Genomic DNA, 144,179 nt, shown 5'->3' on the forward strand with positions numbered 1-144,179 from the left:
TTTTACAATAATTACGGGCATACCTAGAGATAGCTTTGTTTAACGGACAACCACGTCCCAATAGCAATCACTATCGCCATGAATCAGCCTCCTGAACTATCGAGAGCATTATCGTATGCATTTCTGCCTCAGAGGCCCGCGCAGGCCAAATATCAATTACACAGGAAATATGAGGAAAAACAATCAAAAAATACTAAAGGGCGGACTTCAGGAAATATTACACCCGCACCTATTCCTGTATCGGGTCCATGCTTAAATTGCAATCGGCGATTCATGACTCCCTAGGGTCCTTTATATATCAAACCCATGACTTCGCCGATGGCCGATCCTCCACTGCTCCGATGGATCGGATGCGATATGGTATTAAACCATGGTTTATATGCCCGTCGGGTCCACATGCTTTATCGCAATCGACAATCGCGGCTTCTAGAACTCTTTTATAAGTCGAGCTCATGACATTGCCGATGGCTGATGGCCAATTCTCCTGCGGATGAGATATGATATTAAGCAGCAGTTGATAGCCCCTTCGGGTCTGTGTGTAATCGCAACCGCAGTTTAAGACTTCTGGGGGTCCTTTATACATCGAGTCCATGGCATCGTCGATGGCCGATGGCTGATCCTCCATTGGACGCGATATTATATTAAGCCCGTCTATAATGTTGCATCGAGTCCGGTCTTGCAATCACAATTGATGCTTGCCCTAGCTGGAGGTCCGATGCGATATTTGCTAATCGCTATCGACTATTGCAATGGGTTTCTTAACACTTCATGACTTTCGCTCCCAAAGTGCCAATGCGACGATCGGCAATCACAAATCGCAAAGGTTCAGGGGTGACCACTCTTTATTCATTGCGATTACCACGGATGCGACATAACAATAGGGTGCGATATAATAGGATCATCAAGTCCGCAATTGTGTATCATAATCAGAGGTTTTAATGTGGTAGGGCCTTTACCACTCCCGTTACATAATCCTGCTCCGTTGTTTTAACTTTGTTTATATGCTCCTCCACTTATGCACCTTACTCTTGGCATATGTGATAACTCTACTCCTCCAATAGTCCTTCCTTTGGCATTGTTGCTCCGATAGTTGTTAATGCATATATAGATGGGTTTTGGCCTCCGATAGCTCCCGATTGTGTAATCTGCTTCCTCTGATGGCTCTGTTTTGGCATTTTTTGCTGTTAAATGCATCCATTGCTCCTTCGATGGCTCCCAATAGTGCAGTTGCATGCATACATGTGATTTCTGCTCCCGATAGTTGTTAAATGCATGCGTATAAGCTCTCTAATAGCTCTATTTCTGTGTTTCCTCCGTTTTCTCTGTGTGCTCCTCTTCATTGGCATATATATCTGACATATACATATATATGGCTCCTCTAGCTGTTTGCGTCCTCTGTTGCTCCAATGTGGCTCCTCTGGCTTGGCAGTGTCTTTCAAAGACCTCCTTGCATATATGAATGCCTCTCTTGCTCTGATATCCTGTGATATGCTTTGATTTGCCTCCTTAGGTAACTCCTCTTTGCTTATGGCTTGGCTATCCTGATGGCCTTGCTCCTGTCTCTTCATGAAGCTGCTCTGCATCCCCTTGGCTTCATGTCATCCTCTAGTATCCAGAATATTTCCATATTGACATCAATGACAACCTAGGTCAACAATCTCCCCCTTTGTTATTGATGGCAATATTCTTCTTCTCTCCCCCTTTGACATCAATGGAAAAGGAGTGCTCTAGGACTCCCCCTATCAAGTTGCTTTTGTTCTTCATGAATGGTAGATCTTCATGGGTCTGTGACTCCCCCTGTCATAGTGCTCTTCTTCTTTTTACTCAAGATAGAAGGATTGATGCTTTATCATCAATTAGCACATTATTCCCTCTTCATGTCTCAGAACTTCTTTATCATGGCTTCAATAATGCTTAAAGGTGCTCTACTTTAATGCTTTCATTCAGATTGCAAACGACCATACACCAAGTGTCCAAGTCCAGAATTTTTATGCTTCAATCCATATTGTTGTCTCCACAGGTAACATTGAGAGGCCTTCATAGTCTGAATCAAGAGAAAATGCCCTTGAGATTGTCTTTCTTGCTATCTTTCTTCATATCTGAGTTCCTTTGTGTCTCTGTGCTTCTCCTTAAGTTACTGCCATCTAGTATTCAATCATCATTGCATTTGGACAAAAATGTGAGGGGTTGTGCCTTACTGTTGCTATATTTCTTAAGTGATCTATATCAACTTAAGTTATGCTTGACTGCACAACATTATCCTTCCTATGAGCCATCTTTTCCTTGTGTTCTTGTACATATCTCTCCAGATTCAGATATCCAATCTGTGACTGTCCTTTAAATTTATTCTGCTGATTTGCATCTTCATGCAATGCTTCAGTTTTGTTATATGCTGCCAACTGCTCTTACTTCAGACTCCATTCCAGATGTATCTATTTGTTTGAAAATTGCCTCTATTAGTGTCCATAATTTCTGTTCTCACATCAAATCCTTGAGTCAATACATTTAGCATCTGTAATATCAGCACCATAATTATTTGCCCTATTACAGAATCATGTTCTTCAATGGAGTATTCCTGAGAAATGATCTTCATCAAAGAATGATTGTTAATATATCTCAACAAGGATTTCATAAGGACCCTTTCACTAATAGCTTCAACAATAATGATCAAGAATCACAAGCTCCCCCTAGCTGTATGCATCATCTCCTTTTGGCAAATTCTTCCCATCAAATGCTTAGATTGTCAAAATTTAGGACAATGACATATGTTGTTGGCTGGAGAGCTCAAGGGATTTTCAGATTGTATTTCCTTCCTTCTCCATACTTGTGTAACTTTCTTCTTTTGCATGGTTCTAGCTTGTGTAAGAGCCCAAGTTAAGTTATAGTCTCGTGCCATATGACCAATGTTATGACACTTGAAGCATTCTACATTGTTCATGAATAAGAATTCATGATTTCTTCCTGCAAAATTGTTTCTTGGAGGTTGTCAAAGACTATAACATATATCTCTATGATATGCTTTACAGTCTTTTTCCATGTGACCAAAGTTTGTACAAGAATAACAATAACCAAAAAATGAACTTTGGTACCTGGGAGATGGAGGTTTCCTTGATGTACTTCTGAAGCCTTTCTGCCTTGAGATCCTTTGATGATAACCATTGCCTCTCGCCTCTTTGACATCATCTACATTTCTTCTTGGAGCTGGTTTTCTTCTTGGAGCAGGATTTGTTCTATTGTAGCCTTGATTTTTCTCCTTGCCTTTGCTGGAGCTGGGAGCATCACCATTTCTTTCTAGCTTCTTCACATCTCTTTTGTTTAAAGCATTTTCATTCTTGTTTGAGGATTCACCTACATATCCGAGACCTGATTTATCAGATGGACATCTGTGATAGCTGAGCATGTCATCCAAGGCTTGAGATCTCTTCAAGATTTTGTTCATCCCTTCAACCTTTGTTCTGAGGAAGACAATCTCTTCTTCCAATCTTTCACACTCATTATTCTTCTTGGCAAGTTGTTTCTCAGTTTCTTCCTTGCTATGAGTAGCTTCATCTGCTACTATTTTAAGGGAGATGATATCTGACTTCATTTTGAAGATTTCTTCATCCTTTTCTTGACTGCTCTCCATTCTCTTCTCAGCTCCTTGTGCTTGTTTCCTGGCTTCTTGTAATTGAGACTTAAGGGAGGAGACCTCTACCTTGTATTGACCAATCTCTTCTTCAAGTTTGTTCAAGCTCTTGTGCCTTTGTTCAAGTTGGCTTGACAAGATATCTTCCTGCTTCTTTTCTTTATCCAATTGATTTGTCATGGATATGACTTCTTCATGATGCTTTCTTTTACTTTGATGATATTCCTTCTTAAGCTTGGCAAGCTCTTCATCCCTTTCTTGTACTTGAAGCTTGATGAGGTCAACTTTCTTCCTTGTTTGATCTTGGTCACCAACTAGTGCTATCTTCTTAAGTTCCTCATTTTCCTTTTTCAAATTGTTAATCTCTTCCATGGCAGTCATAAGTTGAGTGAGGAGTTCTTCTACAAAATCTTTTTCATTCTCTTCATCTTCTAGGTTTGTTTAGCCTTGATATCATCATTCTCATGTTCAGCTTCTATGATGGGATCTGGATTTCCTTCTAGATTTCCATCATATTCTTGACTGATGGTCATGGTCAATGCTCCTTTTGAGTGAAGGTCATGAAGTTTGTCCCATATACCCTTTTCTAATGAATATTTTCCTAGATTTTTCTTTACAGAATCAGGTAGGCCATTCAAGATTGCCTTCATTGCTTTTGCATTGTAATCCTTGGATTCTCTATCCATCCTGCTATCATCAATCACTAATTTCCAGATTTCAATACCTTGAGTCTGGAAGAAATTCCTCATTCTTGCTTCCCATATATTAAAGTTCCCATTGAGCCTTGGAGCCTCCTGAAATTGATTGTTTTCTATTTTAGTGGTAGAGGGAGACACATCCTTGGGAGGATTGGAGACTTTCTTCCTTGACTTCGCCATTTGTGTTCTAAAGATCAACCTTCAAGCTGTTAAGCTTTGAATGAAGGTACCTGCTCTGATACCAATTGTTGGAAATACTGAGGGGGGGGTGAATCAGTATTTCTTTTTCCCACTATTGTTTTACCAGTTAAACCATATATATTCAGAACACAAGATGAACAGCAAGAATAAATGCTTTTATTAATATAAACTGTGCAGTAAAATAGATACAATATATAGATGGTTACAATCAGTTACCAAGCACCAACTTGCACTTTGGTGAGGCTCCAACCTCCAAAGCACCAACTCTATTTCGCCAAGACACCAATCTTGGACTTAGGAGCACAAACTCCCAAGGACTTCAATCCTTCCTACTTCTGAGGCATCAACCCCAAGGACTCCAATCCTTCTCACTTCTGAGGCACTAGCCCCAAGGACTCCAATCCTTCTCACTTCTGAGGCACCAACCCCAAGGACTCCAATCCTTCTCACTTCTGAGGCACTAACCCCAAGGGTTCCAACCCAATCTTGTCAAGGCATGTTTGATAGTAATATTTTGCTCTCAGAACTCTTCTCTGCTGAGTTTTGTCTATTTACAGCTTCACTGTAGTCTCCAGGCTACAGTATCAATGACAACCAGTCTTCTTATGAATGAATCTTTACAACTCTGCACACTTCCCACACATAGTCTCCAATAGCCTTCATGCTCTCTGATAATGTCTTCACAAAGCTCTAGTCAGTCTATTGTTAGCTGCACTAAACTCTGCATAAAGAACAACTTCTTGCTCAAGCTTTATGTTCTCTGCTAGTTACTTCTCCCCTTCGATTGTCTATTGTCCTGTTGGCCCTTTGGCCCTCTTTCTGTTCTGTTGGATCCTCTCGCTGCCTCTGTCTCCTCCAATTTATTTTCCACAGTGTTCAACAGCCTTCAATAGCATTCTCTAGAAACTTCATACAACACTTAACCACCTCTGCTGCTTCTGCTACCTCACACTCTGGTTCTTCACCACAACAACAGCCCCAACAGTTCTCTATTTTTACTGTTTTATACATTCCCATGCCTTTGTCCATTCGTTTCTGCTTACACCGCCTCTTAGGCTTCCTCAACGCTCGCTGTCATTTTCTCTGTGCTCGCTTGCTTCTTCAGCTTCCCAGCTTTCGGTTTCCTTTGTCTATTCATGCTCACAGGACACGTTAATTCATAAGAGAGTGCCAAATAATCCACGGAGAACACATCTTCCCAGTTAAAATTGTAATAGCACTCCTTTTTACAATAATTATGGGCATACCTAGAGACAGCTTTGTTTAACGGACAACTACATCCCAATCGCAATCACTATCGCCATGAATCAACCTCCTGAACTATCGGGAGCATTATCGTATGCATTTCTGCCTCAGAGGCCCGCGCAGGCCAAATATCAATTACACAAGAAATATGAGAAAAAACAGTCAAAAAATACTAAAGGGTGGACTTCAGGAAATATTACACCCGCACCTATTCCTGTATCGGGTCCATGCTTAAATCGCAATCGGCAATTCGTGACTCCCGGGGGTCCTTTATATATCAGACCCATGACTTCGCCGATGGCCGATGGCCGATCCTCCACTTCTCCGATGGATCAGATGTGGTATGGTATTAAACGATGGTTTATATGCCCGTTGGGTCCACATGCTTTATCGCAATCGGCAATCGCGGCTTCTGGAAGTCTTTTATAAGTCGAGCTCATCACATTGCCGATGGCTGATGGCCTATTCTCTTGCAGATGCGATATGATATTAAGCAGCAGTTGATAGCCCCTTCGGGTCCGTGTGTAATCACAATCGCAGTTTAAGACTTCTGGGGGTCCTTTATACATCGAGTCCATGGCATCGCCGATGGCCAACGGCCGATCCTCCATTGGACGCGATATTATATTAAGCCCGCCTATAATGTTGCATCGGGTCTGGTCTTGCAATCGCAATCGGCGCTTGCCCTAGGTGGAGGTCCAATGCGATATTCGCTAATCGCTATCGGCTATTGTAATGGGTCACTTAACACTTCATGACTTCCGCTCTTGAAGTGTCGATGCGATGATCGGCAATCACAAATCGCAAAGGTTCAGGGGTGACCACTCTTTATTCATTGTGATTATCGCGGATGCGACATAACAATAGGGTGTGATATAATAGGATCATCGGGTCCACAATTGTGTATCGTAATCGGAGGTTTTAAAGTGGCAGGGCCTTTACCACTCCCGTTACATAATCTCGCTCCATTGTTTTAACTTTTTTTATATGCTCCTCCACTTATGCACCTTACTCTTGGCATATGTGATAGCTCTACTCCTCCGATAGTCCTTTCTTTGGCATTGTTTCTCCGATAGCTGTTAATGCATATATAGATGGGTTTTGGCCTCCGATAGCTCCCAATTGTGTAATCTGCTTCCTCTGATGGCTCTGTTTTGGCATTGTTTACTGTTAAATGCATCCATTGCTCCTCTGATGGCTCCCGATAGTGCAGTTGCACGCATACATGTGATTTCTGCTCTCGATAGTTGTTAAATGCATGCGTATAAGCTCTCTGGTCACTCTGTTTCTGTGTTTCCTCCGTTTGCTCTGTGTGCTCCTCTTCATTGGCATATATATTTGACATATACATATATATGGCTCCTCTAGCTATTTGTGTCCTCTGTTGCTCCAATGTGGCTTCTCTGGCTTGGCAGTGTCTTTCAAAGACCTCCTTGCATATATGAATGCCTCTCTTGCTCTGATATCCTGTGATATGCGTTGATCTGCCTCCTTAGGTAACTCCTCTTTGCTTATGGCTTGGCTATCCTGATGGCCTTGCTCCTGTCTCTTCATGAATCTGCTTTGCATCCCCTTGGCTTCATGTCATCCTCTAGTATCCAGAATATTGCCATATTGACATCAATGACAACTTAGGTCAACACATGCTCAGTTTGTAGGCATTTAAACTAATCAAATATTCACCTCTATTATAGTTTTGAAAGCAGATTATTTGATAGAGTTTTCGTTCTTCGTGGGAAATAAAACTATCATGCCTCGCTTGAATTCAAAAACAATAGTGGAAGCTACCTGTGATGATGATATTTTGTTTGAAAAGCTATTAGAATATCATCATGTGACCAAGGAAATGAGCTTGAAATCTTAGAGAATTGTCAACTATCTTGGCATGGTTGGGCCTTGGTTTGAGTAGCCCAAGTATAAGCTGCCTGTAATGGAAAAGCTTGAGGTAGAGTGTTTCTCTCAACACAAGGATTATCAGTTGGCACTAACAACCTATAGTCCTTTGACATAACGACTCATGAGTGGAACATATAGGAAATATATCATGACATATGTTTTGATACAGACTTACGCGGGAACACAAAAAAATACAGATATACACATAAACACAAAGAGGCCGCCAAAATAAAACTTAATTTCATTAATATTAAAGAATTGAAATATGCTTACATACATGAATGGAAATAAACTAGCTCAGGTACTGGTGGCTTATCTCTGAGAAGATATGTGGCAGCTACATGCCTATGAACTGTGTTACAATAAGGCTTAAGGGCCCTTTTATTATTAAACAACAAGGGAAAGCCCTAAACAACCAAAACCCTAACCCCAGGAGATGGAACACCAAGAGTTTGTGGGCTCCATTAGGGTTAGTTGGGCAGCTAAATTCCTGGGCTCCTAACTTGGTCATATTCTCTCCATTTGGTTCGTACGATACCTTGTTGGAAATATCTCTCTGAGTACTCTATGATTTTCCATGAGCCCCTATCTATGGCTATGGTCCTACTTCAAACCTCAAAAAAACACCATTCTCGGGGTTAAAACTATTCCAGAAGTTCAAGACCAAAAAAATTGCTAAAAATAGTAAATGCTGCTATAAACAAGGAACTGATGAAACCGACTGGAGGTCTAGGTGGAATAGGCGGGTGGCCACCAATATCTACCTGGATCATGTTTTTGGCTAAAAGAGTATCAACATATTACAAATGTCTCACTGCAATTATGGAGAAGATCGATCATGTGATGAAAAACAAACCATTAAAATTATTTTTTAATGCAATATTTTATTATTGAAAAACATCAAAAGTTATGACAGGAGTTGTAAACATTCAAGAATGGTTTTTTCAAAAGTGTTTACAAGTTTCCTTTAGGTAGTTAAATATGGTTTTGAGGTAGAAACACCAATGCATTAGATTCCAAGTTGCGACAAGGATTTCCAATGATTTTAAAAGCATAAGGAAAAGTGTGGTAAAGCCTAAATATATTGGTGTCCTTCATGTAGATTAAGTTGATTTCTAGATCAATAGGAGAAATAATTTTGTGAACAAGGCAAGAATTATGTTAACAATTAAAAATTATTGTTCTTGGCTGGTCACTCCACCTTAGTTTGCTTTTGGCTATTGACAGAGAAAAGCCACCGAAGATAATTCTAATGGGAGAAATAAAGTCAAGCTCAAACTTTTGTATAAGACACCAACCCCAATGTTTGCATGGTTTTTTTTGTAATACCAACCTTGTTCTAGTAATCTAAGCATGTGAAGTATATAGCCTATGGGAGACGCATTCGGATAATGGAATTTCAACCTTTGGGTGCTTTGTTCCTGTAATGTAATCTATTTTGGAAATATTGCAGTCCATTATATGATTTTCATTTACAATGGACAATTCTAGTAACAAAAAAAATACTAAATCTCTGTGGATCTCTCAGTCATAGGTATATAGCCTACAAATTAAATCTTGAGGAACAAATTCAAAGAAAGTGTTAATTTATTTTTATTACAACTCAAGGATATCCATTCGATATGAGAGGCACCACTCTTTGTGATTAAAAACAAATGTATCATATCACCATTGGTGGTTTAAATGGAGAAGAAGATATTTGGTAAGACCATGCGACATAGCATGCACATAATAGATCAATGGATTCTATTAGTAAAAAATTTCAGAGAGATTTGAAATCTTCGCCAGATTCAGAAGTGTTATGATATGCTTCTGTTGATTGGAAGAGTGTCATGAAGGAATACAGAATCCATCATTTTATTTAGTTCCTTCGCTTCATAAGGAAGTGTTGTCGTTGCTACAATGCCCTCTAAAATTTTGTCCTAGCTCAATTTCGGAGCCAACCTTGGTCCTGTAATTATCATCGCAAACATTGAAACTCATTCTATGTGTTTTCTTGAGGAGTTTTTGTCCCCTTTGCAAGATAGAAAAAATGTTGTATTTTCACATGTTAGCTGTCGCATCATGTATATAAGTCTATTATGGTGGTTTCAAGGGGTCAAAATTATGTAGAGGCGCGAAAGGACTGGAATATGAAACTGGAACAACAACAACGGCGGGCAGGTCCAAGCTGAAAGAACAAAACAAACTGATGGTGGGCCCCAGTATTGCAGCAATAATGCTACAACTCCTGGAACTCCCTTCTTTAATTTTATCAACCCGGTAGTTCGTAACAAACTTGGAAGCGACGGTGCTGTATGCACAAGTACTAGCTCTTGCCGCAGCTGTCACTTGGTCAGCTGGCACAAGTCCACTAGGAGCTTAAGCCAACTTCTATGAGCTCTTAGAAGAAGCTTTTTAACTGATGGATGGAAGCTAACTCAAAGGAGGCTAATCTACTTGTGGAAAGAAACTGAAAGCCAAAAAGAAACGCAAACCCTAAGAAACCCTAATTCTACCAGCTAGTCCTACTGATGCAAAGGAGAGCATGCAAACTACTCACAGAGATGCCATTACTTCTATGAAGGTAAAAGACATGTGTCTAGACTACCTCTATCTGAAGACAACATCTTTTTGTATTTTTGAATAAGTTGTTAGAGTTATCATGCATGTGCTTTTAACTCGCTTTTCACTGTGCAGGGTTGGATCAAGGAGGATAAATGCTTGGAAAAGGTTGGGATGGTACAGAGAGGGCCTAAGGGGTCCCTAACACCCTTCCAGAGAGTTTCACAGAGTTTGGCTATCAAGAAACCTCATTCGTGAGCTTCTACAGGAAGTCTGCAGGGGTTCTACGGGATGTTTAGGATTTCTACAGGATGTTCTGTAATTTTTCTACAGGATGTTTAAAAATTGGATTTTGGAGGATGGGTGAGTGAGGTAAGGTGCATGAATGGATAGGGAGGCAGGGTAGGGGCCTGAAATGACCCAAGGACTGATGGATAGAGTTGAGGAGAAGGTGTAGATGGCTAGACTTGTTCCAAGAGGACTGAAGTAATGCTGCACAAAAGGTAGGGTTATGAGGGCAGTATGGAAACGTGAGGCAAGAAAACAAGTTAGGAGATGGAGAAGATGGGTTTGAGGGAGTCTGGGTAGACAGAGAAGTGGTACAGGTTCTCTGCAATTTGTGTTTCCAACTGAACCAACAAAGACATGCAAGAAAACAAAGATCTAGTTATGCTACCCTTATATGATCTAGCTAACAGTAACAAGAATGGATAACAGCTTTATTTGCAAGGAAACCATGTATATTAACTATGCAATGAAGCATTCAAATATCTGAACATGTAACCAACTTCTGCAAATGAAAACCAAACACTAATGATTGCATGGCAAAGCAAAGTCAGTGTTTTTGTGGGCAGCAAAGTCATCCTAGTCACAGCTCCTGATCCCACTGAGGGAGAGGTGAAACCACAGATGTTTGTTGGCCCTTTTCTTGAAGCTTTTTCTGTTAACAACCTATCAACTAAATCTGAGCATGAAAAGCTATTTTACTCATCAAAAAACAAACTAAATAACAAAACAAGATTTAGATCTAAATAGCAGATTTTATTCTAAGAATGCAGCAAAAACACATAAAGATAATCAAAGGAGGTATTGGGCACTTGAGATGGGCCCAACCCCAAGAGCTATAGCCTCCTAAGAGAGATTTAGAGCTGGTGCAAAGCTGGATTCATCTTTATTGAGCAAGAAAAGAAGAGTTACATCAAAACTGTCCACAAGGAGAACTTGAAAATGAGCTGAAAGCAAAGCTAATCTATTGCCTAAAAATCGAAATACAAACTAGCTAACTTCTGCCTACAAAATGACTAACCATTGGCTACAAAATGACTAACCACTAGCTAACCAAAATGACTAACTGAAATGAGGCCCTAAGCCCTCTTATTTATACAAATTGAGGACCCCAACAGTCCTCCTAAACTTTAGGGACTTAGCTGCCCAAAACTTGTAGTTAACAGCAGTCCTACTTGACTTGCTTGGCTGCCCTTGTGCTAATTGATTTGGTGGCCCTTGAAATCTGAGCTGATGGTGGAGAATTCGAGGTAAGGGCCCATAAATGAAGGGGACACCTTCCTACAAATCCTCTCCCTTGTGCTCCCACGAATTTGGCTGCCAAGTGCTCATTAAAATCTTCAATTTTGTCTCCAAATTGACCAAAAAGGCTACACAAAGCACCCATTAGACTTGTTGGCATAATGACTAACCCAATTCACTCTATTAGCATAAATATAATCAAAAACATGCAATAAACTAATGAGAATGGTGGATTAAGTCGAATTAGGAGGTTGAATGAGCCCAAATAATTATCCATTTTTGGGGCTCATCATCACCCCCCTACTGAAAGTGTTGCTCATCCTCTGAGCAACCAATCTATCTCCTCATCTTTGATGGCCTTGGTGGCCTCCCTGTCATGCCAAGCTTCTGAAGTGATGTCCTCTTCTCTGTCATGAAACCATGCTTTTCTCTTTGCTTCTTCCCACTACTTGCTCCTTTTTCTAGAGAATTCTCAGCTTTGGTATGATTGTGCAAATATATTCAATCTGATGGTGGAAATGGTGGTGAAAGGAGATGAAACCAGTGGAGGATGGAAGAAAAGAGTGGTTGCATGCCTCCTCAACAAACTTCAAGCTTCAAATCCCTCTCCATAATTGATTCTGGCCTGCCCAAAGGCTTCTACAGGATGTTTCTGGTAAAAATACAGAACTTCCTGTAGAAAGTCCTGTAGCTTCCTGTAGAAGGTTGAACCATGACTAAATTGTGTCCGAACTCTGAAAAAAATGAGTGTTCATGGAGGGGATGAATGTGAGGATGCCTGGGAACTTGGTAGGGACCCTTCTGCTTGTGTTGGGAGGCCCCCTTTCGGCATTGTGTTCCTGCAACATCTTCAGCGTTAACTCCCACAGCAGCACATTGACATTGGTGTCTCCTGTAATGTTACCCAAAAACCTCTAAAACAACATAAAAGGAGCAAGCACCATTCCCCTAAACCAAAACTTAAACGGCCCCTCTGAAAAATGGCAGCTGCATGCAGAGCCTCAGTCAATTCTCACTGATGAGTATATTGTCCGCACAAACCAAAGGCATGCATAGAAACCTATTGTACCGGTTAGAACAAAAAATGAGTATGACATGATGGGCATGTAGCCAAAATATAAAATTCCAGAAACAAGCTTTGTCATCTCTATCTTGGTGAAGAAATAGAATGTGGCATAGAGAAACAAGTAAAATGTTGAGGAGCCTGCAGTCAAATAAGATCTCCACCACCAGTTGTAATCTTCACTGCACAATTCGAAGTAGCACAGGACAATGGTGATCTCTGCACATGTAACAATGAGGATCACAGAGACACTGAACAGGAACCCAAATATATAGTAGAACTGATGCAACCATATTGAAGTTAATATGAAGAACAGTTCAATGAATATAGCTCCAAAAGGCAACATGCCTCCAATTGGTGTTGAGAAAATGGGCTGCATATACCAAGCTTGCTCTGGAATCTGCCTAGGGATTTTATTGGTCTTCACTGGATCTTCAATTGCGGGTTTCTTGTAGCCAAAGTAACTTCCCACAAAGACCAATGGCACAGAAATTTCAAACCATAAAAGGACCAAGGCAAACATAGTCCCGAAAGGAACTGCACCAGATGATTTTTTTTCCCCATAACAGTGCATTGAGAATAAAGAAAATGCAAAAGGCAATGCCTGGAAACAAGAACGTTGTCTTCAGTGTGTTCCTCCTCTATTATGTGCCCTTGAACATCTTATATAGACGTGACAATGCATACCCTACAAACAAACCCATAAACACCCATAATAGCAGCATAGCTGTCATTAAACCTCCACGGTTCGAAGGAGAAAGGAAACCAAGGACTGCAAATATCATTGTCACTGGTGTCATGGAAAAAAAACTGAACTCCAGTTCCCACATAGACACAAAGTAAGCTTGCATTGGTTGGGGCCCTGACCACATCTCCATGGACCGACTTCCATCCTGTTTCCTCTTGAGCCTCATCCTGTGTTTCTAATTGGTTGTATTTTGAGATATCCCAGTACAATGTTTGCATCATGATCATTGCAACCATTCCGGAGAGAAATAAAAAAATCATCAATGAGTTGATGATAGAGAACCAATGGATCTGATCATCTGTCATAAGAAGGTAAGTATCCCAACGTGATGCCCATTTCATAGGGCTCTCCCGGAAAGTAACATCACAAGTGAATATAACTTCTTTGTCTTCTACAACTTCTTGGGGAATCTCAAAATTTGACACTGTATGCTTGGTATTTGGATCACAAGTTGTCAAATGGGCTTTGACATTATCCCATGGTTGTTGATACTCATGCTTTACACTCACTGAGAATTGCCACCCTCGACGTGAACAGTCCAAGCTTCTTCGTATGCTGGGTTTCCTGTGGCGCAGCTTCCTGTAGAAACGCCTGTAGAGTGCCCGGCTTCTGTAGGATGTCTCTGCGCCTTTGAACGATCTTGGTATGCGGGAGAATTTTGAACAAGCCGAAAAACTTGGCGAAGGACGTCAATTTAACAGAATTCAGAGGTAGAGGATTCAGCCAAAGAGGTTTGCAAGTGTAAATGAATCAGCAGTTAACGTGAGTCTTCAGCCGAGCATTCCTTTAATTACTACGTGATTTGTGGTGAGGTGGCAGAGACGTGCGCTGCTCATGCAAACTGTTGGTCCCCTGCAGTGCCATCTGCCTGTAATCCCTTACCCTTAGTTGCACTGGAGTTTAAAATATCCACAACTGTCTGTGTTTTTTCAAATTTCACGTGAGTTGTCTAACACATACGTTGCATGATTCCTGGCTGATTGATAGAGAATTGGACAAGGAACTATCAGCTCAATCCTACTATATTCGTGGCTCAATTCCACCATTCCATTCATTCATGCAGTTTTTAAATTAGATTTGTGCAATAGAAGAACGAGTTTTAGTCACGTACCTGAAGTCAAATGGCTGCTGTGAGGTGCTGAGGCTAGTCATTGCTACATGCACTGGTTTCTTTGGTTGCATGAGGGCTTGGATGATGATTTATGGTTGTTTTTTCCTTGTGCAGGTGTCCTCTGGCCAGATCCCAGCTGCAGGAGTTCATTTCCACGTTCAGATCTGCACCTTCAAGCTGCTGCTGCTGAATTTTCACAGGACCAGAACTTGTTTTCGCCATTTCTCCCAAACGGTAGATCGGATCGATCTGAAAATTTCCAAGCATGTTCCTATCATCATGATGCACCTCCCATAGCAAAATCGTGATCAATGGATGCACAGATTTCGAGAAAAATGGAAAATGGCTGAAGATTTCAGAGATCAATTTCTCGAAAACCGTTCATCGGAATTGGTTGAAGCTGCTTGGGTAGGCTACTATCACTTATGTGCATCTCCCCATGAAACAGGTTTTAAAACGGATGCATGGATATGGAGAAAATGCAAAAATGGCTGATGGTGATGGAGGCTGATTTCTTGGAAACCGTGCACCAGAATTGGCTGAAACTGCTCAGGCATGTTGCCATCACCCCTGTACAATTCCCCGTAAAATGGTTTTTCAAATGGATGCATGGTTTTCAAGTTATGGAAGAAACAAATTCTGTTCTAGGTATTTTTGCTTCAAGGCATTTTGCAGTTTTGTTGCATGGTATGAAAAATGAACTTGGGCTGTGATGCAGGCATGGAGATGATGGAGGAGGAGTTTGAAAAGTGCAGGAGGACTCCTGAACCCTTGCGGAAGCTATCGTGTTCGCCAAACCACCTTTTTGCAATCCATTTTTAGCTTCTTGTAATTTCTACAGGAAGTTCCTGTAGAAAACACAGTTTTCATAAAAGAAGCAAAATGAGGTGGAAAAAATGATGGAGAAAGGCGAGGGATGGACACAGAGGTGCTTGCAGGCCTAACCAACAGATTCCCACCATCAGATTCCCTTTTAAAATTGAATTTGGTTCGTCCAAAGGTTCTACAGGATGTTTCCTGTAGAAATACAGAACTTCCTGTAGAAGGCACAAAAATTCCTTTGACCTTGTTTTGAGTGATCCTCCTGACCTGCAATGTCCTTCTTGCAACCTGCAATTATCCAATGGAAATTAGTTTTATTTTTCTTTTTCTTTTTCTCTTTTTTTTTTTTGAAAAACAACTAGGGCGCCTCATGGAGGTTTTCACCCTAATTGCCTGCCCTGGGCGCCTCCAAGGAAGGTTTTCACCCAGGGATCTTATTCCCTTTTTATTTTCTCTTCTTTCCAACCCATTGACCGCCTCATGGAGGTTTTCAATCAATGAGCCAATCTAAGGCGCCTCTGAGGAGGTTTTCACCTTAGATTTTTCCTCTTATTTCCATTTTTTCATTTCTTTTCTTTTTTTTTCCTTTTTTTTTTTCTCTACCCTACCCTACTTGAAAAACAAAATCGTTCTCAAGTATAAGAATACTTCCAATGGAGCCATGTGCACATCGAGATTAGAGACAAAATGATGTGGAGGCTCGAAATGCATGCTTGGACAGCTATCCGGATTTTAGAGACCAAATGATCTGACTTTGAAGGGATCAAACATAGCTGAGGAAGAGAGTACCGCTGCAACTTAGTGACCTTCTGAAACCATATCTCAATATAGCTTTGATATCCTTGGTCCTTTTGCTGATCTGGGTCATGTTTCATGTCACTTTCTACTATGACTTCCTCATCTTCCTCTTTTTGCTGATCTTTCTCTTGAATACATGGAATATTTTATGGTAACCATGAGGGAACTCTCTCGATCTCTGATTTTGATGCCTTCTCTTCATCAAGTGCAGCCCATGGTTCTCTGATCTTTTCTTTTGAATCTTCTTCTGCTGGATGTGGTCCTTCAATGCTTGCAATATAGCCTCTTTTTTGCAATACTCTTCCTGAGCTATGGTGAAGATCATTGAGCTCAAGAGGAGTTGTTCAGACATGTTGTGCCTCAGCTTTGCAATTAGGTTGAGCTATTCCAATGTGCAAGTTTGGAAATGGTGGTATGGGTAGCTGAGTGGGGGTGTATATTTGAGATGGATGTGGATGGGGTTGTGGTTGGGCAGGCATTTGGGGCTACCTTGGTGGAGGAGGAGGCGATGGTTGTGGATGAGCAGGTGGTGGAGGAAAATGAGCGGGATGAGTGTTGTATTGGGGCCTCCACCCCTGATGAGGTGCATTCCACTGAGGCTGTGGCTGAGAATAAGAGTGAAACGAATGAGCAACTGGTTGGGCATAATATGGATCTATGAAGGAACAAGGAGGTGTGAACCAGGAAGGATGAGCAGGGGGACCCCAAGAAGGCATGAAAGTGGCTTGATAGGGGTCATAATAGGTCTCGTGTGTCCCTTGCAGTTCCTGCTGGTAAGATCTAGGTCCATGCGGCCTCCTTTGGTTCATATAATAGAGTGGTTCAGTGGCTCCTTTGGCTCTCTGATATGCAGCTTTAATTCCGGGCAAGGAAGGGCACTGATCTGTAGGATGGTATTCTTCACATACAAAACACACTTCTATGGAGTACAATGGACATTCGTTCCTAGGATGCTTTCTAGTGCACCTAGGACAAAAAATGGCCAAAGCCCTCTTGGCTTCTTCTTGCTTCTTTTGGATCCGCAAGGTATCCAGTTGCATGGCAAGAAACTGCCTCATATCACTCTTGAAATCTTTGATCTGATTTTCAAATTCGTCTTTGGACAAGGTGCTGCTCCTAACATTTCTGCTTGTAGCCATTTGCTCCAGAAGAATGGTTTCTTCTTCTTCTTCCCTTGAGGTTCTTCAAATATGTCTTGCTGTCCACCTAAGGGTTCTTTAATCACAGCCATCGAAGAAGAGAGAAGGTTGGCTGTGTGAAGCAGTGGGGGTGTTGTGCAATCATTTTTCTAACTTATCTCTACTCCTGCAAGGCATGAAATGAAATCTTTTTGGTTGATTTTTGCCTTTTTCTACTTCTACCTGCAAAACTGAAATAGATTGAACTGCAACTAACTATCTTGCGAAAATGAAAATGCGGAATTGAAATGAAAGCAGGAAAGGACTAATCTATCTTGCTCAAATGAAATTGCAGGAATGAAATGCTAGTCTACTCTTGCGGAATTGAAATGCTAATCTACGCTTGCAGAAATGAAATTGCGGAATTGAAGTGCTAACCTATGAAAGCGGGAAATGCTAATCTACTTTTGCATAAACGAAATTGCATAATGGAAATGAAATAAACTACTTAGCAAAAGATTGTAGTGGAAAATAGAAGAAAAGCGGCAATCACCAATACTCTGACGCTTCCCCGGCAACGGTGCCAAAAAGATGGTGGGCCCCAGTATTGCAGCAATAATGCTACAACTCCTGGAACTCCCTTCTTTAATTTTAGCAACCCGGTAGTTCGTAACAAACTTGGAAGCGACGGTGTTGTATGAACAAGTACTAGCTCTTGCCGCAGCTGTCACTTGGTCAGCTGGCACAAGTCCACTAGGAGCTTAAGCCAACTTCTATGAGCTCTTAGAAGAAGCTTTTTAACTGATGGATGGAAGCTAACTCAAAGGAGGCTAATCTACTTGCGGAAAGAAACTGAAAGCCAAAAAGAAACGCAAACCCTAAGAAACCCTAATTCTACCAGCTAGTCCTACTGACGCAAAGGAGAGCATGCAAACTACTCACAGAGATGCCATTACTTCTATGAAGGTAAAATACATGTGTCTAGACTACCTCTATCTGAAGACAACATCTTTTTGTATTTTTGAATAAGTTGTTAGAGTTATCATGCATGTGCTTTTAACTGGCTTTTCACTGTGCAGGGGTGGATCAAGGAGGAGAAATGCTTGGAAAAGGTTAGGATGGTATAGAGAGGGCCTAAGGGGTCCCTAACACCCTTTCAGAGAGTTTCACAGAGTTTGGCTATCAAGAAACCTCATTCGTGAGCTTCTACAGGAAGTCTGCAGGGGTTCTACAGGATGTTTAGGATTTCTACAGGATGTTCTGTAATTTTTCTACAGGATGTTTAAAAATTGGATTTTGGAGGATGGGTGAGTGAGGTAAGGTGCATGAATGGATAGGGAGGCAGGGTAGGGGCCTGAAATGACCCAAGGACTGATGGATAGAGTTGAGGAGAAGGTGTAGATGGCTAGACTTGTTCCAAGAAGACTGAAGTAATGCTGCACAAAAGGTAGGGTTATGAGGGCAGTATGGCAACGTGAGGCAAGAAACCAAGTTAGGAGATGGAGAAGATGGGTTTGAGGGAGTCTGGGTAGACAGAGAAGTGGTACAGGTTCTCTGCAATTTGTGTTTCCAACTGAACCAACAAAGACATGCAAGAAAACAAAGATCTAGTTATGCTACCCTTATATGATCTAGCTAACAGTAACAAGAATGGACAACAGCTTTATTTACAAGGAAACCATGTATATTAACTATGCAATGAAGCATTCAAAGATCTGAACATGTAACCAACTTCTGCAAATGAAAACCAAACACTAATGATTGCATGGCAAAGCAAAGTCAGTGTTTTTGTGGGCAGCAAAGTCATCCTAGTCACAGCTCCTGATCCCACCGAGGGAGAGGTGAAACCACAGATGTTTGTTGGCCCTTTTCTTGAAGCTTTTTCTGTTAACAACCTATCAACTAAATCTGAGCATGAAAAGCTATTTTACTCATCAAAAAACACACTAAATAACAAAACAAGATTTAGATCTAAATAGCAGATTTTATTCTAAGAATGCAGCAAAAACACATAAAGATAATCAAAGGAGGTATTGGGCACTTGAGATGGGCCCAACCCCAAGAGCTATAGCCTCCTAAGAGAGATTTAGAGCTGGTGCAAATCTGGATTCATCTTTATTGAGCAAGAAAAGAAGAGTTACATCAAAACTATCCACAAGGAGAACTTGAAAATGAGCTGAAATCAAAGCTAATCTATTGCCTAAAAATCGAAATACAAACTAGCTAACTTCTGCCTACAAAATGACTAACCATTGGCTACAAAATGACTAACCACTAGCTAACCAAAATGACTAACTGAAATGAGGCCCTAAGCCCTCTTATTTATACAAATTGAGGACCCCAACAGTCCTCCTAAACTTTAGGGACTCGGCTGCCCAAAACTTGTAGTTAACAGCAGTCCTACTTGACTTGCTTGGCTGCCCTTGTGCTAATTGATTTGGTGGCCCTTGAACTCCGAGCTGATGGTGGAGAATTCGAGGTAAGGGCCCATAAATGAAGGGGACACCTTCCTACAAATCCTCTCCCTTGTTCTCCCACGAATTTGGCTGCCAAGTGCTCATTAAAACCTTCAATTTTGTCTCCAAATTGACCAAAAAGGCTACACAAAGCACCCATTAGACTTGTTGGCATAATGACTAACCTAATTCACTCTATTAGCATAAATATAATCAAAAACATGCAATAAACTAATGAGAATGGTGGATTAAGTCGAATTAGGAGGTTGAATGAGCCCAAATAATTATCCATTTTTGGGGCTCATCAACTGACACAGGTACTAGCACTGCATGGATTGATTGATGAATGGACAGATACCAGATGAAACAAGCACAGGTTGGGGTGAGTTCTTCTAACCTTGTAAACTTCTATCGCACTAATTTCCAAATTTTTAAGCACTGCCGCATAAGTGTCGTCATGGTCGTCGCAAAGTGTATCTTAAGTGTCCCACTTGTCATAAGTTGTCATAAAGTTATTGCATGAAGGGAAATGCATTGTCATGTGTCTTGGATGATCTATGTTGTTGTGTCATCAAGTATTCTAAGTGTGTGATCATAGTCGAACACATATCACTGTTCACATCAATCTCACCGATCCCACACTTTGTCATTTTCTGAAAAGCTTCCCGACCAAGAAACCTAGCATCACCCAGCCTCCCTAAATTGCACACTGCATAGTTCCTGCCTCCCAAGATTGTTTCACTGCGTAGTTTCAGTGCTCAAACCTTGACCTTGACATAGTAGAAGTAGTGGCTTGACATTGCCACATCATCAAGTCGTCTTCTGTCAGCAGTGTCATGTCATGTCATGTCATGAGTTGTCACATGCCACACCATTTTGGTCAATGATGTAAATTACCTATTCGAAATTTATTGTAAAGTGGAAGTCCAAAGGACACATTAAAAATATGAAGTCATGTAAGGTCGAAAAGTCATAGGAAGTCAAATAATCATGAGGGTAGTCAAAGAGTCACAAGGAAGGTGAAGCAACACCTCTTGTTTATATACACACCCTCATTGTATGAGCAAGGGACTTTTCACCTTGGATCCTCCCACAAGGCATCAGAGAGACAAACTAGTTCTTTTGAGGAGTAAGGAGTGGCTCCAACACTCCACTATTGGAGCTAGTGATGTTAATTGTATACATGTGTCCTGGAAATTTTACTTAATAACAAAAGTCTTCATGTCTGACACGTTCTTCATGAATGGATTATGAATATTTGTAAGACTATTCTGCGGATGTTTGTATTTCATGTTTTCTTTCATATGTGCTAAAGTAGTTGAACTATTTCAGGTATTTTAGTACTTACCTTATTGAGAATGTGTTGTAATGGTTGCTATTATTGTCCCATCCCTATGGACTATTCCACGGGATGCTATACATATTTTTCTCACTGATTGGTTGTAATGATCATCACATATTTTGTGGACTATTCCGCTGGATGTTAGATGGATCCATCTTATTTGCATGTGTCTCTTCTGGGGTGGTACTATTACCTCTCTCTTAAAGACTCACTTCACTCTTTCCCTCCATAGTGGAAGAACTTTGAGACACCTACAACTGAACACTCAACAGGCACACCTTCTTGCTTTTCCAAGGCACTGCACGTTCCTCTCCTGCTAACAGTTAGAACCAAGGAAAATCTATAAGAATATATGACAACCAAGTTGATATTCCAAATGGGGCTCCTACTCCAAATGTTGTGAGGTCTAATTGGGACTTCACATTAGGGGGACCCCTTGGTTGACGGATTTCCAGCATCATCAACGAATGGCGCTAGAAGGAGGGACACATGACAAGTTGTGCTCATTGAGTCTGTTTTTAACCTCTTATCTCAAATGGCTCATCCTCAAATCTTACTCCTGGGGTGTTTCTCTAATTTATCCATTTATCAATTTATCAATTTTCAATCCCCGATGAGCCTCTATATCACTTGTCTCAGTTAAAGTTTGATGGTGAGGATGGAACATCCATAACTGTGCACATTTCTGATTTTATGAAATTTTGTGAATCTTACAAAATCAATGATGAAGAGTTTGCTTGTGTGCTTTTCTTCCTCGCCCTTGAAGGTCATGTTAATAAATGGTTCCATACCTTACCACCCACCTCCATCCATTCTTTCCATCATTTCCTCAAGGAGCTTTATCAAGCCTTTGATAGGTATGATTATCGAGATGTTTATGAAAGAATCAATCAGTTAAGAATGAAGCCTAATGAATCAATTGAGGATTTCTCTAATCGATTCCTTCACCTTTGTTATGAATTTCTTGAAGAAGGCATAGATTGGGATTTCTTTAAACAAAAGTTTCAACATTTGGTTCATGTCTCTTTGCACGGTGAACCTGAACTCCCTAATGTTTCTACTTCCCCAACTCTTCTGAATCATGAGACACCTCTAATTTCAGATGAGGAATTTACTACTCATTTTGTTCTTTATCCTCCTCCTTTTCTAGTTTTGATGAGGGTTTCTCTGTGAAATGATAATAAATTTGGGAAATCTGCAAATCAAATTCCTAATCCATCTTCTCATTCTTCTTCCGCTTGTCATGACTCAGATTCAATGGAGGAAATCCCATAATGGCTCATGAAGCCCATGGTGAAGACTAACTCCTCCATTCCACAAGATGATGTTACTATTCATAACTCTAGTTTTGGATATGATCTAGATTTCTATTATCCTCCATCATCTACATGCCATGAGTCTTTGTACTGTGATCTACCCGATCAACCGAATCCACCAGCTAGTTTTTCACACTCTCTCAATTTTTGAGTTGTTGGCTCAAATTGCAATAAGATACAATGCAATCACATTACATATGTAGGGGAATAGGAAGGTGAATATGCTTTTAATATTTCTTCTCTTTTCCAAAATCCTCAATGTCATTCTGATGCACTTCCATTCTTGGATGATTTCAATCTACTAATCTTGGTAGTGAATCAAATGAAATCAATTCTTTCAATCAATATGTAGCCTCGTGCAACAATTATTCCTATAATGATGACTCTATTGATGTGTGTGATCACAAATTCCTAGGTGCATCATTCGATCTTTCAGTTTCTCATGAAGACTTTGGTTTAGATCTAGAATTTGATTTGTTCAAAGAAGATGTCCTTATTTAAACTTCCTCTTCATCTCACCATCCCTTGTGCTTTATCATTTGCGATGCATCTACTTGCGACAAAGATACTCCATGCTCTTCAAGTTCTTCATCCAATGAGTTAACTTCTCAATTGAGACAAGGTAGTGAGATTATCCATGATTAAAATGAAAAAAATGAAATCATTGAGTACTCTTTCCATCCCTCATCATCTCTTCTCTTGCATGAAGACAACTCTCCAAACCAACTTTCTCATCAAATTTCTTCGATTCATACAACTTCAAATTTACGATTAGAAGAATATCTCGACTTGAGTAATATGGTTGTTGAAGTTGCAAAATATGGAAAATTAGTGACAAATATGGCTTCCATCCATGAGCAGTGGCCCTATTGAAACTGGTGGTAGCATCTATCCTCAAACTATGCATGATCTGATTCAATCTTTAAAATGTGATTTTACAATCCTAGAAAGTTCTTGGACCTACTAGGGAGTCGAGGCACTTCAACTTCCATTGATGGTTATTTCAGGATCTCGCGACTCTGGAAAGCCCACCGAACTAAGTTAGATCTGGTTTCTCCCGCAAAATCCTCCTCTTTGCATGGTTCACTTGATGGAAATTTGTTTTTGAAAAATGTTTGGTATCTTGGATGTGATCTTTTAAAATTCCAGGATTTTATTTCTGACCAAATCCAAGAATATTTTTCAGTTCATTCATCTTCATACAAATCTCTCACAACAAACTCGGGTTTGGAATATGTATCTCTCATAGAGTCATGGAATTGTGAAGTTGATCATTCCAAAGGCTATCTTTGGATGAAGGAATAATATCTATCAGATTTATTTCTTAATATTCAGTTCCTGGTTTTTCTTGCGAATGTTGTATTGCAAACCTTTCCCTTCATTACACCTGAAATCCTCTTGAGTGATAATGAATGCACAAGTTATTGCGAGAATCAAATTCTTCTCCATTCATTATGTCCTTACTAGTCTCATGTTCTTGTTGTGCTAACATTCCTTTTAAATTATTTCAATAATTATGCTGCTTGTACAATTTTTCACCAGCTACAGGAAAATGGTTGGTCACATTCGGCATGTGAAGAAGTTGGTTGTATTATTCAGAGCATTCACATAGTTGTTAAAATTGGTTTATCTTTTTTAATTAAAAACTAGGGATCTGATGCTTTAATCGACCCATCTGATAATGATTCTGTCTCTAATGACTGTCATTCAGATTATCATTTTTCGATCAATATATTCAATGAAATTTGTTTTACATCCTTCAATTTTCATTGCTCAACATCTCACTATTTTTGATTTTTTTCGAGCAATTGAGGAACTTATGCCTTCACTGATGGTTATGTCAGGTCCTCATTATCTCGACATGACTATTGAATATGGTTAGATCTATTTTTCCTCACAATATTACCATTGTAATACGACGCCTCTAATTGAAAACTCATATTTTCAAATATTTTAGGGTTTTCAAGAGGATTATCATGAATTTTATGATCCAATCATTGAATGGTTGGAACATTATTACCTAGAAAGCTTCGTTGCAAATAACAAGTTTCTATCTTTCCTCATGCTTGCTAAGGAGTTCGGTGTAGATGGAGACACATTCACGGGAAGCTTTAGAGGTTTGTTGAATGATGGTTCTCATCAAAATGGTAAGAATATAAATTGGTTAGAAGCAGTGGCTATGGCCTATCTTTCTGCTGACAGGAAATACCTTCAAATTTTTGTGCAATTTATTCAAGTTCTTATCTTTTCTATTGCACATTATTTTATATTTGTTTTAATCGATCACATCTTTGTGATTGCACGGGGGGGAAAATTACGATGGATACATTCAAAATTCCTTTATACGTGACCCCAACCTTATAGATGGTTAGGTTAGGAGTAGGTCTAGTTGCATTTTAGTTTACCTACATGTCCATCTTGCATTCATTTCTCATAGTTTGTCTTATTTTTTCTGGTTTTGGTTTCACATCATGTTTTTCTTTAGCCATTTTCTATCTTGTCTTCTGGTTTTGTTTCCTTGTTGTGTGTTGTCTTTCCTTTCGTTTTGTGAGACCATGCATGGAGATGCTCTGTTGGCTCAAAGGGAATGTGGAAAAATAGAAAAGGACTTTGTGACACTTCAACATTTGGCTGACCTTCTGTCCATCTTCCTTATGTCAGTTATACCTTTTGGTTGATGAAGTTTTGACAGAAAATATGATCCATCCATGAGGAGAGTTTTGGTTAAACCATGAACCTATGTCTATTCAGGAAAACCTCATGCCCACACTCAGTTTTTATGTTTCGGCATTGTCATGCCTATCTAATTAGTAGAGGAGGAGAAGAGGAAAAATCTAAATGAGCAAACCTAAATAAAAGGTCTTTATATGCTTTTATGAAGGAACAACCTCTTCTTCTCTTAATAATTCGGGATCCCTCTTCCACCCAAAAAATTAATAAGCTCCAATGGATTGTCCTATAAAATAACTAAATAAATATGAAAGAAGAGAGGATTCTTATGTAGATAGGTGAAGCAAGCAACTTCGTCGGGGTACTGTCTAGGCTCGTTGACAGAGGAGAAATGTTTGTATTCCTCAAGTGACTCCATCGGGTTACTATCCAAGCCTGCGGGTAGTGGAGCAACACCATAGATGAAAAAACACACTCTCAAAATCTTAAGCTTGCAAACTTCACTACCCTTCCCAACTGGAAACTTTGTGATATTGATAAATCTTATGATGTGTTCAACCAAGAGAGAGGTATAGAGGGGACCATGTTTATTCACAAGGTAAGTGGGGAGACCAAAGTAATCTACATGATGAATCAATACTCCCTAAAGAACCAAGACCTTGCACAAAAGAGTTAACCAAGGAAGAGAAGCTAGAATTCTACTAGTGTGTCGCTAAGTGTTGTCGCTGCTAAAATACCGTCCAAAATTTTCACCTATGCTCAATTCTGAAGCCTTCCTTGGTCTTGTACATTGTCATCGCAAACATTAAAACTCATTCCATGTATTTTCCTGGGGAGTTTTTATCCCCTTTGCAAGATAGGAAAAATATCATCTTTTCACATGTTAGTTGTCGCATCATGTATATAAGCCTGTTATAGTGGTTTCAAGAGGTCACCTTTGTGTAAATGAGTTGTTATAACCTTGTAAACATCTGTCACACTTATTTCAAAAATTTTAAGCATTGTCGCACAAGTGTCGTCACAGTCGTTGCAATGTGTATTTTAACTGTCACACTTGTCGTAAGTTATTGTAAAGTTGTCGCATAGAGGGAAATACATTGTCATGTGTCCTGGATGATCTATGTTGTTGTGTCCTAAAGTAGTATAGGTGTTTGATGATAGTCAAACTCTTATCATTGTTCACATCAGTCTCACCAATCCCACACTTAGTCATTTTCTGAAAAGTTTCCCAACCAAGAAACCTAGCATCGCCCAACCTCCATGAAATATGCATTGCGTAGTCTCAGTCCTCTAGTTGTGACCTTGCCTCTTTGAACTGGGTAATGCACAATTCCTGCCTCCCAAGACTGCTGCACTGTGCAGTTTCAGTGCTCAAACCCTGACCTTGACTCCCAAAATTGTGCAATTCCTTCTCCCAGCTAGCCCTAATTGTGCATTATGCAGTCTCTAGCCTCAAGCTCATCCTTGAGATCTTGAAATGCGCAATGACCTAGCCTCCCTTGTTTATCAAAACTGCACAATGTGATATCCCAGTGCTCATCCCCTCAACTTGTCACACTGATCTCTAGAGTTACGCAATTTCCATCCTTAGCCTAGCCTGAACTACACACTGCGTAGTCTGAAGGCTCAAGGATCCCCTTGACTGTCTGAACTACACAGTCATTGAGCCCCTTTCCTAACTTTCCATCTAGTTTTGGCTCAGTCAATGGATCAATATGCACAATCTTAGACTAGGGGGTTTTAGATTGATGTCATCTCATCATGAGTGAATTGCAGAAATAAGTACCTTATCATGCCATGGCGAGATGATGAATAAGGAGATGAAGGAGTACAACATGTTGAAATACATTCTTGTAGTTGAGTATGCAAGCTGATCAATCAAGAGAAATCAAAGGGACACTAGTTTGCGATCACCACTCAAGACTTGAGATCATTGAAAATCCCTTATCACCAAGCCATGCGGAGGTGAAAAGAAAAGTATTCTCAAGCAAGCCTGCAACATATAATAGCAATAGTGGATTGACATTTCCACATCATCAAGTAGTCTATGTGAGCAGTGTCATGTCATGTCATGTCACGAGTTGTCACACACCACACCATTGTGGTCAATGATGTAAATTACCTATTCAAAATGTATTGTAAAGTGGAAGTCCAAAGGACACATACAGAATATGAAGAGTCATGTAAGGTCGAAAAGTCATAGGAAGTCAAACAATTATGAGGGTAGTCAAAGATTCACAAGAAAGGTGAAGCATCACCTCTTGGTTATATACACACCCTCATTATATGGGCAAGGGACTTTTCACCTTAGCTCCTCCCACAAGGCATTAGAGAGAAAAACTAGTTCTTTTGAGGAGCAAGGAGTGACTCCAATGCTCCACTATTGGAGTTAGTGATGTTCATTGTATACATGTGTCTTGGAAATTTTACTTAATAATATAAGCCTTCATGGCTAACACGTTCTTCATGCATGGATTATGAATATTTGTAAGACTATTTTGTGGATGTTTATATTTCATGTTTGCTTTCATCTGTGCTAAAGTAGTTGAACTATTTCGGTTATTTTAATACTTACCTTATTGAGAATGTATTGTAATGGTTTATATTTTTGTCCCATCCCTGTGGACTATTGTGGGATGCTAGACATATATTTCTCATTGATTGGTTGTAATGACTGTCGCATCTTTTGTGGACTATTCCGTTGGATGTTAGATGAATCCCTCTTGTTTGCATGTGTCTCTTCTTGGGTGGTACTATTACCTCTCTCTTAGAGGCTCACTTTACTCTTTCCCTCCACAGTAGAAGAAATTTGACACACCTACAACTGAACACTCACTAGGCACACCTTCTTGCTTTCCGAAGGCACCACGTGTTCCTCTTTTTATGATAGTTAGAGGCAAGGAAAATCTATAAGAATACATGGCAACCAGGCCGATATTCTGGATGGGGCTCCTACTCCAAATGATGTGAGGTCTAATTGGGACTTCACATCAAGGAGACCCCTTGGCTGATCGATTTCCAGCACCGTTAATAGGAGTACTAAAGAGGTTGAAACAACCCTTGAATTTTTTCTAAGCCACGAAAATATCCAAACTGCATGTACCAAGTCTTTGTTGCTTATGCCATGACGACATTTTTTCTAGATGAGGATCCCCAGGTCGCACTCAATGTTCTGAAGTAGGGATGAAGAGATTCATGCATGGCATATCTACTTAAATATGTATATTTCATTTGCCTCTTAAATGATGATAGAAATGTATCAACCTTCAAGATCGCACTACATCTCATCGTCAAGTTTATCTCCCACAGTAATTATCGATGGTTATGTTAATCATTTATTAAAATTTCAACTCTATGTCAGACAATAGGCTGATATTATCACAAACATTATTTGAATGGCCACATTCCTATCCTCCATGCACCCGGTGATAATCCTAATAGCTAAGAATGCATTGGTGAATGATAGTCACCCGCACACACAGTAAAAGTGATTCTTTTGAGTATCATATCACTGCTCTCTAATACCAATAATGAATTTCTTGTAAACGTAGATGCATTGAAGTAGTTTCATAGGTGCAAGAATGAATTCAAGAAGAGGTATCTGAAAATCTATGTGGAAAAAGACAGCAAAGGCAGAGGAGTAAACACTAAACACCACCACATAGAAAAATATATATAGATTTCACTCAACGGTTAATAATATTGAATAAAACTTTAGAAATTATGCATAGTAAGGAGACAAGATAAAATAGAGTAATGCAATGTAATAAGCAAACATGAAAATTCCAGAATGAGTGCGCAAGAAAATATAGTTTGAATTATATTTCATGAAAAACAATTTTACCTTCCCGCCTATTTTTGCTCTAAATATTCGACTTAAGTCCAAAGAGTAAAACAATATGATATGGCATAACTTAAAACATACATTGATGTATTAATTTTATGATAGGACAAACATTAAACCAAAATATGGGTGCGCATACACAAAATTCATTTTCACCACTTTCAAACACTACACAGTATAGACTCATTCCTATACACCCTGGAATTTTCAACTTACCTACTCCAAGAAAATATTAACACTTAATTAGATTGACTAATGTTTTGCAGAAGGGAATACTTGTATGTTGCTTATAAATTCATTTACTCCACATTGCTTCAAGCTTAAGGTAAATTTACAGTTTGAATTGTCTTGTACTTCCTAGGTATGGTGCGAATAATGAATTTAGTTTTGGTAGTTGGGATCAATTTCCAACATTCCCCCTTAATCACAACTACTGACATTGACAATTCCCAAATAGTCTCTTAGAGTGACACCACTTTCCCTTAACAATGGTTTTATTAAGATGTTTGCAAACTACTCCTACAACCTGCAATGCTGCAAAATATGTTCTCCATTATTAATCAAGTCCCTAATTAAATGATACTTTGTGTCAATGTTTTTGCTTTTTTTTTTATGAAAAAGTAAATCCTTGGACAAAATAATTGCAAAATTGGTGTCACAATATATTTTTGTTGTTACTTCTTGTTCATGACACAAGTCCTTCAACATTCTTCTCATCCAAATTTCTTGACATGCTTCCCCTGTTGCAGTGACATATTCAGCTTCAACTATCGACAATGAAACTATTGTTTATTTCTTGGAAGCCCATGAAATGGATCCTGAACCCATATGAAATACATAGCTTGATGTTATCCTTCTATCATCGACACTTACTTCCCAATCACTGTTAGTGTATCCAAACAACATAAAATCATTTGTTGCAGTATAGAAAATCCCATATTCTTTGGTTCCATTAACATATCTTAAAATCATTTTGGTTACTTTGGTGTCTCCATGAATCTTGAAACCAAACTCATTGCATACATTAAATCAGGCCTAGTTGTAGTCAAATACATCAAACTACCAACCATACTTTTGTATAGTGTCGGATTGACATTGTTGCTACAATCTTCTTTACTCAATTTCAAACCCATGACTGTTGGAGTTGGCACGAACTTGTTGTTCTGCATTTTAAACCTCTTTAAGATGTTTGATGCATACTTTGATTGAGAAATAAAAATTCCATCTTCCATTTTCTTCACTTCTATGCCTATAAAATATCTTAACAACCCCAAATCTGTCATTTCAAACTCACTTTTCATGACTTCTTTGAAATCAATAATGAGGAGATCATCACTCCCTATAAAAATTAAATCATATACATATAAAAAAGAAATTAAGAGCTTACCATCACTCTATTTTAAGTAGAGAGTAGGCTCACCATCACATTTGCTAAAGCCATTATCCAACATGTAAGTGTCTATTCTACTATACCTTGTGTGTGGTGCTTGATTCAACCCATAAAGAGATTTATTCAATATATACACTTTGTCTTCCTAGCCTTGAACTTCATAAAGAAGTGACTAAGCCACATACACTTCCTCTTTCAACACTCCATTCAAGACAACTGATTTCACGTCCATTTGATATACCTTCCACTTATGTTGCATGAAAATTGCTAATATTGTCCGCACTATCTCCATTCTTGCAATTAGCACAAATGTCACTGCATAATCTCTTCTGCGCTATTGTTTTTATCCTTTGACAATCACCCTTTCTTTATGCCTTTCAATCCTTCCTTCAACATTACTTTTGGTCTTATAGACCCACTTCACACCTATGACTTCTTTTCCTTGTGGAAGATTCACTAACTCCCATGTGTCATTCTTTTCTATTGCCTCTATTTCTTCATCCATTGTTGCTACCCATTTTTCCTCTTTAATTGCATCTTCAAAATGAATTGGATCATCTACATGACAAAATAAAGAAAATAGAGAATTTATACCTACGCTATTGTCACCTTCATTTTTCTCATAAATCTCACTCAAATTTCTGAATTTTTGTCTTCTCATGCTTGCCAAAGATGAACTTGATATGTCACTTGATGTTGAAGATGGATTTGTTGATATTTGTTGCGCACTTGGAGGGGTATTTCCTTGACTGCACGACATTTTCCTATTGCTTGTTCATGGTGTCACTTGATGATTGCTTTGTTGAGCTTGAATATGTGTAGGAGGAGTCAGCATTAAAGGATTATTTTCTGCTACAAATTCCTCTTTGTTTTCTTGTGGTAGACTTGCTTTTACATTGATTTTCTTCTCCAAAATTCCATCCCATGCTTCCTCTTCTATGAACTATACATCTTTGTTGATTATGACCTTTTTGGTTATTGGATTGTAGAGCTTATATTCCTTGGATTCATCACTATAGCCAACAAATATGCATTTCTCCCCCTTGCTATGCAACTTATTTCTTAGTTCATCTATGACACGTGCATAAGCCACACATCCAAATACTCTCATGTGAGTGACACTATGTTTTCTTCCACTCCATGCTTCTTCAGGAATCATGTTCTTTAAAATTTTGATTGGACATCTATTTATAATATATGTTGTGAAAGCTACAACTTCAACCCAATAATCATTTGGAAAATGCTTTGCCTTCAACATACTCCTTTCCATTTCCATAATTGTCCTATTTTTCCTTTCCACGACACCATTTTGCTGAGGTGTATACCTTGTTGTGAATTGTTTGTGAATTCCATGCTCCATGCAAAAATGTAGGAAATCATTTGAGATGTATTCACCACCTCTATCAGTTCTAAAAAATTTGATGTAGTGTCAACTTTGTTTATCAACAAGAGATTTGTATTGACAGAAGTGCTCAAACACTTCACTTTTTTGTCTTAGAAAGTAAACCCATGTATTTCTTGTGTAGTCATATATGAATGTCAAGAAATAATAACTGCCACCAATTGATGGTGTTTTCATTGGTCCACACAAATATGAATGGACAATTTCCAAAGGTTCCTTTTCCCTTATTGACTTTCCTACTGGAAATTATTCTCTATGTTGTTTTCCAAGAATGCATCTTTCACATAATCTCTCTGGTTTTTCTATTAGCAGCAAACCATTTACCATGCATTTCTTGTGTAATAAATTTAGGCCTCCAAAGTTGAGATGCCCAAATATTAGATGCCATAGCTAACTTTCATCTTTTATTTTTGCTTGAAAGTTTGTTTGTGTGACAACTGCAACTTTTCTTTCATCTTCTCGTGAATTCATTGACAATTGTGCTTGCACACCTTCTTCCTTCAAATCTAGTTTTATCTTTAGGGGAAACATTCTATTACTTGTCATTTGAACCTTTGCAATCAACTGCTTGCTTGGAAACTTATCCAAAATTGTGAATTTTCCATTAAAAAAAAACTTTATAACCCTTTTGCATAAGCTATCAAATACTTATCAAATTGTCCTACAAACCTAGAACAAAATATACATCTAAAATAAACTTCTCCCACTTTTTGGTTAGAATATTGACTCTTCCTTTACCCACGACTGAAACTTTGTTATCAATCACTAATGTAACTTTAGATTTTACACTTTCATCCATATTAGAAAACATTATATGTTCCATGTCATATGATTGCTACAACCCGAGTCTAAAAACCATAGATCTTTTTTCTTCTCTTGTGCTACATTGCACGCTAAGCATGTATTGTCTTAGTTCTAATTTTATTTTGTGAAATTCACATTTGGTTTACTAAGATCATGTTGTTTCTTTCTGCATTCACTTGCATAATGCCCATACTTCTTGCAATAATGACATTGAACTTGAGATTTATCATACCTCTGACCTTGTGCTTGATTTTGGCTTGAATTTTGACTTGGATTTTGAGTGTTTCCTCTTCCACTTGAACTTGAAGGGATGTTTCTTCCACTTCTATGTGGGCTTATTCCTCTACCTCTGGCATTTGATCTTCCTTTGCCTCTACATTGACCAAATGAGACTTGTGTCTTGAAGGCATGCTCCATTGAAGAGTTTTTTGTTCTATTCAACCTATGTTCATGAGAAATCAGTGATGCATGAAGCTCATCCACTGAAAATTGTGAGAGATCCTTTGTCTCTTCTATGGCCACAACAATAGGATCAAACCTTGCTAGTAAACTTCTTAGAATCTTTTCAACTATTCTCCTTTCTTCAAGTGTCTCACCATGAGATCTAATTTGAGTAACCAATCCAATAACTTGTGAAAAAATGATTCTATTTTCTCAGACTCCTTCATACATATTGTTTCAAAATCTCTTCTCAACATTTGCAATTTTTCTACCTTCACCTTTGTCATACCTTGATATGTTGTCTAGAGAATGTATCATGCTTGCTTGGACTTTGTTGTTGTTGCAATCCTTGGAAAAATTCTCTCATGCACTACTTGAAATATATAGAAGAGGGATTTGGAGTCCTTTTTCCTATTGTCTCTCAACAAATCTATTTCTTCTTGTGCCAATGCATTATACGTTGTTGCATTGGTTGGTTCTTGGAACCCATTTTCTACAACTTGATCCAATATATCTTGAGAACGAAATAAATCCTTCGTTGTGATTGCCTAATAATCATAATTCTTACCATTAAATTGAGGAATCTGTGGATTTGTCAAGTTTGTGGTTGAAGCTGCGATATTTCATTTTTAAAACTTTAACTCCTTGCTGGTAAATCTGCTATCAAATCAAAGCTTTGACACCTGTTGATACCACTGAATGTAAAGGAAGAAGAGTAAACAATAGACACCACCACGTAGACAAATAAATATAGATTTCACTTAATTAAATAACGCAAAGTAAAACATCGCTTAGTAAGGAGACAAGGTAAAGCGAAGTAATGCACAATAATAACTAAACATGAAAATTCCAAAATGAACATGCAAGCAAAAAAAACACATTTGTCATTATTTACCATGAAGATAATATTAGATATTGTATTCATGTTAAAATAGTTAAAGCGAATAGCCAAGTAATAATTAGTTTCAATATCACTTTATTTTTCGATATGGTTAAATAACAAAAGAGATAAGTGTTTTTGCTTTTTATCGCAGGTTTGTGGTTTGGTGGGGGTGGGTGAGGTGGCAATATAGTTAGGGTCTATTTCCGTAATAGGGTAAATGTGAGTGGATAGGTGTGTGTGGGGTTTTTCACTCTCTCTCGAAGGGCTAAAGTATTATACAATGAACAACACCCACAATGCAAATCACTTAACATTAAAGTAGCATTTTCTACAATAGGTGAGTGTATAGGTGTGTGTGGGGAGTTTCATTGTCTCTAGAAGGGCTAAAGTATCATACAATGAACAACACCCACAATGCAAATCACTTAACATCAAAGTACCATTTTCTACAATAACAACCTAAAAAATATTTGGCATTTTACCATGGATTGCACATTTTGCTTGTTTAACTCCAACTATGTGTAACACTCCCTACGACCCCTTAATCTAATGAGGTTGTGGAAGGTGTTACTAGCGTCTTAAATCTAATTCTCATTGACTATCAAAGAAATAGGGTCATAAAAATATTTTTCTAAAAACTTGGGTGTTTAAACACTAATATCGCCATTATATCTGGCTTGGTGAGAGCTTTCCAATGATATAAATTTTCTATTGATTTAAGTCCCCGATCAAGTTACACTAAAAAGAAAATTTGATTTATTAAAACTGACGACATCGTTGTTAGTGTGCCACGTAACACTTGTGTGGTTTTTGGATCTGGTCTACGTAGTGAAATGGACCATCGATTCACCGCACTAGCTCAAGTCACATTGATTATATGTATATATACATCATATATACCTATATGTGTTACTTATGTTAAAGTTCATATCGCTCGAATATTTACCACAACATACGCGTTATGCAAGTATTATCTTCCATGTCAAGTCACATTGAGTATAAGTATATATACATCATATATACCTATATGTGTTACATATGTTAAAGTTCATATCGCTCGAAGATTTGCCACAACACACACATTATGCAAGTATTATCTTCCATGTCACTCGGAGGTTTGACATATCGGCATGCACCAATTGATAGGTCATAATCGTTTTCCCAAGGGAATCTCAACCATACACCGTACCCACCTCACTGATCTCCAATGAGATCCATGGTCGAGACCCTGGTGGGCCCCTCACAGCACACCCATCGTCGGGTCATGCAAATTAACGAGTGGGGTTTAAGCCCCGATGGCCCGAAAGCCAGGCGACGCCTACCTAGGCCTACTCCCCCATCAGGTTTGTGAGCAGCGATAATATACATTTAAACACCCCCCATCAGGTTTGTGAGCAGCGATAATATACATTTAAATGCTCCGCATCGGGCCTGTGAGAAATGATAGTATATAGTTAAATGAGTAGGAATTGAGCCCTGAATAATATACATTTAAATGCTCCCCATCGGGCCTGTGAGAAATGATAGTATATAGTTAAATGAGTAGGAATTGAGCCCTGAGGCCTAATGGCTGGAAGCAAGGCACGACCTACTAAGGCCTACCACATCAAGTCTGTCGGTCAATGACTGGTTCTGGATCATTAAAAAATTCGAACTTAGACTCTCCTTGTGGTCGCACAGGTGGCTTTTCAGTGGTGATCGACTCATTCTCGTTCACGCGGTCCAGCAGAACATCCCTATATTTTGGCTCTATTTATTCCAGATGCCCCAGATAATTATCAAGAAAATCAATGCCATCATATCGAGTTTTATTTGGTCCGGGGCAGAAGGATTAAAAAAAATCATATGGGAGGAGATAGGTTTGTCTAGATACAAATTTTAATACTAGTTTAGAGGGAGGGTGCGCTAGTTTTTCTTCCATACTTGGGGGCCTTTCATAATGGGTTCCATCAGTAGTGATATTCTAACTGATTGAAATTAGCTTTATTATTGAAAGATCTGATCACTACCGATTCCAATGATGTTTATTATCCAAACTAAAGCTTCAAGACTATCGACTATGGTTGATGCTTTTAGCACCCATCAATTTTGAAGAGGAATGAATTACATCTTCAAAAATTGGCAGCAAGTATGGTAACTCTCCTTAGATTTGTTGAGGATTAATATTATTTGAGGATTCATTTGATATGGATGAAGATAACACTAGTGGTCTAAACTCTTAAGCTTAGTTACGAGGTTCGAATATTACATGCATGTAGTTATATGGCCACCATCCTCATAGGACATTAGATTATGGTATTTCTCACCCTTCCACAAGTTTTAGAACCACCATCTCAATTTATTCAATTGAGATTTTAAACAGTCCAATGATTTGATTCGAGTTAACTTAATCTCCATGAGATCTTTATAATATGCATGGAAATGAAAGAAAATATTTCCCTGAATTTTAGGTGGTCCTTAATAGTTTCTTACTATAGGACACATTGTGTGGCGCAAAGGAGTGAGGGTTAATCCAAAAAATATTAAGGTAATGCAAGATTGGCCCCAACTAAAAACCTTGAAAAGTTTGAGGGGTTTCTTCAGTCTCATTGGATACTATCACAAATTTTTCCGCAATTATGGTCACATTGCTAGACCCCTCACTAATCTCCTCAAGAAAAATTCATTTATTTGGATTAATGAAGCTCAATAGGCCTTCTTAGCCCTCAAACAGGCCATGGGCTCCACTCCAGTATTAGCCCTACCAAACTTCAACAAATATTTTGTGATTGAATGTGATGCATCAGGTACAGGTATTGGCATTGTATTAATGCAGGAAGGTTGACCATTGGCTTTCACCAACCAACAACTCAGTGGAAAACATCTGGGTCAATCTACCTATGAGAAAGAAATGATGGCCATCTTACATGCAGTTGACACCCAATGGCCATACTTGTTAGGATGACGTTTCCAAATCCGCACAGACCATCAAAGCCTAAAATATTTTCTAGAGCAACATCTATCTTCACCACAACAAAATAAATGGCTGGCCAAAATGTTGGGATATGATTATGAGATAATTTACAAGAAGGGTCGTGACAATGTGGTAGCTGATGCATTATCACGCCAATTTGAGGATGAGATCACTCTGTTATCAATCTCTCTGCCCATACCAAATTGGATTGAAGAGGCCCGCAAGGAATGGTTCTCCCACCCTTCTCTTTCCCAACTTATTAATAACTTAAGAGAATATCCTAATTCCTCAGTCGACTACTCTTAGAAGGATGATATTCTTCGCTACAAGGATCGAGTAGTGATATCACCAACATCTACCCTCAAAACCCACATTTTGGACAAGTTGCACTCATCTCCAATTGCAAGACATTCAGGATTTCAGAAGACCTATGCCCATGCACGACGTTCTTTCTTTTGGAGTGGCATGAAAAATGACATTATTAATTTTATAGCTGAATGTGATGTGTGTCAACACAACAAAGGGGAAACAGTTAAGTTACCAGGAACCTTACAACCATTTCCACTCCCGACCTCATTATGGACAAAAGTTTCCATGGAATTCATCACGGGTCTGCCCAAGTCGAGCAACAAATCAGTCATCATGGTGGTTGTGGATAGACTTTATAAATATGCTCATTTCTTTGCTCTACACACCCATTCACCCCCACGTTGGTGGCTCAAGTTTTCTTAGACCAAATCTTCAAATTGTGTGGCATGTTAATGTCCATTGTGTCTGATCATGACCCCACTTTCACCAACAAATTTTGGCAAGAACTTTCAAGCTACAAGGCACACAACTCCAACTAAGTACCACCTATCGCCCCTAGACCGATGGTCAAACTGAAGCGGTCAACAAATGTCTAGAGACATATCTATGATGCTTCACTTCCAAAAAGCAGCATCAATGGGTATATTGGATACCTTTAGTTGAATGGTGGTATAATACTAACTATCATGAAGACACCAAGATGACTCCATATGAGGCAGTATATAGCCAACTCCCACCTTCACCTATTTCCTATATACCGGGAATCATTCTGCCATGATAGCTAATCTCAAATATAATCTACATCAAGCTCAGAACTACATGAAGCAACAAGCAGACCAGCATCGTTCTAAGCACGCGTTTCAAGAAGGGGATCAGGTATTCCTACAGTTGCAAACATATAAGAAAACATCACTCAAAGGAAAGGGGTGCCAGAAACTAGCACCAAAATTCTATGAACCTTATAAGATACTTTAGCGCATAGGAGCAGTCGCCTACAAACTAGCTTTATCACCTACTTCAAAAATACATCTAGTATTCCATGTGTCATGCCTCAAGAAAGTGGTGGGGAATAATTGTAGAGTTCAAACAAGTCTACTTGAATTTGATGAGGAAGGCTCACTATGGTTCTGACCCGAATAGGTCCTCGATACTCGTGAAAGACATCTCCACGGATGGGACGATCAAGGAAGTCCTCATCAAATGTAAAGACACCTCTCCAGAAGATGCGACTTGGGAACCAGCTACTATTCTTTAGCATTTTCCACAGATTCATCCTTGAGGACAAGGATGATTTTGATGGGGAAGGGCATGTTAGGGTCCAACCTTAACACCTTTATTTACATAATAATCCCAATGGGTCGAGTCTGAGTCATAGTTAGTTAGAGAGTCAATAAAATACTGTATTAATAATTGTAAGTGGTTAACCCGCATTTAAGAAAGGGACCACAATTAGTTACAAATGAGTCATAGTTAATAAATAAATTTGTTAACCCATGTTATGGAAAGGACCACTAGTTGTTAGGTTGTTGGAGGTAATTTAGCTATAAATAGTCGTAGTTGGTAAGGGAATGATCATTGAGTCTTATTGTAATCGATCTCTGCTCTGCTGGAGGTTGCCCCCTCGAAGAGGCAAGTGAACATTATATATGTTTCTGAATAATAAAGTACTTTGTATTTTTCTTATTTCATTTTGTGTTATGGGTTATATTTCTTCGCATTTCTAGTATTCTGGAATTTCTCACAGGTCAAGAGCATAACAACAACCCGACGGATACATGTATAACATATAGTTAATAACCATATGTTAATTTTGGAATATATATATATATATATATACACTGACGGTGATACATAACTCAACCCGTGGCACATTTTTTCTATCATATGGTTTGTATCATAGTCGATAGATCGACGGTGATATCTCCCCATGGTTAACTTTGGTATATGAGTGTTACCGGTTTAGAAGCACCGTTGTTAGCTCGGTTGGAGTGTTGATTAAACTATCTGAGGGTTTGGTGGGTCACCGGATATGATAGGCTCCGCCAACCCTTCCCCCCACCATAGAAATAAACAAAGTTTAAATATATTTTTACGCCTTTGACATATAATGACAATTCTGTGGTCCATTGGTAACGTTTTGTGTTGTCAACCTAGTGGTCGTGGGTTCAACCCACAATTCCTCCGCCTTGTTTAGCTTGACTCCTGCCATGTGCCCTGCTTTGAGACTGCCACGTGCCCTATTATGAGACTACCACTTGGCCTACTCTAGCCCATTTTTTTTGCATGTTTGAAAAAAACTTCAGAGTGCATTTTCTCCCTCATATGGAGGCCATTTTGAAAACTGAATATACCACCAGAATCAACGAGACGAGCTCTTCAACTTGTCGCTAGTTTCATGAGAATCTGAGATTGATAAATTTTGAGCATTTTGAGGATCCTCCTGGATCACTCAAGAGTCTCATGCTTTTAAAAATAATCAACTATGTTGATGTGCAGGTCATGAAGAGCTTGAGGGTGGACAATCTTTACAAACTATCATGAAAGAAGATGAGGCAACCATGTCTCATAAAGAGAATCAAGGAGAGATACATATTGATCTAGATGGATATTTGTGGCCAATCACCTATTCCACTTGGATCCCCACCACTTCTTTCATTTTTTCAGTTTCCTTAATCGTAGCACAATTTACTATTTTTGGCAGTTTTTGGGTCCTGAACTTCCAGAGCCATTTGCAGGCCCTAAACAACGTTTTTTTGGGAAAAAAACACTAAATTTCATGTGAGTTTGCATTTTAAAGTTGTTGTCTTTGGATAGATATTTCTAACAAGGTATTGTGCATATCAAATGGATATCATATGCCAAAGTTATGACCCAGGGAAGTTGATATACCATTTTATCCAAATGGGGCCCACAATTTTAGCGCTTCATCTCCTAGCGTTAGCTTTTGGGATGTTTAGGGTTTCATTGTTTCTCAATAATAAATAATCCTTCAAGCCTCATTGTAACATAGTTCAGAGGCATGTAGCCACCACATCTCTTCTTATAGATAAGCTACCATCGCCCGAGCCAGTTTATTTCCATTTCTATATGTAAGCATATTTCAATTCTTTGATATTAATGAAATGAAGTTTTATTTTTGCTGCATATCTATGTATATGTGTTTTTCTATATTCTTTTTCATTCCTACATAAGTCTGGATCAGTGGTATCAAAGTTTCTGCTCTTTCTTTGTTTTTCTTTGCATGCCTCGAACGAGGTCAGGGTATAAGGAGTTAGGGATTGAACTGGTTGAACCTTTGCAAGACCAGCCTTGCAAACCTCGAAGACTTGCCATGGAAAAATAAAAGAAAGATGAGGGGACAAGAGATCCTTTCAAAATATTGCTCAAGGAAGCCCTCGAGTGAAATATGAACACGATGATGGATAACTTTGCCCATATCATTCGGCGACTACCCACAGGTGATGCATCTTCATCCAACAGTCACTCTGGAGGCACCACCCCTTTTAAGGTACAATTTAACTTTGATATTCCCATATTTGAAGGCCAGATAGATGCATATTCCATAGATAGATCGTCAAATCTGTTGGAAGGATATTTTTCAGTTCATGACTTTTCAAATCAGGAAAAAAATACTTTTTCACTTCTCAAAGCCACCCCACATGTCAAGGACTGGTGGGAAACCTATTGTGAAAAAAAGGACAGAGGGAATCCTCACTATTTTCATACACACCCACTTGGAATTCTTTTCGAGATGCCATCAAGGAACAATATTACCCTACCAGGAGCTATGACGATAAATACATAAAGTGGACCATGCTGCGACAGGGAAGGGACCAAGATGTGCCAAAGTTCACAAATGTTTTCCATACCCTTCACATGAAGCTGAGTGTCAAAGATTATGAGGTACTTAAGTACTGTGACTATCTACACAAGTACATCCAGGATGAGATGGAGTTCTTGGACATATCCTTGCTTGGCGGTGCCTATCAATACACTGTCAAGGTCGAGCATAAATTTAAACAAAAGAAGCGAGACTTTGGATCTGCGAATCTGAAGGAAGGGAAAGGTGCCCCCAAGCCACAGAACAAAGGGAAAATCCAAGGTGGGCTAACCCAGGACAAAATTTTGAAGTCGCAAGAAAATAAAAACACTTTGAAGAAAAAGGACATAGAGAAATGGTAAGCATATTTTAGTTCTTTGATATTAATGAAATGAAGTTTTATTTCTACTGCATCTCTATGTATTTTTGTTTTTCTATATTTTTTTTCGTTCCTACATGAGTTCGGATCACATACACAAAAAACAAATATAATAATTGGAGTACAATTGCAAGCATCAGTGAGAAATAAAAAATTGGCTTGTGTTAAGAACCAAAAGAAGGATCAAATAACTAATGAACAAAATTAGTTAGATGCAATACTCGTGAAATTTGAAGAGGTCAACTTATTGAAAAGGTGGATTAGATAAGATAGATTATCCAATTTCCAAATTGATTATGTATTTGTAGATTCCAAGGGAGATGAGACAAGGATGAGAATGTATCATCAAAATAAAATCTTATCCCATAAAATATTTCCAGCATATGAAATGAGATATGCTAGTAGTAAATTTCAGCTGAGGACAAAGTTGAATGGTGAGATTGACAATATATGAATGTTTATGAGAAGGATGTTTAGGAGATGATACAATCATAAGAGAAGGACAACTTGATGAGCCTCATCATTGGGTAATTATATGGACCTTAATACACCTCCAAGCTTATTAAAATCAACTCTTCTCATAATTCCTTACATATTTTAATTATATTTTTCTTAATGAGATGAGTAAAAGTAAGATGTTATGTCTAGTGGTCTAATGTGCATTGATTGCAGGTTTTTGAGAGAAAATCATGGCAATTTTGGCTAATTAAGGGCAGAAAATCGAATGAGACAAGGGGGAGAGATTATAGGAGATAGATCCTCCTCATTTAATCCTCACTCATTCGAATATTAATCAAATCACACTAGCTCGGAGTTACAAGCAGTCGAGTCATGGAGATCATCGGTAGCCGAGCCAGTGACAGTTAAGAGCCAGTTCATCTTGAGTTTGGGAGCCAAGCCTCCCTAGATTTAAGGAAGTCCAGAGACTTCAGTTGTATAAATAAGGAGGCCTAGAGCCTCATTAGGATTTGGATTTTTTATGTAAGTGCACTAAGAATTTTCGAGTTCAAGCTTGGTGGCAAAACATTGTTATGTAGTTTTTCTGATATGATAATGAGAATAAGCATTTCCTTGATCCAACAATGAGTTGACTTAGAGGGCTAAAGCTCTTGGGTTAGGGCCCAACCCTAGTAACAAAGGCTCCTCTTCATGTATTTGTATGCTTAGATGATTTCATAGATTAATGGTTGAATTGGCTTTAGCATTGTTTGATTGCAAGTAGTTGTGAATTTGATTAGTTTGCTTCCATTTGTGCATTGCTTTAGCAATAGCTTAGAAAGATAAAGGAATACCAAAAAGGCTAATATTAGGTGGATTTGGCCTCACTCCTCCTTTTAGGGACCATGGTTTGAGGAAAAACTCTTATTCAGCCCCAAAAAGACAGAATTCTAATTTCTTATGGAATTTAGGGTTTTCTGCTACTTAGGCCAGCATCTTTTTAGTTTTCAAAGATAGGTTTCAATTGTCATTTCTGATATCTTCATATTTGTTTTTGATCTCATGGTGTTTCACAATATTTTGCAAGCATTTCCATGCATTAAATAGGCAACTAAATAATGAAATTATGTTTTCTTAAGTTGATTGGAAATCTTCCTTGTTTGATATGATTCATGGATAAATGCCAGTAATGTATGTATTGCAGGAGTTTCAATAGTGCAGAAAGAACTCATGCCAGCAACCCCAAATTAATCTCATCCATCCATGATTACCAAAAGCCACCAAGTCCCTCAACTAATTCATCATTCCATAAGAACAACTTTCTAGGTTTGTTAAGCAAATCCAACCATCTTACAAACTCTGTTTTGAGCTCTGAAAAAGTCCTAGCCACTCCTTTGCCTTATTTCTTCCATCATTCACCTTTCCTAAGCCCTATACCACCTTCCAAATCACTCCTATTTCTCTTGGCTGGATACTATAGGAATACAGGGGATCATGTAGGAGCATTAGGACATCTTGTAGGAAGCATTAGGACATCCAGTAGGACAACCTATAGTGGCTTGTTTTGAGGCCGATTTATGGAAAAATCATCCAGGAAGATAGGAGAATACCCTTTCTTGCCTCCCAAACCATCTGACCTTCCATCACCATCTCTAACCCACCTACCACATCACCAAGAAGATTTAGCATTCACATTTTCACAAAAAATGACAAAAAGATAAAAAAGAGTTATTGTGTTCATTCATATGCACATCAATAGAATGTTTGGTTATTTCAGATTGCATGCCTAAGACAGTTAGGAATACACACATGTTAGCTTAGAACTCTTCCGAAGTAAGATCACTTTGCAATTATTTAGATGACTGGTGTGTTTAAAGAATTGATTTCAGTCTTTCCTTATTGCAGTAGACAATCACCAATTCTCCCAATTAGTGAAAAATTCCCCTTTCTTCATTGGTAGTCAAAATTCTTCTAAATCAATAGAAGGCTGGTTTGAAAAACCATAGTGGTCTATCGCCAGCACAGTAGTGACAAAGAGTGGACCCATCGCATCTGCTTGTGTATACAATACTATCACCTCCAAGTTTGTACGAACCATGGGTTGATAAAGTAAATTTGGTAGCCCCAGGAATTGCAGCATTCTTGCTGCAATACTGGTGCTCATCACTTTTTGGTGTCATTGCCGGGGAGGTGTCTGAGTAAGATGTGATTTTTTCTTTCTTTCTTCCATTTCTTATCTCTGACATTCTGCTATTAACTTCATTTCTACAAAAGTAATTGTAAATTGGTTTGCTTTCTTTTCAATTTTGCAAGTGAGATTTCATTTAGCAGTTAGTTTCCATTGAGTTTGTTATTTCAATTTTGCAATTAGTCTCAAAGCTTGAAAAAACACAAAAAAAAAAAACAAAAACACTTCTTTCATGCCTCCTAGGAATAGGGATAACTTAGAATTATTTCTACCAAATACCCTCACCACTTCAAATAGCCAACCTTCCCTCTTCTTCAATGACTGTGATTTGAAGGACCCCTTAGGCGAACAACCAAAGATTTATGAAGAGCCTACAGGGGGAGAAGAAGAAGGAGAACCCATTCCAACTGATCTAATGGCTGAAAATAGAAATGACGGAGGAGATAGAGAAAGAATTGAGGGTGATTTTCCCATCAGAGAGACTAATGCGGATACCAAGATAAAAATCATAAGCCCCTCTGCTCTTCCTCATTTCCATGGCCTGACCTCAGAAGATCCAGATACTTTCTTGTTTGAGTTCATTGTCATATGCAGAAATTATGATTACACCACTGATGATCAGAAGTTGAAATTATTCCCATCTGCTCTCAAGGATGCAACTTTGTACTAATTCATGGGTTTACCTGGGGATAGCATCACAACCTGGGCTTAGATGCAGCAAGCCTTCAACAATAAGTATCGGGACTACTGCAGGTCCAAAGACACTAAAGAGGAAATTTTTAGAATGACCTTGGGGCATGATGAATCCTTGGAGGATTATGAGGAAATATTCCAGCTTAGCTACAAAAGGGCCAAGTGCACACTTGACCCTGAGTCACTGAAGCTAGTCTTGCTTAGAGGGGTAAGGGAAGATATTTTGGATACCCTAAACCTACTAGCAGGTGGGGACATCTACCAGCTACCCTATGAAGATATCAATACTATCTTTAAGAATAATTCTAGGGCAACTAGGAGAAAGGGTAGGGGTAGTTAATCAATGGCCAGCTCATCCTCTTCCAACACATCCATAAAAGGTGAAATTGGAAATATGATGGAATATTTCAAGAGTGAAATGTTGCAAATCCTTACCCTACAGATGGACATTATGCACATCAAGAGGAATCAGGAGGAAGGAGAGAGAGAATTAGCCATCTTCTACCCTAGATGCACCAGGAGGCACCCTAGGAATGAATGTCCATTAAACCTGATAGAAATTTTCTCGGTATGTGAAGAAAATCACTCCACAGACAAGCGGCCTTCTCTACCTGGACTAAAAGCTCTGTGTCAAGGAACTGAAGGGGCGACTGAACAACTCTGCTACATAAATCAAAGGAGACCTCATGGGCCTCGACCATACCAACAGGGCATGCAAGGTTCATCCTATGCATACTACAACCCTAACCAGAGCACTTCTAGTCCCTCTTGGGGCCCCCCTACTCATCCTTCCTGATCTACACCTTTTCCTTGGTCTTTTGCACCTCCGTACCATTCCCAGCTAACCAACCAGTCATTTCAGCCATATACTCCGCCACATCCTTAGTGGAATGCACCATCCCAAGGGTGGAGGCCCCCATACAACAATGCTTCATATTTATTGCCTTCACTTCCTACTCAACCATGGCTTTTAGACCCTGCTCCACCTAAACAACCTCAGGTGCCTACCCAGCCAAATATGAACCCAAACAACAGACAGGCACAACAAGTATACAGTGGAGAGACATCCTACCCTTCTTATGCTGTGGAGATTCAGGAAATCAACCTAAGGTCTGGGAGAGTACTCCCGGACAACCAACCTCCATCTCCACCTAGGGAGAGTGAGGAGGAAAGAGAGGAAAGTATGCCTAGAGTGAATCTACCACCCTTTCCCGAAAGGTTAACTGAGCCAATCCAGCCTACCCTAGAAGAGAATGAACTTCTGGGTGAATTGAAAAATCTATGTGTCAAAATTCCACTTCTCCAAGCCATTAAGGATGTGCCTATTTACAACAAACTGATTAAAAAGAAGTGTTTCAAACATCCATTGAGGTGAAAAAGAGACACCCCTACCATTAATGTCATTAGACAATTGTCCGACTTAATGCTGGGGCAAGTAATTTGCCCAAAGTATTTAGACCCTAGAAGCCTTGTGCTAGATGTTCACATCAATGGCACCATTGTCCCACACACCTTGATTGATCTTGGGGCTGCCATCAATGTGATGACTAAGGAAACCATGCTCAAGCTAAATCTCCAGGGTTCATTGAGAAAGACCACAACAGTCTTTCAGCTTGCAGACCGTTCCACAGTAGCCCCTGATGGGATTGTTGAGGATGTGATGGTCTCCATCCACTCCTGGGAGTACCCTGCAAACTTCATAGTTCTCCAGCCTAAGGCCAAACTTAGTGGTAATCCTGCCATACTTGGGAGGCCTTGGTTAGCCACTGTCGATGCCTACATTAGCTGCAGGGTTGGAAATATGACTATAAAAAATGGGCATTTGTCCAAACAGTTGGCGTTGTACCCTCCTGCTCAACCATATTTAGAACATGATTTACCTTTATGGCTAGAAAAGGAGGAAGAAGATGAAGTCTACTCAGTCCAACTATATACCCTAGAAGTTGTCACGGGAGGAGGACAACCGGATGAAGATGATTTGATTGAATACATACTCCAAAATCTAACTCCTAGAACCTCGTCCTTAGAGGAAGTAGTAAAGGAAACTAAGAGTAACCATCAGATTGATCTATGCTTAGATGATTCAAAACCTAATCGTGTTAATACAATAGAATTTGGACGTGAAAGAAATTTGAAAATCAACCCCTCTCTTTCTGTACACCAAGAAGAAGAGTTGTGCAACATGCTAAGGGAACATTTGGATGCCTTGTTGGGTTGTGTTATATTCTTTCCACGACTAGCTCCCCTAGTTATCTAGGGAGTTAGAGGTGGCGCGAAGACCCCCCTTCGTTGTGCAGCGGGGGGCTCACAGGGGGTTTGAGGGGGGCGGGTAGCCCCCCTCTACGAGGTCTGGAGCAATGTCCCGGGGAATTTTTTTTTGGACCTTATATTAGGTTGGGCGGACCTACCTATGGTTTTGTGCATGGTTTTTGCACATGGTTTTGGACATGATGGTTTTCGGTCCATGGTATTGGATGCTTTGACATGTATATATATGTATTATAACATTGAAATAAATAATGAAAACTCAAGCTAGTAGTCCCAGTTTTGGGATCCAGGGGAAAATCTCTATGTATATGTGTTTTATGTGTTATGCTCTCGCATTGTTTATTTTCTGTTCTTAGAATTTGTATGCAGGTAATTTATGTATGGGGTTAAAACCTGCATTTGGTATCGGAGTTGTTTTGGCTTCAAGGAGACGCCTTTGTTGCTGAGGGGTTTCGCTCGAGCATGTGGTAGACCCTGTTTAGTGGGAGATATGCGGGACCAATTCTGGTGGTGAAAGAAGATGGCGAGCAGTGGAAAGATAGAGATTGAGAAATTTAATGGTCAAAGTTTTAAGTTGTGGAAACTCAAGATGGAGGATCTGTTGGTGGATAAAGATTAGTGGATTGCAGTAGATCCGGGTACTAAACCAACGAGAGTGTTCAATGAAGAATTAAAGAATTTGGATCGGAACGTAAAGAGAACAATACGATTGTGTGTATCAGATTTAGTATTACTGAATGTATCAGGGGAAGCTATGGCAAAGGCTTTGCGGGACAAGTTAGGGACTTTGTACCAATCTATGTCTCTGGTGAATAAATTGTTCCTACGGAAAAAGCTATATACCCTGAGGATGAAAGATGGAGACTCGGTGACAAAGCATCTGAATGCATTTAATATTGTGGTAAGTCAGTTATTATCTGTTGATATTAAAATTTCATATGAAGATAAGTGCATCAGTTTGTTGTTACCAAATTCTTGGGATAGTCTGGTTATTGCAATAGGTAACAATGCAACTACCTTGCAGTTTGATGAAATGGTCTCATCCTTGCTAACGGAGGAGATGAACGAGAAAATATGGAGAGCTAGAATGGTGATGCCTTGTCTGTACGAGGACGGTCCCAGAACAGAAACAAAAATAAGTCATCGAGCGGGAGATCTAAATCTAGAGGGAGATATAAATCTCTAGGAAAACCTGTAAAGGTGGTGTGCTGGAAATGCAAAAAGGAATGGCACTACAAAAGGGACTGTAAATATAAAGCTCCTGATAAAGGAAAGGGATTTGATGATACTCCTTCGGCAAAGGAAAAAACTACCTCAGATGAAGATGGAGATGTGTACTTGGCTTCTTCAAGTACACATGTAGATCATGAGGCATGGTTGATTGACTCAAGTGCATCCTTTCACTTCACTCCCCATAGAGAGTGGTTATGCGAGTATGAGAAATATGATGGTGGTGATGTCTTCTTGGGGGATGATAGGAAGGCTAGAATCATTGGTCGCAGAAAAGTCAAGTTGAAGTTGCAAGGTGGAAGGATTAGAACACTTTCGGGTGTTCTGCATATTCCTACATTAGCCAGAAATCTAATTTATGTAAGCAAGTTGGATGATGCAGGTGTAAAAAAAGTGTTTGAGAAAGATACATGCAAGATGGTTCAGGGAGCACTGGTATTGATGCAGGGAGTTCAGATTGGAACTCTGTACAAGCTGCAAGGTAGCACTGTTATTGATGGGTGCAACAGTTTTGTGTTTCCTAAAAGTGGAGCATAAAATCTAGTGGTCTCTGGAGAAAAGACCATGCTATGGCATCAAAGGCTTGGACATAATGGAGAGAAGGGCCTTTGAATACTTCATGGTAAATGTATGAATAATATCTCTCTGGATTTTGATTTCTGTGAAAATTGTGTATATGGGAATCAAAATCGAGTGAATTTCCCCTATGGTGGTAAGAGGGCGAAACATATATTAGAGCTTGTGCACAGTAATGTGTTTGGACCTGTGAAGGTTCCATCATTGGGTAAGTTTGTGTACTATGTATATTTTATAGATGACTTCTCAAGGAATACATGGATATACTTCCTCAAGAAGAAATCTGAAGTCTTTGACAAGTTTAAATAATTTAAGGCTCTGGTGGAAAGCCAGACAGAGAAGAAGATAAAGGTGTTGAGGACAGATAATGGTGGAGAATTTTGCAACAAGGAATTTGAAGAATTCTGTAAGAAGGGTGGTATAGCAAAGACAGAAGACTACTCCATACACACCTGAGAAAAATGGAGTTGCAGAAAGAATGAACAAGACGTTGATGGAAAGGACAAGAAGCATGCTCATTGGTGCCGAGTTAGGATAGGAATTCTGGGCAGAGGCAGTGGAGACAGCATGTTACCTGGTCAACATATCACCTTCATTAGCGTTGGAGGATAAGACTCCACAAGAGATATGGACTGGTAAGAAACCCTCTCTTTCACATCTGAGGGTATTTAGATGTGATGCATATGTACATGTTCCGAAGGAGAAAAGAACCAAGTTGGACAGTAAATCTGAAAAATGCATCTTTATTGGGTATAAGGATGGTTTAAAGGGTTATAAGCTTTGGAACCCAATAACAAGGAAGGTTGTGTACAGCCGAGATGTGGTGTTCAGAGAGGTGAAAGATGTTATTAAACATGAAGTGCCATCAAAGGAACCTGAGAAGATAGAATTTGAGCTAAAGAAGGAAGAATCAGACTCTACGACAGAAGAGGAATCAGAAGATGAAGATCCACAAACTCCGGTTGTGAGAAGATCAGTTTGAGAAAGAAGGCAACTAGAAAGGTATAGTCCATCTACTTTCTATTCATATTTTGCTTTATCTATCTCTGATGATGATCCCAGAACTGTGAAGGAAGCAGTAGATTCAAAGCATGGAAAACTCTGGAAAGAGGCCATGGTTGATGAAATGGCATCTTTGCACAAAAATGAGGCTTGGGATCTGGTGGAGTTGCCGGCTGGAAGGAAAACCATTAGCAACAAATGGGTGTTCAAGAAGAAGAAAAATGCAGAAGGAAAGGTGGAGAAATACAAAGCTCAGTTGGTAGCAAAAGGTTATTCCCAGGTGCTGGGAATTGACTTTGGTGATATTTTTCTCCTATTGACAAGGTAGCTTCTATTAGATTACTTTTATCTGTTACTGCTACTTTTGCTTTTGAGGAAGAACAGATGGATGTGAAGACAACATTTCTTCACGGGGATCTAGAAGAGTCTACATGAAGCAACCTGAAGGCTTTGTGGTGAAGGGTAAGAAAGGACTGGTATGCAAGTTAAAGAAGTCTCTGTATGGGCTAAAACAGTCACCAAGGATGTGGTATCAGAAATTTGATACATTTATATGGGGACTTGGCTTCACCAGAAGCAAAGCAGATCACTGTGTGTATTTTAAATTAATTGGTGATCGTTTTGTTTATCTGGTCTTGTATGTGGATGATATGTTGCTAGTTGGAAATGACAATGAAATTATCAAGGATTTGAAGACCCAATTGTCCTCCAAATTCGACATGAAAGATCTTGGTGATGCAATGTTAGGTCCCTATAATACTAGTGATTACCCCATTACTATTGTAGTTGTATCCCTTATTAATATTGTTGTGCCCCTATTGTCCCCATATTGTTATTACTGTGCCCCATAAAATCCCTCTATTGTTATTTTTGTGGTTTTATATTATTATGGTTAGGTCGGCTGGGTTATATTGTAACTCCTTAGACTCTTATATATAGAAAGGAGGTTTTGTCATTTGAATCATCGAAGAATTTTTCATTTGTGTAATGTAAAGGAGGTTGCCCCATCGAAGAGGCTGAATTCTAAGGTGTTCAACTATCCTTTCTTTCTTTTTGTGAGCTGGTGTTATAGCTCCAAATCTCACTCTTATGGTTTGTGATGCTGTACTCATGGCCTAGGGCAACCCCTCCTTCCAGACCTGGTCCTAAAATTTAAAAAACAGTATTTTATCCCTTATACACGACATTGCCCTAAGTTAAACGCGTGTATACGCGGGTCTGTGTATAGCCAACCCGTGTATATGTATTAAAACACTTAAAAAATATATAAAATTCCTTATTTTCGGGCAGAGAACGTGGGTTTTACCTGCTGATCACCTGTTAGTGCCCGTGGCCCAACTGTTCCCAACCAACTCCCAACTAAAAAACTACTTTGGGAGAGGTATAAAAAGACCTCAAAGGGAAGGCCTAAAGGAAGAGAGAAGAGAGAGAAAGGTTATTATGCTGAGATTTTTCCCCTGACCAGGTCTGAAGTCCCTTGTGCCTTCTGCACTTCCCCCATTTGTCCAGGAAACCTTTGTTTCCTTGTGTGTTGATGTTCATCCACCATTTATGACATCATGGAGAAAGTCATGGAAGGAGTTTGTTAAAGGCTTGAGGCTGGAACGGATCCGGAAGGAAGCTTTGCTTGGAGCTTGCTGAAGGTGATTCAGGTGAAAATATTCCTTTTTTATGTACTTTATTTGTCTATAATAAAAGAAACACATGTCTTGGTTCCCGAAATGAATCTTCTTTATGTTAATGATATTCATGTTTAGAATTCATATGTAAATGGTTGTTTGGATTTCATAACTAACTACCTTTCTTTATAACATGAAGATGGTTTCTTTATAAGTTTTTGTCCATATACTGCTGTGTTCTTTGAATTGGTTGTTTTGCAGGACAAAAGAGAAGAAGGGAACTCCAAGAAGGGTTTGGACCCTAAGGGCCTTCTCAAACGTAGGACCGAAGGTACGTACCCTTATCATAGAATTTGCTTATAATAGCATAATGGCTGTGTGAATGTGTGCTTCTTTGAATAGACAACTTTCAGTCTGCTAGGGTTTCAACCCAAAAAGCCCTAGGGGAACATTTCCCTCCATCAGAATTGGCGACTCCGCTGGGGACAACACTCTTGTTGTTCCTAGTTTGGGTGTTTTTCAAGCCAATCAGGGCTCAGCTGCCTGTTTGTTTGCTGTTGTTGTCTGGTCTGTTTTTGAACTTTAAGTTTTGCCAGTTTCTTCAGTTTGTTTTTTATTTTTCTTGAAACCTTTTATATACGTTGTTTTTCTTAGTTACAGAGGCGTATGTACGCATGTTTCTTTAAGTGAACCCGCGTATACGCAGGTTTCCTTAGTTACAGTAGCGTATACACGCATTCTGTACATAAGTACAGTCGCGTATATCTTTCAATTTTCAAGATTTGTAAATCTTTTTGTCTCTGAAGGTCTGTCTGGTAGTTTGAGTCAGTCTGAAACAGTCATTTTCCAGTATCAGTTATTTTTTTTACAGCGAGCATCTTGTTCTAAATTCTCTCTGATTACAAGGAGTACTGGTCTTGTTTTTTGTTGATTGCAAGTGTCATCTTTTTTTGCTAAAGCACGCAAGGTTTCTTGCTAGGAATCTTGGCTGCTCTGGTTTATCAGGGTAGGAAGATTGATCTCAATCTTTGTGTTAACTTTGCTTTTGGTGACTTTTTGTTTGCTTGACAAAAACCGCTTTTTGTGACCATCCACTTCTTTGTTTCATGAAAAGTTGTTGATTGACACTTTCTTGGAATTTGTCTTTTTGATCTTTTTGGTTTTCATTGCCAAAGCTTTCATTGCTGCTTTTGGTTGTTAAGAGCACTTTTTAACACATTTATTTTTGTTGAGTTTTCATCCGTTGAGTGGTGTCAACTTGCAAAAGTGTTTGATTGCCTATTCTTCAATCACAAGTTTCAGTGTTGTTGAGAGCATTTTTTGAAAAGACTCTTTTGTTTTTGCTTTTGAAGAAAATCTTTTGAAAAACTTAGTTTTGCTTTCTTGAACTTGATTTTCATTTGGTTTCCTTTTAGTGAGTGAAAGTGCTTTATATTTGTCTTAGAACTTGTTTTTAGTGTTTAGACGAAATGAATTGTAGCATCTCATATTCCATCTAGACATTTTAAGTGGCAAGATAAAGATTGATAAACAAGCAACTTTCATTTTTTGTTTTTAGAGTAGTTTTAAATCTTGCATCCGCATATATTTGTTGCATTAGGATAGATTTCCATACCTTTTTAGGCATACATAGAGTTGTTAACTTTTGTGAGTGTGAAGCGTGAATTAACAAAAAGAAAAGAAAAATTTGCTTTATTAGAAGTTCCTCTGAACCCTATAGAAATTGCTCTTCATCGAAAAACGAAAAAGTGCATGTGCATGTAGTTAAGTTTTTATTAATTTCTTTTGCGTCAAAAAACACCACTAGTTTCACTTCCGTTACCTTGTGACTTAAAGAACAGCCTATTTTAAAATCAAGCGCTAACTAGAACTCACTAGAACTTTTTGTTTTAGTCAGTTACACCAACAAGTTTAGGATTTTAGGGCCTTGGATTAGGCGAGTGGAGAGTTAACTCTCCAAGGCCATATAAACGTCAAACGTAGGAGTCTGAATAACGAGAGAAAATCCAATAGCGTTAGGAAGACCAGGAAAGCTCCGGATCTGGGAGTTAAGCACGAGGGTCTGTGAAGACAGGGAAGAGAGATACCCCCTCTCCTACTTGTCCAAACTTACCTCATGACTGTTCTGCCTGGCTTCTGCGACGAGTTGGTATCCATAGTTGCTACTCCTAGGGATCTACACAGGTGGCTGCGAAGGGGAATCTCGTGGCACCTGAGGTTGACATTGCATCACTCTCGACAGTACTACTGGAGGGCACCCTTGCGAAGCTTGGGGGCTTGCACCGGCGCAGGCTGTTGTTAGGAGGTCATTGTAACTTCCTCTGATACCTTCGCTGATAGGACTGGGCCCTCATCATCCCAGACTATCTTCGGAAGGCCCCTTAATTTCACTTTCTTGTATTTTGGTGTCTGGTCTTAATCACCCGGAGCAGAAATACTTGGAAGCTGTTTGACTAGCTATTATCTTTAGGGACTTTATAGTGTGTGCTTTGTGCTCTTAGTTGGCCTAGCTTTCAATTTTTTGAGTCTTTAGTTAGATCATAACAAAAAATTCAAAGTGGCTGACCAATCTCCCAGACGGTCTCGAAGACTTCGTGGTCTTTCACCACCAAGTTTAGAGCCTTCTCCTAGAAGGCGCAGAGGTAATACTACCGGTGGGTTCCGTCCCACACTGGTTGACGCATCGGGGATTGATCCCCCTCTCGGGGGCATTAGTGCTCAAGCAAGGCCTGGCACTTCTGAACAAGAGAGGGACACTCCAGTCCTTTCTCAAGTTCTCTTTCAAGCGGAGAATAGCATAGAGGTAGAAGAACTCTCAGAGTCATTAGCGGCTCCGAATTCTCCACTGCCATGTAGTCATCCGGACGTATTGCAATACGTTGGGACTCTGACGCATAGACTGTCAAGTCCAGGTTACGCTACGCGCTTACCATCGATGACCACTATTGGAATCATGGCTTCTACAAGTGCTACGACAATGCAAACCCCAACATCGGTGCAAGGGGGAGGAACCATTTCCATCTCCTCTACTTCCTTGTTTGGATCTTTTGCTAGCACATCTTTAGTTGGGTCTACCTCCATTCCGTCCATGAGTGGAAATGCCCAAACCAATGCTTTTGGTACTGGATTCTTCCCATTTGGCACCCACTCACAGGGTATTCCATCGGTTCCGTTTAGTGCCGCTACGTCCATGATGGGCGGATCGGCTTCATTCCAGGGTTTTCCTTTCGGAAGTGGTCATATACCACATTCCAACCTGACGATAGGATCCATGCCTTTTTCTTCTGTAGGACAAAGCAGTAATCCTTTCCAAGGTTGGAATAACCCTGGGGTTAGTGGCGCGAGAATTGGGAATCCGTTTATCGGCCAACAAGGAAATAGGCCGTACTCCATGGTTAGTTCGTTTCAAATTATTCCTCCCCTAGCTTCGGCTTGGAATCCTTACCAGGGGTTATCAACCCCTTATAATCCTTTAGGAGGTAACTTTTCTGGTTATGGAGGTTTTGCGGCCAGAGTTGTTCAAACTCCAAATTTTGCTGGATCACAAGGCTTGCCTTTTGGTTCAGCCGGTTCTACGGGTTACTTCAGGCAGCCTGGTGCCTCCCAAAACCCAGGACAATCTTTTCAGAACTTTGGGAGTTCTGCCCAGTCTGGGTGGAATCCCCAAGGTCCTCCTAGGCTTCCGTTTCTGGCAACGTTGAACTTGCCAGATCTCACTAAGTTAACAAATGACCCAATCAAATACAATCCGGCCTGGCCTCCGGTCCCAACCAAACTCCCTTCAGACATTCCAAAATTCGAAGGGAAGAGCGGTGAGGACCCAGGCGACCATGTAACCACATTCCATTTGTGGTGCTCATCTAACTCCCTTATCGATGACTCGATTAGGTTGAGACTCTTTCAGCGCACCTTGACTGGTAATGCAGCCAAATGGTATATAGAGTTGCCAGGGGGCAGCTTCACATCTTTCACTGACTTAGCCAATATTTTCTTAAATCATTTCCAGTTACCTGTCCACTATGATGCCGGAACTGAACTTCTGGCCACTTTTCATCAGGATAAGGCAACTCACATTTCTGACCATATTCAGGAATGGAGACGGAGAAAGAGGCTCATTAAAGCCGAAATCCCTCCGGAGTACCGTCTCGAGTGGTTTTTGAAATCTTTACAACCCGAGATCTCCAAGGATGTCTCCATGTCTGGGGTCTATTCTAAGGAGCAAGCCATTTTTAGGGCCCAACAATTAGAATTGATCTACTCTCAGTCTGGGATCCTACAAAAATACTTGCCAGATGCTCCTGGGTCTAAGGTTGACGTAGCTAAGTCGAAGCCAGGTCCGCACGCAGATGGTATCGTCGGGTCAGTAGACACAACTACCGTGAACTTGTTGAATCAATTGCAACAGTTGTCCTTACAAACTGCTTCTAACAACCAAGTCACATTGTCTAATCCCCCGGCTTCCCAAACTTCTTCAATTAATGCCGTCCAATCTGATAACCCCAAAGGAAATCAAAATTCCAATGGGAAAAAGAAAGGACGAGGTAAGAAAAAGAACCAGGATGGGAAGCCTGATGCAAATAAATCTGGCAACAACACTGGTGGTGGTAGAAATGAGTCGAGAAAGAAAGTCAAGTTTCCATGCAAGTTGTGCAGTGGAGACCACTTAACTCATCTCTGCCCTAAGATTGAAGACGCTCAGCGCTTGTTAGGACAGCAAGGGACTTCTAGTTCTCAAGCTGTGTTAACTAACCCGTTTCCCCAAGGGCAACAACTTCTTGCTGGCGCGAGTTCAAACCCTGGAACCTCCACAGGGGGCAACCAGGAAGGGGAAAAATCATCGAATGTTTTCATGATGGGTACTAACATCCAGGTGGCTACTCGGTCACGTGATTATGGTGAAGCCGAAACTTCCAAGGACAAGATTGTTCCCAGAAGTACTAACCTTCATATTGAGCGACCCCCTGTTGAGACTATACCAAGGATACTGAAAGGTTCCGCTAAATGCGCGACTATTAATCCTAATGCCAGGGCCGCCCAGAATTACTCCATTGTGGAGGATCTGGCTCAGAGTCCGTGCGCCATGTCCGCTTTAGAGGTTCTCCAATCGTGTCCGGCTCAGAGAAGTGCTTTACTTTCCGCGATTGGAGCAGTCGATCCAGCTAATTCTTTAGTGCTCACTTTTGACATGTTAAATGTCAAAAAGCGACTCCCTCATCATATGGCTTTCCAAATAAAGTCTACATACCGGAAAATCAATATTTTTCGTACCGTTATAGATGAAGGAGCTTCCACGTGCATCATGTCGATGTCATGCTGGAAGGCTATTGGATCGCCTTCGGCTGTTCCTTCACCCATCGTCTTGACTGCATTTGATGGTCATTCTCATAAGCCGCATGGGATTATCCCAGCCTTTCTTATATGTGTTGGGGGGAAGGTCGTCAATATTGAAGTAAAAGTCATAGATGCTAACCTAGACTATAATCTCCTATTAGGAAGGAACTGGGTATACGAAATGGACGTCGTTGTTTCGACTCTGTTTCATGTCATTTGCTTTCCTCATGAGGGGAAAATCGTTAAGGTTGATCAAATGGATTATTGTCCAGTCGATCCTCAAGCAAGCTCTGACTCTATTGTTCCTTTAGTGGATAACCCTCGCCCGCCTACTGAGAATTTAGGAGTCGGAATGTATTCCTCATTGATGGGTACCTTTGATCTTCCCTCTCCTTTCACTAAAATCAATGCTATTTCATCATCTAAGGAGTCCTCTCGAGAAGAGTTCTTCCGAACTCGTTATTTTTCAGACCCTTGGACCTTGCCTTCACCTACGACCACATTAGTTGAAGGACAAGTAAATGGAATGGCATTCCCTATATCTGCAGCTGAGCTTAGATATCAATCTATCGTAGACTCTGCAGACAACCACCCTGCTCCTTTTTCCGAAGAGGAGTTAGATGGTGATGTGGCCCCGGCTTGGAGCCTTGATTCTACCTCTGCCTTGGACTGCTTAGATACGGTTTTACCTTCTGAAGAAGCAATCCTCGAAGTAATGATGGGTATAGATCGACCTTGGGAAGACTTACACCATCGTTCGTACTTTCTTCCTCCATTGCAGGAAGTAGAATCTAGATTCTCTGAGCTCTTTACTAGTGATGTTTGTACGGTGTCAAATCCTTTGGCTCCAGCACACATTCGTGCCGAAGGTAATATGTCGGTAATTTCAAAAACGATACCTATAAACATCTCTAGGGACCCTAACGTCATCGAGAATCTCTTCATCGGAATTGAGTGTTCCCCTGAAGAAATTCAAATTTACACCGACCTATTTAAGGAATTTCGAGATGTATTTGCTTGGTCTTATGAGGAAATGCCTAGCATTGATCCTTCTATAGTTCAGCATGAGATCAAGACGTATGAGAACGCCAAACCGGTTCGTCAAAGGCTTCGGCCGGTTAACCCTAGGAAAGCAGCAGCTATCAAAGCTGAAGTTGAGAAGCTGCTAAAGGCGGGTTTCATATACCCTGTTCCTCTTACTAATTGGGTTTCTAATCCAGTCCCTGTGGATAAAAAGCAAGGAACAATCCGAGTATGCATCGATTTTAGGGACTTAAACAAGGCTTGTCCGAAAGATAATTACCCCATGCCATTCATTGATCAGATTATCGACGAGTGTGTGGGTAATGAGATTTTTTCCTTCATGGATGGTTTTTCGGGTTATAATCAAATTTCTATCCGTCCTGAAGATCAACATAAGACAACCTTTATATGTCCCTAGGGTACCTTTGCATATAGAAAGATGCCTTTTGGTCTTAAAAATGCTGGAGCCACTTTTCAGCGGGCCATGTCATATGCTTTCCACGACATCAAACATGTCATCAAGGCATACTTGGATGATCTCGCTGCTCGTTCTCGAAAGAGAATTGATCACCCTAGTCATCTTCGATTGGTTTTCGAGCGATGTCGTTTTTATAAAATCCGGTTGAATCCCAACAAGTGCGTTTTCGCGGTTACGTCCGGTCGGTTGTTAGGGTTCATCGTGTCCAATGAAGGGATTCGTGTTGATCCCTTCAAGGTTGAGGCAATAGTTCAGTTGCCTCCCCCGTCCTCGATTCGACAACTTCAAAGTCTTCAAGGGAAGGCTAATTTCTTAAGACGGTTTATAGCAAACTATGCCGAGATTACTAAAGGTTTCATGCGTTTGCTACCGAAAGGAGTTCCATTTGTGTGGGATGACTTTGTGCAGCGATTGTTTGATGCTTTGGAAAAGGCATTAGTCTCTACCCTGCTTTTGAGTCCACCGGATTATGGTAGAGACTTCCTTTTATATCTCGCGACAGCAGAATCAACCATTGGTATGGTTCTCGTTCAGGAGGATGATGCTCTCACCGAGCATGTGATTTATTATTTGAGCCGAGGCTTAATAGGTCCTGAACTTCGCTATTCTCCGGTTGAGAAGTTGGCCTTGGCAGCTGTCCATGATGTCCAGCGGCTCCGTCATTATATCCTGCTACGCAAAACTTTTGTCTTAGCGGCAGTCAATCCATTTCAATTTGTCCTCAGTAGGCGAGTGATTGGGGGCAAATATAATCAATGGATAGTCATTTTGCAAGAATTCGATCTTGAGTTCTTGTCTGCCAAGTCTAAGAAATCCATGGTTTTTGCGGAGCTAATTTCTGAGCTACCTTGTGGAGAGGATACTGTTTATGAGGAAAGTTTTCCCGACGAACATTTATTCCTCATCTCTTCACTCGACCCTTGGTATGGAGATATCATTGTCTATCTCCAGACTTTGAAGTTTCCCTCTACTTTCTCCAAGGATGAACGTCGAAAATTACGTCACCTGGCTAAAAACTATGTTATCATCGGTGACACTCTATATCGTCGAGGGGTTGATTCAATCCTTCGGCACTGTTTAACCTTAGAGGAAGCAAAGTCAGTGCTCAATGACTGCCACAGTGGAGCTTGTGGTGGTCATCTATCAGGGCTTGCTACAGCCCAGCACATCTTATGTGCCGGCTATTTTTGGCCTTCACTCTTTAAAGACTGTGTGGAAGCGGTTAAACGCTGTCACCCGTGTCAAATTTTTACTAGAAAGATGTGCATGAATCCAACTCCTCTTTTTCCCGTTGTCACCATCGGTCCCTTTACTAAGTGGGGTATTGATTTTACGACTTGTAATCCGCCTTCAGCGGCGAATCACAGGTACATTATCGTGGCTGTAGACTACTTTACGAAGTGTGCTGAGGCAATGCCTACTTATAATAACGATAGTGACATGGCAGCATTGTTTCTTTTCAATCAGGTTATCTCAAGATTCGGTATCCCGAGAGAGATTGTCACTGACCATGGCAGTCATTTTCAGAATCAACTCTTGTCCGAATTGGCTATTAAATTGGGTTTCCGCCAAGAGCATTCGTCTCCTTATTATCCTCAGGCCAATGGACAGGTCGAGGCAGTCAATAAAACTCTTAAGATGATACTCCAACGGACAATCGATAAAAATCAGTCCAATTGGCACATTATGTTGTATTCGGCTCTTTGGGCATACCGAACCTCCGTGAAAACGGCTACTGGTTTTACACCTTTTGAGTTCGTTTACGGGATGGAATCTATCTTTCCGGTTGAATGTGAAATCCCATCTCTTAAATTGGCTGCTGAGCTCCTTCCAGAGACTTCGAGTCTCGAAGAGCGCCTACTTCACTTGGAACATCTCGATGAGCAGCGTCGAGATGCCGCCACGATGAATGAGGCTCATAAGAAAAGGGTTAAAACGCAATATGATAAATCTGTCCATCCTCGAGTCTTTTCTGAAGGTGACCTTGTCCTGGTCTATCACCAAGATAAAAGACACCTTGGGGGCAGGCAAATTTAAGCCTATGTGGTATGGTCCTTTCATTATTAAACAAGTTTTAGAAAAAGGGTCGTATGAGTTAATCGACTTTGAGGGAAACAAGCTGGCGGAGCCCCGAAACGAGCTCTACCTAAAGAAGTACTTTGCTTAGTTTTGGCCAGGCAATGGCTTCTTTGTACTTTATGTATATTTGTACATATATCGTCGAGATTTTTCTGATATCAACACTTTTTGGTCTGCTGTGGCAGGTGTTGATGGATGATTTGGTCTATTTTGGGTTCGCCAATGGTGCTAGTCGACACACTCGGAATCTCGCTTCCGCAGCTTGGGTACTCTATTATCCAACTGGTCAATTGATGGCATCAAGAGGCGTGTGTATCGGTCCTGCTTCAAACAATATGGCCGAGTATACTGCCATTATTAATTTATTATCCGAGGCAATCTCTCATGGGATCAACTCGTTGGTAGTGTATCTTGATTCTCAATTGATAGTGTCTCAATTAAATAACATTTATCGGGTACGGGATCCATCTTTATATCGCCAGTATTTAAGGGTGAGGTTGTTGCAAAGATCATTTACTTATATTAATTATTTGCACATTCCAAGATCTCATAATTGGTTAGCTGATTCTATCGCTAATCAGGCATTAGACTGGCACATCAATCATTCATCATAATAAAATCAAGCATCAAAAAGTCAAACTGTATATATATATATATATATATATATATATATATATATATATATATATATATATATATATATATATATATATCGTAAAGCGTCTCGAGTGTACATATGTGTGTCCAAAAATATACAAAATTTGGGACTCAAATGCCCATAATCATGTCCAGCATATCTAATGCCTCGGCTCAGGATGAGCGTCTAAGTATGTAACTATCGCAGTGGCCACACGCCGAAAAGTGCGAACCCAGTCACATGGCATGCCAACCACATGACGCTGCATATCCTCAGGAAGGTCCTCTATGGCGGCCATCGGGACTTGGCAGCTCAGCCTCGCCAAGTGTCGCTGGACATTGTTTAGAGTCCGTTCTGTATCAGCAGCCGCCTCTTCGGCTCCTCGGCCACGCCGTCCATGCCGTGGGAACCCATCTGGTCGTACCGGCCCAATATCTGGAACATGATCATCATATCAGTCATTTGAATCTCATCAAAAATATTTTTCAAAATGCATCATTATATTTGAAAAATCATAAAAAAATCATAAAATCAAAAAATTCTTACCAATCTCGCCCCATGCTGCATTCGGTGGTAACACTAGATCAGGATCTCCTCGGAAATCTAGCCCAGCATAGGGGTAGTCATCCATGGCGATGATCTGCTGATCCCACCAGGTGAAGAAATCATCGTCGAAGGCAGTCCTTGGGACCTCCCCACCCCCCAGACGTTTCATCAGATCGGCCCACCGGCCCATGCGTGGATCGCGTGGGGTGCTGATGGAAACTGCTACCCTGGGGCGGAGTGCGGGAACCTTCTCGAAAAAGAAAGTACACAGGATAGTCCCATATCCAAAGTTCTTGGTCTGTCCCCTCCTGATAGAAGTGAGCTGGCTCTTCATGTTGGCCAGAAGAGGAGTACACCAGTCAAACACAGTAGTGAGACAGTCAACTGCCACGCTCATGGTGACCCGTGATGCCTGATGCAGAGAGGATGATCCATTCACTCAAGCTATGGTGAACAGGATTATCCTAAGTGACAAACTCGCCACATGTGTGATGGAAATCTGGCTCCCAACCTTCTTGGGATGTCTCGGGCAGTATATCTGTACATAGTCCTCTATCGAGAGGCTACTCCGTGTCCTGCCTCGGGAATGTACTACCTCTCCCCTTCGGGAAAGGCCCGTGATAAAATAGATATCCTCCACTTCTACCCTGAGCGGCATCTGATCGATCATAAAGGCTTCCTCCTCGACGTCCCAATAATCAATGAGCATCTCAAGCAGACGCGTGTTCGCTTTCATATTTGGCAGTTTGAAAAATTTAAGCAAACCGCATCCCCGTAGGGCATCTAATGCTTCTGGACTGTTCATAACTTCATTATCTACCGCTGCGTGCTCTCTTTCACGCCACGTGATAGGCATCCTGAGAAAAAATTGATTTAAAACCATTAGTTTTTGTTTAAAAATGGTTTGCGGCGTATACGCGGGTCCCTGTGCACACAGTCGCGTATAGGACCCGCGTGTACGCGGGTTCAATATTACCAACCCGCATATACGCCGCGAGGGAATTTTTGACAAAATTTCAACGGTGAAACATCAATCAAAAATCTTAAAACCTATCACAATCAATTGCAAGCTAAGTATAAGAGTTACCTGGAGGTTTTTGACGAATTTGAACGGTTGAATCTGGCTGTGGGAAGTTTTCTCCTTTTGCTCCAAATCCTTTGCTCTCAAACTCAAATGGTAAAAATGGTGAGTCCAAAATGCTTTTTATAAGTTTTGAAAATGCAAAATTTTTTCAAAATTTTATTTTGTTTGGCCTCATGTGACTTTTAACTTGGGAGCTTGAAATGTCGAGAATGGTTTGTTTCTCAGGACATTTTGGACGTTTTTCAGTTTCGAGACGGTTCCATGACTGCTGACCCGTCATGGCAGGTATCATTTTCTCACTGGCATACAGGTTAGGGGCACCATTTTTCCGTTGCATTATGCATACTAGCCTCCATTTGCTGATACATCTGCGATAGGGTCGATCCCATCATGTTATGGTTCGTAAGCCATCTTCACTCGCCGATTCTTTAAATCATGACACGATGGTAGAGCCATCCTTTACATGGGCATCGTAGTTAGCACCTCACTAACATTTGTTGGGCATGCTGCTCCATTGAGTAGGCTCGGGAGTCCTCTGTAGTCCCGCCATGACTTATGCGTTGAAGACTCATTCCTCTTAGCTTCTCCGCTTTGTTCTGGCCTTATACCCTAGATGCTCCTTTGTGTTGAGTTGTACTACTGCATTGCATGTTGACCACTTGCACCTTTTGGCCTAGAGCCGGCTTCACTTGGACTCGTGTTTAAGCCAACTTTTGACCATGACGACTGCAAAATCAACCTTGCATACCTTTGACTTCTGCAGCTTGACACACCTTGACCCGTGGAAGGAACATACCTTTGAGTGTCACTGACCAGTTTTCACCTCCCTGCATTGAGCATAGGAACGTTCCTTTCCCAAGAACTAGATCATCTGTTTCACCAACACTCGTTCTTTCCACTGTACCATAGCATTCTTTTATTCTTTTTCTGGCTTAACAGAAAAAGACAAAAAAATTAAATATTCCAAAAAAGAGCAGGAACGGGATAGTATTTCCATTTATTGTTGGCAGCTAGAGTCAGTCGTGTCGCCCTTGAACAAAGCACTCAAAACAAAGTCTCCTCCGCATGGGTGGGATTTAGTTTGACTTAGGTACGCCATAACCTTGTTATTGAGTCAGTTCTCCCCCGATTGGTTATCTCTTCCAATCATATGGAGGGTTCGTTCGTGCCTCCTGCATGGCAAACTTATACAGAGTCATCATATGCTGCCACATAGTCACATTGAGTCGTGCTTTTGTTCAAGGGAAGTTGGCCTGAGTTGGCCTCTCTGCAGTGTCTCTTGACTCATTTTTCAGTCGGCCATCCCTGGTTGTCAGTGTCATGTCTATCATCACATCAGTTATATTGGTCCTTTACTCGTGCCAGTTTGAGAAGGTCCCCATTGACTTCTTGCTGGCGGGTCTTGTCCTTATCGACGACGACACCTTGCTCTGAGGACAAGCCTAGAGTCGCACCCTGGCCCTATTTTCATTATTGATAGGTCACCTTGTGCTCAGCATCGATCAGTATCATGGGTCTTTGACTGAGTGGTTTCCCTTGTGTTCGACATCAGCTTACATTATCACACATTAGGATTCGTGCAGTACCTTGGTTTCCATTTGACCCTATTGGTGGATACCTCGCCTCTGTGTCAGCTTTCATTATTGGTTGGTTCAGAGGGTTTCTATCGTGCGCTAGCCACATCTTGTGTACGCCGGAAACGTACTTCGGTTGGGTTACTACATCTTTTTCGTCCGATTCCTTCCACATTATTGGCCTACGGGTTACACTCGCGCTAGATTGATGAAGGATGCCTTAATGCCTTCCTTCTAGCAGTCTTTCCCTATCGACTCCGACTCATTGCTCTGGGGCAAAGATCTAGAGTCCATTTGGCAGTACCTTGGGGTATGCAGTCATTAGTGGCAGATCCTTCGCTATTGACAGTGGGAAACCATCATTGTCTCCTGATCGATAGATTCTTAAAGGTGTTTGACTCCAGCTCATCTATTCACACTTGTTATATTGTACTGGGTACCTTGTCGCTCATTATCATTATCGGTGAGTAGTCTCGCGTTTGTTAACGGTATACATCAATGACCGGTAATCAAACGATTTCTCACATGGTCGACTTCAGATCATTTATTCCCATGGTGTAGAAATGTACCACGGCGGTCGGTGAAGACCTCAGGTTGTACCAGCATTCATTGGTTCACTTGACAGTTGCTCCTATTGCTGCTAGTTGATACCACTCCACTTTATATGTTGCAGTCAGTCATGGCGACATTCTATATGCTGGCACCTGAGTTTGCAGTGTAGTACCATCCTATTCCATCATGTTCAGTTCGTACCTTTTGGGATCAGTCTTTGATATCAGTGATCCGTTGCATCTTTCAGCATCATTGACAGTCTTATATGTGATATTCAGACATGTACTTGTTCATTATGATCAGATGATCCATTATGTATCTTTCAGTCATTTATACTTAGTGGATCCGCTTGTACTTGATATGCGGACATGCTTTACTTTTCTGAGCATGGGTATGCCCGCCTCAGACAGTGTTTCTTTCTGATCTCATTTGGTGGCTTGGCAGGCTGAATTCTGGTGAAGTCCTCCTCGGTTTTTGACAGACTTCCTTTCCATGTACTCTCATAATATATTTCGGCCATCATGTACCCCTTCTGACCTCATATATTAGGGGGCATCTATTATAGCTCCAAATCTCACTCTTATGGTTTGTGATGCTGTACTCATGGCCTAGGGCAACCCCTCCTTCCAGACCTGGTCCTAAAATTAAAAAAATAGTGTTTTATCCCTTATACGCGACATTGCCCTGAGTTAAACGCGTGTATACGTGGGTCTGTGTATACCCAACCCGCGTATATGTATTAAAACACTTAAAAAAATATAAAATTCCTTATTTTCGGGCAGAGATCGTGGGTTTTACCTGCTGATCACCTGTTAGTGCCCGTGGCCCAACTGTTCCCAACCAACTCCCAACTAAAAAACTACTTTGGGAGAGGTATAAAAAGACCTCAAAGGGAAGGCCTAAAGGAAGAGAGAAGAGAGAGAAAGGTTATTATGCTTAAATTTTTCCCCTGACCAGGTCTGAAGTCCCTTGTGCCTTCTGCACTTCCCCCATTTGTCCAGGAAACCTTTGTTTCCTTGTGTGTTGATGTTCATCCACCATTTATGACATCATGGAGAGAGTCATGGAAGGAGTTTGTTAAAGGCTTGAGGCTGGAACGGATCCGGAAGGAAGCTTTGCTTGGAGCCTGTTGAAGGTGATTCAGGTGAAAATATTCCTTTTTTATGTACTTTATTTGTCTATAATAAAAGAAACACATGTCTTGGTTCCCGAAATGAATCCTCTTTATGTTAATGATATTCATGTTTAGAATTCATATGTAAATGGTTGTTTGGATTTCATAACTAACTACCTTTCTTTATAACATGAAGATGGTTTATTTATAAGTTTTTGTCCATATACTGCTGTGTTCTTTGAATTGGTTGTTTTGCAGGACAAAAGAGAAGAAGGGAACTCCAAGAAGGGTTTGGACCCTAAGGGCCTTCTCAAACGTAGGACCGAAGGTACGTACCCTTATCATAAAATTTGCTTATAATAGCATAATGGCTGTGTGAATGTGTGCTTCTTTGAATAGACAACTTTCAGTCTGCTAGGGTTTCAACCCAAAAAGCCCTAGGGGAACATTTCCCTCCATCAGCTAGTTTCATAACATTTGGTATCATAGCTTTGGATTCTAGGGTTTCACTACTCCAAATAGGTCATCGTGGCATTTTCGCTATAACCTTTTGTCTGCGACATTTCAGAAGCTTAAAAAAAAAAACCCATTTGAGATGAATTCGCACTAAACCTCGGGTCTGAATTTCAGAGCTTTTTGCACTATATTGGCGGAGATATGATCTGAGGAAGTTTGTCTTTTTGCAGACTCCTGAATTACATTCCAAACAGGTGACCTGGGGAAAATCATCATAACTTTCTCTCTGAGCATCAGATTGAAATTTCGTAAGAAGGTACAGAAAGAGGACAGACTGTAGTTTCTTGTATATATTTTCAGAGTCAAAGGTCGAAACAGTGACTCGTGGCACGTCATACAAGTTCGCTCTACTGAACTAGTCTATAATCAGGTCACTGTGAGATAATTGGTATAACTCTTCCCTGGAGAATCCAATTTGGATCAGATTAGTGGCATTGGAAAGAGGATGTAGAGGGATACCGCAGGTTGCAATTTCAGAACTGGATGATCCGAAATTACAAAGATACATCAGATTCAATATCAAGCTCCTACAAAGTGAAAAAAGTTGTGTAGTTTTTTTCAAAATTTTTAATAAGCTTGGTTTGAAAAATTACTTTGAAAGAATTCAAAGGGCATAATAAAGCATAATTATCAGTAATTGATGCCCCAAGGAAGGAAAATGCAAACACCTAGTAAGAAACCTGAAAGCTCTAGCATGACTCATGAAGAAGAGGAAGAAATGCAACATGATATATCAAAATTATGAGACCAAGTGCAACAAGTGTCACTTGCACAAAAAACAATAGAATCTAAGATGGATGGTTTAAAGAAAGATGTAGAAGCTAAGATGGATGGTTTAAAGAAAGGCGTAGAAGCTAAGATGGATTGTTTAAAGAAAGGTGTAGAAACTAAGATGAATGACGTGGAAGCTAAGATGGACGATTTGAAGACAGGCATGGAAGATTTGAAGACAGATTTGACAAAGTTTCTACAAGAAATGCTTACTAATGGTGAAAGGGTAGTAAAGGAAACTCATGATGAGAACAAAAGAAATGTTAATCATGATTTCATAGACTCTAATGTTGGATCGAAGACCCACCATATTCCAAAAATTGATATGAGGAAGTTTGATGGCAAAGATCCCTCAACATGGATATTACAGATGGAGCAATTTTTCGATCTCAATAATGTACAAAACACACAAAAGGTACGTATTGCAACTTTATATTTGGAACCAAATCAGTTTGTATGGTATCAATGGATTTGCTCTCGTAAACAAATTATCACTTGGGCAATTTTTACGGAAGAATTGAAAGCACATTATGAGGATACAAAAAGCAACACTTTTTTTAGCCAATTGATAAGTCTCAAACAAAAGGGTTCAATAATGGAGCACATTGAGGAGTTCCACAAATTGAACATAAGGGTAAAAAATATTCCAGAGGAGCATAGGATCGATGTTTTCATAGGGACTTTAAAGGATAATATCCAACATGATGTTCGCCTTTGGGAACCTAATTCATTAGAGAAGGCATTCAGGTTAGCAAGAAAAATGGAAAGAAAAATTATGGCAACAAGGAAGCATACCACTTACAACTATAAAGATGGAAGTGTTGTTGCCCCTAGTCTTCCACAACCTATAAGGTTGACACCACAACAATTGGAAGAAAAAAGAGCAAAAGGGCTTTGTTACAGTTGTGATAGCAAATACACTAAAGGTCATAAGTGTGCTGAGAAGAAATTATTCTACATAGATTGTGAAGAGGAAGAAGAAAAGGAGCAAGAAAGGTCAAAAGAAGAGGATATACTATAGGAAAAAAGCCTAGATAAAGAAGAAATGAATCCGACCATATCTTGTAATGCATTGGCTGGAATTACCACTCCTCAAACCATCAAGATAGATGGACAAATCAAGAAGAAAAAGGTAATAGTGTTGATTGATTCAGGAAGTACCCACAATTTTATTCATTGTAAGATAGCAAAAGAATTGAATTTCTTCTCATATCCAGCACCAGAGTGTCAAGTGATGGTTGCAAATGGAGGAACAATAAATTTCTCTGGAAAGTGCGATAATATCAAGCTATCCATGGGAGAATATGTATTTACTAGCCCAATGCTTTCCATTCCAATGGGAGGTGCTGATGTTGTACTAGGAGTCCAATGGCTACAATCCTTAGGTATAATAGCTTTTAATTTTCAAGAAGTTTTCATGAAATTTTCTACGGAAGGAAAGGAAGTTGAATTAAGGGTTATTACAGGGAAACCGGGAAAGATAATCAGCTCTAACAGTATGAAAAAGCTTCTAAAAAAGGAACAAAGAGGTGTAATTGCACAATTATGTTCGCTAGATGTTTCGACATCGGAATCATCTATTTCTCCAGATCTCCCAAAAGTCTTGGACAATCATTCCAAGGTATTTGAGACTCCCAAAGGTCTCCCACCTATTCGTGATCATGATCATGCTATTCATCTGATTCCATGAAGTTTTCCTCCAAACATCAGGTCGTACAGATATCCCTATGCCCAAAAGAGTGAAATTGAACGTATGGTTGCAGAAATGCTAGAGGCTGGTATAATTCAACCTAGTCAAAGTTCTTTCTCCGCTCCAGTAGTATTGGTGCACAAGAAGGATGGATCATGGTAGATGTGTCCAGATTATAGGGAGCTCAACAAGCTCACTATTAAAGATAAGTTTCCCATTCATGTCATTGATGAATTATTGGATGAATTGCATGGATCAATTTACTTCACCAAGTTGGATCTTCATTCAGGATATCATCAAATCAGAATGAAGACTGAAGACATTTCGTAAACAGCATTTAGAACTCATGAGGGTCATTATGAATTTTTGGTCATGCCTTTTGGCCTTACCAATGCACCTTCTACATTTCAAGGTTTGATGAATTCCATTTTCAAACCCTTCCTTAGAAAATTTGTGTTAGTATTTTTCGATGATATACTAATCTACAGAAAGTCTTGGAAGGATCATGTTGAACATGTTGACAGGGTGCTACAACTATTGGAGGAGAAGCAATTATATGCAAAAAGATCCAAATGTTTCTTTGGAGTGCAAGAGGTGGAATATTTGGGTCATATTGTATCTCATGAAGGAGTTAAGGTAGACCCTAGCAAAATTAAAGCCATTAAGGAATGGAAAATTCCCACATCCATAAAGCATTTGCGAGGATTTCTCGAGTTGACAGGTTATTATCGCAAGTTTGTTAAGAATTATGGGATAATAGCAGCACCTCTAACAACATTATTGAAGAAAGATGCATTTTCATGGACTCCAGAAGCAACAAAGGCCTTCTAACATCTTAAAGAGGCAATGTGCCAAGCACCGGTCTTAGATACACCAGACTTCACAAAAACCTTTATTGTGGAATGTGATGCTTCAGGAAATGGAATTAGTGTTGTTTTAATGCAAGATGAAAGACCCATTGCTTTTGAAAGTCGTCCAATCAAGGGAAAGTTTTTACACATAGCTATTTATGAGAAGGAAATGTTGTCAATACTACATGCACTTAAGAAATGGTGAACCTACCTAATGGGAAGACACTTCAAGGTAAAAACGGATCATGATAGCCTTAAATACTTTTTAGAACAAAGATTATTCTCTGAAGAGCAACAAAAGTGGGTCACAAAGATGTTGGGTTATGACTTTGAAATCATCTACAAAAAAGGGAAGCAAAATGTGGTGGCAAATGCACTCTCAAGAAAGGATGAGGATGTGGGAGCATTGTTGTGTGCCATTTCTATTATCCAACCAGATTGGATAAACAAATCAAACGAGGAATGGAAGAATGATGAAGAAGTGTGGGCACTTATTCGAAAGTTACAACAAGATTCCAGTACATCTGATACATTTAGCTGGCAAAATGATTCGTTATGGTACAAAGATCGCTTATACCTCTGTAAGAATTCCCAACTCAAACAAAAGATTCTTATGGAATTGCACACTTCTCCCTTAGGAGGGCACTCAGGATTTTTAAAAACTTACCATAGGGTTAAGAAGGAATTTTTTTGGGATGGCCTTAAATTGGATATTCAAAAGTTTGTGGCGGAATGTTTGGTTTGACAACAAAATAAAGTTGAAACAATTAAGACCCCGGGTCTATTACAGCCTTTATCCATTCCAAGCCAACATTGGGAGGAGGTTTCAATGGATTTTATTATAGGTTTACCCCAGTCTGAGGAAAATAGTGTCATCATGGTGGTAGTTGATAGACTTACCAAGTATGCACACTTTTGTGCATTATCACATCCATTTAAAGCCAGTATAGTTTCTACTGCATTTATGGAAACAATTCAAAAGCTACATGGAAATCCAAAGATTATTGTAAGTGACAGAGATCCCATTTTCACTGGAAATTTTTGGACAAAATTATTTTCTTGTCTTGGTACTCAGTTAGCTCATAGCTCATCTTATCATCCTCAATCTGATGGGCAAACTGAGATAGTAAACAAATGTTTGGAAGGATATCTTCGCTACTTTGCATCTGATAAATAGACATAATGGGTCAAATGGTTGCCTCTGGCTGAATGGTGGTATAACACTTCCTTCCATACAACAACAAAAATGACCCCATTTATGGCACTTTATGGATATCAGCCACCATCCATCACATCATATTTAAGAGAAAATTCTAAGGTTCAAGCGGTGGAACATCACATCGAACATCAACAACAAGTCCTCCAACTCTTAAAGGATAACCTCGTGTTGGCACAGAATAGAATGAAACAACAGGCAGATCGGCATTGCAGTGAAAGAAGTTTTGATGTAGGTGATTGGGTATTCCTACGGCTACAACCATATAAAGAAATGTCCCTGAAGCAAGCTAAGAAGGATAATAAATTATCACCAAAGTATTATGGTCCGTACAAGGTGTTGCAAAAGATTGGTACTATGGCATACAACTTGGAGCTACCTACAGCTTCTTGAGTGCACCCAATTTTCCATGTTTCATGTTTAAAGAAGGTTATAGGCAACAAGCTCCCAGTTCAAACAATATTTCCAGAATTTGATGTGGAAGGGAAAATTATATTGGAACAGGAAGCAGTCACAGAAATAAGAACTCGACAGCTACGAAATCGATCAATTTCGAAGTATCTCATCAAGTGGAAGAACTTATCCACTGAATATACCACATAGGAGGATGAGAATTTTATACAAAAGCATCCAGAACTACTCAAGCGTTGAGGACAACACCTTTTTGGAGGAGAGGGGCATGTTAGGTCCCTATAATGCTAGTGATTACCCCATTACTATTGTAGTTGTATCCCTTATTAATATTGTTGTGCCCCTATTTTCCCCATATTGTTATTACTGTGCCCCATAGAATCCCTCTATTGTTATTTTTGTGGCTTTATATTATTATTGTTAGGTTGTCTGGGTTATATTGTGATTCCTTAGACTCCTATATATAGAAATGAGGTTTTATCATTTGAATCATCGAAGAATTGTTCATTTGTGTAATGTAAAGGAGGTTGCCCCCTCGAAGAGGCTGAATTCTAAGGCATTCAACTATCCTTTCCTTCTTTTTGTGAGCTGGTTTCAAAACATGCAAACTATATTTTGGGCATGGAAATTAAAAGAGATCGGGCAAAGAGGAAGCTCTGGTTAAACCAAAGGAAGTATGTCGAGAAAATACTACAGAGGTTTAATATGCAGGATAGTAAACCGGTGAAGGTTCCTATTCCTGTAGGTGTGAAGTTATCTGCTGAATAGTGTCCCAAGACACAAGAAGAGGAAGAGGACATGTCCCATGTTCCATATGAAAGTGCAGTCAGTAGCCTGATGTATGCAATGGTCTGTACTAGACCAGACATTGCACATGAGGTGGGAATATTGAGCAGGTTTATGTCAAAACCTAGGAAGGAGGACTAGACAGCAGTGAAGTGGGTTTTCAGGTATTTGCATGGAACTAGTGATTATGGTTTGTGCTACCAAGGAAGACTAGGATTGGACAAAGTGTTGGATATTCGTGGCTTTGTTGATGCAGATTGGGTTGGAGATCTGGATCAAAGAATATCTACAAGTGGGTATGTGTTTAACCTATTTGGAGGTGTAGTCATTTGGATGAGTAAGAAATAATCTGTAGTGGCACTATCAACTACAGAGGTAGAATACATGGCATCCACTCATGCAAGCAAGGAAATAGTCTGGTTGCAGAGATTGTGTTCAAGTATGGGGTTAGTACAGGGAGCTATAAGGATAGATTGTGATAGCCAAAGTGCAATTTTCTTGGCAAAGAACCCTACTTATCATTCAAAGACAAATCAAAATGATGTTCAGTATCACTTTGTGAGGGACATGATAGAAGACAAAGAGGTGGACACTTTGAAGAATACTGCAGATGCATTGACAAAATATGTGAGCTCTGAGAAGTTCTCTTGGTGTAGAGAAATAATTGGTGTTGCAGGGTTGGATAAATGACTAAGCTCTCATGTGGCCCCTTGTGGAAAGAAAACAACAAGTGGGAGAATGTTGGGTTGTGTTATATTCTTTCCACGACTAGCTCCCCTAGTTAACCGGGGGGTTAGAGGGGGGGGGGGGGGGGGAGTACCCCCTTTGTTGCGCCGATTGCGTAGTGGGGTGATCACAGGGGGTTTGACGGGGGTGGGTAGCCCCCCTCTACAGGGTCTAGGGCAATGCCCCAGGGAAAAAAAAATTGGACCCTATATTAGGTTGGGTGGAGCTACCTATGGTTTTGTGCATGGTTTTCGGACATGGTTTTAGACACGATGGTTTTCGGTCCATGGTATTGGATGCTTCGACATGTATATATATGTATTGTAACATTGAAAGAAATAATGAAAAATCAAGCTGGTAGTCCCGGTTTTTGGATCCACGGGAAAATCTCTGTTTATATGTGTTTTATGTCTTATGCTCTCACATTGTTTATTTTTTGTTCTTAGAATTCATATGCAGGTAATTTCTGTACGGGGTTAAAACCTACATGCCTTCACTTGGAGTTACAAAGAAATGAAGGGAGTGCAGCCCTCAGTGTGTACTCACCACATTTATATCAAAGAAGGTTGCAAACTAGTCCAACAACCCCAAAGGATAATGAATCTAGCTCTCAAGGATATAGTCAAAGAAGAATCACAAAATCATCTGGATGCAGGATTCATTTACCCTATCTCAGAGAGTGAGTGGGTTTTTCTTTGGCGTTGGTTCCAAATAAAAATGGGAAGTGGAGGATTTGTGTCGATTAAATAGAGTTAAACAAAGCAACAAAGAAGGACCATTTCCCTCTACCTTTCATTGACCAAGTGTTGGATGGCCTAGCAAGGAAAAAGTTTTTCTCTTTCCTAGATGGGTTCAGCGGGTACAATCAAATCCAGATCAGCCCAGAGGACCAGGATAAAACCACTTTCACCTGTCCTTGGGGTACCTTCGCCTATAGAGTCCTTCCTTTTGGCCTATGCAATGCCCCTGCCACTTTCCAAAGGGCAGTCCTGAGTATCTTTGTCGAGCTAGTCCATGATGCAGTAGAAATTTATATGGATGATTTTACACCCCACGGGTGTGACTTCCAGGAGGCTCTGTCCAACTTGGGTAAGGTGCTGAACAAATGCATTGAAATGAACTTGTCCCTTAGTCCAGAAAAATGTGAGTTCTTGATGACTACAAGCACTGTTCAGGTCATTCAATATCCCAAAAAGGACTGCAGGTGGATCCAAATAAGATAGCCATCATCCAAAGGGTCCCACCTCCACAAAAAGAGAGGGATGTCAGAAGTTTTCTAGGTTTAGTTGGATACTATAGTAGATTTCTAAAAGACTTCAGCAAGTTAGCTTCTCCTTTATTTGCGTTATTGGCCAAAGACTCTGAATTTTTATGGTCAAAAAGCTGTCAAGAGGCCTTGGACACCCTAAAGGACAAGTTTACCACTGCACCTATTCTCCGAGGCCCAAATTGGGCCCTTCCTTTCCATATAGATGTTGATGCCTCTCACAAAGCCATAGGAGCAACTCTAGGCCAAATAGATGACCAACTACCTTATGCCATTTACTTCATCAATAAGAATCTATCAAAAGTCGAGTTGAATTACACAGTGATTGAAAAAGAGCTCCTAGCTGTTGTGCATTCATTGAACAAATTTAGGCATTACATTACAGGTTACCAAACATTTGTACATATTGACCATGCTGCAATTAAATACTTGATGAATAAACCTGATGTAAATGCTCAGATTATTAGATGGTTACTTTTATTGCAACAATTTGATTTAACTATTATTGATAAGCCTGGAAAGGAGAATGTTGTTGCATATTTTTTATCCAGATTGACTTTGCCTACAGGGGAGGAAGGAATGGTTGATGATCAGTTATCGGATGAACACTTATTCGCCATTTCAGTTCTCTCTCCATGGTTTGCTGACATAGCAAATTACTTGGTGTCTGCACAATTTCCACCAAATTTGTCCTCCAAGGAAAAGAGCAAGATTTTGAGGAAGAGTGCCCCATTCACTTGGATTGGGGGAAACCTCTTCAAACTAGGCCTGGATCAAATTCTGAGAAGATGTGTCAGGGAGGAGGAAGTCTTTGACATCCTTCTAACCTATCATGATGGGCCTTGTGGAGGTCACTTTGCAGCCAAAAGGATAACATTCAAAGTGCTACAAGCTGGTTATTACTGGCCCACTCTTCACCAAGATGTGAGGAGGTATACTAGTCAGTGTGATCGGTGCCAAAGGATGGGGAAACCTACCCCAAGGGATGAAATTCCTCTGCAACCTCAAGTGACTTTCAAGCCATTTGACAAGTGGGGCATGGATTTCATTGGACCCATTGACCCTCCATCCAGGAAAAAGCAATACATCATTGTGTGCACTAACTATTTAACCAAGTGGGCCAAAGCCAAGGTCATCAAAGAAGCAACAAAAGAGAAAGTGGTTGAGTTCTTAAGGGAAAATGTATTTTATAAGTTTTGGTACCCTAGAGAACTAATCACTGATCAAGGTAGTCATTTTACATCTCACAAGATTGAAAATTTGTTAAGCGAGCACAAGCTCAAGCATAGAACATCCACTCCTTACCACCCACAAGCTAATGGGCAAGTGGAGGTAACCAATAGAGCACTAGAAGGTATCCTGACCAAAGTGATTAGCAGCAGCAGAAAGGACTGGGTAGATAGATTAGTTGAGGCCACTTGGATCTACAATACCACCTGGAAGACCACCACTGGATTCACTCCTTATGAGCTGGTCTATGTAGAATTTCCCACTATAGATCAACAGATTATGCAATATACTAAAGCAAAATACTAGATCTACTTCTACAATCAAACTTTATGGAAGCTTAATCAATTTGAGCTAGATCAATCAGAACACATATAACAGAGAAGTAGAAATCATACACATGAACACAGAAGAATACTCTAGGGAAAGCCTCAGCTAAAAACCCTTATCTCTGTATTATCATACAAGTGGAAATATGGTCCGGATTACAAAAAGAATCAGCTCACAAGCTATCATGTTCTCTCTGCAATCCCTCTACTGCTCATAGACAGTCAAAGGCCTCTCTCAAAACTTCTCCTCTGCCCTCCAAGCCTCCTATTTCTTTGCACCATATTTCTTGGGGTCTAGTGAAGCCACATGTGTGAATTGGCCTCTTCACACACTCACTAACATCTGATCTAACTGCGCAGTCCTGAAGGAGATAAATCCTTCTCCATGGATGAGTTTCCTTTATAAGAAAAATTCATCCAACTGATAGTACACTGTCCCTCCTCTGATCTCAACTGGGTCTCTATCTGAACTGACATGCATGAGTTATTCATGAGAGAATATTTAGTTATCTGAAGAACAACAGTTACATGCATGCAAGCATTAACTAACTAAACTCACATTAATTTAAACAAACTATTTAAATCAATCTAACTGGACTTGACTCAGTTAACTAAGTCAACTAATTACAACTCATAATTAAAACTCATCCTTATCCTTTAACTGATGGATAAATTCCTCAATTAATGGAGAAACTGTTGCATGTCCTCACATAGACTTCATGTTTGATTTTTCACAACTAATTAAATCATGGTGAATTAATTAATTTATTTTCAAATAGTTGTTAAGTTCAAATTCGAATTTTACTTCACTATTTTAGTATAGGGACTGACTAAAATAGGAATCCATCCCGAACTGCTAAAAATAGAATGTTATTTTTAGCACTTCCATTTTTCATTCCCTGTTGCTCAATCCAACACTGGTACCCAAACTACTATTTATAGTCGTGCTATTTTTAGCACTTCTATTTTTAGCATTTCTTGTTGCCATTTTCAACAGTTTATAGGAAGAAAGCATTGTTGTCAATAAAATTTGAATACAACACCTTAAGGATGGCAGAAAAACTGGATCTAGATCTCACTAGGGCACAACAAGAGAGGTTTCTCCAGCTAAATGGGTTACATGAATTTAGGACGCAGGCCCTCCTACACACAGAGGTGACTCAAGTTCAAAGGAAGATTTGGCATGACAAGAAAATAAAGGACAAACAGTTTCAAGAAGGTTATTGGGCTTTGTTGTATGATTCTAGATACAAGGATTTTAAAGGCAAGTTAAGAACTAGATGGTTAGGGCCTTATGTCATAGAAAAATGTCATGACAATGGTTTAGTTCAGATAAGAACCATTGATGTAGAGCTTATCCCTTTACTTGTCAATGGGTAGAGATTGAAGGTCTACAAGAAGTCCTTGTCAAAGCAAGAATTCATCAATAGCATCAGAAATATAGTGATGGTGGTGGAGCAAGTCTCAACTTCTACCCCATCAAGTCCCTAAAAAAAAAGGCAAAAACAAAAACAAAACAAAAACAAAAAAACCAAAAAACAAAACAAAACAAAACAAAAAACAAAAACAATAAAAAAAAAAAAAACAAAAACAAAACAAAAAAAAAACCTCCATGAGGCATCTGAGTCCCAATGTTGGGTTGAAAACCTCTTGAGGTGGCCCAATGGTGTTGAAAATAAAATAAAAAGTAAAAATATCTCTGGGTGAAAACCTCTTTTGAGGCACCCAGGGCAAGTAGCTAGGATGAAAACCTCTTGGAGGCAGACTAGTTGTTTTCAAAAAAAAAAAAAAAAGAGAGAGAAAAGAAAAAGTTTGAAAATGTTGTTTGCAGGTCAGCAGGAGGAGGATCAGAGCAACTTGAGAGGAACATAAGGACCTACACAATCCATATTTTAATTCCTCCATCCCATATTCTTCATTATCCCATCAATCCCTCCATTTATGAACTCCTCCAGCTCAGTTTACACAGGCTCTGTGTTTTCTATAGGATTCCCTATAATCCTACAAGATTCCCTGAAAACCTATAGGAGTTTCCTGTAGGAATTATAGTGGCTTGGGAATCCCAAGAAAAGTGACCCTAGAGCAAGGGGATGACCATCCTATGTCAAAAAATAAAATATTTACTCCACCACATCATCACCATGCCTCTCATCACCACGTTACCCCTGCATCCATCCAATAAGTCAATTAAAAAAATTACAGTTTTCAAAGAAGAAAAAAAACAAATAGAAGAGGGTGAGAATAGAGGACAAAGGGACAATACCTAAAGGCTATACCTCTCACCTACCAATCAATAGACTCCTTCTCTACCCATGTCAACAATCCTCATGCTCCAGAAGTGAAGAAAAGTATGAAAAGTTTAGGGGAGAGGCAGCTACAAGACATCCTGTAGGAAATCATATAGCATCCTATCCCACAAAAGGAAATTTCACAAGGTTGCAACCATCTTCAGCATAGAGATTCCAATGTCAAGGAATCTCCTCCAAAGCTCAGCAGCAGCAACAGGATCATCAACATCACTCTCCAGTACCTGCACATCAAAGGAAACAAGCATCAAAAGAGGCCAATACAAAAAATATGCAGCAAGTACACAACACAGGGACATCATTCTCCAACAAGCATCATCATCAAAGCATCTTACCCATAGGTATGTCATCTTGTTTATGATCTCTCGTTAGCATGATATGATAAAAAATGTAGGATTATGTAAGAGTTGGTTTTATAACCAAAGGTGACCAATTAACTTGGCCACCTTCGGCCAGTTGACGGGGAGAAAATAGTTAGACCACTCCACACGTGGTAGCAGTCAAATCAGAAGAAAAAGGAGATAAGGCAAAAAATGGTTAAATTATAGATGATCGAAGTGGGAGATGATTACGAGGTAAGGAGGAATGATGGAGTGATAGTGGGACCAATGGTCCAAAAGGAGGTGCTCGTACTTCGGCAGCTAGCACACCATCCCACAAGATCATCCATATAAGGAAATAAAACATTGATTTCGATGCAAAGAAAGCATTAGCAATCTCGAGGATTCATAGAAATAAGGTTGCTCTTGGCCTCTTGAAGCAACATCTACAAGAAAGACAGTGAGCATTTTGCAGCACAGGCGCACCTACAGGAAGACCTACTGGATACAGAGCAGTCATGTATAGGATTATCAGTGGGCATTAAGGGAGGAGAGATCAAAGGTTGTCCTCATCAGACAGAGTCCAGTGAGGTAGGAGCTATACCTTCCCATATTTTCCAGTTAAAAATAAATAAAAATCCTCCATTTGGTTAATAAACTTGCAGTCTAGGGGAATTATATTGCAGAGTTATCATTTACATCTCTCACCCACTAGAATTCTCGAATTGTATCCATACAAGCCTCCACAATTACCAAGGGAAGGATGATAGGGGGCTTTAACAAGAGAGAACCCACAAACATAGTAAGAATTCATCAGCACCCTCCTGTAGTACAAATCTTCACAAGGCACAATTGGATGGGTTTCTTTGAAAGAATGATAGGATACAATGATGAGGTGGCTAGAGACTTTGATCTCTCACTCATACCCCTCACTAGGACCCATGCCACTACTGTGGTGAACGGCCTATTAGTAGAAATCGCCCGTGAAGTTATAAGAAGAATCACCACACTCCCTTTAGGGTCACCTTGGAGAAAATAATATAAGTGTAACAACACCCTTACAAAGAAGGAATTCTTTTTGGAAGGGGAGGAGGCAATGGAGGAAAAAAATGGGGTCAGAAGGGAAAGCATTCCATATTTTTGGAATGAAGTTAGTTACCATCTCTTTAAATATATATCATGTGAAAGGAGATACAGTGTGGTGTATGGATACCATTTCAGACTTCTCCAAGAACTGAGATTTGGAGCAGAAACACCTCCTCAAAACATACTAAGTATACCCTACTTTCTTCTTCAATCAATGATAGATATGAGCATCAAAGTGCAGGAGGAAAACATCAACAACTAGCTCATCATGGGTTGATCAAACTTATCCTATAAGATTCTCTACAAAACCTAAGACTCCCTATTACATGGACAACTTTCAGAGACATGCAGGCAGAGGGAGAAATTCAAGCACTTGAATATGACAAAAGCCCCACTGCTAGTGAGAGGGATGAAGAAACAGAGGGAGAAGATGAAGAGGAAACATAGGAGGAAAATATGAAGAAAAGGAAGAGGAAAATGAAGAAGAGACAGAAGAAGAAACAAAAGAAGAGACAGATGAGCAGAGTGAGGAACTAGAGGAAGAAGAGAAAGATAAAGACAAGGATGAAAAGGAGAATGGAAAAGAGGAAACAAAAGGGAAGGAAGAACATAGGTCTACAGTTCAAGGCAAAGAAGGGGAAGAATCACAAAGGGTATCTCCAGAACCCACTAAGAAAGAGGCAGCAGCTGCTCTTACTGCCCTAAGTACACCTATCAAGTCAAAAGGGAATAGACAGAGATAAACCCCATTGTAATTTAGGACAAGAAAAAGCACAAGGATCGGGCAAGGAAGACCTCAAACACCCATCAAAATTCCTATTTTCATTGAAGACTCACCAAAGAAGCAAGAAAAGGTAGCTCCTCTTGAGAAAAATCAAGGAGAAGGATCATCAGGACAAGCCTCTCCCAAATCTCCCATCACTTATGTTAGGAGGCATGTCACAAGGTCTGCCTCATCAAAGGGAAAATCTCGCCTAAATGAGGCACAGAAAGACCTACAGGAAGCAGATGCCATCCTACAGGAAACTCTGCTAAACTTACAGGATACTCAGAAAATGGACCAAGAAGGTATCACTCAGCAAGAAACAAAAAAGGAAGACCTAGAACTGAGAGAACCTAGTCCACAACCCAACCTCAACTCTTACTATAGGTTCATTGAAGGGGGTAGGGTCATCCCACAGAATTTTTCCATCCCCTTATTCTTTGAGCTTGAGAAAGAAAGGGAAAGGACACACAGGTCGATACATATTGTCAAATCAAAAGGAGTGGAGGATGTAGGGCACATGGAGGAGAAACTAAAGGAGATGGGCAGAGAACTAAGAAGCATAAGGGACAAAGAGGCAATGATGAAAGCTCAGTTGGAGGTAGAGAATGCATGGCTAAGGGGACAACTACAAGAAAGGGAAAGTCAGTTGGCAGCTATGGCCAGTTTATCCTTAGAGGCAATCCAGTGCAGGTTGCCAGCAAAGTCTTATGCCTTGTATCTTAAGGAACAATGGCTACAATTCCAAATTAAGAATTTAGCATAGAGAGGCACTATGCCCTTCCAAGACTATAGACAATTCATTGATCTCTATGATCAAAGAACCTTGGAAGATAGAGAAAAAATGTCTGAGTTTTACCTACACAACTTGGCCTTGACAGATTTGAATGTGTGGGACCCAAATTCAAAACTAGGGGACTTGCAATTGATGGCTTTAGCATCATGGATGAATCATGAGGAGGCAAGAGCTACATAAATGAAAAAGGTAATGGCAAGAGAAGAGACAGAACCCCTCATGATAAGAGCTGAGCAATCTAATCCAATGGTTGTCATCAACACCCACAACCTAATTGCAAATGATCCTAAGCTTTCACCTAGGTACCTTGTTGCACAAGAGCAAGCAATCACACACTTTGAAGACATGTTCATATTGCTAGGAGATGACAGCATGCAAGCTTTCCAAAGGAGATGGAACACCTTGCCTTACAACTTGAAAATCAGAGAATACCATTCTCCCTAGAGGATGAGAGAGGCACTAAACAGAACACCCATGTACATGCAAGTTATACAAATACTCCAAGTCAATTGGATTGGCTTGAGACTCAATCCACCACTGCTTTTAGGAATGTTGGAAGGAAGGAAAGAAGAAGAAGAAAGAAAGAAGTGGGAAGAGATAGAGAGCAAGGCAGGATTTTATTCACAAGAAGAAGAAACTACAACAAAAGCATGGGATGTCAGGGAGGCCACCAGAGCAATGAAGGACATGGATATAGATTAAGTTTCTTAGAGGATGAGCAACACTTTCAGTAGGGGGGTGATGATGAGCCTCATCATTAGGTAACTATATGGACCTTAATACACCTCCAAGCTTATTAAAATAAACTCTTCTCATAATTCCTTACATATTTTAATTATATTTTGCTTAATGAGATGAGTAAAAGTAAGATGTTATGTCTAGTGGTCTAATGTGCATTGATTGCAGGTTTTTGAGAGCAAATCATGGAAATTTTGGCTAAGGGCGGGCAAAAAATTGAATGAGACAAGGACGAGAGATTATAGGAGATAGATCCTCCTCATTTAATCCTCACTCATTTGAATATTCCTCAATCAAATCACACTAGCTCGGAGTTGCAAGCAGCTGAGTCATGGAGATCATGGGCAACCGAGCCAGTGACAGTTAAGAGCCAGTTCATCTTGAGTTTGGGATCCAAGCCTCCCTAGATTTAAGGAAGTCATTGGAGACTTCAGTTGTATAAATAAGGAGGCCTAGAGCCTCATTAGGATTCAGATTTTTTATGTAAGAGCACTAAGCATTTTCGAGTTCAAGCTTGGTGGCAAAACATTATTATGTAATTTTTCTGATATGATAATGAGAATGAACATTTCCTTGATCCAACACTAAGTTGAATCAAAGGGATGAAGCTCTTGGGTTAGGATCCAACCCTAGTAGCAAAGGCTCCTCTTCTTGTACTTGTATGCTTAGGTGATTTCATATATTAATGGTTGAATTGGTTTTAGCATTGTTTCATTGCAAGTAGTTGTGAACTTGATTAGTTTGCTTCCATTTGTGCATTTCTTTAGCAGTAGATTATAAAGATAAAGGAATACCAAAAATGCTTATAGCAGGTGGATTTGGCCTCACTTCTCCTTTCAAGGACCATGGTTTGAGGAAAAAATTCTATTCAGCCCCAAAAAGACAGAATTCTGACTTCTTATGGAATTTAGGGTTTTCTGCTACTTAGGCCAGCATCTTTTCAGTTTTCAAAGATAGGTTTCAATTGTCATTTCTAATATCTTCAACTTTGTATTGGATCTCATGGTGTTTCACAATCTTTTGCAAGCATTTCCATGCATGAACTAGGCAACTAAATAATGAAACTCGATTTTCTTAAGTTGATTGGAAATCTTCCTTGTTTGATATGATTCATGGATAAATGCTAGTAATGTATGTATTGCAAGAGTTTCAATAGTGCAGGAATATCTCATGCCAGTAACCCCAACTTAATCTCATCCATCCATGATCACCAAAATCCACCAAGTCCCTCAACTAATTCATCATTCCATAAGAACAACTTTCCAGGTTTGTTGAGAAAATCCAACCATCTTACAAACTCTGTTTTGAGCTCTGAAGAAGTCCTAGCCACTCCCTTGCCCTATTTATTCCATCATTCACCTTCCCTAAGCCCTATACCACCTTCCAAATCACTCTTATTGCTCTTGGTCGGATCCTGTAGGAATACAGGGGATCTTGTAGGAGCATTAGGACATCCTATAGGAAGCATTAGGACATCCTATAGGACGACCTGTAGTGGCCTGTTTTGAGGCCGATTTGTGGAAAAAGCATCCAGGAAGATAGGAGAAGACCCCTACTTGCCTCCCAAACCATCTGACCTTCCATCACCATCTCTAACCCACCTGCCACATCACCAAGAAGATTTAGCATTCACATTTTCACAAAAAAGGACAAAAAGAAAAAAAGAGTTATTGTGTTCATTCATATGCACAACAGTAGAATGTTTGGTTATTTCAGATTGCATGCCTAGGACAATTAGGATTACACACATGTTAGCTTAGAACTCTTTTGAAGTAAGATCTCTTAGCAATTAGTTAGATGAGTGGTGTGTTTAAAGCATTGATTTCAATCTTTCCTTACTGCAGTAGACAATCTTCCAATTCTCCCAATTAGTGAAAAATTTCCCTTTCTTCATTGGTAGTCAAACTTCTTCTGAATCAATAGAAGGCTGGTTTGAGAAACCATAGTGGTATATCACCAGCTCAGCGGTGACAAAGGGTGGACCCATCGCATCTGCTTGTGTATACAACACTGTCACCTCCAAGTTCGTACGAACCCCAGGTTAATAAAGGAAAGTTGGTAGCCCCAAGAATTGCAACATTCTTGCTGCAATACTAGTGCTCATCACAACTAGCAGTAGAATACAACAAACTATGCGAGTTTACCTCAACAAGGCATATGGGGTACTGCAAAATCAAGTTTGGAATCCTACAAAAGTTGGGGTAGCTAGACAGGTGGTCAAAAACATAATTATATATGGGACCTAGGAGGCGTAAGAAAGTCAAAGATTATGAGCAGAATGTCATAAAATTTTCTATCCTGGGAGTATGATGCAGGAGCATCATAATAATATATTTATTTTTATAAATATAAGACTTTTTTAGAGAATTCTATAATTTTTATATTTTTAGAAAATACTAGACTATGTAAAAGTATAGAAACAATGTGAAAAAGAAAATGAAGGAAAGAAAAAGAAAAAAAAAAATCCATTTTATTTAGGAAAATGTTATGACAATTTTTTTGACAACTTCCTTGGGAATTCTCTCTTGAATTCTAGTCTCTTATTTCTCCAAGTATAAAAAGGAGTGTAACTCAATTGCTGGATTAATAAAGCAAGGTTCTGGGCCTTTAATAAAATATGGTTTGAACATATTTATGGATTTTATTCTTTATGCTATCATGTTGATATATATTCCATTGTGGCACTCTGCCATCACCTTGTAACTCCTAATCACAACACTTCTCTCATGAGAGAAACAAAGCTCTAGGAGTTGGAATATGTAGTCATGAGCATGCCCCAAAATAAAGCACATAACCCTAATAGCTTCCCCACATATTTATTTCAAGCCTACTAGTCATTTTTGGGGCCAAAATTTCTAGAGTTGGTTGAGGAATCAAGAAAAACAATATCCATGCTCCTAACTCTCAATGTCACTTTCCTAACCCTCATCCCTAAATCCAAAAACTCCTCGGACCCAAGTGTGTATAGACCCATAGCTTTATGTAACATAATGTACACGATCATCTCCAATATTATTGCAAACAAGTTGAAACTCCTTCTCCCCTTCCTCATTTCCAAGGAGAAGTAGAGATATGTTGATGGGAACCAAGTTCTAGATGTTATCATTGTAGCCTATGACCTTATCCACTCCCTGAAAAATTTCAGGAAAGAAACCATGGTTATAAAACTAGAATTTTCTAAATCCTTTAATAAACTAAGTTGGGCCTTTCTATACCGCACTCTAAGAGCCTTTAGATTCTCTGAGGAATGGACATAATGGATTAACTCTCTTTTCTCAGGCAAGGGGACCCCTTCTCCCAACTCCTCTTTGTATTCATAGAAGAAGGGTTTAACTGAGTTCTTCAATTAACACTAAGGAAAAAATCCCTCACTAGTATCCACCTTCGCAATGCTATGGATCACCTTACCCACCAAAAATTCATCGACGACACCATGCTAATGTGGGACAACCCTTAGTTGAAGAGACCTGATCTCTTAAGTGAATCTTGGATGAGTTTATGTTAGCATCTAGAACCTCAATAAACCCCACCAAATTCCAAATATTCTTTTTGAATACCCATCATATGATCTAAGCTCACCGGGCATGACTTTTATGCTTTCAATGCTCTTTTCTCCCTATCATTTATCTTGGAGCCCTCCATAACTAAAAATTATATTAAAGTTGTTCATTGGCAAGACCTCCTTGATAAACTCTCCATAAAACTTTCCAAATGGACATTTTGTGTCTTAAATATAATCGGTCACGTAACCCTCCTCAAACTAGTTCTTCAAAAATTGCCTATTTATATGATCTCATTCATTTCCACCCCTAGAGGTGTTCTCTGTTCCATCAAGAATATTCATCAATATTTTCTTTGGGGAGGAGCAACCAAAGAAGTAAAATGGGCTATTGTATCCCAGGATAAGTTATGCCTCTCTAAGAAAAGAGGGGCCCTTGGTCTCTAAGACCATGAAACACTCAATAAAGTAATGGAAAATAAGCTTTGGTGGTGCCAGATTCAACGAGGGGAAGACCTATGAAAAATTATTTGGAATGATAAATACATCCCAAACCATTCCCTCCTCCAAAGGCTAAAGTAGGGAACTACTAAACAAAGATATTCCATATTCCATATGATAGGTGGCAATGATCCATATATTTTTACTATCAAAGATGCATACAAAATTGAATTTAAAAGGGTATGTAATCATAATATGCATTCATACAAAGAAGCATAAATAAACGACAACCATGAGAAGAAAAGACACAAATAAGTTGATAACGAAGTTCACCCAGTGTGGGTTATGTCTCTAGGCCCTACTCAACATGGGGATGCCTCTTTCATTAATTTTTAGCAAAATAAAATTACATGTATGTACAAAAATACACCTTATACCCCCACTTCTAGGGATGGATTGAAAATTCACACCTCATCTGAAGAAATGGACTGCACCGTTGAATTTGTGGCGAAAAATCGTGAAAAATGACTATAAAATTGACCCCTTTATGACTCTGTCAAAATATAGACCCCCGCAAATTTCAAATATTCCCCAAAAATTCCTTCCCATGGGTTAATTGGAATTCAGCTTCCCAAATGAAAAATATGACCTCACCACTGCACTCGTGAAAAGCTGAGAAAAATGAATATAAAGTTGATATGGTTCTATCACTGTCAAAATTCAGCTTCAGGGGAATCTTACAGATTACTCTCAAGATTTTGCATGGCACTATACTATGGAATATTCCCTTGGAATATTCTCTAAAATATTCTCTTGAAAAATGTGCCCTACCTGGGTGCAGTTATGTGCGGTCTTGGTTTCATCGCTCACTCCTCTTAGCTTCCATGAGCTTCCTCTGTCCCTCAAGCAAAAGGCAAAAAATTGATTGTAAATGAGTTTTTGGGTGGATATTTCCAAGATAGGCCTGTTGGGCCATTGGAAAGTGTATGAACTTGGTGGGCAGAGGTCTCGGGATCAAGCCCATAGACCTCCCCCATAATGGTATGTTGTTGGTGCATTTGATATGTTTGTTTTGGCATTTATCCATGTGGGGTTGCTGGGGGCGGGCCAGTCATCGGCAGACACAGGTTTGGCTCCCATCGGCCCCATATTGTTTGCAACGGTTAACATATATATACAATATATATGTTATTTGAGTCGGCTCGGTTGGATGAGTTTGACCGCTAACCAACCGACCAATTTTTTTTACTTTTTAAATAACAAATTCAAAAACCTGCAGACGAATTTTTAAGGTCACCGGTTTTTTTAAGTAGGTGACAATTTTGCCTTTTCTACCACCAGAAACTATCGATGTGAAGTGCCAATTTGTCTCCTCATTAGTGGCCGCCTAATTTAGCCAGACCTCCAGATTTGGAAAACCTACAAATATAGTTGGTGCTCTGCTAAATTTAGCTAGTGGGGTTAAGTTGACCAAAACTTTTTGGCCATAACATTTTCATACGAACTCAGATTGAGGTGTCGTTTGTGCCTTTGGAAAGCTTGCAACATGTTCTTAAATTTGACTCTAGTTTAATTGTAATATAATGACTTTTATTTTTGAGCCTTTTCAGAGTCACTTTTGATTTAAGGGCCTTTCTGGAGCCACTTGGATCATTCCTCCCCACTGAGGAGATCTTGGTCCTCCAAAAGCATGAACACAATCTATAATCTATTATACTCCTGTGTCTACACAACAAGTTCCGTAATAGGCCACACTTCCTTCTCCTTTACCTTTGTTATTCAGATCCATAAGTGATGAACTGACACATATGTCCTCTGCAAACCTATTGTACATATTTACAAAATACATGTTCCTTTACAAGACCAAACATGACCCAATCAATCCCATACTTGCCAAGATTTTATAACACACACTTTCATCAATTTTAGATTAGAATCATAACAAAAATCAATACCCTAACTATCAACAAAAACATGCCATAAAACATCATCATGTTGCTTTCATAAGTGATGGAAAACACATCATCACCTTTACATTCATTTTGCAACATATGATTTACAAAAATGCGGCCATATTCAACTACTTAAAAATGTTACACATTGTTTGCCCAACCAACTGAACGGGTTCTCTCCCTGTAGCTAGATTTCTTCATTGATTGTTCCTTACTCCTTCATGAGTTCCTTCTAGTCATGGAGTACCTAACATGTGGCCTTCTGATGTTTGTCCTTGTTGTAGTGACTACAATGATTCTTCCTCCTCCAAACTTTCTGACCTTATTTGAATGATTTTTCTTAATGAGTCACTGATGAGGAGAACTTCTTGTGTAATTCTCACTGTCACTGGAATGCTATGATGTGCTCCCATCATCCGTCATTGATTTATCACTGATTATCTTGGAGAATTCTCCAATCTCTTTTCTAACATAACCAAGTCCTGCATAACGAGGCAATTCCTCCACTTTTAAGGGATTCACAATGCCTTGGCTATTAATGTCGATGCCCTTTCCTTGATACCCCATTTTCTTCAGCAATTTTGATCCAATGTCTGTAGTATGTTTCTCAAAAGCAGTAAAATCATTATCATAAGAAGAACATGAAATTGAAGAATCACTTTGTTCCCTCAGGCTTGTTATGCGACAACTTTTCCAAGGCCTCCTCCTTGACTTGTAATTGATTCCGCAACCTTTATTTCTCCTCTTCTAATTCTTGTAAGAGTCTCCTTACGGTTTAACATTCTCTACTTGAATTCTTTGGTTGATCTCCTCAAGTTCTTGGAGCCATGCAACCTTTAGTTCCCTTCTCATCTTTGGCACAACATTTGCTGAAATCTTTGTCTCATCGTTTGAATCAGAACCTAACTCAATAGGTTCATCTTTTATAATCCCAAGAGCTGCAATCTTCATCCCATCACCTGAGTCTGATCCCAGGTCAGTTGGTCCAACACCTACAAATACTGCAGTTGTGATCTTTTATTCATTCTCTGATTCATATTCTTGGTCTTGTTGCACAATAATGACCATCTTTTGTTTCTCTTTTTTTCCATTCCCCTTGGCCTCAAATCTGGATGTAACTTCCAACAATTCTCCTCATCATGCCCTTGTTTCTCACAATGAGTAAAAGAGAGCTTCACTTCCTTTGTTTTATCTATTGATGTTCTCTTTGGGCAGTCATCTTTCTCATGCTTCCCCATGCTTTCAAGATGTACAACATTCACACTAGCTTCATCAAGAGTTTCAGGTTCAAATAATAACAATGAATGACACAAATAACCATGCAATGAGACAATGTATTTCATTAACATTTCAAGAGAGGCTAATGGAACACTCAATGCTAATGCTTGTTTCCTAAACTCTTCTATAAAATTTTGAACATTTTGGCCTTTAATTTGTTTCAAATGTTGCCATTCCAGCATGGCCTTCTTCTTGTAGCCCAATGGTTAAAACTATCCTCTTAAAGTAGAAACAAACTTGGACTAAGATGAAAGAACTTTATGATTACTCTGACCACGTTTCTACATCTTGCTTTCCCACCATACGAGAGCAGTGTCACTCAATTGAAGGGATGCTAACTGAATCTTGGCATCATCCTCTTTGATTTGTTCTATGCGACAGTATACCTCAACCCATCTGATATAATTATCTAGCTTCTATGCATTATATTCTCCACTAAACAAAGGTAAATTGAACTTGACATCTAGCTTGAAAAAGAGATTTTTATGAGATTTTATAGCTCTAGAATGATAAGAAGAAGAAGAAGAGCTTTCACTGGAATATGGAGAGGGAGGTTAAAGAGGGGGCTATTCTCCTCCACCTTCATGATTTATTGAGGCATGATCATCTGGTTCTTCTTTCTTCTCTGATTTTCCCATTGTCTTCTCATATTCTGCAAATAATTTGTCCACTTTTTCTACCATGGTGTAGAATATCTTGCAAAAATTTCGCTCTTCCTGCAATCGAGAAACTTCATCTTCCATTTCCCTTCTTTGTGTTGCATGCTCAGATTTTGGATCAAAGGACTTAGGTTTTCCTTCACCTATTTGGAGCTTTTCCCTAGTTATGATACATTTGCAATTCACATCAACAAGAAGAACGCTCTGATACCAAACTTGATCAAGATATTTTTACTTCAAAGATGCATACATAATTGCATTTAAAAGGGTGTGTAACTATAAGATGCATACATACAAAAGAAGCGGAAATAAATGACAACCATGAGAATCAAATACACAAACAAGTTGATAACAGATTTCACCCAATGTGGTTTACATCTCTGATCCCTGCTCAATGTGGGGATGCCTCTTTCATTAATATTCAGCAAACTCAAATGACATGCATGTACAAAAATACACCTTATACCTCCACTTCCGAGGATGGCCTGAAAATTCACACCTCAATTGAAGAAATGGACTACACCATTGAATTCATGGTGAAAAATCGTGAAAAATCACTGTAAACTCGACCCCTTTCTAGCTCAATCAAAATCTAGACCCCCAGGAATCTCAAAGATTCCTCAAATATTCCTTCACCTGGGTTGACTTGAATTCAGATGCCCAAATGAAAAATCTAGCCTAACCACTGCAGTGCTTGCGACAATTTGAGAAAAATGAATATAAAGTTGATATGGTTTTGTCATTGTCAAAATTCAACTTCAAGGGAATCTTACAGATTCCCCCAAAATATTCTCTGAAAGATGATCTCGAAAATCATGCCCCTCCTGGACCCAATTCCGTGTAGTCCTGGTTCCACCACTTGCTCCTCTCGGCTTCTGTGATCTTCCTTCGTCCCCCAGGTGAATGACAAAAATTTGATTTTAAATGAGTTTTCGAGCGGATATTTCTAAGATAGTCTCATTGGAAAGTGTATAAACTTGGCGGGTGGAGGTCCCAGGGTTAAGCTCATGGGCCTCCCCGGTAATCGTATGTTTTTGACACATTTCGTATGTTTTTTTTGGCATTTATCCATGTGGGGCCGTCGTTGGCAGGCCAGTAATCGACCAACGCAGGTTTGACTCGTGCCAAGCTCATATTGTTTGCAATGGTTAACATATATATACAATATATATGTTATTTGAGTTGGGCACGAGTTTGACCGTTGGCCAATCAACCAATTTAATTTTTTTTTTGTTTTGATTTTTTAAATAACAAATTCAAAAAATCGTCGGTAAAATTCTAGGGTCACATGTTTTTTTAAGTAGGTGACAATTTTTCCCTTTCCGACTGCCGGAAACCATTGTCGTGAAGTGCCAATTTTTCGCCTCGCGAGTGGCCACCAAATTTAGTCAGACCTCCATATTTGGCGAGCCTCCAAATTTAGTTTCTGCTCTGCTAAATTTAGCTAGTGGGGCCAAGTTGAGCAAAACTTTGACTGGCCATAACTTTTGCATATGAACTCGGATTGAGGTGTCATTTGCACTGTTGGAAATCTTGTGACGAGTTATTAGATATGACCCTAGTTTCATTTCAATCCAATGAATTTTATTTTTGAGCCTTTTCAGAGTCAATTTTGATTTATGGGCCTTTCTGGAGCCACATGGACCAGACAATAAATCTACCATTCAAGACCATAATTTCTAAGAAATTAAAGGTGGCGATATAACATAATTTTATGAGGAATTGTGGCAGTAACTTCCTAAACTTGGAAAAAAATATAACCTAATCAATCTCAATACCTTACTGAACAACCAGATATACATGAAGGTAAACCAATATTGGAAATCATGGACAACAAAAGAGGATATCCTCTTTTTTCTAATGAATGTAAATAAAATTTATCAATTGAGGATATGAAGGCCCTTGTTTTACAATCTCTTCCAATCATACTAAGAAATAGTAAAGAACATACTCATTGAATCTGTTTATGCAAGGAAAATATGGTCAAGGCTAACATCCACCTTTAGACAATCTAATTGTATCTCTAATCTAATGAGCATGATCTTTTATTGGAGATCCTCCCCTTTCTAATGCTCAATTCTCAATGCTCAATTGGTCCTGGTCTCTATTTCTAGGATTCATCATGTGGTATCCATAAAAAGAACGAAAAAATTGAAGCTTCAAAAAAAAAATCTTTAGATCATGATTTGGCTTGGAATAGAACCATACTAGGGGTTTGGGAAACCACCCTACTCTCCTCCTGTTCTACCTCATATTAAGAAGTATCTCCATCAGAGGCCATCCTTCCTTTTTCCCTCTCCATTTAGCAATCACAAAAACCTCCCCCTCTACTCCCTACCCTTACCCTCCCCCCTCCTCTCCATCCACATCGTGCCCACCCCCACAGGGTTTTGTCAAATACAACTTTGACAATGTTGCAAAGGGAAATCCAAGCCTTTCTAACTATGGGGGAATATTTCATGATGACCAATGCAATCCCCTATTCAGTATTTCTAGATAATTGGGATCATCCACCAATAATGTTCTCGAGTTCTACACAATGGAGACATGACTACAGGCAACCAAACAAGGAGGGTTCAATAGGCCTATAGTGGATGGTTATTCATAATCAGTTATAAGCACTCTCAAGAAAATTCAGCATGGATCTCCCATTGACATGATTTCTAAGAGTTGGATACTAGATCAATTTCTCCCATTTACAAGCTTTAACAAGAGTTGGAGAATGGATTAATCTTTCCAAGATAGGAGAGCTTTGATTCTTTTAAAAGTGTTTATGGGTTTGTAGTTAGCCAAAATTGTAAAAATTAATAATTTGTTTGCATTTGATGGAAAGTTTTACAATATTGGGGGTTCATTGATATGTGTCACCATAATTCCTACAATTTACAATGGCAAGGAGTGTGGTAGCAATAGAGAAGCTCTGATCTGTGTGCTAGAGTTTGAGAAGGACATTGTAGGTTCAGAACTTGAAGTGAAAGTACTCTCTGATTGGTGTAAAATAACTATATTGACAAATCATCACTATCAACTAAAATCTAAAGTTAATTAAGATAATGTTTAGGAGCAATTATAGTAATAGAATTGATCAATCCCTCTAGAACATGCCAAAAAAATGCTACAATTGCGAATCGGATATGACCAATTGACTTCCAATTTATCCATCATCATGGAAATACTTGAAAATTTAAACACCCTATTTCTTAAGGCTAAAGATGAAATTTGACATCTACAACATCAAATGCAAGGAATTCAATAAGAAAAAGCACTTAGATATTAGTAACCTTTGACTTCTGATAACTAGTCTATTTTAATCTTATGCATTCCTAGTTTGAATATCTCTATTAAGGGAAGAGACACCTACCATTCAAAATTAATTATCATGAAATAGCAAAGCGCTTAGATATTAGTAACCTTTGACTTCTGATAACTAGTCTATTTTAATCCATTGCATTCCTAGTTTGAATATCTCTATTAAGGGAAGAGACACCTACCATTCAAAATTAATTATCATGAAATAGCAATTTCTCTCTATGAGGGTTGTTCTAAAGGGTATATAAATAGAATAGACATAAATCTTTCGAAATATTACGTTAGATATTTGGGAGAGAAAAAAAATCAAACTCTTAATCCCATATACATCAAATTTTATAATTTTGATACGATGTTCAAATATTGATGTGGGATTTGTGTTGTAATCCTAAATACATCAAATTTTATAATTTTGATATGATGTTCAAATATTGTTGTGGGCTTTGTGTCATAAGTTTCGTATGAGAAATTACTATTGAAATTGTTTGAGAAATACAATGAAATTCTAGGGGCTTTTGTTGTTTCTTATGATTACAAGTATAACTCATGATAAATATTGAGATGATTTTTCCTATTATCTTGAATATGCTTAAAAAAGAAAATGTAAAAACATTTTTTATTTTATAATTAAAATTTTCTATAAAATAATTAATTTATCTTATCACTTGTTTTTTTGGTAAACAAAAGTTTTTTCATTAAAATTGATATAAATATTAATTTAAATAAAAATAGTTAATACTTAAATAAAAATAGAATTGATATTTCTAATTCATCTTTTTCTATTTTTATTAGATTTTATTTACCCTTGTTAATTTAAACATATTTGAAATTTAGATCATTTGAATTTCATATTTTGTAATAGTGTGATTTTAATTTTTTTTTAGGTTGAAGACATGGTTTATATTAGAATTGGATTTGAGGAATTTCAAAATTTTAAATTATGAATGGCCAAAATTTGATAATATGAAAATATTCTTCATCTAATACACAATCCAACCAATAATATATAAGGTATCTAAATGGTTTTTCAGTTTTTTGGTTTTCTCTTATCTTTAAATTATTAAAAAATCATGAATGAAAAGTAGTTGAGGTTATAATTTATAAAATAATTATTTACCAAATGATATTAAAAATTTATTGGAATTTAAAAAATAAAAATTATTAAAAAATCATGAATGAAAAGTAGTTGAGGTTATAATTTATAAAATAATTATTTACCAAATGTTATTAAAAATTTATTGAAATTTAAAAAATAAAATTGAAATGACATATAGTCTATATGTTTCCCCACAGGGTTGATCACACCTTAAATGGCACTTGAAGTAATGAAATGACCTGCGTTAGTGGTTTCATCCTTGTCGGTTCAATTCGTGGTTCTCTGGTAGTATTGTTTGATCGACTCAATGTTACCGGTTTGGAGCTTCAAACACAAAAAATCATTTCCATTGCGCAATCTTGTGTATGTTGATGTGACATATCGGATTTTAATCTAAGTATTCCTTCTCTCTTCTATCTATGCTCCGTCGAGTATATTTGTGCGTGGTGGTGCGAGTCCTTCCATGAGCCTCTACGCGAACTATGATCAGGTCAAGTTTGAGAAATAGTATGGATTATTCGATATGTATGCAATTTGAATCAATAACACGATATGTGTAATAGAGTTGAAGGTTTAACTAAATTCCAGAAAATCTGTCTCTAATCTCTCACTGTTACATTTTATTAGTCCCTATCATCTGGGAATCTCTCACTGTTACATTTTATTAGTCCCTATCATCTGGGAATGGCATGGGACTATAGTGATCGTGTTACATTTTATTAGTCCCTATCATCTGGGAATGGCATGGGACTATAGTGATCGGTTTGATGGCATGAGACTATAGTAATAGGTTTGATGGCACGGTTTGATGGCATGAGACTATAGTAATCGGTTTGATGGCATTTGACATTAGTTGATCTTCCGTTTTCAAAGTTTTTTTCTGTCCCTTCTCTTCCGACTTCACTGTCTTATTTGGCCTCTTCCGACTTCACTGTCTTATTTGGCCTCTTCCGAGATAGGGAGGCCAAATATCTTCCGTTTTCAAAATTTTTTTCTTTCCCTTCTCATTCAACTTCACCGTCTTATTTGGCCTCTTCCGAGGTAGGGAGGCCAAATAGCCAAATATTACTTCACCGTCTTATTTGGCCTCTTCCAAGGTAGGGAGGCCAAAAGAGCCAAATATTTGGCCTCTTCCGAGGTAGGGAGGCCAAAAGCATATCTTATATGCGTTTATTTCCTTTCATTTGTTTCCTTAGCATTTCGAATTGCTGAACTAATCTTAGCATTAGTTCGAGTAACCAAGGAGGGATCTTGGATGTATCAGTAGATCAGGTTACATTAACCTCCTCGTGCCCTCATGCATGGTTTACACATAGCTCACCCTACACATGGCTCACCCTAACCTCATGCATGGTTTGCACATGGCTCAGCGTAACCTCATGCATGGTTTGCACATGGCTCAGCCTTCCAGCACCTGCACCTGCATTATCATTGTTGTCGACCACTGCATACCCTAACCTCATGCATGGTTTACACATGGCTCAGTCTGGATAACACATGGCTCAGCGTAACCTCATGCATGGTTTGCACATGGCTCAGCCTTCCAGCGCCTGCATTATCATTGTTGTCGACCACTGCATTGTTTCATTTCTGAGCCAGCAAACCAGTCACCCAGAGCCGCTATTGTTTCATTTCTGAGCCAGCAAACCAGGTTCAGGTTCGGGCCATCTTAACCAGCAAGATTCAGACGCTGCAAGATTCAGACGCTGCAGAGGGAAGAGAACCTACCTGAGCATAATGAAGAAAACCGAGAAAACCGGGTTCAGGTTCAGGCCATCTTAACCAGCAAGATTCAAACACTGCAAGATTTAGACGCTGCAGAGGGAAGAGAACCTGCCTGAGCATAATGAAGAAAAGAAGGATGAGACTACTTTCTTGCAGCTAAGCCAAGTATTAGCCAGGAAGAACATTACCTGAGATGAATGCGAGCGGCATGGTCACCTACTCCCAGTCCATCCTCTCTGTTCGCATGCTTTGTGCTTCCTCAATCTTTTCACCAAGGACATTTTGAATTGATGAGACTACTTTCTTGCAGCTAAGCCAGGTATTACCCAGCCTGACCTGATAAAGATTGTGCTTGCCAAGCTCCGCTGCAGAAATGCATCAGACAACTATGAGATGTTGGTTCTTGCCACAAATTTTGTTTTTGTATTCTGCACTCATTCTCTCAGAGGTCAATTCTTGCCGCAAATTTTTGTTTTGTATGCTGCACTCGTTCTCTCGCTATTCCTTATTCAATCCAATCTCGTTATTCCTTATTTAATCCACTTGTTTGAACCTTCCACATCTTCATCCTCCGCGGGCATGGAGAGAGGGGGAGCAGCAGAGAGCAACTCCTTCCTTCCTATTATCAGTGGGAATAGATATACGAACGTCGAATTCATTCATATACGGCGAAGGAATGACTAGCTTGAATAAGGAAGAACATTACCTGAGATGAACGCGAGTGGTACGGTCACCTAGTCCCTGTCCATCCTTTCTGAAAAAACTATGTGTTTGCCAACTTAAAGGCACTCGTTCTCGTTACACCTCTCATGGTGACGCAGGAGGGAGGAGGCATGTGTAGCCCATGCAAATCCTACACAGAACTGCATTTACATCTCAAACTACACCCACCAGTTAGAATTACAATTCATTGTTACAAGGAGAGCTTCGTTACATAGCTACAACGCAAGGTTTCGAGCCCGCGTGCGGGAAGGTTAGGAAAGCCAGTCACATACGTCGAATTAACTCGGGTGCTTGGTTGGTGTCGGTGTCACCGTGGTGCCGTCCATACCAATATCTATAAATTTCATATAAGTATGCATAAATGAGGATAAACAGGCGTAAATTGCTATTCTTACAAGAAATGCATTCCCCAGATTCCACGGTCCCACATTAAAGCTTAATGAGGATTGACTATTGCCCACATATTGCGCTTTAGCATGGGTTACCGGTAAGTAAGGCTATAGGTTAGGCTAAGTGTTGTTGGTCTGGTGTGGAAGCTGGAAAAAGAACGAGTTTTGGATATCCGTTAAAGAAGCGCTATGGGCCTCAACCCCTAGATTAGGGTTCAGGAGATAGGCTATGGGATGAGTTTCACCGCACAATGTCGTGTTCAGGTCTATAGACGAATGGTGGAAAGCGATAAAGAAAAGCGGCAAGAAAGACAGCCAGAGGGTTGGTCCCATCGAACAAAGGCAAGATATCTGAGTATCTAAGGAGAAGACCGAATACAAAACCAATATTCCATCAATTTGATTTCAAATATTCCATGTTTGCTAGAAAGGAAGGAAGACAAGAATTCTATAGAATTCTGACCCTTCTTTACCTTTCACAGATGAATTCTAGTTTATCTTGCCTTCTCGATTTGGAATTTTTAAATAAAATATCAAGAACGACATATCATTGTTTATAATTAATTTTGACATCAGTTGTATTTAACCCACCAACTCCCATCTATTAGATTTTGAGGATGAGTAGTCTTTGGAACTCCAACAATAATAGGGTTTAACATCTCCAATGAAATTATCGCTTAGATGTAGGAAAAAGTGGCCCATTGTGTGATGATTAGGAAATACTCATTTTGTAACAATTGAAAGATTCATAACATTCCGTTGATCAGAGTGAGCGTTGTTAGGTTGTTATATCAAATTTCATTTTTTTAAAGTTAGTTTTATTTTCTAACTTAAAAAAAATTTAGGGTTTAATTAATTAAAAATTTATAATGGTATATTTTTGGATTAATTGAATGAAGGGTAAATTGCTCATTATAGTTTAATATAGTCACAACATTATATAAATGATGGAAAATGATGCCTTCAACGTATATCAACCACATTTACTAATGTAATTGTGCTATTTTACATTCATTAAATTCTCATTTACTATTGTTTTGTTTTATACTTAACAAAAACATCTCATTATTACATTTTAAATTGATTTATTTATTTTTTATTTTATTATAAGTAAAATAAGATAATTTATTTCTATTTGTAGATTTATGTGGTAGATTTTATAATTTATTTATAATTCTTTTTTTTTTTATAAAATAACTCTACTTAATTTATAATATTAAATATATATAATTTTTTACAACTAACTAAATCAAAGTAGATATACATATACAATAAAATATCTAGTACAAACATATTTTTTTATGGAATTAATTATAGCCTTTAAAACTCTCATTTTTCGTGGGTCAAGGTCAAAATTGCACCTATCCATTATCCACATTAATGAACATTATCCACATTAGTGAACATTAGTGACTTGTTTAACTTTCACCTATAAACCTAAATTAGATAATTCCTTTGCAAATGAGAACATTAGGAACTTGTTTAACTTTCACCTATAAACCTAAATTGGATAATGCTTTTGCAAATGAACTTGCACAAAAAAAAAAGGAGGTTGAACCTTTTTATGGGCTAATAAGATTATCGATGTTCATAAAGATGCCATTCAATTAAGTTAAGGGGTTTGATTTAAATAGAATAATATTAAGAGTTTATGGTGATTTTTATTTTTATTTTTATTTATTTTTATTTTTTATATTTTTTGGGGTCTATTTTCTACCATTAAAGAAGAGGTAAAAGCATAAAAGTGGGGAGGAAAGGTGGCAAACATATTATCTTTTCCAATTGTCCTTTCACTCAATTCCAACCTAACCTAAATGTGACGGAGGTTGAGTTTGAGTTTTTCATCTTTCCTGTAATTGATAGAATATCTATATGTGTTTTTATTGTAGATGATATGTTGTGATGCGACAACAATTGTGTGACAACCTTTTTATTTTCTCAGTTTTTTTGTTGTAATTAAGAACTTATACAACTGGGTACCAAAGTTTATTCTGTGAATTAAAACTATATGATGTGATGTAATGTTTATTTTTATTAATTAAAAAATATATATAGATCTTAATGAAGGGGAAAACAAACAAATTATGATCTCTTGAGAGGAAAAAATTCTTATGGGTTAGTTGTGGGCATACGTGTCTTCCATGTTAATTGCATGCTAATTTTTCTTTAATTTTATTTAAAGGCTAGAAATCCCAAATTTGTCCTTTTCTTTAAAGAAATCCAGGGTGTGAAAAATAAGTTGAGGAAGAGTTTTGGAGTCATTCTTGGAGTTTAAAGGTGGAAGCCACCATGTGATTTATCGATTAAAGAGGTATGGAATTTTCACTATAAATTGTTTATGGGAGGTTTCAGAGGCTGAAACTTGGACCACAGTGAGGGGAAATCTCATTGGACACCTGTTTCAATTTTCAAATCTTGGTTTACTATAATCTTGGATATATGCTCTAAGAAAGCCATGTATCCTAAATGCTCACAAAATTAGACTTTGATAGGATGGTATTTTCACTATAACTTCTTTGAGGTTTAGGGTCCTGAAACTTAGAGGAAACATAGAAGATATCTCAAGGTAGTTGTGGTAGAAGTTTCAGATCTTGGTTCACTATAATTTTAGAGATATTCCTTGAGGAAATAGGGTCTCTTGAATGCTCCTAAAATTAGAACTAATTTTTATGTTAGCAATGCACAAAAGAAACAAGAAAAAAATTGACACCTCATATCTTTAACCAAGATTTAAGGGACTAGGATTGAGAAAAATGAGATGCCCCGTGTCCCTAATGAAGGATTAGGGGGTTTGTTGTGTGACAAAGTGGTATTAAATCTAAGGCTCAACACTCAACCTTGATGGGATTGAGTATAGGAAATAATTTAAGTTTTTAAATAATATATATGCATGCATGTGTACTTATGTGAAATTATTTTTATTGTATATATGAATACACTAATGTTCCTTGAAGATTAACTTGAGTTTGATGCAACAAGATAAATATGCAAGCGGGTATAAGCCTAGAAAAAAATAAGTAAAGGTAATAGCCATATTTAATTTCTATCATTTTAATGGTACTAATAGTTGTGTATTGTCTTAGCACATAATAAGACTTTCCATAAGTGAAAAGAAAGAGAAACATGTCCAATAAAAATACATGGATTAGTATTGAAATGATCTCCTCTGAGGAAAAGGGGAGAGAAGAGGGAAGATCTCCCAAACTTATTAAGACAATTAAGAGTTTGAAGGAAGACCTTTGGAGTTGCAAAGTAGATAATGAAAGATTGATCAAAGAGTAAGAAATATAGGAATAATTAAATGCAACATTCCTACAAAACTTATTTGAAAGTCAAAAGCAGTTGTAGTAGGGACCAAATGCTGACAATGATGGAAAATACCCATCTAAAAAAAGGATAGCCCTTAAAAAAATCAAAAACATGAATTTTCCATAAAAAAAAATACAAGGAATATTACTTCTAAGAAAATACATCGAAGTAGGAATGTGGTCATTTCCAGTGAAGCCTCCTCCTTTGATTCCTCTAGTGATGGGACAACTAGCTCAAATGAGATGAGTAGTAACAACTCACATAAAGAAAGAAGAAGAAGGATCACTATAAAGTTTCATTACATGAAGAATTCAAGGAAAACCCACTCACCTTCAATGGTGAGATCAAGAAAGGTGAGCAAGATGAAGCATGGCTATTAGGATAGAAGAAATACTTCCATGTGCTTGATTTTTCAACAAACATGAAGGAAAGAGTAGCAATATTTAATATGTGTGGAAAGGCATCCATATGGTGGGAATATTTCAAGGATGTGAAATGAATCCAAGAAAAAGACATCTCTTGGAAGTAGTTCAAAAAGTATGTCAAAAAGAAGTTGCAACAACCCTTTTACTGCACCTTGTAAATGTAAATATCCCTATGTGAATTTTTGGGAATTTTATAAATTATGTGAAAACAAATCAAAGGTTAGATAAAGGGAGGGACACACATCTAGTACTCTAAGGGGTTTTCTTGGGTTGTTTGGATTACTTGTGGTGGGTCATGAGCAGGCCATACCCACCTCATTTCTTTCCATTAATTATTACCATGGCCACGATGCTACCTACGCTAACAGGCATAGATTTTTTGGAGTGGGAAGTTTTGAGCCCCAATATTGCAACAAGAATTCTGCAACTCCCAAGGCTATCAACTTAAATTATCAACCTAGGGTTCATACAAACTTAAGAGGGTCCGACACTATATGTGCAACAGGTACCTTCCTCTTCCAAGTCTAAATCACTTTGATGCAAGTGAAATAAAGAAATGAAATAAATTCAAATGAGCAAAGATCTAGGTAAGCTACCAATCCTAAGTTGCAAAAGGTAAATAATAATAAGAAAAACTATTCTACTTCTGTTGGAAAGTAAATGGTAGAAAGGAAATCTATTCTATTTGCAAAAATGTAAAACACAATGACAACCAATAAAATTTACTCTATCTTTCTGGAAAGGAATTGACATTAAAGGAAATATATTCTATTTTTATCGGAAGGAAAGTCCTATATTACTATTGCAAGAAGGAAATCAAACTTAGCGTAAAGTAAATTGTGGAAAGAAAATCCAAACTAATTACATAAATCAACATTCAAGAAGAAAGTAATGTAAAAGTTAAATGGCAACCTAACCAAGCCTCAACTCAACCAAATTGGTCTTATAGCATTCATATGCTATAAATATACTTCTACCATGAGTTTGGAGTGAACATGAGCAAGGAATATCTCAAAAAAAACTACTACAGGATTGTTATAAGATTTATGTTTCTTGAGTTAACTTGCCAAATGCCCAAGAAAATCAAATGAAAATGAGATGGGGTAAATTTTGTTATTAAGTGGAATTTCCTAGGAATCCAATCCTAGTGGAATCACTCAAAAATACCCTTGTTAACATGTGCTAAATATTACTAGAAAATTACTACTCTAAAAGCTAGAAATTCCATAATCAATGAGCTAGTTAACCTACCAAATGGCTAACCAAATCAAGTGAAAATTCTATGGGGTAATTTTTTTTGTTAATAAGAATTTTATTGGGAATCAATACAAGTGGAATAGACTCTAAATATATTCTTTAACACGTTCTAAAATTCAGCAGAAAATTACTACTAAAAAACGGAAATTTCAGAGCAATGAACTAGGAAGTTGATCTAAGTACCCAAATGCCTAATCTAATCAATTCCAAATGCTATGGGGTAATTTTTTTATTAATTCGGATGTTTTTGAGATTCAATATAAGTGGAATAAACTTGAAATTAACTCATTAACACGTGATAAAATTTAGCAGAAAATTACTACTATTTTGCTATAGGATACTCCCAGAAATTCCAAAATTGTGAACTAGTAAACCAATCCAAGTAGGTCAATGATGAATATGAATTTGAAATGTTGTTATAAGGATGGATGGATATTGTAAATATTTTAATTAACCCCAAAACCACTTATTTCAGTCATTTAGCCAATCTAACCTACAACAAATGAAGCATGAATATTAAGTGCAAAAATAGGAAATGCAAGTGAACAAAACATTCAAAGAAGATAAAGAAATTGTACAACATGGCTCTGAGGCTCCTGATACGGCCAAGCCCAAGGATACTCAAAGTCATATGAAGGAAACCAAGCCTTAGTAGCTAAAAATGACACCAAACTTCATTATTTGAATCAATCCAAGTACATCCCTACTAGAAATGAAAGTAGAGTTGTTAAAAAACACGTTTTCTTCACAAGAAGACTAAAATATACATGCCCCTAGAGGAAAATTCGAATTGGTACTTATACAAATTGATGGGGAAGAATCCTCCTTGAAAGGAGGCATATTTCCCCTCCAAAATCCCTAAAAAAATGGATCTGGTTCTCAACAGTAGGATTACTCATTAAATGGCAAGGAACACATTCCCTAGATTTTGTTAATCACTACAACTCTAGAATGTTGAAAATGGTAACTAGATTAGATCTTAATAATTTTATATGTACCATTAATTGATGTAATCAAAGTACTTGTAAAAAGAAAAAGAAAAGAAAATTATTTATTCAAGAATAGGTTTCTTGCCCATTGATTATTTTGTCTTAGGTTTATCACCCACTGTGTGCTCTAGGGTTTTGAAGAGGTCAAATTCAAGGTCATTATGAAGATTCCCTTGTATAGAACTTGAATCAAAGTATAAGAAATTATTTTTGCATGTAAAAATATCTAGAAACTACCAAGTGATGGGTCGGCCAACCCACCAAGTTGGCCCCACTAGAGACAGTTGCACCCCACCAAGAGACTATATAAGGAAGAGGTATTTGACCTCCTTGGACACACTCATGCAATTTCACACTCTTAAAAAGTCCGAGGAGATTTTAGAGCGAGAGAAAGGAGAAGGGTAACAGGGAAGAAGGAGAAGGTCTCGTTGTTTGGTTTGGGAAAAAAAAAAATTTATGTGACAAACTCACATGTGTGGGAAGGATACTATCTTTGTTCATATTTTGGATCGGAAAATAATAACATACCGAGTTCAAGAGAGATGCATTGTTGTATGGGTGGTTGGCCTATCACTTGGTGAGTTGTCTTGATCGAAGGTCTTGGAAGTCTTCCTTGAATTTCTATAAGAAGAGATGTTTCTGGGTTTTCCCCTGTGGAGGGGTTTTTCCCTTACGTGGATCCTATTTCTAGTGTTCTTTTTTAGCAGTGTGATCTTCTTTATTGGCATTTTCTTGATGATAAAAACAAATCATAATAATAATGATGATGGACTAATCTAATATAACAAGAATTGTCAACATAATAAGAGAAAACATTTAAAATTATGTTTGCCCTAGTTTTCTCAACATGGTATTAGAGCATGGTTTTCTTGCATAAGGGGAGGAATGAGATCATTAAAGGCCTCAACACAATCTAAGGAATACTGTTGGCTAGGACCAAGCTCCTAGAAAAGGAAGTTCCAAATTCTAGGCATAATTTCTAGCCCTTGTCATAGGAATAAATTTGCAACCCTATATTAGGAGAATGAATATATATATATATATATATATAAACTATGTTTTTCAAGATCTAAGGGGCTATTCCTCTAACTCAATAAAATATGAATTCATCTATCAAAATATCAAAGTTCTAGGGATTTTTTCATGAAAAATAGGAATCTGAAATCTCTGTTCTACCTCAGATCCAAAATTTTATGAGTATGAATATTAGTTCTTTTGGCTAAAATCTCCCAGAAAAAGTTCGTTGAATTGAAAGGAGGAGACAAGACTCTTATTGCAAAATTATGGGCATAAACCTTCATATTGATAATAATAAAATGAAGCTACAATCACTTGGAAAAAGAATCTGAACCCCCTAATTGAGCATAAAAGTGTAATCACAATAATTCTATAAGAATTCGGAGACCCATCCTAATCTTATGCATTGTAATCAGATTGTTTTAAAAGTTTGTCATCCATCTTCAAGTCCTAGGCATAAGTATCCTTGGATAAGTGCAAAGTGTTTTCATTTTCACCTTGAAGGAAAGTCAAGGCCTCCTTTAAATTTAGGTTCAAGCATAATTATGAGTTTCAAGATATTTACATTACTCCTATGCGTACGAAATATTGATCAAGGGATATTTTGAGCACAAATATGAAAGAATAGTCTCATAAATATCATCTAGACAAAATATTCTCTATGCCTGAGCATAAGGTCCAAATACTCTTGAGACAAAGAGTCAAGACCTCCTGTACAATTGGCTACTAATATTTCATCAATCCTGGGTATTCAGGAAGAAAACAAGATCGAATTATATGAAAGTCAATCTAAACTTTCGAAGAAATATTCTTATAACATCATTTATTGTCATCATAAGAGTATATGTTGACTTGTGGAGTTAGTACAAGTATCAATGGTATAATTTGTGCCTTCTACGGTGATATATATATATATCTATATATATATATATATATATACTACTCATATCAGTGGAAGCCGAGCTATGGAGGTTTTTCCAAAAGATATAGTGATGATATTGAAATAATTATTAAAGCTCTATATTGATACCCTAGTCCTAGGGTATAGACATCAATGAAAAAGCTACATATTTTGCCACTACAGGCAGAAGGCGGATTCAAAAGTTTGAAGGAAGCAACAGTAGGGTCTCGATATTGTGACAATCTTCTATTTAAAGGAAGCTCATGTTTTGCTTCCATGAGAAATAGTATATCGTTGCAGGCAACCCTCTAAGATTTGTAGAAGAGTAATGATATTGTTCCTAGAGAAGGAAAATATATCTTGAGTTGATGCACACCTTGAAGGAAAACAATGAAGGAACTATGGCATCTGAAATTTCTAGCCACTACAAGTATGTAACCATAAGGTATGTATGGTATATTTTTGTTAAGGATCCATCGTATATTGTTTAAGTGTTGGTTGATTGTATGGTTCTGGGGTTTATTATTAAAAATTGTTGACTCTAGTAAAAACATAGTCATATCCTATTATGTTCCCTCAAAGAAACCCTAACCCCCAGTCCTTAGGGTTTGTACACAATATAGGGCTCATGTCTAGTAGGCGTGGATAAGGTTGATGAGTTACATATATGAAACCATTGGTCTAGGGTTGTCACTTGAAAACCCTAGGTATTCAACCTCTAAGTCTCATGGTAACCATAGATTAACATCATGTTTTATTATTACTTCACTTGGGTAAACTTGTCAATGCATGATGTAGGTACAAGAAGTAAATAAAGAAGGATGAATTGATCCTTTTTCTTGGTAAGCATGGTGGAAGGAGGGAACTATAAAAACCCTTGGATTCTTGGGCACTCTGATAAATCCATGATATAATTGTGTAATGATGGATGCATGGAAGAGTTAATTTCAAACATACAGAAGAATTCGTGATATAGCAATAAGCTAGTCGATATAAATATTTTTCTAATAAGGATCATTTATGGATCCTCGTTTGAGATGACATTATCATAGAATCTTGAAAGGATAGTTGATGTCAAAGTCTAGATTGTTATAGCTGTCATCATGATAGAAAGAAAATAGCTCATGGAATCTTCATTGGAAGCATATAAGGACAACCAAACTAGCAACATATAAGGTTGAAATAAATTCATCTAGCATGATAGAAGAAACCATCATACATCATCATCATTAGAAAGGAGCATTTGCAGGATAAGGATCATCGAGATCCTCTACTAGAATATTAATAAGAAGATTCACTTGGAAAGAGAAAATGCTTTGTTGATGGTCTACATTCCACCTTGTGTGGGATCCTTTTTTTATAAGGATGATGGTATGATGACATAAGAGTGTAACATGTCAAGATGGTTGAAGTACTTTCTAGCAAGGAAAGGAAGCTGCAAAAGGGAGTCTAGATGACCAAAAAGAGAAGAGAAGTATATATGTATTTAATAAAATAATTCATGTCATCATATAGTTGCGATATAATGGATGAATTCTCTATCTCATGGGCATGATCAGGAAAAATGATCTGTTCCTTTAGAAATATGCATAAAGGCATGAAGATAATATGCCTTGAACTAGTTCACATATTGATAAGATGAAATCAACATAATATGTCCTCATATGAAATATGAGGTGCTTGAATAGATGGTCTTGGAGATGTGTTTATGAATATGCAGGATGTTGATGTTGCTAGAAGAATATGTCATGATGAAAGGCCATATTAAAAGGTAACTTTGATTTGATATTCATTTTGAACAACATCTGATTAGGTTGAAATAGGGCTACCATAAGAGAGTTGTAGATGTCACCTACAACTAGTACTCGTGTGATTGGATGGAAGATCCTGAAAGATTGATGACTTGGAAGGGGTAGCTATGTGAAGAAAAACTAGTTGTGGATTGGAAGATCAATTTCCAATGCAAATATAGATGACATGACTGTTGGTTTAATCCTATGGTTCATTGAAGGAAAGTGATGGATGGATGATTCCCTACGAAGATGAAGGCTCTAGAATGAAGAAATTGAAGATTCATGAAATCAAAAGGAGGAGCCTTACAAGGAGATAATAGTACCATGATATCCACCAAAGAGTAGATAGCTTCTATTGGTAACAAGTCCCTAGTTAAGAGGGAGCTTGGACAAGTCCTTGGGTAAGAGGGAGATTAGGTATATTCCTTTTATAGGAATGAGTATATCTTCTCTAGTTGAGAGGGGGAGATAGAAACATCATTATTGTTTTCATGTTTTGAAGAAAGAATGGAGGATTGGGTAAGCATATGAGATTATGATACTCCTTGAGGATATGGTAGGGAATCCAATAGGTAAGAGAAGTCTAAGAGGAAATTCCTTGAGGATGTGTTACTCGAAGATAAGAATTATCCTAAAAGGACATATGTTGTGAACACCTTGGTGGGGTATATGCCTTGAGAGACAATGATGATGGTGTCTATTAGTCATTGGTCTTTCCAACATTGTGTTATGATCTTGTGGAGAGACAATGTTATTAATCAAGGCCTTGCTATGTGACAATGTTGGTTAGTGTGATGATATGCTCTGGTGTAAGTTGATAAGATAGCTTATGAGATGGATTACTATTCTAAATCTTCTTATGAGAACTTATTGAATTTGTACTCTCCATGTACTTGTTGTTGTCAATTACGAATACCTCCCTAGTTAAGAGGAAGTGTTAAAAATGGTAACTTGCTTCGGTCTTCATAATTTTCTGTGTACCACGACTTGATGTAATCAAAGTACTTGTCAAAAGAAAAATAAAAGAAAAATGTATTTTTGCTAAAGAAAATTATTTATTCGAGAACGGGTTTCTTGCCCATTGATTATTTTGTCTTAGGTTTAAAACCCATTGTGTGCTCTAGGGTTTTGACAAGGTCAAATTCAAGGTCGTGATGTAAAGTCCATTGGTGGGCTCTTGAATCAATGTAAAATAAATTATTTTTGTATGTAAAAAGATCTAGAAACTACCAAGTGATGGGTTGGTCAACCCATCAAGTCGGCCCCATTAGAGATAATTTCACCCCACCAAGAGACTATATAAGGAAGATTTATTTAACCTCCTTAGACACACTCATGCAATTTCACACTCTTAAAAAGTCTAAGGAAATTTCAGAGCTGCTAGCACTCGAATCTGCCTCAGGCTGAAGGAAGGCGAGGTTCAAGGCAACATCAAACCAAGCTCAGCCTCATAGCTAGCCCTACGAGGACAAGAGAGGGCTCTCTCCAGGTATATCTCGATAAAATGATCAATAGAGTCCGAGATGACTTAAAATGGGAACTGATTTTAGGCTAGTAAATGAATATGAATGAGGGATATTTGATTAAATGACTAAGTTGTTGGGCTGTATGGGACAAAGAACAACGTGAGCAGAGAGATTTAATCAAAGGCACAGAGTATTTCATAAGGCGAGATAGGCATGAGGTTTTAAATAATATGGGATGAAAAGACTGTTTAAGAAGCTAAAAAGGGCATTAACCAATGAATCCTTTTCAGGCAGAAGAAGACACACAAATTCTGAACACTTCCTCAAGGCAGAGCAAGAAATGGATTCTACCTTTCTTATTGTAAAAGCATTCAGCTGAAAATGATTATGAATGAACTGTGAACATAACAAAAACATATGAAACATAAAGAAGAAACACATGCTAAACTCATACTGCAAGAATCTTACAAATCAGAGCTGCACCATTTAATTATTTCTCTGTCAAAATTGTACAGTGATAGTGCTGGGTTTTTTCCTCCCACATGTTTCCAGAACTCTCTCTCACCCCTCACAAAGGATTTTAAACACAATAAATAGAATCAATTTGTGGGAAAATAGATCGTCACAAATGGGGGGCAGTTTCACTAAAATCATGAAGATATAAGACAAAACGGAAAAAGTTGTAGCGGAGACCCTTTGAATCATAACTGAAGTCAAAAATAGGTAACCAAATCCTATTTTTCTGCCATGGTAGATATCTACGTTTTAAATTTAGGCGTTTCGGTCTTCCCTTTTGGCTTTTGACTTTTCATCTTCTCTTTTGCCGTTTGAAACCAATTTTTATAATTAGCAATAGATCCATCAGTATTAACAAGTTCCATGAAACGCCCAAAAGGACCTTGTCTCTGAATAAGTTTAAACATACCCTTTGAGCTAATTGAGTTTGCAGCACAGACATTGTGATACTTTTCATATACTCCTTTACTGTATTTGTCACCAGGTTATAGAGGTTTCACCTATATCTCTTATGCGTAAACAGCTAGATATTGTAGCATGTATAGAGGCAACACTTTAATCCACATTAATATTATTGACCTTTGGAAATCTATGTTGGCCAGCTCATTTACACAGGTAATCCTGAATTGCCTGGATATTATAAATGTATTTAACATACTTGTTCTGTGCAGGACCGAAGGTCATATACTTCGCAATGAATTGCAAAGCGCTCTAAACGCTTCGCTTCATTTGCAATGTATAATTGATGGGTGTCCTTTCATGAGCCCCATCACAAGGTTCAGACTCAAATGCACACTTTCAACCACAACAGATTCCTTCCTTTCTTCCACGCATTGATCAATCTGTCAAGACGTTCAATCACCATCTCACTTTGTGCCTTGTACCCCTCAACAGCCACAGTTTTGCGTTCAACTGTATCTGGAACAATATTAGCATAAAAGCCTTCCTTATCACGATTGTCCGTTTTGAATTGATCATCTCCCAGAGTCTCATCTGGCAAATGATATTCAGTTTGACCAGTTGTCTTTAAAGATATCTCAGCTGTCTGTTGATGGACTATCTATTTGGAGGCCGCTCTGCGAATTGTTTAGTTTTCTTTTACATTTGTCATCTGAATAAAAACTAATTTTTCAATAAAAATGGTTTTCCATTAAAATTTTGCCTTTAATGAACGCACCCAGCTGCAATTCTCCTTTAATACCACGTGCATCCAAATCGCAACAAATTCATTACTCTGTTTAGCAGGATCAAGGCGTATGATTATGCGCCCTTTATCCCTCTGAGCAAAGCCACGTAGTTCCTTTATGCGCCCTTTATCCCTTTGAGCAGCCTTTGCGTGCCCAGAATGGAGATAGCCACGTAGTTTCTGAGGAACACGTGTACATACGTTTAAATTCAGCTCCAGCCGAAAAGACATAGGCATTTTCCAACCATGCATTGGTCTGAGCTGTTTCAAACGAATCACGGAATACATCTATGGCAATTGCATCGAAATAATTTCACCGAGATCATGACTTCCTTTATTACATCGAGACTATGAACATATGACTGAGATCTTAGACTTTATAATGATGTTGTGTGTGTATTTTCGGGACCATCACTGTTATTTTGACTGCGTTCCAATTGTGTCTGGCAAATACTGCATTCAATTGTGACTGCGTTCCACATTTTCAAGAGTTTGTTTCGTAGCTATCAAGAGACAGTGACTGAGATGTCACATGATCCTTTTTCACAGGTACGCAGTGACTGCGATCCTGAGATTATTATCATTATGGAGGAGACAGAGCATCTGCTGAGATAGAGCATTGAGACATAGATGTCGAGACAACATTTGCGTGGAGTTCAGGCTGCCAAGACAGAGTGTCGAGATCAGGCTTTGCATGACACTGTTATACCCATCGAAAGTCATAGAATCCTTCTTCCATCGAAGCATTGGGAGATTTATTTATCTATTGTGCCATCGAAGCTTCAGAACTACATCTGAATTTTCTTGCTTTGACTCTGAGTTCACACGCCAATTTAGGATTAGCATTTATCAATATACCAGCAGACAGCTATTACTTAAACCAACATAGAGCGAGAAGAGCTGAGTGATTTGCATTTTTGCAGAGAAACGATAAAAATTTTGATTGTCTGCCCTGTGCGTCGCGCAGCATACCCAATGCGCTGCGCTGCACGCCCATGTAAAACTACACTGCGTGGAGGCGCCCAATACGCCGCGCGCTCCCAGTGTGTCGCGCCACTTAGCCAAGCGCCGCACCACTCAGCCTAGCATCAAAACTGACTAGATCAAATTTTAACAGAACTGACGGAAGAAATCAAGATATCAATTATCCCATTCTTATGATATGAGGTTTGATTCACAAATAAATTCACACATGAAAACATCGTGCAAGATGGCAAAGGTTTCTTCAAACAGTTTCAAAGGAGTAGCAAATAGTTACAACATAGAGGAACCTAGTCACAAGAATGAAATAGATCTTGTAAATCAACGATATCCGCTAGAACTCCTGCCGCTGTGGTGTCATTACCAGCTCCAGCTCCTTGAATAACCAGTGGTAGTGCCTTGTAGCATCGACTATATACCTCTACCATATTATCGCTTCCTTTCAGTTGCCCTATTGGAGAATTTTCCGGCAGCTCCAAAAGCCCTACTTTACACCTGGAATGGTCAATTTTACACACATAATGAACAACATTGCCATTTGAAACAACATTCTTAATCCTCTCTACCATTTCCTCATCAAGTGTTGGAAGGCCTTTATTTAGGAAATCCTCAATTGACATAACATCTGGTCCCATTTCAGAAGGGCAAAGACTCTCAACCTCAACATTCTCCAAGTTGATTCGCCAGCCAAGCAACTGAGCTAGGATCAAAGCCTTCCTTGCCACATCCATTCCACTAAGGTTATCACGTGGATCTGGTTCTATGTAACCTAGGATTTTAGCTACTTGAACAATTTAACTGAAAGGGTGTCCTCCTTATAGTTCACTCATTACATATCCCAATGTAACACTTAGAGCACCCGTGATGCACTGTATAGGATCACCGGATGCTATTAAACGATCCAAAGAACATATGACAGGGAAGCCTGCTCCAACCATTGACTCATAACAAAGGCAGCGACGATTTGACACAATCTTCTCATAAAGATCAATTTTTTCTATGAGTGGCTTTTTGTTTGCCTAAAAGACAGGTAATTATTTCATGAACCATAAATACCTAAAATCCATTATTACCAATTGAATCCAACGATGATAGAGGAGAGCCAGAAGACTTTAGATGACAAATTTTCTTCAAGCATTTATCACTTAGCACTGCCTCTGGAAATTTTGCAGCCATCAGTGGAGATTGGGAGTCAAAAACACGCAACACTCTTAAATGTATTCCCACAGATCCTCGATACTGTTGTAAGAGAAAACCAGTTCTCACCTTGCTCACTATCAGCAACTTCCTCCTCATTTTCCTGGCTAAAACGATGGATTTTGGTTGATTTTGCAGGCGATGGTGGCGTTGAACTTCGGCAAAGGATGATGGCGAGGTAGCATGTGAACATATTCAACTGAAAAACTTTGAATAATTTCATATTTGAAAGTAAATCTAATGATTTCTTCTTCAAAACGGAGTTTTGAAGAAGAATCTCTCTTGAGCATTAATTGATGATGAAATTTTGTAATAGAGACTGTTTTGGAACCTCTCGTGCAAACTCAGTCGACAAAACCCTAAACCTAAAAACTCTACAAGACTCTTCACTGACCAAAGACCATCCATGACTATAAATGACCGAAACATTGAGTTTGATGAATTCTGATGGACTTTAATGATCAATCACAAGCCGACAGATACAAACATGAGGGGAATGAGAAAACCATGCCCTTCCGTCAGACAATGGTATGACCCTAGCGGAATGCAATTGAGTGAATTGAGCGAGACACCTAAAAATGAAATGCAGAAAGAGTTTTGATCTCTGACGGAGGACTGAAAAGACCGACTCTAACAAGAGCGACAAAAGGAGAAGGTAGTGAGGAAGAAGGAGAAAGTCTTGTTGTTTGGTTTGGGCAAAAAATTCTTTATGTGATAAACTTGCACATATGGGAAGGATACTATCTTTGTTCAGACTTTTGAACAAAAATAAAAATAGACCAAGTTCAAGAAAGAAGCATTGTTGTATGGGTGGATGGCCTATCACTTGGTGAGTTGTCTTGATAGAAGGTTTTGAAAGTATTCTCTGAATTTCTATAAGAAAAGAAGTTTATGGGTTTTCCCTTATGGAGGGGTTTTTCCTTGGCATGGGTGTTCTTGTTTTGCAGTCTGATATTTGTTATTGGAATTGTCTTGATGATAAAAACACAACATAATAATAATTATTATGGACTAATCTAATATCACAAGAATTGTCAATGTATAAGAGAAAACATATAAAATTATGTTTGCCCTAGTTTTCTCAACATTGAATATGTTCAATAATTTCATAATATCTTGTTCATTTATTATCCAATCTTGGTCCGTCTTGTAGCAGGGAGAAAATCCCTATATTATCTCATTCATAATTTACTCAATATTATGAAAAAAATAAATAATATTAGGCACATAATATGCAATTATCTCTAAACCTTCCTAATGAACACATTATAGCTCAAAAACATGTTATCAAATGCAAAGAGAGGTTAAATGTGCTGAAGGATGGTCAGATGGACCTTAATTTGTATCTAATTTGGAGACCCATCGTACCCCCCTACAAAAAGTGTTGCTCATCGTCTGAGCAACTTAGTCACCTAATTTTACCTCATTCATGGCCTTGCTTTTTTGCAAATTAGTAATTTGTTTAACAATATTTTCAAGCAAAAAAAAATAAACTTTCTCTTTGCAAGTGAACTCTATTGGTTTGTAGAGAAAAGTAGCATAATATCCATCGCATTCACATCTTCTCCATTGAAACCTTCATTCCATTTTCAATCATTTTTCTAAAACTCTTTGTGCACAAAAAAATCATAGTTTTTCTAGAGATCATTAGCCTATCTTTTCCTTGTGCAAGATGGTATCTTAAAGTGTTATAGGCTTGGTAATGTCTTCCACATCCTTTCTCAGCCTCCTACTACCTTTTTCCACCATTTGGCCACCTTTGGAAACCTCAAAGCGCCCTCGGATGCAATCTTGTAGTGGTATAGATCACCTTGTAGCATCCTATAGCAGACTTGTTGCATCCTGTAGTGCATCACAAAATCCATCAAAACTTGACTATAATTTCCCCTCAGGCCTAATTTTTTCCTCTTACCCTTCTATAACATCTTCTAGACCTTGGACACAAATTGGATGATATCAAAGACCCCTTGGAAAACCTATTTTCATCACTATGGTTTGATTTCTACGATTAGGGTTAGCTATCTTAATGGTGAATGCATACTTTCCTTATGCTTCCTTATTATTCTTGGTTGTTGGCTCTCTATGGTTAAATTCACCCCCCATAGTCTTCAATACAAGTTTTCAAATTTGGAAAGGAAATTCTCCCTTTCTGCTATAAGTTTTAGATATTTTTGTGCAATGAGGGTTTTTGAGATAGAGGTAAAAAGAACAGTTTGCTTGCTGCTTGGAAGAGGGAAAATTTCATGCTCAACTCAAAACAATTGCAATTCCCCTTCTTATCATGTTCAATTCAAAAGAAACATCCATACTTCATCTTCCTTTCATTCTCAAACTTCTATCAGAAATTGCTATAGGATGTACTGTTGAAAAACTGAAATATTTTACAGGATTTTTATTCAAAAGGGGAAAGGAAAAATGTGTACTTACTTCCCTTTTGATGATCCTCATTTGAATTACAAGGTTTTGGTGATAAATTTGCTCAAAATCAAGCATTTTTCAGCTCTCTGGACTTTCCTGTAGCACTCAAAAGTGATCACGTAGCAGCTTGTGTTAATCCTGAAGTACATTGTGTCGATCTTGTACCAACAACCTACAAGTCCTGTAGCTCCTCTATAATAGTCTATGAGAGAAATAGCTTGGGTAGATTATCCTTCAACAGTGTTGGTGGGACTCCTTAGCTTTTAAAATACCATTTTTTTTAATGCCAAATGAGGCTCGGGCCTGACTTATGCTATTGGTGGTTGGGTGGTTGGATCAACATGTTGTATGAATTTTCCCCCACCTATCACCTTCATAAACCAAACAATAGGCATGTTGGCCCACCCATCATAGTCATCACCTTTTTTTATTTTGTCTTCTTCACACATGTGATGGGAAAATAAGGCAACTCCAATTAACTGGTGAGGGTGGCTAAGATTGTTGAACAAACCTTAGCTTATAAAACCTCATATCTCATGCATTCATAACAATTTTTTAACCATAATATGCTTAAGAGGAGAGATGAAGAATAATGCATACTTGTGCCTAATTGGAGGCTTCTTAATGATGGTGTTGATCTTGTATCTTGTCGTGCTTGCACGGAATTTTTGGACATAAATGAAGTTATTCTTGAGAGTCTTTTGAGAGATCATTAGCTTTGCATGCTACTTCAAGAATACTAGTTTATCTGCTAGCTCCTTAAGGTTTCATCTTCCCATGCTTGTTTCAATGTGCATTGACTTTGTTTTCACACGCACATTCACACACATATATATTTTTGACAAGTACTTGACTGATAGAGGCTTGTCAACACAAGTTATGTTGATGGTGGATCAAGTGCTACTGTGGGAGATGGACAGTGACCCTATAGCCTCTCTACAAAAGTTTGGTAGTTTTCCAAGATTAAGGAAATGAGTCCCATGATGATTGATTCTTCATTCTGGTGCTTCCAAGTGTTCCCAACTGTGGTCTTGTAGGGTCTTTTCATACTGCTACAATGTTTTATTTATTCTTGTAGAAGTCACATAGAACCTCCTAGGATCACAATTTCCTTCAGGTGATACATTTAACAAAACTGATAATTCATGAGCATCATGTTAATAAGGTTCAAAAGCTTTTTCTAGGGTGGAAGGGATGGAATAAGGGGTTAGTGGGAGTTTCTTTTATGGACAAAAGTGGAAATTTGGGTGGAGGAGAGGCCAAGTGGTGTTGAAAATGAATTATTAGGGTGAGGTGGGCCCCTCCTCTTATTCCTATGTGAAAAGCACAAGATCTGAACCCTTTTTCTATGTTGATCACAATCCTGTAGCAAATCTGGGACAATCCTATAGCTATACATGACAATCATGTAGTAGACTTGTGTAATGCCCCACTTAAATCTTATCCTACAAATTTTGTTAATGTTTACATTATCTAAAAATATTGAGAAATATTGGTCTAATATAAAATTCATGATTTCCATTATTCAAATTCCCCACTTACCTTCTCAAATTGAATATTAGGTAGGATATGGTCTCCTTCCATTATTTCAAAAATATATGTATTCATCTCACATTCCCCAATGTACCCTCACATTTACTTGGGAGAAGACATAGTCCTCTCCATCTCATTATCAATATATATATATTCATTTCACATTCCCCAATGTACCCTCACATCTACTAAGGAGAAGACATGGTCCTCTCCATGTAATTACATCTCACATTCCCTAATGTACCCTCACATTTACTTAGGAGAAGACATAGTCCTCTCCATTTAATTATCAATATATATATTCACCTCACATTCCCAAATGTACTTTTCAGATTTACTTGGGAGAAGACATGGTCCTTTCCCATTAAATTCTCAATTTTATATTCATGTCACATTTCCAAATGTATTCCCAGCTTACTTGGGAGAAGAGAAGCCAACTGTAAGGATGGATGAGAAGTTAATGACATTAATGAGAGGTGGTTGAGATGGAGAAGGGAAGGAGGGTATAAAAAGGGGGAAGGGAGAAAAGAGGGGGGTGGGGTCTTGCTTATGATTGTGGGGTTGGTTGTGATTGTTTAGACTTGTTGTGTTTTTGGAGACCTTAGGAACCTGTGGAGGTTTCTTGGGTTGTTGAGAGGAGGGAAGTATTGTTATCTTGGTCTGGATCATTCATTTTGGGACACACACACTATATCTGGTTGGACTTGGGCTCGGAGGGCTAGGGAACCTGTGGAGGTTTCCTAGGCTAGGGATTATTTCCTAGTTGGCTGGGAGGTAAATCCAGTTGGGTCCGTCAAGAGGAGCGTTCAGCAGGAGCAGCAGAACAAAGGTATCTCCATCAGCCACCGGTACAGGTATCCCTCCAAATACTACTCTTGTAAAGTTTATTAGAATGAAATATTCACCTTAATTTATGCTGATTAGAATGTAAATGATAAAATTTTATTTGTTTAAAAGTCGTGTAAGTAAGTTATCGCCTTTTTTCGCATTTAATTTCAAAAGAAATTTGATCTGTTAGCATACTCTAGGGAAGGTCTCTTACACATGGTATCAGATCCAAGTTCAAAATTTGGACCCAAAGCCCACTAAACCCCAAATTTCGTTATAAAGAGCTTGTAACCCTCATAAGGTTTTATAATCCTAAAATATATTCATATAACAAATTGTTTTTTTTTTTTTTTTTTTTAAACTAATTAAAACTATAGTCAATTCCCTTGAAGATATTTTTTCCTTACTTTGCTGTCCAGACTCAACATGATGGCAAAACACTGGGCTTTGTGATTGTATACCTATCCAGTTGGTGACATTACCATCACATACGTGTTCTACATGACAGGAATCTACACTATTTTCCAACTTAATGTTTCCATTCTCCGTTTCCAATATGCATTTTTATGTTCCAATTTTCAACCTCTTCAAAGGAGAGGCAAGCATTGCATTGCCCCATCCTTGCTGGGTGAACCACTAGATGACTGCATCCTTCAACCGCTTTCCAATAACAATGGCATGTTCTTCTGTACTAACTGCGAATGGTGAAAAACTAGTGCTTTGTACATGCATGTTGGTTATCTCTTCCCCAAGCAAGTTTGATGGTGCTATTTTGGGTGTGCAACCCTTCCGCCGATTATTTTTCTCCTGCCCTCTGGTTAATTTTCATTAGTTTGGGGACTATGTACATTACATGTAAACGGAACAGTTTCTTCAGAATCTTTTAATGGTTTTGAAAAAAAAACAAAACCAATTCCGCCTGACCAGGCTCCACCACCCAAAGCTCGGACCTTAAAAGGGGATTATGAAACTGACTGCCTAGATGTTTCACACACCTTCTGGGCATCATCAACATGAGAACTTCTTACTGAAAGTCTCTTATATCTACTCAGTTGCCTCTCCAAATTTTTGTTTTTGAAGAGCACAACCCAACATTCCCTTGTACGAAGATTTACTGCCAGAGACCTGCATATTTGTTTCAGTCTTTATTGCATTGTTAGGATTAGTTCCTCCTGATATGCTAAATCGATGACTTTGTCGCCTGGCCCTCTTTGGCATCATTTTTGCCATTTCATATGCAGTTCTCCAGTCCTTGCCCCCTCTGAGCCCACCGGCATTATGCAAAGTTCGCAAATGGCGAATTCCAAGTGTCTTTAAGTCGGATGTTAATAGTTTCAACTGGGGTGATTTTCTTCATCTTCCACTTCTCATGAGGTTTCATCAACAGATTCCATTGTGTATCATGTTGCAACTTGAGAAAGTTAGAAAAGAAAATGAGTGAAAAGAGACCCTACATGTTCAACGTCGAGGGTCGAACCTGTGACCATTGTTGCTCACTCTGCATTCAATACCAATCACACTATTCTGTATGGCTTCAAAGTTGGATATATGATCTAGATTCTAAACTCATAATTAACTATTAAGTACACACGTTCATTCTTAAATTTGGTGTTTTGTCAAATGTTTATCATTGCAGGCTTTCCTTCATCTCTATGCTACTGTAGTTTCCCACTGTGAATATAGGTCTCTCTTGTCCATCTACAGTAACTGCTTTAGCCTAATTTGTAGAATTTGTTGATCTCCCAAGCCACTTTGAGTTGCAAAGCCTTTGGACAAGAGGTCGTTTATCAACATATTTTGGCACATACTCATCACCCATGGAGAAGATCACTTGGCATGGTGTATTTGACATATGGCCCAGCCTCTGTCGTAATTGATCATCACTAAGGTCAGAACTAAACATATCATCGTCGCCCATATATGCACAAAGAGAATAGTACCTGTAAGCAGTTATGGGAGCATCGGGATTGGCTTCTTTAGGCATCAAATGCATCTCTTTATCTTCTTTTATCATGCTTGTTTCCAAGTTAATCATATCTGCAGTTTCAAGAAGGGTGGCTTTGTACTCCCGGTCACTAACAGGTGCCTGTAAAATTGCAGCCCGCACAGCTTTTGAACAAGCAGTATTTGACCGCATGTAGTGCACGATATCCTGACAACCTGTACTATGACCAAGCAACACTACACCCTCTGATCCTTCTTTGTTAATAAGGTAGCTGATAAGTTGGTCAAGTTCCAAAGCATCTTGTTTTAGACTTGAGGTGCCATATCCTGAATAAGATGATGATAACAAAGGTTGTACTAAGGACCGTTTCTCAGCCTCTAATGCCATTGATAAAGGCTGCAGATACCTGTACCGGTCTGGACCACAAACTCCAAAGAAACAACAACATCTTACCCATACGTCAATATGCCAGATGTGGGTAGTATATACCATCAAAAAGAAATTACAATGCATTCAAGCATATACAATATTAATTCAAAAGAAAAAAAAATACCATCAGGTATCATATCTGAAATCTGTAATTTCAACTTAAATTCCAGCTTCAACAGTGATAACAACCAAAACACTATCCTTTCTAGACACCAAGCAAATTGTATTTTCATGCAAAGCATTTGATCTTTCTGTGAACAAGAATGTAATTCTCACTACTGTGTCTTTCATCATTAAATTTGTCGTTTTGGCAGCTTCCCTCCATTTTGAAACCTACAATTGAACCCATATTTGGAGAAAATTGATATATAGAACCTTCAATTCCACCTGTATGACATTAATTCTTTTATGGATTATAGTGAAAGAATTAGGAGACATTTTAAACCAGTTTCTGATCCTAGCAGCAGCTTTATGCAAGATAGGATTACTCCTGAACCAGAACCTTCAACGAGTTTCCAGAGTGGGAGTCTGAATAGAGGCAAGGCTACCAAACACTATAAGAATAGACACTGCTTTAACTTGCCTAGCAGTATTGCAAAGCATTCTTTTGTTCAATCAAAGAGGATCATTAGAAGCATACTCTGTCCTTGCAAGGAAACTCAGGGAATATTACTCTAATGATGACATGAATAAAGGGGTTGGTGTTGGCTGTTCCCTGATTTGCACTGCTGCACAAGCAAATGCAAAAAAAAAAGAAAAAAAAGTTTATGCACACAATCAATTGCATAGCCCACAACATATCATGAATGGTAATTCATAACACTTCTCTATCACGACTATACCAAATCAAACAAAACTATAATATAAGGTAACCTCGATTTGATTGCAGCTCAAAATATATATCTATATATATATATATATATATATATATATATATATATATATATATATATATATATATATATTTATTTATTTATATATGTATATATATATATATATATATATATGTATATATATATATATATATATGTATATATATATATATATATATATGTATATATATATATATGTATATATATATATATGTATATATGTATACATATATGTATACATACATATGTATGTATACATATATATATATATATACATATGTATGTATACATATATATATGTATACATATATATATGTATACATATATATGTATACATATATATATATATATACATATACATATATATATATATACATATATATATATATACATATATACATATATATATATACATACATATATATATATATATATATATATATATATATATCTTAGCATGGTCAAGCATATTTAGCAGCTACTCAACAGTAATAAGGGGTCATAAATACAAATCACTTTCTATGATTGCACAAACTTCTAACATACATGTGGGCAGAGTACAATATATTTTACCTGAACTTCATCCTATGAGAAGCTATATTGAAACTAGAAGGGAATTTAGAAACCAATAATTGAAAATGTGGAAAAGAGTTAAGTGACTAGAGGTCTAGATGACTTCACAGGAATTTATGCCTGTTTAGGTGACAGTGTTGTGAACTCAACCAAGAATGAAGGTATGGCTATTCTCAATTTCCAGACTACTCAAGCTTTCAAAATGATTCCATCACAATTGAAGGTCTGCCTCTGACATGAATTCAATTTCGTGATAGCCATATAGCATGCAAAAGGTTCCCTCTCTAATTTAGAATCAAAGTAAAAAGTTTAAACATATGTGGTTGTCAAGGTTTAAACTTTAAACCTCTTGAAAATGTCATGGTATAAACCCCTTGTAGTTTTCATGACACCAACTTAGTTTCAAAAAAATTTTATGAAATCTAATTACCATAGCTTTACACTATCAATTAATATTTTATCCATAACAATATTAGGGAAAATTCACCTTATAAAATCAAGAACAAGACTGAAATGGAACTTGCAATGTCTTCATAATTTTCTGAGTGCTCTTATGGTCATGCATACAAGCCTTTGTTAGCATGATAAACTAAATGTCGGTCAAATAATGCATTTGACAAAGCGTTGAAATTTCGACATAGGTTGATTACAGATCTCCTTCATTTTGGATGGCAATTGCAATAATGTACATGAGTATGAATGCATACCAAATGTCAGCCCAAGGAGTTGATGGCTTTATGAATCAACCCTTCTCTTCCAAACTTTTCTTCGCAAAATAGTATCTAAAAATGCAATAATGTTGATCAATTGTAAATTCAACAGTGTTGATCCATTGTAAAAACGGCCAAGGTAACTTGTTTCTCCAACACCACAACTCTGTGCCTACTCTACTGTGCCATTAAAATCAATGTGCTCTAATAGGTAGCACTTTACCCCAGAAAATCTGATAGCCGGATTCAATCTGCATACTCTCTGTACGCAACCTAAAGTTGTTAAGATTCTTTCATCTTGAGCATAGTTTGAATTGGCTAGTTGAGGCCCAAATTCAAGGTTATAGCCTTACAAACTCAATGCTTTCTGGGTAAAGTGTTTGCCAACAGCATTGCATCAGATCAGTGCTTCAAACCCAGAATATTAGCAATAGTGCATATCACTATCACTTGGCAGAATAAAATGACAGAGCAGTCTTGAGCCCTAAACTATACTAACTCAAAATCAAAACAAAAATTGTGGCCTAACTCGTGTCCATAACTGGTGAAATGGTGTTTAGTATCTACTGGTTTATTTGTAACTAAAATTTCATATCATAGTATTTATCATCAGTTGTGATCTCTGTTTTAGAAACAGGTTTCAATTTTGTGGCTTGTTGGTAATAGGATGGAGATGTAGTCACAATTACTATGATGTTGCTTCCTAATGGTGGAAAAACTATTGTCTAACCCATATCCATTATCCAGACATGCTCATGAAGATGTATAGTGTGGTATCAAGTTCTGGTTTAATTGTCATGATCATCAATGGATACAGTGGTCATGGCAAAAAAAAAAAAAAATTGGCCCAGAAACTTGTAGAAAGCATCACTTTAGACAAACTGAATTCAGAAGCTTATTCTTCAATGGACTTTATTTCCCTACGTGGTCTGTGTCTGTTTATGACTACCTGCATAAATATCAGGTTACTGTATTTTAATATTTTGTTGATGTCCATCCTCTGCCTCCGGAACGTCAATAATGTATGTTCTACTTATGGTGTTGTAGGGTGTTGTTCTCTACAGCCTGCTTGATCTGTATTGGTGTATGGTTTTGGACCCTTTACCTGATCTTCGTCGTATGCTTCAGAGCCTCTGATGATTTACTTTACACTGATGTCTGTGTAGATCCTTTCCCTCTTTCATCTGCTTATCCTTGCAGGTTATTGTTTCTGAGCCTTTAACTGAGATCCATCCATTGCTTCAGGGACAATGATGATGTACATTCTTCTCGATATGTAGATTGTTGCCCTCTGCAATCTTCTTATCCTTATCAGGTTATAGTTTCTGAGCCATTTTTTTTTATATCCTTATCCTTTTGATGTGCAGTCCAATCATGAGTTTGTAACTTTGTGGAACGTTGCCCTCTGCAATATGCTTTTCCTTTGCTGAAGAACTGCCAAGATTTAGAGTGGGAGCATAGTTCTATCCTTTTTCCTTGGCATGTTATCAAGCTCAGGAAGCCACATTTGTTCCTCTTTATAGTCCCTTTTTGCAACTTTCTGACATGAGGGATATCAGTGATCATTCATATAGATAGTTCATTGCCTCCTTTTATGTTTAAGATTAAATCATATTGCAGTAGCGACTGTAAAGTGTGCCTTGTTAATGAAAGGGATTCAGACACAAACAATTTTCTAGTTTTCTAGAGCAGGAAGAAACTTAATATGCAAAATAGCACTTGGAAACTTGCACGTGATAGACCATAAAAGCTAAATAAAGAACCTGAGTACAGCCAAAGCTACATACAAATTGGATGGATATGTAGAGATTCATTGCCAAGCATTTTACTCCAGGCAACATTATTAGCTGATATAGTGTTTGGCCTCCCTAGTTAATGGATGGGACTTCATTCTGTTTCTACTGTCAGGTCTATGTTGCTAGTAATAGTCCATGACAGAAAATAAATTGTTTCTTTGGGGCCCAATCGTGCTTTCCAGACTCTAGAGTCTCTCGGTTCTTCTTTCTCTAAGGGAATTGGAGCTAAAAGTAGTTCAATTTCTACTGAACTCTATTAAGTGTTACTATCTATAAGAGCTTGCTCGCATTCTTGCAATTTTGAATATTATTGATTTCTATTGATTGTTTTTGACAAATTCTAGTTCAAACCTCCATCACCATGGGATCAGTTGTCTTCCAGATAATTAATCTCATCACTGGACAGTTCTTGCATGGTGACAATATCCTTACAAGATTATATTTATCTTCAAGTTGTTCTCCAAACAACCATCTTCAAGTGATTAGCTGTCTTCATGTCATGAAAATAGTTTGCTCTTTTGTTGGCTAGACTGAAACGACTACAGTTAGGGGATATCACCTAGGCTTGGACACATCTTCGGATCCGAGGAGTCTCCTGTAAATGGTATGTTATATTGACCCAATCGTCTAAGGCCGATCTTCAAAGAAGTCAGGGAGTCTTTTATAGTTTTTCCAGCTTATTTACATTTAAAGGCTCCCATATATAGCATGACTTGTTGACCCAACGCGCTTAGGCTCATCTCCAAAGAAGCTAGGAGTCCTTTGTGATTATCCCAGCGTCATTACATTTGAAGATTGTTTCCCTCGTACCTTCATGGCTTCAAAAGTGAGAAAGAGGCTTTATATTAAAACAAATCTTCAACATACTTCTACTACAAGTTGGTTCTATGTTGATGTTATGCCTGCGTCAAATACTTTTTACAAACAGAGCTAGATTCTCCCTTTGAATAATAATAATAATAATAATAATATTTTAGGTCATGGCCAAGCCAAACACGAAATTGGTTTATGAGACCCCTTGTTTCTGGAACAAGGGATCTGCCTCCTTGCAATGATTTGACTACTAAAGTCTGTGGAGGTTTACCTTCTCTACTCCCCTCTAGATTTGAATCTATGACCTCTTACAAGGAAATACATGTTCTTAACCATTAAGCCCACCAAGGCCATTATAAGCTTTATCTTTGTACACATTTTAATCTTAACATTGCATTCTTTCTGTAGATGAATGATTATAGAAATAAGCAGATGAGGTTGTTAAGCTTCTTGGAACCTATAAATGGAGACACCAGATCTGCAATATAGTGAGGATGTCACAACAAAGACCTAAATTTAGTTTATGGTTGTAATGCTCATGACTTCCGTTGACTAGCACGTGTCATTTAAATACCCTCTACTTTAAACATAGGGATATAGTATAGAGTGGTTTGAGTTACTACGAAGCCCAAAACATGCCAAGATTTTTCCCTAAGTGATCTAGTACTATCCTTACCATTTAATAGTTTTTTTTTTTAAGGCATGGTTAATTGGTTAAAGTGTTCTTAATTGAATTGAACTTCTCCAAAAATCGATTTTCGCTAGAATGCATCAATCTAGCATGGTGAGATTCAATGTAATGGTTTCTTCTAATCCATACATATTAAGCCTAGTCGTGTAACTAAGTATGCTTTGTCATGTTGTTTGTTTTTTAAGACAAAGAAATCTAGAAATTAATCAAGAAATTAGTTAATAATGAATAGGCACAGGTAACAAGGAAAAACAATAAAACTAGCAAGAAAACAATCCAAAGAAAAAAGCGTTGACATGATGTAACCTAAGGTTGAGGAAAAGAGGATGCCAACAATTATTGCATGGTGCATAACAGATGGAGGCTTGACAAAGATGGTCTAGTGGGGTAGAATTTTCTAGTGAAAACATAGATTGAATACTATGGACTTGTGTAAGGCTTACTGTGATAGTTATTTTTAATGATCTTAAATTAAATGAGAATATCAATTCGTAGACAATGGAAGCTTATTTAGTCAATAAAATACCAGTGAAAATATTAGGATACACTTTTACCCTTATTCTAGTGTTGAATAAAAATGTCTTGAAAAATATTGTGTCTTTAGTTTTGGATAAAAGGACCCTCAACTTTCTTCGCAACTTTTGTGGTCACTGGCCACTTATGAAAGGAGTAGGCATCTTTAGAAATGTGGTGCCATTTAGAGGGGAAATACCAATAGCAGCAGGGCAAAGGCAATTATTCCATTCGTTTAATTATTTCTCATTTGTCTAGTCATATTGTGAGCTGCAATATATATCATGAAATTGTTTTGGTACTAGTAAACAATGATTAAATATATAATAAATTTGAACCTTTTGACATTTAGAGGACATTCTCTCAATTTACAAAAAAAAATAAAGTATGAAAATCATGTTGGAAACAATTTTTGAAGTTTCGAGTCTTTTACTTTCAAGATTAACTAAATGGGTTTGGAAGATGAAAAACCATCAAATTGGAAGAGTGGGAATTCATATTCACTAAGGTTTTAAAGAAATTATATGCATAAAACTTATACTAGCACCTTCTAGTGGAATTGATAGTGCATTAATCCATTGCTTGCCATTATTTTGGTTTTGGTACCACCTTATAGCATATCCAGGTTCAAATGTTATTTTCCATGACGGACAGTTGAATCTGTTTCAACTCTAATTGTTATTGAGGGGTTCCACAAGGATGTCACATGAGCGTTTATGATGCCCATTTTAACGTAGATAGCCGGTGACCTATGTTGAGGTTCTATTTTGCAGTTCCATGTTGTTATTTATGAACATTATGTACATTTGGTTGGACATGTGAAAATCAATTGATGGATTTGGTATTAATGATGGAAATGTTGGATGTATGACCAAATGTATGACTTACTTGGTTACAATTTATCTAGCGCATGACTTTTCAGAGTTAATGTTGCATCGTATAGGCTTATATAGATATGATTTATCTAATCAATGACTTAGTGAAATTATGATTTATCTGATGTAAGATTTATTTCCAGTATGAACAACAAAAATTAACACGTGGACACTGGGCTTAATAAACATGATGTTTAATATCATGTATCTATATCTATTTTGTGGTTATATATATGCATGAATGAGAACTAAACTACAGATTGGAAAGAACCATATGATAACCAAGATCTACTATTCCATTGGGGAAGGTCGAGACGACCAACGAGGAAAGGTACAATGTACATTGTTCTGTTACATTTGGTATCTACTTGATATGCACTCTTATGACACAAGTAAAATGCAAATGACAGGTGGCAAGACGACCTGACTAGATTATTCGATGACAAGTCCAACCAGCTCTGTAGTGTGGTCCGTGTTAGGGCGTTGACCCTAGTTCTGAAGGAGGGGTGGAGGCATTTCCCACCGTGTATCCTCCGAAACCTAGAATCGTGGGAGGGCAGTGGTGGACACGCTCCCCTAGACATGTGATGATGATTGCCAGTTGCCTGTTGGGGAAGTTAGGTCGATATATTCGATGCTTCCACCATGTCGGTTTTATCAGTGGTTAGTATGGCCGTTGCCACTGATAAAGTAGCAGAGGATGGATAGGGTGGGGACGGAAGTAGGTCAGGATGGATAGGAGGATATAGATCAGTTGGAGACTCTTGATGGGAAGTAATGTCATTGTCTGACTTATCAAATTTTATTGCTATAACTCTCTCTGATTTGCTATGCTTTCGAACTCCTTGTATCTTTTCATTCTAACTTCGGGACGAAGTTTTCTGAAGGAGGGGTGTATGTAATGCCCCACTTAAATCTTATCCTACAAATTTTGTTAATGTTTACATTATCTGAAAATATTGAGAAATATTGGTCTAATATAAAATTCATGATTTCCATTATTCAAATTCCCCACTTACCTTCTCAAATTGAATATTAGGTAGGATATGGTCTCCTTCCATTATTTCAAAAATATATGTATTCATCTCACATTCCCCAATGTACCCTCACATTTACTTGGGAGAAGACATAGTCCTCTCCATCTCATTATCAATATATATATATATATATTCATTTCACATTCCCCAATGTACCGTCACATCTACTAAGGAGAAGACATGGTCCTCTCCATGTAATTACATCTCACATTCCCTAATGTACCCTCACATTTACTTGGGAGAAGACATAGTCCTCTCCATTTAATTATCAATATATATATTCACCTCACATTCCCAAATGTACTTTTCAGATTTACTTGGGAGAAGACATGGTCCTTTCCCATTAAATTCTCAATTTTATATTCATGTCACATTTCCAAATGTATTTCCAACTTACTTGGGAGAAGAGAAGTCAACTGTAAGGATGGATGAGAAGTTAATGACATTAATGAGAGGTGGTTGAGATGGAGAAGGGAAGGAGGGTATAAAAGGAAAGGGGGAAGGGAGAAAAGAGGGGGGTGGGGTCTTGCTTATGATTGTGGGGTTGGTTGTGATTGTTTAGCCTTGTTTTGTTTTTGGAGACCTTAGGAACCCGTGGAGGTTTCTTGGGTTGTTGAGAGGAGGGGAGTATTGTTATCTTGGTCTGGATCATTCATTTTGAGACACACACACTACATCTGGTTGGACTTGGGCTCGGAGGGCTAGGGAACCTATGGAGGTTTCCTAGGCTAGGGATTATTTCCTAGTTGGCTGGGAGGTAAATCCATTTGGGTCTGTCAAGAGGAGCGTTCAGCAGGAGCAACAGAACAAAGGTATCTCTATCAGCCACTGGTACAGGTATCCCTCCAAATACTACTCTTGTAAAGTTTATTAGAATGAAATATTCACCTTAATTTATGTTGATTAGAATGTAAATGATAAAATTTTATTTGTTTAAAAGTCGTGTAAGTAAGTAAGTTATCGCCTTTTTCGCATTTAATTTCAAAATAAATTTGATCTATTAGCATACCCTAGGGAAGGTCTCTTACAACTTGTTTAATCCATATCTCTCAAATGGTAGAATGGATTCACCTGAATTTTTTTGATCATGTTTCCATCATCCTTATGCATCTCCCCATAACAAATCTTGGTCAATGGATGCATAAATCTCGAGAAAAATGGAAAATGTCTATAGGTGATGGTGGCTAATTTCTTGAAAAGTATGCACTGGAATTTGTTGAATTTTTTAAAGCATGTTACCATGATCCTTATGCATCTCCCCATGAAACAAATCGACAAAGATATGCACGGTTTTAGAGATATGGTAAAAACAATTTCTACTCTGTGTTTTTTTTACAATCCTGTAACAATATATAACTTTCTTGTAGAAGCTATAAGACATAAAGGAAAATGAGTCATAAAGGCCCCGAATGATGGGTGAGTGTTGGAAATTGATTAGGGTGATAGATTAACGTGGCCTTGGTCCTGTTGGAGCATCTTGGCAAAGGAGGTGAAAGCTCAAGTTTGACTTCCTTTGACTATATCAACTTCTTCTTATGGTGCTAACTTGTTCTTGTTACTTAGAGAGGTTGGAGAGCACCTGCATTCATCAAAGAGAGATACATGGGAATATAATATTTGTTTCTTGTCATTTTTTCATTTTTTTCTTTATTCCTAGGCCTACTAACTACCTCAATAAGGTTTTCAACCAATAGATTTACCCAGGTTCCTTAGAAGAGGTTTTCACTTGAGATCTTATTCGTTTTATTTTTCTCTTTTTTCTAATCCATTGAACACCTCATGGAGATTTTCAATTAGTGAGCCAATCTCAGGAACCTCAAAGGAGATTTTCAGCTGAGATTTTATTTTTTCCTCTTTTTTTTTTTTTTTCTCTTTTCCTTTTTTTTTCCCTTTATCCTCCTCTACTTGAAAAAAAAAATCTCTTCCAAGTATAGGAATACTTCCAATGGAGCCATGTCCATAACAATATGACATATAACTTCATGTGTAGGCTTGAAATATATGCTTTGACATGTACCTCAATATGAGAGACCAAATTCTTTGACTTTAATGATGCCAAACACTATTGAAGAGAGTGATGCTCCTACTTAGTGATTGTTGGGAACCAAAGTTCAATATAGTTGTGATGCCCTTGGTTCACTTGCTCATCTAGATCATTTTGTATGCCTTCTTCTTCCATGCCATTTAAATATTCTACTATTTTTTGAATAGTACCTTGAAAACATAAAGGATCTGATGATAAACATTATAGAAATTCTTCAATCTCAGGTTTCAATCGTTTCTGTCCATCTAATGTAGTACATAATTATTTTAGATCTTCTTCTTCGAGATGTTTTTCTTCAATGCCACCAGGATAAAAAAAAAAAAATTGCAATACTCTTCCCGATATAAGACGAATACCATTTAGATCAAGAAAAGTTGTTTGGAAGTTTTATACCTCAACATTGTAAGTGGGTTGAGTTACTTTATTGTTTAGGTTCGGAAATGGTTGTATAGGTAGTCTAGTTGAAGTGGATCTTTGAGATGGATGGGGTTGGGGTTGGGGTTGTGGTGGAGGTGGATGGTATGGATTGCATGGGGTTGGGTATAGAGGATATTGAGGAAAATATTAAAGATATTGTGGATTTATCCCATAAGGTCCTTTCCAACCTTGTTGCCAAGATTGGTTTTGGGTTGATATGGACAAGGTTAACAAGGAAAGGGTGTGTTCCAATTACTTTGAGATGGTTGTGTATAACCTTGAAATTGTGAATTAGGTCCTTGCATCATACCATGTTGACTAGGATGCCATGGTCTTCTGGGAGATACATAACAGGGTTGCTTTAGTGATTGACTTGCTCCATTATCCTCCTAGTAAACTTCCTTCAACCTTGGCGATGAAGGGAAATATTTAGAAACATCTGATTTTGCATGGATAACATAAATATCAACATCCTTGTTTTGCTCATTTTGAATTCTTAACATTTCTACTTGTTCACTTTGATTGATAAGATTTTTTTTTTTAAATTATCAAATAAATTCCCAAGTTCAACTTGACTTACCGATCTCGATGTTGATTTACTTACTCTTTCCCTTTCTCTTGATAAGCGCTTGCATATTTCAAAAATTTCTTCAACTGATAATTGGTATACATCACCTCTACTCATGAGATCAAGGAGATTAATCTACTCTTCCCTAATTGTTATAAGTAAGAGGGATTTTAGTGTGTCAAATCCTAAATGACGTAATTTTTCCCTCTTAACATTATACACAAATTTCTCTATTAGATCCTCAAGGTTCTCATCTTCTTTTTGAGTCATTATAAATATTTCCTCTTTAAGATCATAATCTTTATATTTTTATAGAATTATTCTTTGCATATCATTCCATGATCCTATTGAATTAGTCGTTAAACTCATAAAACATTTAAGAGTTATATCTTTCAATGTTGCTCGAAACAATCTCAAATAAGTATTTCAAATTCAAAGAGAAAGGTTTCAAGATCCTTTGACATCATACCATGGAAGTTAGGAAGGAAATATAGAGGGATTTTCTTCATATGGACACTAATATCAGTGTCTTAAATGGGAAATCCTAGAGAATCTTTCTCATTGTTATCATCTCCATCTATTTCTTCTACCTTCTATGCCACCCTTTCTTCTTCTACCTGCAAAAGTGGATGTTGATGTGGTTTTTACTGCACCACGTGATTCAAATGGGGGTTTTTTGGTGTTGGAGAAGTATTCTTTGGTTTTTATATAATTTTGGAATGAGAATGCTAATGCAATTTTTGTTTTTGTTTTTGTTTTTGTAGTGAAAATGAATGCAGAAAAGAAAGAAGGAATCATTCCAAGAACAAGAGAGAGCTTGCTCTGACACCCTCCCTGACAACGATGCCAAAAAGTGATGAGCTGCAATATTTCAACAAGAATGTTGTAACTCCCTATTGTGGCAAAACCACAACCCCCCTTTTGTTTTATTATCTTCATAATAATAATGGGGACTGTCTATGTAAATTTTGGTCATATTTCCCTTTAATGCTTTCTTTTGGTTAAGCGTGTGATTGATTTTCTTCGGTTTTGTATTCTAATTGCTTCATTGGGTGTGATTTCTCACTAACTTCCCAATGACTGATTTTGTTAAATTTGGACTTACGATTTATAATTGTCAATTATTCAAAGTTTTTCACCACTTAAACTTAAAAAGAAATGTACAAAATATATTTTATTTTTTTGTAAATTAATATTTATTATTTAATTAGTTTATTAACATATATTAATTAAGGATAAGGCAATAGTATGATAGCGAAACAAGATATGAAACTTGAAGGCGATACAGAAACTTGGTGATTTGGGGAGCTGCGATGGAGACAGGACGGGAGAAGTTACGAGTTGGTTTAGGTTAGGGTTACTGAACCCTCTGCAGCTGTTGAACCGCGATGCCCTCCGTTTTGCCCGCCATCCTCTGTTACCGTCTTACCTTAACCGTCGTGAACCCTGCCGCTATCGTGCTGGAAGTTTAATCGAAGGGGCGATACTGTGCCGCGACATCCGATAACAATCTGTGGCGGTTTGCACTTGCCTTGCACGGTCCGTTACTGTTAACTGTGAACTGTCGTTTTCTCCGGGTTTCTCTACTCACCGAGGTGTCCGCAGTTCCGAGACGCAGCTGGCAATGGAGGATCTAGAAGCCATTGATTATTCAGCCGACCCGTGGAAGGGGTCTCCATCTGGCGCTCACCCTATGCCACATCAGAAGGTATGTTCGGATCAGGCCTCTCCGAAAATTTCTCTCCGTTTTCGCTTGGTGATCAGTCGAGGTCTTATCCTGTGGTCCTCCCGGATGTACCACTGACCTGGCCTGCCCTCTCTACTCCCCCTCACTCTCCGGCAACCCTCGGTTTCATTTCCGGCTGCCTAAACCCTAACCCTGGTTTTGAACCTCCGGCTTCTGGCTCCACTTCCCGTCCGCTACAAACCCCATCCTTGCCCGCCTCCTCAGCCGGATTCCCGGGCTCTCTTGGTCTTTCTTCCGGAAGCTTCACCTCCGTACCTCCGCTCTCGGGCCCCCCTATTATTTCAGGCATCTGTGACCCCTCCTCCTCGCATCAGATCCCGACACCATTGAACGTTACCGCCCCTCCCCCCGGTCGCCCTCAGAACATTCCCCCCCCTCGGGGCCCTAAAAGGAAATACAAGTGTTTCAAATCCAAGGAGGACGATATCTTTCTCAGACTGGAAGAGGACATCCAGTGGGGGGAGACAATGGATTTTGCAGATCGAGTACTGGTCGGGCACATCAGGGGTCGAAGCTACTCGGCAGCACGTTTGAAGACCTGGGCAGCTGAAGTTTGGGGTCATCATTTGGTGGACATCCCTTTCGTGCAAACCTTCGTGAGGGGATGGTTCGCATTGAGGTTCGCTCGTGCTGATCATACCAACTGGGTATTGTCCTCCTACTGGCACTTTGAACATGCCCCAGTGCTCCTTAAGAGATGGACTCCATTATTTGACCCCGAGACAGAACAGATAGGCATCGGACCAGTATGGATTCGGCTCCCAGGGCTACCTCTTCAATACTGGTCAGAAGATATCTTCAGGAGAATCGGCAATGCCATTGGCACCTTCATGGACTACGACAAATCATATCAGCAGACTGGCATGATGGCTTATGCCAGGATACTCATTAACCTGGATACCAGGGGAGGACTGCAAGAGTTCATTACAATTCAATGGAGAGACACGGCACGCAAACAAATCATTGACTATGAAGGCATTCCCTATCGCTGTCGCAGATGCCACAAAGTGGGACATCTTTACAGGGACTGTCCACTCCTTCGGAAAGCGGTGAGGAATGACAAGGATGGAGTGGCCGATCAGCCCCTGGACAACTCCCCTAGGCTGCACCCAGTGCAGAACCAAGAGGAACATGTGCACACACAGGAAGTTGGTGAACCACGGAGCTCTCCAGAGGCAGCAGACACTGCTATAGTCTCCACTGCTCCTCCTCCTGCATCACCAGCACCTGTGCATCCGGCGACTGAACAAGCGGGCACAACGACAACGGGTAAGTCTTTTTCATTCCCCTCTCCGATATCACCTATTTCTTGCATATCATTGGGCATCTCATCTCAGCATATTACTAGCTCTGAACCTATCTCTGCTCTATCATCTCCTGTAACTCTTCATTACACCCAGGGCTTACACCCTCACGCATCTCTCATATGCTCCCTCCCGCTTCCTTCACCGGTGGCACCCCCATCGCTGATCACTTCGTCCCTCGCATCCCTCTCCTTTCTTTCGACCCAGCCATCCCCCCGTTATTCTCTTCGATCCCGCTCGAAGGACAGAGGTCTTGATGCCGTTGGACTCGACCCGGTGAATGCTCCTATTACCCTTAAGAACTCCCGTGGACGATCCTCCCACATTACCAAAGCAAGACACACTGTTGATGAAGAAGTTGCCCTTGGGCGACAGCAAACTATCTTCAGGGCCCTTAGAGCGAAGGATGGCCCGCTATCCCTTCCCTCATGAAGATACTATCCTTCAATTGCCGTGGGTTTGCTAGTTCAGCCAAAAAACTAGCGCTCAGGAGACTGCTCACCTCATCTAAACCAGACATTATATTTCTACAAGAAACTCTCTGTTTGGCCGAACCTCTTATCCATACCCTCACCTCCTGGCTACCTAACTGGACCTTCCATGCACTGGATGCGTCCGGGCGATCTGGTGGTTTGGCTATTGGGGTTTGTAACAGAGCTTTGGAGATCCGGAACATTTGGGGAGGTAGGGGTTACATTGGTCTAGACATTTTCGCCCATTCTGTAGCGATGGACATTAGAATCATCAATGTCTATGGCCCTTGTGCTGACCGAGCCAACTATTGGCGGTCCTTACTGGAATCTGAATTATTTCAAGTAGACAACATCATACTTGGAGGTGATTTAAATTTTTCCCTTGGATTCAGCGAGTCATGGGGTCACTTGGCGCAGGTCGATTCCCTTACAGATACATTGTCCAGCCTACTAGAGGAACATCAGTGGGTGGATATTCCATCTGCTAGACTTCAATACACCTGGTCAAATAACAGAAGTGGAGAACAAAGCTTGGCCAGAAGACTCGATAGATTCCTTATTAAGGAAACACTGATTAACAGTCTCCCCAGAATACGACAATGGGTTGGAACGGGAGGCATATCCGATCATCGGCCTATATTCTTAGAAGCAGAGGACTTTAATCACAAAATCAAAAGCCCATTCAAGTTTAATGCCTCTTGATTACAGGACCCCTCTTATATACAATTGGGTCATAATTACTGGCAGAACAACCCCATCAGGGAAGATGAGGACCTCTCAGCGGGCTTTGTTAGAAAACTAACTGAACTCAAGCAGATTACTAAAAACTGGGCTCATCAAAAGCGCATCCAAGATAATCAAACACTGAAAGAGGCGGAAAGAGTCATTGCTGAGTTCGAGGATTCATCATCTGGGACCTTCCCCACCCCTGAGAGTAAGGAGAAGTACACCTCACTTATAGCGAAGCGCTCTCAAATCCTGAAAGAACGAGAAGAAAGCTGGAGGCTTAGAAGCAGGGCTATTTGGCTCACAGAGGGGGATGATAATACTAAATTTTATCATAAATTTGCCAATGGTCGCAAAGCCATCAACACTATTTGGGAGTTAAGAGATGATCGAGGGCACCCTGTTTCATCACAACAGAACTTGGCCAGACTGGCCACAGAGCACTTTAGGGGTATATATAAAGCTCCTGGAGACATTAATATCTTGGAGATCATGAGGGTGGCTGAACTTTTCCCCAGATATGTTGAACAGGAAGAGTCTGATGATCTACTGAAGGAAGTGACCAAGGAAGAACTGGAGGCTACTCTGAAATGGTTTAAAAAAGATAAAAGCCCCGGCCCAGATGGATGGACCATTGAATTCTACATCGCTTTCTTTGAAATCCTGGGAAGCGACCTTTTGAAGATTGTAGAGGATAGCAGAAGGAGGGGCAGAATATCCTCTGCTATTAAATCCACCTTCATCACCTTAATCCCCAAATCTAATGCCCCGATCTCTTTCGATGACTTTCGCCCCATCTCTCTCTGTAATTGCCTCTATAAGATTATTGCCAAGACCATTGCCAACCGCCTCAAACCCATTCTCTCGCATCACATATCCTCTGAACAATTCACCTTCCTACACCACAGACAGATCCACGAGGCTATAGCCACAGCTCAAGAACTCATGCACACTATGCAGATTAAGAGGCAGAAGGGAATGATTCTAAAAGTGGATCTGTCCAAGGCTTTTGACAGAACGAATTGGTTGTATTTGAGGTTGCTGCTAACACATCTTGGTTTCCCCTTCGAGTTTATCAAATGGACGATGAGCTGTATCACCGATGTATCCTATAGTGTGTTACTCAATGGGGAAGCTACCTCATTCTTTACTTCAGAGAGAGGACTCAGACAGGGATGTCCGCTCTCACCTCTGCTGTTCTTGCTTATTATGGAAGGATTAAGTAGAGTTATCTCATCAGCTCGTGATAGGCATCAATTGACTGGCATTAAACTTGCGGATAACTTCTACCTCACTCATCTGTTATTTGTTGATGACATCCTGATCTTCCTGAATGGCAGCATTGGGGACTCCACTACCCTTCATAACTCCATTCTACTCTTCCAGCAAGCTACAGGAATGAAGATCAATGATAATAAGTCCACGATTACTACAGTTGGCTGCTCCATTCATGAAACCGCCTTTGCTACACAGTGCTTCCCCTTCATCAATTTGAACTTGTCGGATGGGATAAAGTACCTTGGTTTCAGACTGAAACCTATAGGTTACAGAATAGCAGACTGGTTATGGCTCATAGCTAAAGTGGAAAAGCGACTACAGGTATGGTACCACAGATATCTCTCTCGTGCTGGCAGATTGGTCCTTATTAAAGCTGTGATTGAAGCCACACCAGTCTATTGGATGGCCCTAGCCTGGATACCTAAGGGCATATTGAATAGGCTACAAAGTATTTGCTGCAGATTTCTTTGGAAAGGTCACCAGCCGGGAAGGCTCTTCGCCTGGGTCAAATGGGATACCATCGCCAAACCCAAACGCTGGGGGGGATGGGGTATAAAGAGGCTCGACCTCTTCTCCAGAGCACTGGCTGCCAAACTTGGGTGGCAGCTTCTCACCTCAAATGGTCTATGGACGCGAGTAGCATATGCAAAATATATCAAGCCTCAGAACGTTTTGGACTGGATCTGCACACAACAAGGAACTAATCAAAACATATCCAATATCTGGAAAGCGGTTATAGGCACCTTACCTCTGCTACGAGAAGGAATCACATGGCGCATTAAGGAAGGTAATGCAGTGCGTATTGGTCTGGACCCGTGGGTCGGATGTGGAAATGCCCACAGGTTATCAGCTGACCTCATAAGGCACCTTCATGACAGAGGGATTACACACATTATGCACATTGGAGATAATGAGAATTCCTCATTCCTCCAGCAAGCATGGTCCACCGCTCAAGTGTTAGAAATTCCTGAACAGTGGCAGAACGAATGGATGGAGTATACGGATGCCCTCACACAAGCTCACATCAGGCTCACAGAAGGACCTGATGAAATCATCTGGGCCTTTGCCAAGCATGGAGCATACGCCCCGAAGCTAGGATATTTAAGGCTCATGGAACCTTATAGGCCCCCGGATATCCATCCCACCTGGAAAGCGCTCTGGAAACTTAAGTCGGCTCCTCGCACGCGATTATTAATGTGGAACATTCTATTTGACAAAATCCCTACAGGCACCAATGTCATGAATAGATCCTTTTATGGTCCATTCCGTTGCTGCTTATGCCAAGGGGAGGAAGAAAGCACAGATCATTTGTTCTTGAATTGCAGCACTACTCTACAGTTTTGGCACGCCCTCACCACACACTATCCGCATTTGAAAAATTGGCAAGGTAATAACCTCATGGATGCATGGAAAAACTGGTTCCTGAACCACACTGGGAAATCTATCAACATTCCGCTGATGGCCTGCTAGGCTGTTTGGATCGCGTGCAATCAGGTTATCTTTAATCTCAAAGCCCCACACTAGCCCACTATATTACACCATACGATTGTTGACTTTAACATGATACCTGAAGAGGAATCCACAGCCCCTCCTCGTATCATTAGACCTGTGAACATCGACAAAACAAAGCCATGGGCTTTCTTTGATGGCTCGGCACAAGATGCGGGCTGTGGGGGAGGAGCTATACTCTATCTCAATGAAATGCACTATTGTAAGATACAAATAAATCTAGGCAGAGGCATCAATAACTTTGTTGAACTGTGCACGGCTAAACACGTCATACACTTTGCTATCCATAAACAATGCAGACACCTTCAGCTGTTCGGAGACTCTAAAATTGTTTGCAATTGGCTGAATGATGCATCTCATTGTCATGCATTTTCATTGAGACACATTCTAGACGAAGCTAAAAGACTGACTGCATCCTTTGAATCATTTGTCTGTCGACACATTTACAGGGAACAGAACACCGTCGCCGACCAGCGCTCCAAAGAGGCAGCGCACAGACAAGGAGATGACTGGTTGATCCAGGAGGAAATCGATGGAACTTACTACTAGCACTACCACAGACCTTTTGATGACCACATGGGAGATGGGCTATAAATCCCACACACTTACAGTACCATTTTTGTTTATAGCATGTATATATTTCTACTGTCTAGTCATGAGTACAACTCTACTTCTTTTTATATTATCAGCATATATATAGCTCTCTGCGCAGAGCATGGACACAATTTTGATCACTGCTAGTTTTACTGTTTCGATAATGCTCCCTGCGTGGAGACAACTTGTTTTTCTCTTCCTAGATTTACAGACTATGAACTTGACAGGCACTGCTGCCTCCATATGAATATGCTTCGGCATCTGCAAAATGTTATTTCTCAATACTAATAGAAATTATGACTTTTTCCTAGGGAAAAAAAACATATATTAATTAAGTTAATTATAATTAATTATTTATAACTTTTAATATTTTTAATTATCCTACAAAAACCACCAGATAAGAATTGGTAATATGTTAATAAAACCATATAATAAAAACTATGTTATAACTTTATATAATTTAAAAATATTTATTAAAAAAAATAAGCGAATTTAATTTCTATTACAAAAAATTTACGAGATTTCTCTTGGCCAGGATCACGAGACTCATTAATGAATAATTTATTAATGAAATGGTTGTAGTTTATTAGGAGGGAGTGGGAAGTGGGGCCTCCCCCTGTCCTCACTCCTTCCATTTTCCGGCATCCCGACTCCTCATAATCCTGGGCCTACTTTCCTTATCTCCGGAGGCTCTTCCCCTCCACCTCCTTATAACTCCCCACATTCCCTTATATCTCCTCCCGAGACTCTTTATGGGTCTCTAAAAAGCCACTTGCCTCTTTTAATATTTAACTTTCTTTAATAATTAAATAAATTAATTTTCAAATATATATATTTTTTAATTAATTTTTTAATAATTTAATTAATTAATTTGTATATAAATTTATTTTTTATTTTGTTTTAATTAATTTATAATGTTAAATAAATTTATTTTTTAAATTTTTGATTATTTTGTATATAATTAATTTAATTTAATAATTGTAATTAATAATTAATTTTTTTATTAAATTTACTAATATAGTGTAAAGTTATGAATTTTAATAAAAAATTGCTCAATTTTTGCCTAGGCATGCATTTTTCAACATAGAGAGAGTTTTGATACCCCAACTTTGGAGAGCTCTATCTTGAGTTTTACTCGGCCAAATGAGGCCCAAGATAGCTCGTTGGAAAGCTAGAAACAAGGAGAAAAATCTGGAAGTATAAGCTTAACCAAATATACATATTTAATATGCAAAAAAATTAGTAGAAGTTGCGGCTCCGAATTTGCAACCAAAACTAATTATTTTGATTTTAAGTATGGGGGTTTACGCAGTGCACCCCTGTGAGCATCACTCGATGAATGAGTGCTAAGTGAACTATTCAAAAATCATGAGAAATTAGTCAGTTACAACTACCTCTCATGGAAATGGTCATACATGAATGACTTAACGCAGTTGAATCCCAAAATGATATCTAATATAATGCATTGTGTAAACCCCCATACTTAAATTCGAAAAGAGTGAAGGGATCTCTACTTGAATGGTTCATGAGGCACAATACTTGCTAAGGTTTTGCAAATGGGGTAGCAAGCTAAGTGGGCTTGATTGTGGGGAAAACTCCACAGTTAAGCGTGCTTGAGCCAGAGGCAATCTGGGATGGGTGACCTCCTGGAAAGTCCTGGTTACCGGGTGCAAGCCCCGGAAGTGATGATTGACGCTATGTGATTCATTTCACTAGTTTCAATCCCACTTCCTCGCCCCTGTGAGCATCACCCGATGCAATGAGTGCTAAGTGAACTATTCAAAAAACATGAGAAATTAGTCAGTTACGACTACCTCTCATTGAAATGGCCATACGTGAATGACTTACTTAATGCAGTTGAATCCCAAAATGATATATAATATAGTGCATTGCGTAAACCCCCATACCTAAATTCAAAAAGAGTGAAGGGATCTCTACTTGAATGGTTCATGAGGCACAATACTTGCTAAGGTTTTGCAAATGGGGTAGCAAGCTAAGTGGATTTGATTGTGGGGAAAACTCCATAGTTAAGCGCACTTGAGCCAGAGGCAATCTGGGATGGGTGACCTCCTGAGAAGTCCTGGTTACTGGGTGCAAGCCCCAGAAGTGATGATTGATGCTATGTGATTCATTTCACTAGTTTCAATCCCACTTCTTCACCCCTGTGAGCATCACCCAATGCAATGAGTGCTAAGTGAACTATTCAAAAACCATGAGAAATTAGTCAGTTACGACTACCTCTCATGGAAATGATCATATGTGAATGACTTACTTTAACGCAATTGAATCCCAAAATGATATCTAATATTTTGATTTTGTTTTTTCTTTTTTCATTGGCTAAGAGTTTGTTGTTACAAATTCATTCGATGAAAGCCTTCTTGGGCCAAAGAGAAAATCACAAAGATGATTAGGAAGTACAATGTTTATTTATTTAATTAATTTAATTAGGATTTAGTTGAAAAGTTTGTTTTCCCAATTTTGACATTTGATTTTTATATGCAAAATTGATTCATTTTTGTTTTAGTTTTGATTGATTTTGTAGGAGATCTGTTGAAGAGGATGAAGCTAAAGGATTTTGAAGCAATGCTATTGCACCGACAAAGAGAAGAAGAGGAATGACGACTCTAAAATAGAGGCATCTAGAACCACTTCCAAAAACTCTCCTTCTTTGGAGATTTTTGTATATTACAAATATCAATTTTGAGACTAGGTTGTTTTGAAACACTTTTGTAAAGAGTTTTTAGCTGTAGGAGAAAGATGATACTCATATCTGAGTAATTTATGGATTTTTCTCTCAGGTTTCAAGTCTTGTTATAAAGGAGAGTTTGTACTATTATAGCTTTGTCCTCTGATTAGAAAAGCTGATGCTTTGGGAGAAGTGTCGAATACTGAATTGAGAAATAGAGTAAAGAGACAAGGTTTAACAACTTGTTTTTGAATACTATTATTTGTAATGCAAATTTTAATCTTTTTGATAGTAGATCTGTGCAAATTACTTCATGTTGTGCACTATTGGTAATATGAATGTTTTTCTTTTGGATTAGCTAACTAATTCATTAGTTTCATGAATCTATTATCAATTTTATTATTTTATCAAGTGCTTAAATCATATTTTTGAGTAACTATTTACTCAGAAATATGCAATCTTAAAATGCTTTAATTGCAATTAAAATTAAGTGAACTATTTGCTAGTTTTGGTGGTTAATTATTCATTGTTTTAATCTCCAAATTGGGCATGCATAGAACTCATAATATCAGTTGTTAGAACTTCTTCAACAACTAGGAATTCATTATTAAAAGTGTGTTAAATCCCCAATTTGTTTATAGTATTGCACTTGGTATTTGGGAGCTATCTCCTATATATCGAGTTTGGTTAGTTTCCTTTACTTTTCACACTACATTTAGATTAGATTTAGAGCTATATTAATTAGTTTCATTCTAAAAGTCCTCTTACACAGGGGAAAACCTTAGGTGTGGCTTGGTTGAACCCTCAATTTAGCTTAAGGATTGTTTTCTTGCAAGTATGCAACAAGAAGACATATCCAATATCTCTCTTCTTGTTTGGTAAGTAATAGATATATCACAAGTCAATGAGGAGTGGGAGGGGTATCTGGACCCAATAGAACCAGTCTCTAACCAGGTGGTATCTCTTACAATGTTGATGAGATCATTTTTGGCCATCAACATTTTTGGTGCTAGAAGGAGGGCCTCACAACTTCTTGTCTTTTGGAGTTTTTGTATTTTATAGTTTTTATTTAATCACAATGGCTCATCCTAAATTTCATATTTGGATTTGTATCTCTAGTCGTGCATCCATCACCAGTCCACCAAAAATAGTAAGACACTTGTAAAAGGTGAAATTTAACGATAAGAGTAATGCTTCTGCATTTGATCATGCCTTACAATTTATTCAAAATTTTACAAATTCTACTTTTCATGATATTGATGAAGGTATTTTATGCATGATTTTTACTCTTACATTCTCGGGAAAAGCCAAAAGATGGTGTGAATCTCTTCCAATTTCCTCTATTCACAATTGGAATAAATTTATCACAAAGGTCCTTTATGAATTTGAAGGTTATGATTATGAACAGGTATGTAATGTACTTGAATATTTACGAAAGTTTGGAAATGAATATTTCATAGATTTTACTGTTAGACTTCAATTAATTTGCTTGATATTCAAAACTGAAGATAAACCTTCAGATATTGAATTGATAGAATGGTTTGAATATGTTTGTTCTCTTCCTCCCATTTCAAATCCATATGAAACAATTGCAATATTTGATGACTCTTTTTCGATTTCTATTAACATGATTGGAAGTTCAACTATAGAGAATGTGCGTGATGATGATGTCGCTTCAACCAAGCATGATAATTTCCTTCAACTTGTGCACACTAACTATAATATTAATGACAACCATAATGTTCTCTCACATGTTAATGAATCACAATCACAAAGTTTGGAATAATTTGATAGTCAATTAAACGAAGATACCAACAACATGCTCGAACAATCAAATGTCTCAAAATCTAAAAATCAACATGTACTAAAATAAGAAAATCAATAAAAAAAAAATTCAAATCAAAGGCTTCAATAATGAACAATTTTTTGTTGAAATTTTAGAATTTTCTCATGTTGAAATCAATGCTCAAATACAAAAATTAAGGCAACTAGATAACAATCCTCAAGAAAGTATGATCATCCACATAAATGATCGTGAATCGGAAATTTGCATTGATAAAATTGTGCAAGAATTTGCAAATAGATAAAGCCTCTTGATCATTTCTTTAAACTCTCATTTCTCTCTTTATCCTCATATTTTTTCTGATAGAAATTCATCCCCTCTTTGCATTAATGTTATTCCAGAGAATAGAGGATCTTGCATGAATGAATTGCCAATCAGTTTAAATCAAGGAAGAGAGACAATTGTTGATCATTCTTTTGACGTAGATAAAAATATGCTCAATACTTCTTCTAATTCCGATATAGCGTATGAGAGGGAAGAGAATTATAATGAATGTCATGAAGTCATTTATGATGATTTTTTTTTGACATTGAGGATGTTTATTTTCCTTGCTTTCCATTAAATTTACATGTTTAGAATCAAACCATATTTGAAATTGAAGAGAACCTCAATTCAGACATTGTTCCAAGTAATTATCATTTTCAAACATTTTGTAACAACCTTGGTGAAAATTACATGCAATAAAAGTTAATAAAGGAAAAATAATAACCATGGATTATGGAACACTTATTCCAAGCTACATTTTTAGGAAAACATCCTAGTGTGGGTGTTCATTTGGTTTATTATGGCTAAGGAAATTGGCAAAGGCAATGACTAAGGCATTTGGAAAGGAAAAGTGGCATTAATTGGCATTTTCTTTATGAAAATAATGGAAATTAGGAGAAAATGAAGATGAAAGGTCATAAGTAGCATTTGAAGAGGAAAATGAAGGAAAATAATGGAAAATGAAGAAAATAGAGGCCTCATTAATAAAAAGGATTATGAGGATCAATTGGTACCTTTTGTCATTCAGTTGGGAGCTCTCTCATTACTCTCTCTCCCTTTTACTCTTGGATACTTAGAGTTTTCTTGGAGCACTTTGGCGTTGGATCAAGAAAGGCAAAGATGGCAAGGGGAAGGAAGGAACAAGCAAGGAAGAACAGGACCAAGTAGCTACAATAGGATTCTTTGCAGGTATCAATGTGCATGTGTGGTTTCCTTGCTATATTAGGCATGCATGGTCTTGCATGTGTGTTCTTGGTTCTCTTTATGTCATTGGCATGGGTTTTGCTAGGTGTGACAGTGTTTTTCAGCCTAACCTTGCTATTTATAGATAGCCATGGTGTGATGGGGTTCTCATGTTTTGGTTGAGCATATGGATTCAAAGTTGGGTGAGGTGGATCTTTGAATAAGAGAACATGTGGCCTAGTGACCCCTGAACGAGAATGTGGGTTGCGATAACACCATATTTTGTGTTGCCTTAGTGGGCCTAGGAATCTTTGACCGATGAATGGTGGAATATATAGTAAATCCTAGAGGTGGGTGCTCTCCATCAGGCCTAGTAATATCGAGATGAGATATACGGTAAATCCTAGAGAGTGTAGTCTCGATTAGGGCCTAGTGATCCGGTGTGGATTACGCTAAATCCTAGATACTAAGAGATAGGAAAATTCCTCATGGGGTAGGCAGAGAAATCCAGTGGCATCCATGCTTGTTTTGGCCTAGTGATTTGGGGGAGATCATGGTAAAGCATTTTATTACATGCTTATTATTTTTGCCTAGTGATCCAGTGTGGATTGCGATAAAGCTTGGTTTCTATTGATCAGGGTGAGGTGGTTTAGCCTCGGGATGCCCTAGCTGGTTCCTTTGGTTTGAGTCCAACAATCATGCTTGGAATATGGCACAAGGGTGATCGGTTGAAGAGAGATTTGGCTCAGCCAATCTATGGTCATTTGGAACGTGGTAGTCCCATACCAGGTTGGCTTTTGCATTCATTAATAAGAGGTTATTTCCTTGGTATCTTATGTATAAATGTACTAGTTTATATGTGGATTCTATGGTTGATGTATCCTTGATATTTATGTTGTTATTATGTTGGTTATAAGCATGTATTATGATAGTGATGATGTATGGCTCTCCTCATGTTTTGATTTGTAAATGAATGAACAATGTATCGATGACCTAATAGATGATATTGCAGCTAATGATATAAGGGAACATCGATTCTTAGTGAT

The 144,179-nt window shown here is 38.5% G+C and overlaps 1 protein-coding gene and 1 pseudogene across 1 annotated transcript; both read right to left on the reverse strand.

Annotated features, from left to right (window-relative positions):
• Positions 1-12,737: 12,737 nt before the first annotated feature.
• LOC149265209 (transmembrane 9 superfamily member 7-like) lies at positions 12,738-109,854 on the reverse strand (annotated as a pseudogene).
• An 8,386-nt stretch (positions 109,855-118,240) lies between these two features.
• Positions 118,241-118,869, reverse strand: LOC149265210 (UPF0613 protein PB24D3.06c-like). Its single transcript, XM_089402139.1, has one exon. It carries the CDS (start codon positions 118,853-118,855, stop codon positions 118,241-118,243), a length of 615 nt encoding a protein of 204 aa, XP_089258265.1. The 5' UTR covers positions 118,856-118,869.
• Between the last annotated feature and the right edge of the window lie 25,310 nt (positions 118,870-144,179).

The sequence above is a fragment of the Pinus tabuliformis genome, chromosome 6 (genome assembly GCF_031772625.1).
Source record: "Pinus tabuliformis cultivar Carrire ecotype Pingquan chromosome 6, CPIR1, whole genome shotgun sequence".
Lineage (NCBI taxonomy): Eukaryota > Viridiplantae > Streptophyta > Pinopsida > Pinales > Pinaceae > Pinus > Pinus tabuliformis.

Coding starts and splice junctions, on each gene's coding strand:
- LOC149265210 (XM_089402139.1), bottom strand. CDS start 118,855: ATGGCATTAGAGGCTGAGAAACGGTCCTTAGTACAACCTTTGTTATCA.